The 144,179-nt window shown below is 45.7% G+C and overlaps 1 protein-coding gene and 1 long non-coding RNA gene across 3 annotated transcripts; both read right to left on the bottom strand.

Moving 5' to 3' along the window:
• Positions 1 to 67,549: 67,549 nt before the first annotated feature.
• On the bottom strand, positions 67,550 to 121,547 carry Ngf (nerve growth factor). Of its 2 annotated transcripts, none has more exons than XM_042279619.2 (3): positions 121,487 to 121,547; positions 75,660 to 75,783; positions 67,550 to 68,445 (listed from the first exon to the last, which is right to left on the bottom strand). In XM_042279619.2, the coding sequence occupies exon 3, from the start codon at positions 68,431 to 68,433 to the stop codon at positions 67,708 to 67,710; it is 726 nt and encodes a 241-aa protein (XP_042135553.1). In that variant the 5' UTR covers positions 68,434 to 68,445; positions 75,660 to 75,783; positions 121,487 to 121,547; the 3' UTR covers positions 67,550 to 67,707. The 2 variants fall into 2 exon arrangements, with proteins under 2 accessions (XP_042135553.1, XP_006980840.2); XM_006980778.3 differs by lacking the exon at positions 121,487 to 121,547 and adding an exon at positions 121,025 to 121,452.
• A 14,899-nt stretch (positions 121,548 to 136,446) lies between these two features.
• On the bottom strand, positions 136,447 to 143,717 carry LOC143273940 (uncharacterized). Its single transcript, XR_013052277.1, has 3 exons — positions 143,081 to 143,717; positions 141,411 to 141,492; positions 136,447 to 140,905 (listed from the first exon to the last, which is right to left on the bottom strand). It is a non-coding gene; the product is annotated as an uncharacterized LOC143273940 (long non-coding RNA).
• Between the last annotated feature and the right edge of the window lie 462 nt (positions 143,718 to 144,179).

The following is a 144,179-nucleotide window of genomic DNA, read 5'->3' as shown; positions in this document are numbered from 1 at the left end:
CTGGGGGATTGCTATTTGTCCTTCCTGGATTGAGTCTCGTCTTTCCTGGAGGTGTTGATTGAGACTCAGTTTTGGGCTCATCTCTTATTAAACTACTTAAGAAAGGGCTCTGGTACCCTGCTTGACCTCAACTCTGGCCAATGTGCCAAAAGGAAGGATAAATTATGAGAACTGGAAATGCTAGAATTTCACACTCCTAGCTGGGCTATAAGGACTGCACCAGAATTTTAGCCAAAAGGAATATGTAGCAAAGAAATTTCCTAAGATGGAGCTAAAGCATGACTCACTGTGGATTTCAACTCTGGATTCTAGTTTTATCCTCTGTGTTCATACCCAAACAAGCCAAATTCCTTTCCTGTGTGATAGATCTGTGCATGTATTGGGGGGGTAGCAAAACGGCCCAGTGGGTAAAGACACTCAAGCCTGGTGGCCGAGTTCAATCCTTTGGATCCACAGAAAGGTAGACGGAGAGAACAGACTCCACAGAGTTGTCCTCTGACTACCACACATGTGTTGTGACATGCATGACCACATATACTTGTCATGCGTGTACACAGTGATAATTATAAAGATCTTTTGCATGTATCATAGCTAATGTCATAAGTGCTCCCAATGAGTGTGTATATTGAAGGCATGGTTCTTGGCTGATGGTGCTGTTATTAGGTGGTAAAACCCATAGGAAGTGGCACCTAGTTGAAGAAAGCAGGTCATTGACATGTGCCCTTGATGCACTGCTGTCCCTGGTCTTGCCTATTTCTCTTCTTGCATCCTGGCTGCCAAGAAATAGCAGCCTTGCCATGTGGCTGGTGACTTACCAGCGTCTTTACATGCCGCTTTTCCTGGCGGTGGCTGCAGTGTCTCTCCCTCCTTCTTCCTGTTTCCCCAATTCTCCTCTCTCCTTGTCCCGCCTATACTTCCTGCCTGGTCACTGGCCATCAGTGTTTTATTTATATAGAGTGATATCCACAGCACATCCCCATGATGCTGTGCCTCAACGTAGGTCCAAGAGCAAGTGGACCTGCCATGGACTGAAACCTGTGAACTTGGGAGCCAGAATAAACCCATTCTCCTTAGTTCATTTTCTCAGATGATTTTTTTAAATCACAGTGATAGAAAGCTAGCACCACACATTTAATTATAATGATCAAGCCTCTGACATTCTGTGGATCACCCTGCTCTCCTGCCAAGTCCATTCTTTTACAGACAAAATATGTTAATTTCTTAGGTCTAGTTTTGAATTCTACTAAGCAGACGATCCTTTCTAATCCTGCCTAAGTGATCTCTTTTCCTCTCCTCTGAAGTGCCCAGAAAGCATGATCCTTGTTAGATAGGCTCTGATTAGCCCAGGGATAGAATTCCTATGCTTTAAATCCACGTGTCCCAACTCCAACATGGCTTCCATTCGTCACAGCAGGGGTGAGGGGTGGGTAGTCAGTTTCACACTCGAGCATGTTTTGGAATCCTGCAGACTCACACCTGTCTTGGAGATTTCACGATATACATTAGAAGCCCAGTGGCTCTCAAGAGTCCGACTTCCTCTTCTTAATCTAGAGCCTCCCCAACCTCGTGACTCAACCTGTCACTCGCCCACCTTGCTGCAGCCCAGAGCTGAGGTGGCTCCGCTCAGCCTTTCTTTACATCACTTGAAACAGTGGATCCCTCTTCTCCCTCTTTCATTTCTTCACCTGTCACCCTGTTGTTACACAGGGGGGTCAGTGTGGGTTAAAACTCAGACACTTTTCAGACCTGCTTCTGGTAAGTCATGTGTCCACTTTCCTACCTCATTTCCTATCTGAGCAGTTATTATTTGCTATTTATCATTTCTGTGTTAAGCCTGTCATATAAACCTTAAGTGAAACCATTAACATGAATGAGACTTTACATCTTTTGAATAATTTAGGGATAGGTCCAAGGCCTATGTACTTCGTACATGGAATTTAATTAGATATCATCCAGTTCTTATAACATGATGCAGCTTATATTTCTCTCTGTTTGTCTATAAGGCTATCTTGAAATGCTTGTCAAATGCTCCCCTTCAAGTATAATCACTGTAAATTCATATCCCCAGCTTCCAGGCTAGAAAAATCATGTCCAAGCAGGTGGTGAAGTTCCGTAGGGCTCTGCAATTCAGGATCCCATGTAGACATTTAGCAACAGGGGGTGTCTTGATGGGTGGTAGCAGTTAAGTAAGTGTAGGGGGTCAAAGGGGAAACTGAGTTTACAGCAAGTACGAGCAATGGACTGGAGACATCATGGTGATAAAGTCAACAACATTTATCTAGAATTCACTCTTGTGAAACCATATGCAGAGAACTGGCTAGAAGGTGGTCGGATGAGGTGAAGATGTAGGTCATGTTTATCTTTGTAACTGCCACTTACAGGATTAAATATGGTGCTACATCAACAGAGGGGGTAAAGTCACAGAACTCTTGTTACTTCACAGCAGAGGTGAAGATGGAGCAGAGCTCTGCCAGGTAGAGACAGAGGGCTTCAGAATTCAGAGCACAGGAGACGGGACAGCCAGGTGATGACGTCAGTGTGACCAGGGAAAGACGTGGGAGGAATACGTAATCATCCGAATCACATGGGACAAGACATATTAAGTCTGTTCAAATCAAAGGATGTGCAGAGAGTGCTGAAGTCAAGATGATCCCAAGACAGGTGCAAGGCCAGAGCTGGGCTGAGCTTATGGTCACCTAAGTGACTAGTGAAGAACACAGGTCAATGTTTCCCCAAAGAAGGAAGAGCAGGACCTAATAGCTGTTGAAATTAGGAATCGTGAGAAAAAGGAAAAAGGTCGAACATATTGGTAAAGCTTCCAGCCTCTGAGGCTGGAAGGGAAGGGGCGCAGAGTCACAGAAGTGGGAGGGCAATGGACTCCATCCTGGCCAGGGGGCATCTGTTGTGCCCTTGCTACCCACCAGTGGGTGACAATCTTGGTATTAAATCCGAGTGTTTAAAGTTGGCATAGGACCTACTGTGGTTTTTGCTTTATTTCAGACACTCTTGAGTATGGTGAAATTAACTCACAGTACTTTTTTGTGAGCCAGCTTCACAGAACAAACATATTTTTGTGCCAGCTGGGCACCAGTCAGTACAGGAACTAATTCTGGTGTATACTGCCCTGGGGCTGAATGGCTCTTGGACACCTTTTTTTTTGGGGGGGGGGGTTCCCACTATGGAACTTTTCAAGTCTTCAAACACTGTAGCTCTAGCTCGGGGACTGAAGCGAGTCTAATCGATGTCCATACAGGTTTCTGGGCCCTTAGCACTGCCTCCCCTTACTCTTTCCCCAATGTCTTGGGTATCAGCAGGTTGAAGGTCCAGCTAGAATAATCACAATTCACCGATACTCTGATTTATCGCTTCCTTCACTCAAGAATGTTCCACAGCTAATATCTCTTGGCTTTTGTAGCTAAAAGTCAGCGCTTCCTCCCTCCTGATCATTCCTTCTTTCCATCTCTCCTGGAGTGTTGTACCTCATTTCCAGTCTGTTTCCCCATCGATGCTGTTTTCTGGATGGCAGCCTTCCCCAGGAAGCCTGCGTGTGAGCTGCAGAGTAGTGGCGGCCATCTGCTGTCACCACCACCTTACCTGCTACGCTCATCACCCACCCCCGGGCTAAATAAGCTTCAGGTCTTCCAGGCCCATCAGTGCTGGGGTAGGGCTGCCAAGGGTTAATGAGCCCTGGCTCCCTCTGTTCCTTGTCTCTCTAGAGCAAGACAGGCTGGTCTGAGGCTCTATCGAGCCCAAGGGATAGTCGGCCAAAGAGCATTGATGAGTCACAGAACCTGAGCCATGGGCCGCCATGATGGGTCCTCTGTTCTTTACTCAGACATAGTATAGATGCTGTCTGCTCAGGAGCATGGTTTTCGTCTCTCATCCCCTTACCCCAGAGCTCCACCTTTGTCCCTTATCCCTGCCCCCAGGCCCTGCTCCTCAAGCCGAGGAAGCACTGTTGAAGAGGATCAGCCTCCAGCCTTTGCGCAGCATTTCCTTGTTTCATACAGTTGTGTAGTTCTCCTCCAATAAGCAGATCTCTCTTTTGATGGGAGTCTTGAGATTTAGGTAAGAACACAAGACACAGACTGGCAGGTTTGAGTTGTTCATTTGCTTTTGTGAGAAAGAGGAACCCTTCTCCACTGTTGGGAGGGGGTGTAAATTAGTTTAGCCCCCGTGGAAATCAGTGCAGAGGCTTCTCAAAACTCACATGACCCAGCTAGCGATACCATTCCTGGGCATGTACCAAAGCACTCCATGTCCTACCGCAGAGATAGTTATGCATCCTTAGTTATTGTTGCTCTTTTCACAATAGCAAGGAAATGGAATAAGTAGAGAAGTCCATCAACACGTAAATGGATGATGAAAATGTGATAGATAGACATACACACAAACACAGGTACACATATACACACAAATACAGGTACACATGTACACACAAATACAGATACACATATACACACAAATACAGGTACACATGTACACACAAATACAGGTACACATATACACACAAATACAGGTACACATGTACACACAAATACAGGTACACATATACATACAAATACAGGTACACATATACACACAAACACAGGTACACATGTACACACAAACACAGGTACACATGTACACACAAACACAGGTACACATATACACACAAATACAGGTACACATATACACACAAATACAGGTACACATATACACACAAATACAGGTACACATATACACACAAACACAGGTACACAAATACAGGTACACGCATATTTACACAAATAATTTAAATTTAGGTTCGATACATGAGAGATAACATCTAGCTTATTTTGCTTAGCATAATAATTTCTAGTACACCACTTTCCTATGAATGTCATGACTTCATTTTTCTTTGTGGCTGAGAAAAATCCCCTGTGTCTGTGTACCACATTTTCTTTATCCAGTCTCTGTTGATGGACCTGTAGGCTGGTGTCACTTCTTGGCTACTGTGAATGATGCAGCAATAAACACAGATGTGCAAATAAATACCTCCGTGTATAATCAGAGTCCTTGGGATACACACCCAGGACTTGTATAGCTCTGTCATATAGCATTTCTATATTTAGTTCTTTTAGAAATATCCTTGGTGATTTCCATGATGTCCACCAGAGTTCACACTCCCACCAGCAGTCTATAAATACTTCATTTTCCCCTTATCTTTGTCTGGCTTTGTGCTTTGCTATTATTTATTTGCTTGATGATAGCCATTTTCCAGTGCTTTTATCATACATGAATTTCGAACTTCATCAAAAAAGTTTTCTGCCTATATTGAGGTAATTATATGATTTATATCGGTAAATCTATTATATGTAAAATCACACCTATTGATTTGTATGTTATCATCCTTGAAGGTCTGGAGTGATCTGCTCAATGTGTTCTTAAATTCAGTTAGCAATTGTTTTGCTGAAAAATTTTGTGTTTATGTTCACCAGGAAAATGGGTCAGTAGTTTTCTTTTTCGGTTGTATCATTGTCTGGTTTTGGTATCAGGGTAATGCTGATTTCATAGGATGGTTTAGTAGTGTTCCTTTTCTTTCTGTTGTATTGAGGAATACTGGTGTTAGCTCTTCTTTAAAGAGCTGGTAGAATTTGGCAGAGCATCTGTCCTTTCTTGGACTCTTTTTTGTTAAAGGATTTTTTATTATTGCCTTATTTTCATTGGTAGTTATGGATTTCTTTGAGCTGCTTATATTCCATTTACATCCTCTTGATTTAATTTTGCTAGATCAGATGCATCTGAGAATTTACTCATTTCTTATGGGGTTTTCAGGTTTTTAAACACAGATTTTCAAAGTTCTCCCAAATGGTTCTCTGGAATCCATTGCAATCTGTAGCTACCTCCTGCTTTTCATCTTAATTGTGTTAGTTTGGGCCTTCTCTCTTTCTTTTGGTTCGTTTGGCTCTGGCTTTGTTAGTCTTGTCTATTTACTTCAAAGAACTGACTCTTTGATTGATTCTATAGATTGTTCATTTTGGTCCCCATTTCATTAATTTCTGATCCAGTCTTTATTATTTCTCATCATCTGCTGCTTTGGGGTTTTGTTTATCCTCATTTTCCTGCGACCTTCAGTTACATGGTGAGATTATGTATTTACAATCTCAATGCTGCAATTAAAACGTGAGGACTCAGCTCTGACCTTTTCTCTTAGAACTTCCTGAGTTGTGTCCCAAATGTCCTGGCAAGTTGTGCTTTCATTTTTATTTGATTATAGGAATTAAAAAATTACCTCTGATCTTTCAGTGACTTACTAGTCATTCAAGAGTGTACTGATCAATTGCCATGTGTTTGTGGTTTCAGTACTTTCTCCTGATGTTAGTTTCTAGTTTTATTCCACTGTTACTTGACAAGACACAAGAAGTTATTTCAACTCTTTGGTATTTGTTGAGACTTGATTTGAAGTCTAGAATGTGGCCAATTTTAGAGAATGGTCTGTGGCCTCTGAGAAAAAAATGCATTGTGCCTCCGTTGGAAGGAATATTGTGTAGATGTCTATCAGTTCTATTTCATCTATGGTGTAGTTTAACTGAGGGTCCTTTGTTAAATTTTAACTTGTATGATCTGAAGACAAGAGTAGGATATTGCAATCACCCACTTTTATTGAATCAGGACTCATATGGCCATCTATGCCCATTATTGTTGGTTTTATAAAATGGGAGCTTCAAGGTTTTATACATGTATATTTATGCATTTATAATTATTTTATCTTACTGATTAATTTCCCATTTACTAATATGAAGTGGCTTTCTTTCTTTATTTTAATTTTAGTTTGAATTATGCTGTATCAGACACAAAAATAGTTAAGCCAGCTTGTCTTTTATTTCCACTTGCTTGATAGATTGACTTCCACACTTTGGCTCTCCATCTGTGGATGTCTTTACCAGTGAGATGTGTTTCTTGGAGACAAAAGGTGTTTAAATCTACTTTTTAATTCAGTCATCCAGTCTGTATTTCTTAATTGCTGAGATGAAGCCATTTACATTTAAGATTAGTATTGTAGATGTTTATTAATTCCTGTGATTTTCTTAGTAATTTTTTTGGTTAGTTGGTTCATTTTTTTCTCCTTTCTTTATATCCTATTAGTATTAGGGTTCTGATGATTTAATGTATTGTCATGTCATTAATGTCATGATGGATTTCTTCTTAGCTCTTCTTTGTTCATCTGTTCCTAATCTAACGGGAGCTCTGATGCTTGCCTTTGTGAGTAAATTGGAGTTTTCCCCTTACAGCTTCTAATATTAAATCTTTCTTTGTATTTTGCCATCTTGATGATAGCATGTCATGGAGAGACTGTTTTCTGATCATGTTTATTTGGGTTCAAATGTCTCTTGTGTTTGGATGTCATTTCTTTCCTTAGGTTTAGGAGGTTTTCTGCTATAATTTCATTGAATAGATTCTATGTCTTTTAGTGTTCGTCTCAGATTATTCCAGCTCATGGATGTATTAGGTTTGATCTCTTTATCATATCCTAGATTTTTTGAACATTGTAGTCATGTTCAATCATTATTTTTTTCTTTTTTTGTGTTTGAATGTAGTATTTCATTGGCTTTGACTGCCATTTCTGGAATTATTTCTTCTGCCTGATCAAGTCTACTGGTAATTTTTCTACTGTTTTTTATTTGATCCTTTGAACCTTTCCATTTCCAACACACACACACACACACACACACACACACACACACACACACATTCAACTCTTAATTTTCTTGCTGGCCCCATGTCCCATGTTGCTGACTTCTCATTCATGTTGCTTATTTTTCTCATATGTTTTAATAACAACATACTCTTCCTTATTACTGACTTTCTATTCCAGGTCCTGGGTTGAATCCATCTGCTTATTTGTATCCTCTTACAGGTCCTTGGCCGTTTTACCAGTAAATTTTTTCCAAGTTTCACATGGCATTTTAATGCCAGCATCTTCAGGCTTAATAGTTGAGGAGCTATGATCTTTTGGGGAGATCTTTTTCATGTGTCTTTGTTGCAATATATTCATCAGTTGGGTTGGATAGCTCCTCTGGCTTTATTGGGAATATCAGAGAGGAGAAAATAAATTGTTATAATAGGAACAACACTAAAGCACACAAGAGACAGAAATACACTTAAAATTGACCAAGTACATCACTAATAACCATAAAAGACAGAATGGCCAAAGCTACTTTAGAATGTGCTGTAACGATAAATGTTAACTAGGGTAAATGGAGAAGTAATAAATGGAAGAGATGGAAGGAAGCAGTGGAAGTGAAGAAATGGAAGAGAAGGAAGGCTAAATAGACAGAAAAGAAGAGGGGGCATAGTGAATGATATAGTAAAGGGGTGTGCTGGACAGTCTTCTGTCAACTTGATACAAGCTAAAGTCATCCAAGAGGAGGGGACCTCAGTTGAGAAAATGCCTGCATAAGACTGGGCTGTAGGTAAGCCTGTGGGGCATTGTCTTAATCAGTGATCCATGGGGGAGGGTCCAGCCCATTGTGGGTGGTGCCATCCCTGGGCTGGTGGTCCTAGGTTCTATAAGAAAATAGGCTAGGAAAGTCATGGAGAGCAAGCCAGTAAGTAGCACCCCTCCATGGCCTCTGCATCAGCTCTTACCTCCAGGTTCCTGCTTTGTTTGAGTTCCTGTTCTGATTTCCTTCAATGATGAACAGTGTGGTGGTTTGAAAAAAAAAATGGCCCCCAAAGGGAGTGGCACTATTAGGAGGTATGGCCTTGGAGGTTGGAGGAAGTGTGTCACTGTGGGGGTGGGCTTTGAGGGCTCTTTTTTGAAAGCTTCCCTCAGTGTGACATTCAGTCAACCTCCTGTTGTCTGCAAGATGTAGCACTCTCAGCTCCCCATCATGGTAATGGACTATCTCTGAAACTCTTTTCTTTATAAGAGTTGCCATGGTCATGGTGTCTCTTCACAGCAATAAAAACCCTACGTAAGACAGAAGTTAGGGACTGGGGTATTGCTATGATAGGCCTGACCATGCTTTTTTTTTTTTTTTTTTTTTTGAGTAATATGGACTTTGGCACTTTGGGTTAGGAAAGCAGTGGAATGCTTTAAGCACTGGTTAATGGGCATACTAGTAGGAGCATGGAAGACAGTGGTGCCGATAATGTTTGACTCGCCCAAGAGGTTTCAGAGGGGAAGAATTTTAGTATGTTGCCTAGGAATTGTTCTTGTGATGTTTTGATGAAGGAAGTCATTGCCTTTTGACCTTGTCCAAAGAGTCTACCTAAGGCTAAAGTGAAGAGTTTTGGATTAATTCTGTTGGCAAAAGAAATCTCAAAACAGCATAGTATAGACTTTGTTGTGTGGATATTAGTGGCAACTCTAATGAAGATTTATAATGAAAAGGAGCAATGGTAAATTACAAAAAGTGAATTTTGAGGAGAAAAAGAACACCAGGAAGTGGAATGGAGCTAATTCCTATGTTCAAGACGATAAATAGATTAAGAAATAGAACAAAGTGGGTGATGACCTCAGGGAGAGATCTCTTCTCAAGCTTCCCTCAGTCTGACTTTCAGTTGACTTCCTACTGCCTTCTGGTCAAGATGTAGCCAGTTCCAGGTCTGCCTGCACACTGCTCCCTGTCATGATGATAATGGACTGAACCTCTGAAACTGTAAGCTGCCACCTCAATTACATATTTTCTTTGTAAGAGTTGCCATTGTTATGGTGTCTCTTCACAGCAATAAAAAAAATAAAAAATAAAACAAAACAAAAAACAAAAACAAAAAAACCTAAGTAAGACAGTCAGCAAGGTGGAAGTGTAAGCTAAATAAACCCTCTCCTCTCCAAGCTGCTTTTGCTAATGGTGTTTCCTCATAGAAATAGTGACCCTGAAGAAACCAGGGGAAACAAAAGATACATTTTAAAGGGGAAAAAGATTTGTCAATAACGAAAAAGTTCAATAATAAAATTTAGTAACTGTAAGGAGAGGGATTAAAATATAAAAACATGAGTATTAAAAAAATGAGGGAATGTCAAAATAATACTAAAAATATGGTAGAAAAGGAAAAACAGAAGACACATTGGAAGCAAACAGAAAAATAGAAGAAAAGGATGAAGAAAAAGAAAACAGATTGCCTACTAATGAAAAGCACGTGTAAGAAAAATTAAATGAATACACAGAGGGAAATAAAATTTGAAAACAAAACTTTAAAAACACAATAAAGTAAAAACAGTGCTGGCAGCATGGTTAACGAAAGAGTGGGAATCGCAACACAATAGAAAAACTACCAATAGGCTCAGCCAAGCAGGAGAGACAATGTCCATTCTCTTAAAAAGGATGAGATGCTGGAGTGCCTCCTTTGAAATGTGGAAAGCGCCGGTTCCATGTACAGTGGGGATTCCACCGAACCTGTGGACGCTTGCCTTCCCTGCCATGTATGCTGCAGCTGACTCTGTATTGCACAAGTGTCTGAGGTCTGTCAGAGCTGTCTTCACGTCAGTTGCTTTACATTCTTTGTGTACTGGGGGCATCTGCTGTCCACACGTAGCTTTGTAGTCTGTGGACTGAGCATTTTCTCGTGCCCTCTGGAGACCCTCCCCCAAGACTGGACACCATGGGATGGCTCACATTCTAACTAGGGTGGGTTTCCCAAGTGCATCGGGGTTGTAGGAAGCAACCCCAGCCCTAAGGTCCTTCAAGACCCTCTGAATATTAATCGCCCCATTGGAGGGCTGGAGCTTCAGACTTATGCAGCCCTGCAGCATTGAACAGCAGAAGGGTAGCTTCGGAGGTTGACCTGCCGATTGCTTTCAGGCCCCTCAAACTCCAGGGTTGTTCTCAGTTGATGAACGCCACTCCCAGGCACCTCTCTTTCTCTGTGCATTTCCCTACTTGTGGGGGAGCTTCCTGCTACCTGCATCTTCTGGCTTGTGGATTGCAAACTTTTCTATTGCTTGATAAAACACCACGAAGAAGGCAACTCACAGAAGAAAGAGTTTATTTGGGCTTATCAAGTTCCAGAGTCCACGCTGAAGGACTGAAAGTCTGGTGGTAGGAGGAGGTAGCTGAAGCTCCCATCTTAACTGCAGCCAGAAATCAGAGAGAGTGGACTAGAGTGCCATGTGGCTTTTGAAACTTCAGAGATTGCTCCCAGTGACATACTTCTTCCAGTAAGGCCACACCTCCTAAATTTACCCAAACAGATCCACCAACTGCAGAACAATTATTCAAACATTTGAGCCCATGGGGGATTTTCTCATTCAAACCACCACAACTTACCAGCATCTGGCACTCCGACTTTCCATAACTCTTTCCCTGCCATGGGGCTGTGGCAGCCAAGTGAAGCCGCCTAGCCTGTGGCTATACCCTGATCTCAGGCTTCCAAGGCAGCTAGTTCAGTTTTCAAGTTCTCTTTTAAGATGGCACCCAGCCTCTGTTCTCTGAGTCAGATGGAGTGGTAAAATATGATTTGTCTCCACTCCAGATCCATCTACCAGATAGTGCTGTCTCCATCAACACCACAGCAAGACTGGAGGGTTGTGGGGGCTGTGGACTTTTCCTGGCTTACCTTTAGAATGCAGCCTCTGCTTCACCACCACCACCACCACCACCACCACCACCACCACCACCACCACCACCACCACCACCACCACCACCACCACCACTACCCCGCCCCCGCGGAGCTGTGCGGTTGAAGCTGTGTTCCACTTACTTCTTATTGGTGTATCGCCTGTATCTTTTCCCTCTGTGCTTTTTGGGTACCCCTTCATATTATTTATGGATGTTCAAAACTTTCCCTCTTCTGGAAAAGAGTGCATTTTTTTTCTAATCCTGACTCTGGCCTTCACTGGGTCACACAGGGGCAGCTTTGAGCCTGCCATCACATCCTGAAGTCCTTACTTCTAGTGTAGTTATGTAGAACCCTCTGTGAGGAGTGATCAGCCCCACTTTCCATCAGGAAACAGAAAACGGTGTTGACTTTAAGAAGTCACACATACCTACTCAGGATGCAAAGACAAGTGTGAAATTCAGGGGTCCCAGATAATGAGGTGAGCCTGTCAGTCCAATGCCTTATATCTATCTTGCTGAGGCAAATCTCTCCACTCTCCCTCCCATCCTCTGGGTCTCTCTGGGTGCTGGGCAGTGACCATCCCCAGCTGCATCTCCCACTTTGAGCTCTGAGATGCAGGCAGGATGTTCTCAGATGACCAACACCACCGTCGACTGTTTGTGAAGTTCCTTGCAATCCTGACCTTTCCTATCTCCTGGTACAGACTGCACTGGTAGATTAGAGAGCAGCCTGGAGCCGGGGGAGAGGGCAGCTTAGCACCCTCAACGTCTCACATTTCAACCAGCAATCCCCAAATTGTTTTTCACTGCTAAGTTAAAAAAGAAACAGAACAACAGGTCGTGGCTCACCAATGTCCACAAAGCTGAGGAGTGAAGTAATGTCAGTAAACATAATTAGTTGTGTCTTTTTGGCCCACAGCTAACAAAAGCAAAGCGTAAATTCACTTAGCTACCTTCTATCTCAAATATTCATCTCCGATCCTGGGCCATACATGACAGTCTTTAATTGACTGCAAAGTTAAACAAACAATAAGAGAATGTGGTTAATTATGTTGGCCCAAGGAAGTGGAACACAGGTTTAATGCCCAAGGCTCACATCATCCTGTGAAGAACACAATTTTCATGTCCACCTTAAATAGAAGCCTCTGTGGATAACGACTTAAGGCAATTGGCTGGTTCCTTGTTCTCTTCCTAGGTCACCCACCTCACCTCTTCTTGCGAGGCATTCTACCCTTTCCCTGAACTCCCATTTCAATAAAAGTTTGGCTAGCATTTCTTATAGTCCCTGTCTGAGTCTTTGACTGAATCTGTAACATTTGTTTTTCTGATTTACTTCTACCTTGGAAAGGCTATTACATTCAGCGTTGTCCATTTGAATGCGGTATGTGTTATCTTCGAGCAAAGGAATGTGGGTATCTGTCTTAGCTGCTTAAACTGTATGCTTATGTGTTGAAAAGAAAGGAAGAGACGAAGAGAAAGGAAATCAGTTTTGAAAATAGAGTTGTTGATGTAATGGACAGAGATATCTTGTGGAATCTACCTCTGGGATCCGTGGTGAAGGGTCTTCTGGGAGAAAACAACCGCTCTGAATCTGACACTTCCATAATGTAGAGATGGTGCGTCCTTACTAATGATTGAAATTAATTTTTCATTTTACAGATGAGGAATCTTTGGTGCTTAGAAGCAAGATGTCTTTCCCAAGGTCCCCCAGTTAGTTAGGGATTCCCAAGGTCCCCCAGTTAGTTAGGGATTCCTAAGGTCCCCCAGTTAGTTAGGGACAGACCAGCAATTAGAAGCCAACATTTTAGACTTCCAGATTTGTGAAGTTCTTCTTGGACTGGCATGAAGCTGCAGTATGTTAGGTAGTGCAACCTTGAAAGTCACGTGCACACCTGAATTTGATCAGTTGTTGACCCACCCCGGGGTGATGGGCTCTGCAGAACCTCCCTTCATCCTATGTGAATGAAGGGAGTAGTGTAGGGATGAGGGTTACATAATGGTGGGAGTCATCCCCTATCAGGTGCTCACTGATCCTTCTTCCTCTCATCCTCCCAACCACTCAAGGACAGAAGAGATGTCACTCTGACTTAAGGTTCCTGGACACAAAGCCACTTAGGTTTTATGCTTCATTGAGCAGTTGACTGGCATGTCAAGTCCTTGGTGATAATTGTAGTAAGAGCTGCTACAATAACAGCATTGGTGACCTTGATTGTCTGTGCAGAGAGGTTATACAGAGAACCCAGATTATCTCACTGAATCCTTACAGAAAGAGGAGGAAATGGGCGTCATGTTAACCTCATGCTAATATCAGAGGAGACCAGCACTACAGCCAGTAGGTAATTTCCCCACCATGTCACAGCTATCCACTGTCAGCACTTGGATTTGGTTGGCCCAGAGTCTCTCTCTTAATGTGGTGGTTTGCACGATATGCTTAATGTTTAAATCTCTAAGGGAAGTCTACTGTGAGCCTATACCTTGAGCCAGCCTCTTGTCCCTAGCCCCCATGATCTTTGGATCTGGGACAGAGGAGCTGCCTGAAGGACAGTCTCTTGCTTCTAGAGGCTGGGGCACACTAGGAGCACGTTTTATGAGCATGAAGAGAAGGCTTCCCAAAGCGCCAGCCTCCCAGATGGGGCTGGTTGCCTGAAATCCTTCAGCCACAGCATCGAGGTCATAAAATGAGAGGGTTGCAATTTCCTCTCTGCGCTGGCTCTCACTGGCGGCATCAGGAATTGATGGACGCTCCTGCAGATCTGGACTGCTTGCTAGGCAGGGCTGGCAGTCTCATTGGCTGTGCAGTAGTTGGGACTGAAATGGCATTTTTTGGGGGGTGGGGAGTCTGGTATCAGAAACTCAGCAAATGGTACCTAAAGGAAAACATCAACCACCACCACCACCATTTTGTAATGTTTCATTGTTTATAGAATATCATGCTTTTTTTTTAAATTTCTCGTTTCCAAAGACACCATTTGTGAACCCTTTTGACCTTAAGGATTGAAAGCTTCAATGAAGTCTAGAGAATTAATCCAGAAAGCATTCATTTTTCCCCCTCTACAGAAGGCCTTGATTGAGAATCAGAAGAACTGAACCTTCTAGAACTCTGAGCAGTACCTTTCTCATCTGTAGAAAGAGGCCAACACTACATAAGGAATGACGAAAACCAAATGAGACATGCACAAATGCTGGAAGCCCTTAGGTTTCCAGAGCATACAAGATAAAGGGAACGTCTAGCAGACCCTGCTTCAATCCACACACATAACTTCATGTTTGTGCAATGAAAACACTCACTCTTTACCCCTAAGACATAGCCTCGCTTTTCTGATTACAGTGGCCCCTGTAATCCCTACCAGTCCTTTAGCAAACACATCGTTTCATGATGTCTCAGCTATTATCACAATTCCGTTTGACAGTTTCATATTGGCTCTGTATCTTGTACATACTTTCCTTCATAAGTTTCATTGACATGGCTTCTGTTCTGTTTTGGCAGTTTCTATTTCATCGCCTGTCCTGTACAGAGTCAACACTGGGAAACTGTGAAGGAGGTTAGCTTCGTCTTCATGCTCTTCAAGCTGCGCCTTCCCATGCCTTGTCTTCCGTGGAGAAATGGGAACCGCCACCTGCTCAGCTTGCTAGCAGAGCCTTTCTTGGGAATCTGTTCTCAGCTCACATCCCAGGCAAAAAGAGCTCACCATTGACAGTGGCTCAAAGTAAAATCAGATCCTTTCAGGAGGAAAAGACAAAGGAACTGAGTAATCTACCATTATGTTCCAACTCATTCTAAACTCAGGTGACTCCAGGACTTCCAGACAAGCTGGGAAGAAGACAGGAAAAAAAGGCACGCTGGGAAAGAGAGTGAGGCTCAAAATGTGTTCCAGCGACTGCTCCCATGGAATCAGTGTCATTTGGGGAGGAAGAGCTAGGTGAGGAGTGGTGCCTTTGGGGCCATCTGTCTGTCCCAGATAGCAATGTGGTCTGTCTGAGAGGCGTGTCTGAGGGTGGAGCTGCAGTGTCAGATGAGGTAGAAAAGCGACTAGATTCTGCTTTTACTTGACAAATTCCTGTTAGAAAACAGGGAAGGTGAACTGCTAATGCCATTCTTAACTAACTGTATTATATTGTTTTGAGAAGAGTGTTAGAAAACGCTGAGGATAATCTATCTGCCATCTAAGGGCTATGCCAGAGTAAAAGCCCAGCTACTGCTTTGGTGCCTTCACTGGTGACACAAGTGAGACATCACACAGGGGAAGGTGTCTTTAGGACACTCATTTCTGTCCCTCCTGCTTCTCCCCTCCCCCACCCCACCCCACCTCGGTTTGGAAGTCAGGAGAATCTGTTGTTGTTTGCTTTGGCGGGGCCACCACCCAGCTCCCAAATAAATTACACACTGAGGCTTTTTCTTACTTATGAATGCCCAGCCTGAGCTTGGCTTAGTTTCTAGCCAGCTTTCCTTATCTTAAATTATCTTATCTACCTTTTGCCTCTGGGCTTTTCCTGTTCTCTTCCGTAAATCTTACTCTTACTCCATGGCTTGCTGGTTGGTTGTGTGGCTGGGTAGGTGGCCCCTGATGTCCTCCCCTTCTCTGGCTCCTTCTCCATCTCTCTCCTTCCAGATTTCTCCTTCTATATAATCTCTCTGCCTGCCAACCCCACCTATTCTTTCTCCTGTCTTGCTATTGGCTGTTCAGTTCTTTATTAGATCATCAGGTGTTTTACACAGACACAGTAACACAGCTTCACAGAGTTAAACAAATACAGCATAAACAAAAACATCACACCTTAAAATAATATTCTACTACAAGAATCCTTTCAATCTGTAGACTCAAGGCATATCAGTATGAAGAGAGGGATTTGGCAGATTAAGAAATGGCAGAAACTTTGGGAGAAGGCATCTTCCATAGGAGCCACGGATGGGAACACTTTCCTTATATTTACTGAAGCAAATTCCACAAAAGTAAAATAGAAAGCCAGGGCAATCAGGTATATTTAAGTCTAGGAGAGTCTAAGTACTTTAGTTGTGACTGAGCACACACGAGACTGATAAAGAAAGGCTGAACTGCCAAAGAAAGAGCATGGTGGCCCTTAGGGGCTGTGGAGTTCAGCTTCCCAAAGGCAAATGTGTGGACACGGGAGGAAGTGACGCACCCAAGGTCAGCAGAGACCCCCAGAAAGAGAGGCTTTCTCAATTGCAGCAGATGTGTTGAGAGTAAGAATGTAATGGGTATTTTTAAAACTATGATCAGAGGGAGGGAAAAATCAAAGGAGTCACGGTCCCTTTCCTCCGGACAGCTGGTGAAACGCTAGTTGGAAAGAGAGAGAAACCAGAGCTCCTCAATCACTTCTCTGCTTTCTCTGTCCTACAGAGGGGAACGTTCTCCATGGAGAAAAGATGCAGAGCCATCTTTAATGCAGAGGAGCTGGGGGCGGAGAGGCATGAGGTGTAATAGAGCTCACGGACTGTCTCAGTGAGTTTCCATTTTCGGGTCAGGAGCAGCTGCAGACGTGATCAAGGACTCCAGTGCTCCACAGCTGGCGGTGGGCAGATGTTTTCAAGATGGCAGAAAAGGTATCCTCTCACACGTGGAGACGAGAACAAGAGCTGGTGTTTGTGAGCTAGTCCACCTGAGGTGTGGTGTGGAGGAAGTACCCAGAGGTGCATCTCCCACTCCTGAGGCCCTTCCTGTCCTGATGGCAAAGCACCCAGTCAGTGTGAACCAAGGACAGGAGCCTTAGCTGCAAAGGAGAATTCAGGGCAGAGTAGGGGTGACTGTGGGGGGGGGCATTAATGCATACACTCTTTCTGCCCTCCCACTTCTGGAGTTCTTTCTAGAACAGTCTCAAGAAATGCTTTACCAACCCTTTCGTTAAGATATGGATGTGAACTAAGTGTCTGAAATAGCGAAGGAGGGGAGAGAAAGTGACATGTTTAGGTTTAGTGGCTGTTAGAGTACACGCCTCCTTCTAATCCACATGAGCTGACTCTGCTTGCTCAGGGCCTGTCCAGCCTTGCATGCATGCTTTCTAAATTCCCATCTTGCATCTTCCTAGAAAGGCCACACTCCTTTGACATCACCTCGTCTTCAACATCTATCAGCCTGCACTCGATTCTCTGGGACTACAAAGATGGCTAAAATCCGATTCTTGCTTTTAAAGGCCCTCTGCTGAAGAGACTTGCCTGGCGTGAGGCTCCCTCCATGCAAAGAACAGCAGATTGTGATTGGATCCTTTTTGAGGAGTCATTGTCCCCTGGATGATGTAAATGTCTCCGCCAGATGCTTCCCACAGTCATGGAGAATCCCTTAGTCAAGTTCATATTCTCCCCAGATCTCTGCACAGGACAGAGGAAACCAGGAGCCCTGCACTGCCGCAAGGATCTCAAGACTTCGGCAGAATGTCTAGAGTTCAAACTCTTGGTCCTCTCTCAAGGTCCTAAAGATCCAGACCCTTCTCTCTCCATCTCATCTCTCCTTTTCACTCTTCTTTCTCATGCCACTCAATTCTCCTGGCTTTTGTTTTAAAGATTTAACATAGATTAAAAAACTTTTTTGAGTCAGGATGTGTCATCGTGTAGAAAATGGAAGGTCAGTGAATCACGTGAGAAGGATGTGACTAGCTCCCAAGGCTTGGTGGCTAGACCTAGAGCTTAGGATGGCGGAAATAGGAAGAAGTTTGAGGTAGCAGGCATTCATCTTGGGGCTTGTCTGGTGTGCATGGTGGCCTCCACAGCCTGGTCTGGAAGCTTGGAGAAAGAGATGAGATCCCTGATACGGATGTTAGGAACACATTCTTTCCCACTGAGCCTGCTCCCTGGGGTGCAGGCCTGGGGGTGGCTTGGAACAGAGACAGCTCTCTGGGCTCCCTGGCTGGCAAAGGGTGAGATTTAGCCTGGGGCTGCATCAGGATCCAGATTCCAAAGAAGAGCTCCCAGGATGCTGTGGGCTCTGCCCCCAATGCCACACACAGGCACAGGGTTTCATTTCAACTTCATTCTTTTCTTACTATCTAGCCCTTCAGCCAAACAGACCTAGTTCTCTAAGGCTAAGAAGGGCTTCCTTGTCCCGGATGGGTGGTGGGACTATGGAGCCTCTAAATTCCAGGTCCAAGACCCGGAATTCCACCTCATTTGCCATCGTGTGCCTACTTACGGGGCCTGTGACCTTTGGCTCTTACCTTCCGGAAGTGCCATCTCTTCCATTATAACCACTATTCTAGTCTTGAGAACCCGGTAACGTGCAAAAGTGCACATTAGCCTCCATAGGGGCTTTGGAGACATAAATGTTCCTCTCTCCCCTGCTTCCTCTGCCCAGCTTTCTCCAGTATCAAACAAAGATACCAGTGTAGGCAAGCAAAGGATGGGAGGCCAGCCTTGAACAGTGAAGCTGCCTGTGAAACCAGGCAGGAAGACCCTCCCTGCCCCACACCAGACAAGCATTTTTATCTCTCAAGCCCTGTGATAACGTCTGTAGATAACCCCTGGAGATACTATCAGTCACTGCCTTGGCCATGGGGTCTTATGTTATACATATTAGTCATTAAAACATTGGTGTGAAATAACTTCAAAGTCAGTGCTTCTCAGGGTTCCAAGTCACTATGTTCAACTCCAACTCCAGGCAAATGATTTTGATAACTCTCTAAGAGTTGTCTAGAATCTTCTGGAATGATCTCAATGAAGAAAAAAAGAAAACAAAAAAAGACAAAAAACTTCATGGCATTATCAGGTAGCATTTTGGTTCTTATTTATTTATTAGTTTACTTATTTATCTTTGTGTGCACACATGTGTGCATATTCATATACAAATGTGCACACATGCATGTGATGCTCACACTACCTCCAATTTTTTTTTTTTTGAGGCAGGTCTCTCACTGTACCTGGAGCTCACTGTTTCAGTTAGCCTGGTTGTCCAGCAAGCCTCAAGGGTTTTCCTGTCTCCACTTCCTCAGAGCTGAGGTGACATCATTACTACACTTGGTCTTTTATGTGGGCCCTGGGGATCTGAACTCAGGTCTTCAGGCTTGCATGGCAAACACTTTATTCATTGACCTAGAACTCCTTAGCCTTTGGTTCTACCCCCTCAAAGCTGTCTGGTGGAGTTGAGTTCTGTGACAGAGGATAGGCAGGTATCCATTCATTAGCACTTGAAATACTCGAGAAGAGCAATATATTTTTCTGCCTTTATATCCTGGATTATTGGGTTATTTTCACATCTTTTGAATCATTTTTAACCCCATGTACTCGCTCTGAGAATGCCTGCATTTTCCAGTGTGGCACCTCTACCTGACCCAAGGAGGGTGGCAGTGCAGTGGGATTGGAGGGGACATAGAGTGGGGTTGGAGGGGACACAGAGTGGGGTTGGAGGGGACACAGAGTGGGGTTGGAGGGGACACAGAGTGGGGTTGGAGGGGACACAGAGTGCGGTTGGAGGGGACACACGGTGGGGTTGGAGGGGACAGAGTGGGGTTGGAGGGGACACAGAGTGGGGTTGGAGGGCGCACACAGTGGGGTTGGAGGGGACACACGGTGGGGTTGGAAGGTCAGCCTCTTCTTTGGGCTGAATTTAGGTGACTGTATAACCTTTTCTTTCTTTTTATCAACTTATATAATTATTTAAGATTTAGCATTTAATAAATTAAGACTTCAAGTTGCTTTTATCTGAGCCTCTAGAAATTAGGTCATCATTGGATTAAAATTTTAGATTAATTAGGCAAGTCAGTTTTTTAATCTAAGGGCAGATAACTCATCCTTCAAATTCTCCCTGCCTCTTGTTTGTTTCAGGGCTTTGTGCTTGTTTGTTCGTTGGATCTTAATTTGTCAATCAATCCACCTGCTAGTTGTTCAACCCAGCCTTATATCATCTCTAGTTTGGGGGGAAAGGGGGAGGGGAGCATGGCTGAATGGCAAAGTCCTTTAGCCAGCCTCACACTTTCTTGCAGCTGACACATACCCATTATCCTTGAGTAAGGCTGCTGAACTGCAACATCATTTAATGATTCTGTCATTGAGGCTAAAGTCTTGAGAAGTCCCAAGCTTAGCTGTTTCCACATTCAGTTAGTAAGTAAGTGAAAGTTCATTTTTTAATGATCTGGGTGGAGTTCTTGAAAGACATATATTTGGTTACCATTAGTATACATCTGGGTACCCATGATGTCATCTGCCCACACAGAGTATTGCAACATTGACAGTCTTGGTGCAGAGGCAAGACAGTCATTCACTGGATACAATGGTACTGGGAAACATGTAAGAGAAGTTCTTGACTTGCCTGGTGTCTTCAAAGGTGGAGGAAGAACTGCCTGGATATAAGCCTGCCAGGTCCCAAAGCCCAGGATGCCCCGTCTTCAAGGGCTCCTCTGTTCTCACTTTCTTCCACAGGACAAGAAAGAGCAGCAGAAATTTCATCGGCAGCATCTGCACTCAACAGCTAAGAAAGCCTGGTGACGGGGGAGGGATGCAGCAGGCTCCACACTGAAGAAGAGGACCACAGCAGGCCAGGCACACTGCGAGGAAGCTGTGTGAATCTCTGGGGTCCGACACCACAGATTAGCTTGGTCGGCTGAGTTGAGTTTTTCCCCTTTCACCAGGTGTTGCTTCTGATATTTCTAGAAGACACAGTCTCACAGCAAACTCCCTGATCCTCTGGCTCTTACATTTCTCCCCCTCCCCCCTGCAATGTTCCCTGGGCCTTGGGTGCAGAAGTGTTTTGTATGTGTATGTGGATTCATTGGTACTGAGCTCCACAACTCTGCATATTGACTGGTTATAGTTTTCAGTAGTGGTCTCAGATAGTATCCCAAAAGCAACTGGAACTTGAGTTTATAAATTTATAATTTTCAAAGCCAATCGAGATGTATATAACTACTGAATTAAATTTATCATGCCCAATAGAATGAAAGATTAACTAACTGTAGTAGCTACTTTTGTTGCCAGGGTCTCCACTGTGCTAGCTGTAGTAAGCAATTATGAAATGGTAATCCCAGAAACAGTAGCAGCGGTGTGCGCCATTGTTATAACAGCAACAGCGGCAGCAGCAATGTCAAATTCTCTTCTGGATTGTGTGGACATCCACTGGCATGGATACAACTCCAGGAACACGAACCGCCAAGGCCCGTTTTTTCTTGATCCGAGCATGACTTTGGCTGGCAGTTCTTCTGGAGAATCCAATCTCATGGCTACAGTTCCTAGGCTTACATTAATGCTTGCCAAAGCTGGCCATATTGGGCTCTCAATCTCCATTGGCATCAGAAGGGTAGATTTTTTTCATGATGACCCATTAGGTCTCTAAGGCAAGTTTTCTTGATGAGTGGTAAAGACTATACTTATCTGTGGGTGTAAGGACAGATGTTTAGATTGTCGTTGGGGATTATTTTCTTTTAGTAAATTAGTGGTTGTAGATTCTCCTCCAATAACTATGACTTCACTAGCATGGAGTAGTAGTTAGCGAGGTTTCCAGTACCAAGTATGTTTTCTCTCTTATTTAGTGGATCTTAAGTCCATTTAGAAAGCTGTTGGGTCCCACTAAGGTCTGTGTGCCACTGCTGCGCCTTAGGGTTATTGTGCCATGCTGGTCATTGCTGTGGTTCATAGGATCACAGCTGGGTAGGACTGTTGGTTGCCTCCCTTCTTTGGAAGCTTCTATGGCACCTGCTAGTACCATGAAAGCTAGTCTTCAGAGAGGAATATGGGGGGGGGGTTGGAGGAAGGAGAGAAGGGTTGTAATTATGTTATAATCTCAAAAATACAATAAATAAATGAAAAAAAAAACAAGCAAAATATAATTGTTAAAAACCAAAGCAAAACAGAATGCTAAGGAACAAAAGGTCACCTCATAATCCCTTGGTGCCTGGGTCATTGTCAGAGGTTGAGACTCTGTACCAACCAGAAAACAAGGGGGCACTCCTTTAGAATAAAGGGCAGATTATTCTAAAGTTCCCTGTTAAAGTTTCAACAGTCATCTTTTCCTAGTCACAGAAGTGGAACCTCATCTGTTATGAAAGTAGGATCAGTGTATGGGAAAAAGCTATTTCACTCCTGGAAAAAAGTCCATGTAAAAATATAAGGAAGAGAACATGGGGAGAGTTGAGAAAACTGATGGGAGGACCTTGTGTGCGTAGGTGAGCTCCCATGAGAAAACTGGGCAGAAAACGATGCCGGGAACTGTGGATTCATTCATCCACCTTTCCTTTCTTCTTTTTTATTTGAGGCAGGGTGTCACTGTGTAGTTCAGGTGCACCTTGCACTTCTGATCTTCTGCCTCAGTTTCCCTAGCGCTAGAGTTACCAGTGCATGCTCAGCTTCAGAGTTTATTGATCATATTTGTTTCCGGTATTAAAATCCTGGAGAGCAGAAGAGAAGGTGGCGCTGACTTTGAATTACGGGCCGTTCTGCTTGAATGGCTGCAGCCTGAGCGGCGTGGATCTATCCTTCATCTTCAGACATGAGGAAGTCAACAGTGGGCCTTGGAGCTACAATGGGGCCAAGGACAATTTGCACACCCCACTGCTTGCAAACAGAGAGTGCAGATCCTGCCATATAAGAGGATGGATAAAAATGAGATTAAACATAGGCAACAAAAAAAGTCTCCTACAACAGCATTACATCGTTGTGAGAGCTCAGAGGCTGCTTTTTAACACAGCAGAGACTGGAGAAACCCTGGCATCTAGAATGCCTTAAGTTAAACACTTTGCAGAGAAGGTAAATATTTTAAAGAAATCCTCAAATCCTGAAAATAACAGGAAAGCTCTGGTCTGATTCGCTGTGTGATTTCTCCCCAGCCAAGCTGAGACTTTCCCTGGATGGAAGACGAAGCTGATGTACAAATTCAGTGTGCAGATTAGAGAGCCTCAAAGCAATCCGGAATGGCCTAAGTAGAAAAATCAATGAATTGAAAGAGACTGAAACATTACTCAGATCACAGTGTGGAGGGGAGAAGGTAGCAGGGAGAGAGGGAGGAAGGAAGAGAAGAGGAAGGGGAAGAGGAGAGGAAGAGGAGGAAAAAGAAAAGGAGAAGGAGGAAGAAAAAGAGAGGACAGGAGAGGAGGAAAAAATAAAGCAGTTCTCTAAACCATGAATGGGAAGGGGAAACTGTGCATGCTGGCACAAGGCTATGTCAATATCAGACGTTATCAGAGTTCCACAAGGAACTGTAGTAGGTTGATGGTACTGAGCGGCCTCGGAAGAGATAGCAGCTGAATTTTCCATCATTAACAAATTGTCCCAACTCTTTTTTTCTTCTCTATTTTATTAAGAAATTTTCTATTCATTTTACACATCAACCATAGATCCTATCCCCTCCCTCTTCCCACCCAGCCTCCCCCCCATCTCAACCCCCATTCCCACCTCCTCCAAGGCAAGGGCTCTTGTGGGGAGTCAGCAGAGCCTGATACACTCAGCTGAGGCAGGTCCAAGCCCCTCCCTCCGGACTAAGGCTGTGTAAGGTGTCCCACCATAAGCAGTGGGCTCCAAAAAGCCCACGCATGCCCTAGAGATGGGTCCTGATCCTGCTGCCAGAGGGCTCCTTAAGTAAATCAAGCTACATAAGTGTCTCACCTATGCAGAGGACCTAGCCCAGTCCCATGGAGTATCCGCAGCCATTGGTCCACAGTTTATGAGTTCCCACTAGTTTGGTTTGGTTGTCTCTGTATGTTTCCCCATCATGTCAGGAAGACCAATAGGATAAATAGCACCCCCACCCCCATACATCACAGTGAAGATGAGAACAGAAAAGTGAGAAAGTCACCGTAAGAGATTCATGACCACAAAGAGTGGCAGTTATTCTCCAATCTACTGTTTAGAAGGGACAGTGACGGCAATGGGGTGATATCATCTGTGGGAGCCCACAAAAGCTTCCTAGTGAGATCTAAGCTTGCTCTACACAGCAGGGCTGCATTAGGGGATGGCTGGACCACGTGCACGGTCACCAGGTGTCTGACATGGTCTGCGCTTGGCTGTGCTGGCGGAGGTCTTTTGCTCCACCCCTTGGCATTCCTTTAAAAGCCCTTTAGTAGAGACAGAAGGGACTGGTAGATAATGACCCAGGCCCTCCCGAGGCTATCCTGTGTTTCTAACTGTCTCTCTCCTCTATATGTCTATCTACATATTCCTTATTTCTCAAGAGTACCCTGGGGAGAAAGGAGGGAGCTGGTCTCCCTCAATCGTCCCTCTGTGAACCTGGAGCTGCAAACCCGGCAGGACTGTCTGGCAGCACTGAGACTAAAATGAAGCAGGGACTGAGAATTTACCACAACGCAGGGTGGCCCATTGTGAGGAGTGTAGTTAAGGGAGAGAGCGAGCAGAAAAAAGAAGAACCGAGGGGAAACCTGTGGGAAAATCCGAAAAGTCATTAGGCAAATAAAATAGCTAAAATAATACCTGATTTTGAGAATAAAAAGTTATGAAACTAAAGCCATGAAGAAAAATGCTTATAAATAGGAAGGATGTTATTGTGGTGGAAAATAAAGTGTCCTTTGTTCCAGGGGCTAGTACCAATAATTGCTCCACACTTTGATAAAATATGGATAATGCAAATATTTATATATATGATATATTTGTTGATGTGTGTCCACAAAGTAAATCTACTTATGTATGTTAAAAGTTCTAGAGTAGCCAACAGAAGAGTTAAAAACTAAGGATTTTAAATTAGGAGACAGAAAACTGAAAAGGGGAAGAAAACAGACACAAAATTCAATTAATCAGACATAATAAGGCAACAATTTAAATGAGGTTAGGAAAGTGACAAATGAGATAAAAAATAATGACATTTTAAATGGATAAAAATGTACATGGATTCACAGTAGAAATCCATGAGCCACATGTTCCCATGCAAAGCCCACCACTGGGTCCCCGACCAGTCCAAGCCAATCAGCTATGTACTGTTTACAAAAGGTGCATTGGATGTAAGAACTCAGCAACGCTAAAAGAGAAGAATAATCACTATTTACTTGAGGTAGGGTCTCACTATGTAGACCAGCCTGGCCTGGAACTCACAGAGATCTCCTTGCCTCTGAGAATGACAAATATATAATCTGTTGTGATGGTTCACCAAGGTTGTCAACTTGACATGCCTGGGTAGGGGAAACTCAGCTGAGGAGTGGCCACCGTCAGATTGGTGTATGGCATGTGTTGGGGCATTTTATTTACTGTTGATGAAGGAGAGCCCAGCCCACTGTGGGCAGTGCTATTCCTAGGCCCTGTTGGGTCTGGGCTATGTAACAAAAGCCGCTAGGCAAGGCAGAGGGGCGAGCCAGAGGGGGCAAGGCAGAGGGGTGAGCCAGAAAGCAGCATCCTTCATGGTTTCTGCTTAGGCTCCTGCCTCCAGGTCCCTTCTTCAAGTTTCTGTCTTGACGCCCCTTGTTGATGGCCTGTAGTCTGCAAGTTAAATAAAATGTTTCCTCTCTGTACTGGCTGGTTTTGTGTGTCAACTTGAAACAAGCTAGAGTCATCAGAGAGGAAGGAGCCTCAGTTGAGGAAATGCCTCCATGAGATCCAGCTGTAAGGCATTTTCTCATTTAGACATCAGTTGGGGAGGGTCCAGCCCGTGGTGGGTGGTGTCAATCCCTGGACTTGTGGTCTGGGTAAAGAAAGCAGGCTGAGAAAGCCACAAGAAGCAAGGCAGTAAGCAGCACCCCTCCATGGCCTCTGCATCAGCTCCTGCCTCCAGGATCCTGCCCTGTTTGAGTTCCTTTTCTGACTCCCTTCAATAATGAACAGTAATATGGAAGTGTAAGCCAAATAAACCCTTTTCTCCCCAACTTGGTTTTTGGTCATGGTGTTTGGTCGCACCAATAGAAACCCTAACGAAGACACTCCCCAAGATCATTTTGGCCAAGGTTTTACCACAGTAACAGAAAGTGAACTGTGATACTGGTAAATATAAAACAAGGGGACACAGAACTAGCTATGGTAATACAGTTTTTCAGGAACAAAGATTACTTAAAGTAAATATGGTTGCCATAATAATACAAAATGTTGAACTTACCAGGAAGATTATAAAACTCTAGATTAATATATGTTTAATAATAACCCGTAACTAAATATAACTGTAGAACTCTCCCGACAGGAGATTGAAACACATACTTTTGAGCAATTCTTATTTATTAAAAAAAAAAAAAACAAAGCCCTAAAATAATCAATGATGTGGAATATTTGTATAGCACAGTTAGCAATTAAGAAGTACAAAATATAAATCGCTTTTAAATATAAATGGATTGTTTAAAGTTTGATCACAGTCTCTAAGGTAAATTTCAAGAAAGCCAAAAGGATTATAACCCACAGAGCACAGAATGCGACTCCTGAAAATAATTGAGAAGTCAGTTACAAAGTACTTTTCTTTGCAAGTGAAAAATAAGTCTGTGGAGCAAAGAGCAAACATAGAGGAAAGGACAAAAACAATGTATAGCTGAAAAAACTGAAATTAAAATTAGAGGGAGAGAGGGGCATGGGAAGATGGAGGCAGCAAGTTCCCGATTATCCATATTACAGGACACCCAGAAACTTGGGGGCATTTGAAGCACAGGGAGCCTCGCAAAGAACAGTTAGGAGCAGGACCAGCAGTCACAAGGTACGTGTGTCTATGACCGTCTGGGACAGGTGGCAGGCTGTGTGTGAACTAGCCCATCTTCTTCTAAGACAACGTCTCACCTTCAAGAAGGAAAGAGAGAAAGAAAAAAAGAATCCCAGACAGGACATAAAATAAAAGTCTCAGGAGTGAGTAGGGCAATCTCTCAGCACATGTGAAAGGAGAAGAGAGACTTCCCTGAAACTAGAAAGTCTACATGTCTCAGAACGGCATTTCCCAGAAACTAGCAACAGGATATATATACACCTTAGTTCAACTCTGTGTTTCATGAAGGAGCAATGTTTGATGCTGGACTAGGGAGACGGCTGAGATGGTAGCGTGCTTTCCATACATGCACGAAGACCTGAGTTTGATCCCCAGAATCCACTTAAAACAAATCCAAGTGAGGTTGTGTGTGCCTGTGCTGCTGTGCTGGGAGGAGGAAATTAGGCAAAAGCCTTTGTGCATTCACTGGCTAGCCAGCCTTGCCTAAATTGGAGAGACCCTGACTCAAAACACAAGGTAAACAGCATGTGAGAAATGACAGCCAAGCCTGACATCTGGCCCCCACATTCAATGTACTCACTGCCCACGCAAATGCATATACATGCACACACACACACACACACACACACACACACACACACACACACACGCGCGCGCACTAAGCAAGAAGGAAGTAACTAGGTCAAAAGTCATCCAAAGTTATTATAGGAACCATCAAGACATGGAGCAGAATAAGAAACTTATAGACACTGAATGTACACCAGAGAGATATGCCCATGAAAAAAGCTTAAACTGTAATTTATGATTACACAGTGAGCTAATGTTAATAAGCAATGTTAATCTCCTGATTTTGATGGTAATTTGTAGTAACATAAGAACATTTGTGTGTTTAGGTATGATGGAACTTGGGGTAGCAATTTACTTCCAAATAGCCTGAAAAAAAGGTTCCTTTGTATAGCACTCATAGCTTTTCTATAACCTTGATATTACCTAAAGGTAAAAATCTCTTGGAAAATGGATTTCGAACAAATTAAGAAAACTGTAGTTAAAAAAGATCAATCAACCAAAATGCCTCAATGTAATTAGAATAGTTCCAAAGCAAACAAATGAAAAAGTACTGAAAATTAAAAATCAAATAAATTTTCTTAAACACACAGGCACAGGCACACGCACATGTGCACATGCACACACATACACACACAGAGTTTATTATTTCAGCTCTACTCTGTGAATTACTTATTTTCAATGTTTATCTAAATATACCATACATTTCAGAATATTACCACAGAGTAACCAGCAGTAAAACATATCCAGATAGAATTATTGATTTAAAATAAAATCTTTAGGCATCTAGATTGAGCAATCCTTTTATTTATGAAGAAAAGAAAGTTAGAGTGTTATCATCATCATCATTTAGGCAAAACAGCTGCTTACAGAATGTAAAAAGATCTTCACTAATCACACATCTGATAGAGGGTTAGTATCTAAAATACATAAAGAACTAAAAAACTGAACATCAAGAAAACAAATAATCAGATTTAAAAAATGCAGTACAGAACCAGGCAGAGAATTCTCAAAGGATGAGTCTCAAATGACTGAGAAACACTTGAAAGAAATGTTCAACATCCTTAACCACCAGGGAGATGCAAATTAAAACTACTTTGAGATTTCATTGTGCCTCAGTCAGAATGGCAAAGATCAATGGAATGAATGACAGCCTATGTTGGAAGGGAGAGGTGAACACCTATTTATTGTTGGTGGGATGTGAACCTGGTCAGCCGCTATGGAAATCAGTGTGGCAGTTCCTCTGGAACTGAGTCAGGAATAGATCTATCACAAGATCCAGCTACACCACTCTTGGCATATACCCAAAGGACTCCACATCTTACCACAGAGATGCTTGCTCACCCATGATAGTTACTGCTCTGTAATAGCCAGAAATCAGAAACAGCCTAGATGTCCATCAGTGATGAATGGATAGTGAAAATGTGGTACATTAACAATGGAATGTTATTCATCTGTTAAGAAAAATGAAAATTGCAGGTTAATGGATGGAGCTAGAAAAAAATCTTCTTGAGTGAGGTAGTTCAGGTCCCCAAAGATAAATATTTATGTTTTCTCTTACATGTGGATGTTACTTTTAAGCTTTCAATCTGACAGTTACAATCTGGATCACCACAGAGATTAAGTACCTGGTAAGGGGCCAGCCAGGGGTAGGGTCTCCAAAGAAGGGGAAATAGAATAGAGTGTTATGGAGAGACAAGGGGAGAACTAGAATAGGGGGATTAAATGGGGAGGGGATGTGAGAGAAGGGTAAAGAGGGACTATGTGCAGGGACAACTAACACTAAGGACCATTTGAAAAGCCATTCGGAAATCTATTACTGTAGGGGCTTCACATGTCTACATGGAGTCACCAAACAACAGGGAGACAGTGCTCTGTCTAGACAGCTTACGCCACCATGTAAAACCCCCAGTCATAGGAGTAGGTCACATCTTCCTGAGTTGTAAGGGGCCCTCCTGGGGAGCCTCAACCATCCCAGGCTATTATTATTATTATTATTACTGTACCAAGTCTACCAGTTTTTCTCCACAGCCTGACGGCTTCTGAAGACAACACTTACTTATTTCACCAGATGCGGAGAAGTCAAGGGGTGCCTAACTAGAAGTGCCCCCCCCCATGACTCATGTTCATGGACTGGAAGGTATTTTGCACACTGCAGGAGGAGAGAGGCAGTCTCTCCCAGCTGCAGTCCCCGTGACCTGCAACAGGGACGTGCCTGCAGGATAAACTGGCACAGCAGGGACACAAATGTTGTAGTATCTGCTGTAGCGTGCTCTTCCATATCTCTTTGAGACGGGGTCCCTCACTGAACACGGAGCTTCGCTGGAGGCCGGCAAGCCCCTAAGACCCTGAATTCTCTGCCCCCCCCCCCACATTCAACAGTGCTGTGATAGCAAGCACACATAGCACACATGGGCATGCCTAGCTTTTTATGTGAGCTCTGGGGATTTGAACTCAAGTCGCCATACTTGTGTTGTAGATGACCTCACCAACTGAACCATTGCCCTTTCCCAAGATTTGACATCTTTTCATCTAGCCTCCATCAGCTCTATTCTGTAAGTCACTGCTTTGCTATGCTTCTGTAAACTCCTCTAATCCTGTATTTGTTCCATCTGTGGGGTCCTTCCATGTATAATGCCCCATGTCTCAGGAGAATGCTCCCTGCCCCATGGGCTTGGTGGGCTCTTACAGTATACACTGATGAAGTCTTGAAGTTCCTTTGGTATGCATCCAACAGACTCATTCTCCATGACCAGACCCCACTTATGCCCTTCTGGCTTAGTTACAGGGCCAGTGAGTGGCTTCAGGTAGAGTGGTTTACTAAGAGGAGCACAAGTTACCCAACTCTTTGCCACCGGGATGTTGGGTGCGGGGAGACAGGGGGATGGGCCCTGCTGGCTCTTAGTAAGGACAGATGAGCATGTTTGAAGGTTAGAAGCTTCAGAAGAGTCTCAGAGTCAAAACTGTCAGGACTGGGATTTCTAGTCCATATTTCAAGGTCCGAAATTTTCCCAGCAGGGCTCTGATCTCATCATTACTGACCGAATTCTTGTGCATTCAATTGTCTTTGACATTCAGCCACAGTGACTATTTATTAGTGGTTGGCAGAACTGAAAGTTCCTTTGTAGGCAACCCCAAGAGGCTCATTGGCTTTCAGGGCAGGCTTCCAATTGCCTGTTACCCTCAACTGTTTCTTATCTTTCTGGGAGCATCATGATGTTTAGTGGTGACCATCGAATCCTGCTTTCTTAGCGCTCTAATTCTGTCCCAACATCTCCAATGTTGGTAGATTGCAGTGCCCGAGCAAGCCTCTCCCCGTAGACCTTGAGAGGCTGATATATAACCCTTACTGTAGTCCCACTCCTCAGTATGTTCTCTCAATTCACTGCTCTTTAAAAATTCAGTGTTTGGACCACCAGCCTACGCCTGGGGCCTGGGGCATCATACCTACCATTGGTGATGAGCCTTCATGACTAGGTAGATGTTTGAGTGATCCAACTCCAAAATACCTTTGGCTCATATTTCTCAGATCACCTCTGCTTCTACATGTTCATTTTGGGGTTCTTCGGAAATAGGCGACAAGCTACATCAACGAATCAACTTGTGCAAAAGGAAAAACGAGGAAGTAGAATTGGGCAAAAAGAAAAGTCTGATTATCAAGTAAATCTGATGAAACCTTCAGTGAGTGTCAGGGAGCTTGGAAACGCTTGACCATTGGAATGTCTGCCATGGGGCCCAGGAGGTTGGATCTTTCACTTTCACCTTGCTTAACTGCCAAAGGCTTTACCGCTGAGGACAAATCTGAGGAATGCAGCTCTCTGCAGCTGAGCTGGATACAGAAAGAGCCTTTCAGGAGTAGACTTTCCACTGGCCCGACTCCTGTGGCCAAGTAGCAGGTTATTCCTTGAAGAAATATCTAGGCAATACATCCCCGTGACTGCTTTATACACTTTATATACACCAGCTACAGACTTGACAATGTATGTTTAGTATAAGCATAAAAAATATTGGACTCAAACAGGAACAGCATGTGCATACATCTTGGGAGGTCATCAATGGTGGTACTGCAAGGTTACTCTGAGGAGGCATGTAAATGTGAGATCAAACAAAGACTGAATTCTTTTAAATCCTCCACCGTTGAGGAAAATAATGTCTGCATGTGTTCACTGAAAGATCTTCGAAAGGCTAGATCAGCATCAAGGAGCATTTGTGGAACCTAAAATGTACTATTGAATTATGATTTTTCAACTAAAAGAAACTAAGACACCTTAGAGGGAAGTCTGATTCAATGTCTGGGAAGAAATGAATCTGAGCAACCTGGAATATTTGTACTGCAGACTACCAAGGAATGGAGCAAAGGACACTAAAACCATGCCGAAAGACTCAAGAGCAAGTTCAAAGATGCTCCTTATGACCAGCGAAAGGACAACTGAGGCAGCAATAAGAAAATAGAGTACATTTCCATCTTGACTTTATAATGAGACTTTAAGTTGATCACTTATCTTTGAGTGAAGACAGGAAATCAGTTCATTATCTTAAAGGTTAGCAAGGAAGGGGAAAGAGCAGCATTTAGTCTGCTTTCCTAAATGAACTGAACCTCTGGGCAGCCAAGCGGTAAACAAGAGAGACATCGCTTTGTAACAGACTCCCAGCTAATAAATGAAAACAAAATCTGAGCATTAGAAGACCAGCACATGGTGACTGCAATAAATCAGTGGATCTGCTCAATAGCAATACCACAAACAAAAGACATGGCCAAGCATTACGTGCCCCTCAGCAAACAAACACTACACCATCTGTGGTCTTGCCAAAAAGATCAAACCTAAGTCTGATTGAGCCCTCAGAACCTGCTGCCATTTTTAAAGAAATCCAGGGGACAGAGGAATGTATTGAACTCCACGATGAGCATGTGGATTAGCAAAATCCAGATGGTAGGAAATGCTAGGGGCCAGACTCAGATACTCAACAGAGAAATTAGAAGGAGAAGAAAAAGACGGAGGGAAACTGTAGAGTAGGAAAAAGATTGAAGGCTCAAATGACAGTTTTTAAGTGGGTGAGAATAGTCACTATAGTGTCTAAGGACTATGACATGGGTGACACCTGATTATCATAAAAATCAGAAAATGCTTTTTGGAGGGAGAGGGGCCTGAGATTGGTCCAGCAATGGATGCCTCCTGGGTAGTTGGCAAAATACTACTTTTTGACTTCTAAAAGTGTTTGCAATGATATTGACTTTTATAATATTTTACTAACCCATCTATTTATGTAAGTTTCTATATTTGTGTTTTATTTTACAATAAAATGGCTAAACACAGAAAAGAAATGAATAGCCATGTTTTGTGAAGGACAGTTAAAGCTGTACTCAGAGGGGAATTTGTAGTCTTAAACATTTACATTAGAAGAGAAGTTAGATGAGAAATAGCCAATGAGGTAGAAAAAAAAAAAAGAAAAAAGAAAACCAAGACCAGGTGGTTCAATAAGGGAAATCATGAAGTGAGGAACCAGACTTAATACAATGAAAATAAAGATGACCAAAGACGCCTGAGTAGAAACTTTAAGAATTATAAAACTGGAAAAGTTTCCAATAAGATTAATTAAGACTAAAGGAGAGATGCCCTCATAAATAACACACTACAGAAATAGGAAGTTCTTACTAGATTAAAAGAATAAAGTGAAAAATCTATGCCAGCAAAATTTGAAAACAGGTGAAATGGAAGACTCCCTTGACTCTTTATTGAAAGACTCTTCTAAAGCTGTTCTTAGAAAAAGACAGGAAAGGAAATACAAGTGAAGTATTTGATGATCTTCCTAAAAGGAAATGTTGTGCCCAGACAAGTCTTCTAAAGCTCTTTAAGCTTCCAGTCATCACTGCTACAGTATTTAATATTTCATCAGAGGACCAACTCAGCCAGTAAGACAAGAAAATGAAATGTATGTTTAGAAAGGAAAAGTGACATGGAAATATAGCCTGTAGATGATATGACTCTCCATGCAGAAAGCTTAAGTCATTTTAGGCAATTTATTAGTAGATTCATTAAGTCTGCCAAATATATATTTATTTATTTCTGTACCTAAATATATATATAAAGTTTATTATATGTCTGTACAATGGTAGTGTCTAATTGGAAGATGTTTTTACATTAAAGTTCAAGGGAGCCTAATTAACTGCATTTATTTCTTTGCCTAACATTCTGAATGAACAAAAAAAATAAGCAGATAAAAAAAAGCTCAAATAACCTAATTTAAAATGGCTGATGGAACTAAGTAGACACTTCCCTCCCCCCCCAAAGAAAATAAGGGAATGGGCAATAAATATATGAACAATCATGTTTAACCTCATTTATCTTTGGAAAACACAAATCAAAACGACATCCTAGCTGTTAAAATGACTGCTAATTAAAAGTCTAAAGACAGCAAGTATTGGTGAGAATGTGAAGAAAAAGAACAGTAGCATGTCGTTGGTGGGAACTGAAAGTCCAATAGCTCTTATACAAAACCATTCTTCAAAAAGTTAAAAATGGAACTACCATATGATCCAGCAAGCCCACATCTGGGCATAGATCCAAGGGCAATAACACCACTATCTCAAGGAGCTATCTCCTCTCCCATGCTCTTTACTACATTATTTGAAATACCCAAGATAGCAAAACAACCTAAGTGATCATGGTCAGGTGAGTGGATAGGGAAAGGGAACACCCACTCCTCACATGCACACATGATTACCACTCAGCATTTTTAAAAAAGAGGGAAACTGTGCTCTTTGAAACATGTGGACAAACCTTGAGGGCATTGTGCTAAGGGAAATAAGCCAGACATAGAAAGGTTTTGCATCAGCTCATGTACAGAGTGTAGAGTGGTGGTTACTGGAGGCCAAGAGATGAGGGGAAAGTGGAGATACTGGTCAAAGGGTACTGGTCAAGTCCTCAGTAACAAGATGAAAAATTACTAGAGACCTCATATAAAGTTTGGTAAGAAAAAGATGAAGTTGGCCGGGCGGTGGTGGCGCACGCCTTTAATCCCAGCACTTGGGAGGCAGAGGCAGGCGGATCTCTGTGAGTTCGAGGCCAGCCTGGGCTACCAAGTGAGTTCCAGGAAAGGTGCAAAGCTACATAAGAGAAACCCTGTCTCGGGAAAAAAAAAAGAAAAAAAAAAAAAAAAAAAAAAAAGATGAAGTAATTTAGCCGGGCGTTGGTGGCGCACGCCTTTAATCCCAGCACTCGGGAGGCAGAGCCAGGCGGATCTCCGTGAGTTCGAGGCCAGCCTGGGCTACCAAGTGAGCTCCAGGAAAGGCGCAAAGCTACACAGAGAAACCCTGTCTCGAAAAAAAAAAAAACCAAAAAAAAAACAAAAAACAAACAAACAAACAAAAAAAAAAAGTTTGGTAAGTACGGCTATTAATAGTGTATGGTAGACTTGAAATTTGCTGAGTTAGCCAGAAATGATCTTCCTATACACACACACACACACACACACACACACACACACACACACAGGTAATTATATGAAGTTATTGATATGTAAATTCACTTGATGTTAGTAGTTATTTTGCAAATATCAAAACATTGTGTTAGGTACCTTAAATACATATATTTTTTAGTTTTTGAGATTATAACAAAATTACAACATTATTCCTTCCCTTCCCATCTCCAAATGCTTTCATGCTTCCCTCCCCATTCTCTTTCAAATTCATGGCTTCCTTTTTCACTAATTATTATAACTTACATAATTCTTGCTTGTCATTCTATGTCAATTCAGCTACAAAAGAAGAATGGGCAGGTGGCTGCTGAAACATTTTTTTTAATCATCCGTAACATTGATTTTTCAGAATGTGTCTTATGTCTGTGCAAGAGAGAGATTCATAATCCCAGATTCCAGAATCAGACAGCCCTCCCAATGAATCACAGGAACACCAGTCTCCTATAAAGGAAGGGTCATTTCTGTTAGGCTTTCCGCAGGGCTTAGAGTAATCAGGAGCACATGTTCTCTTAGAGCGGCTCCCAGGAGGACAGGAAGAGGAAGGAGGGGCATGAAAGCCAAGTTTATCCTTCCAAGCCATTAATCAGATTATGTCACTTCTTCTCCCCCAGGGCCAGAGTGAGTGAGGGGCAGAGACAGGCCAGGATCACTTCACAGGTGAAGTTCTCTCCACATGCAAGGAAAAACAATCATCCCTTGGCATCCAAGGGTACTGAGTCCAGGCTCCCAGTGGATATATTACACTCTGTGGCTTCTTGGGTCCCTTATCTAAAACCCACAGTGTTTGTGTATAGCCTTCACACATCCTCCTGGATATTTAAAACCGTCTCTAGACTATTCATCATAACGAATACTCACAAGTGCTATGCAAAAAAAAGTATAGGCCTTTTACTCTATTGTTTAACAAATGTTGACATGAACAGACAGTTGTTTTTTCCTGAGTAGTCTAGAACCTGGTTGATTGATGTGGAACCCGTGACTAGGATGGGTGATTGTACTCAGCGTGGGCAAGTGGGGAAGGAACCATTCCCTTCTCACCCAAAAAATTACAATGTTGCTGCCATTGCAACGGGCCAGATGGGAAAGCTGGACAGGGTCAAGTTGTTGATCTTTGCAAAGCCAGTCCACAGATGGAATCCAATTCTGATAAAAATCCATCGAGCTTTACGCAGAATGTGATGAGCTATCTATAAGATGTATAAGGGGGGCAGGGATACAATAAGTAGCTGAGACACCACTATGCAAAAGTGTCCAAGCAAAAGGATTTGCTCTGCCCAATTAAGTAAGTATTGCTCAAATCAAATTTCTAGTAGTTTTCAGAGAACTGGGTCTCACTGGGGCAATTTTCAAGCAAAATTTCTTTTTGTTTTTCTTGATGTTTGCCCTCTCTCTTTTCTTGAAAACTCTTGTCCCCCCCAGCACCCCACCCCCACCCCCCCAACCCCGCACATCCAGTTTCACAGTCTGTGTCCACAGTCAAGGCCCCTTATTGACACGCAGACATTAAAGCTAGAATGCTTGTGTGAGAGAGAAGATTTTGAGCCTGGGCTATCTCAGCACAATTACAAGCCGCTGATTGAAAACAGTGTGGTTTGGGCACACAGGTGGGGGAAAGCCCCGTGAAGCAGGATTGAGATCTCATGTACAGCTGGCACAAACAGACATCTCTAGAGGAAGAGCTGCCACTGAAGCCCAACTGGGAGAGCTTACAAGTGTGGAGAGGGCAAGACTGCAACAGTTGGTCACGCGTGTGAAGAAGGGGCTGTCTCCACGCTTCTCTACCATTTAAATGGACGCAGGGATTCAACTGGAAAGATAAAGCTATATGTTTTAGAGAAAAAAATACAGCTTTGGAATTTGGAACACCTTTGTCATTTCTAGGTATAGTTGAAGATGTGAATATCTTTTATCTAAAAGCTACACACTAAGTGTATTTCCTAGAGAACTTCCACGGGTACACCAGGATACACAGACAAGACTGTGCTTGTCATACTGTTTGAAACAGCAAAACTAGGAACACCACCATAAATCTGTCAGCACTAGCATGGATAAGCAAATTGCAGTGCTTCATGGAATGAAATACTAAGGCTCAGTTAAAAAAAAAAAGGTTAACTTTCTATACCAATATGGAAGAATCTCATGTTGCATTAAAAAAAAGTCAGAAAAATACGTATCATTCAATTTATGTAAAGGTAAAATAATAAAAGTGAACTTACTGTTGGTAGCCCATTGACAAACAGAAGAAAGAAGAGCATGATGATTTTTGGCAAACTCTAGTCATCTTCAGGCTGGGGGTAGATAGGAGTCTCATAGAGATTTCAAGCTACTGATTGCTAAAAGCTAGAACGTCGGTATCTCTGTCCCCAACCCCAACCCCAATCATATGCTGGAACTCAACTTTCAGTGTGATAGAAGTAGATGCGGGTCTTTTAGGAAGTAATTAGTCATGAATCTTGCATCCTCATGAATAGGATAAAAAGCTGGAGAAAGTCTGTTTGCCCCTTTTGGTATGTGTGGACATGTAGAAGCTGTCATTTGTGAGAAATGAGTTCTTGCCAGACACCAAATCTGCTGGCACATGATTTTATACTTCCTAGTTTCCAAACCTGTGCACTGTAAATTATCCACTCTGAGGTATTTTTCGATGGTATCAGGAGCGGACCAAGGCATCCGTTCTGTTCTATATTTAAAATGAGGTAATGCATGCAAGTGTGCTTATTTAACACACATTCTTTATGTAGCACAAAAATTACACATACTCACAGTATGTTATATTTAAAGAATGATTTTTTTTCCTCTGAAAATGATGTACTGAAATCTCCTGAATGAAACTCCAGCAAATTACTTGACATCTCAAATGACATAGAAAAATCATGCTTGTGTATCAAAGGACCAGGACACACTAAGGGGGCAAGAGGAGAGGATGGACAGACAGTAGGTTGGGATAGACAGACAAGTCATACAGGGCAGGTTAAGTCAGAAATACCTATGGAAAACTGATACACAATAGCTGAGTTTAAAACCATATAGAAAGTGATAAGGAGATGTAGCAGGAATCTTAAAAGTTCTTATTAATAAAATCAAACCTGAGGCGAGTTATTGGGGTGAATACTGAAAGGTCAGAGAGACAGAACAAGCCACAGCTATCTCACCTCAGCTGGTCTTGTCTCCTCAGACTGGAGGCCTCTGAGTCCTCATCCGGAATGGGTCTCAGCTGAATTACTGCTCAAAAGCCTGAATGCTTAACCAGCCAAAATCTTAACCAGCCAAAATCTTCTAGTTTCTGGTCCTCACGCCTTATGTATCTTTCTGCTTTCTACCACCACTCCCTGGGATTAAAGGCTGGCTTTCTGGGATTAAGGGCATATGTCACCATGCTTGGCTATTTCCAGTGTGGCCTTGAACTCACAGAGATCCAGAGGGATTTCTGTCTCTGGAATGCTAGGATTAAAGGTGTGAGTGCCACCATTTTCTAGCCTTTGTATTTAGTGGCTGTCTGTTCTCTGACCCCAGATAAATTTATTAGAGTACACAATATTTTGGGGAACACAATACCATCACAAGGAGACCATTACATAGTTTAGAAATCAATGCTATAATATGGAGGACAAAATTAAGATCTTCCAAAAATCAGGTGGAAGAGATAAACAATTGTCAGTCAAGAAGATGCCTGATGTGGGTAGAGGAAGCTGCCTCATGCAATCCTGGGCTACTCTGGAATTGGTTTGGTTCTTTTTCCTAAGTTCCAACAGCAACTAGCTACCTCTCCTAAGGTGATCACCACACTGTGACAGGTAGTACTTGGTTATTATCTCTTGTCTTGGAGATCACTTTCTCAATTCCCCAAACTCTGTCCTGGTTAGGATTGGCTGCCCAGTGCAGACAGAGTGTATGAACAGAATGTTTTCTTTTTTCTAGACATAGTTGTGTCTAGCAGAGAGCCCTAGTCAAAGCAACTTAGATCACAGGCACAGGGAAGGCAGAGTGCTCATGAGTAAGGCACTTGCTGTACAGCTGATGACATGAGTTCAGATCAATCCCCGGAAGCCATATAAAAGCCAGACTCAATAGTGTAAGCAGCTATAATCCCAGCACACCCTGATGGGAAATGCTAGGATATGGTGATATTGTGTTCCCCGAAATATTGTGCATGCTAGTAAACTTATCTGGGGTCACAGAAGCAGAACAAGCCACAGCTTCCTCACCTCACCAGTTCCTTAGCTGATCCTGTTTCCTCAGACTGGAAGCCTCTGAGTCCTCATTCGAATGGATCTCAGCTGAACTGTGCTGCTCAAAAGCCTAAAAGCCTAACCAGCCCAAAGCTTCTAGTTTCTGGTCTTCAAGCCTTATATACCTTTCTGCTTTCTGCCATCGCTGCCTGGGATTAAAGGCTCACTTTCTGGGATTAAAGGCGTGTGTCACCATGCTTGGCTGTATCCTTGTGGCCTTGAACTCACAGAGATCCAGACAAATTTCTGCTTCTGGAATGCTAGGATTAAAGGCATGTGCTACCACTGCCTATCCTCTATGTTTAATGTTGTGGCTGTTCTGTCCTCTGACTCCAGATAAGTTTATTAGCGTGCACAGTATTTCGGGGAACACAATACCACCACATTAGGAGAAGAGAGGTGCTTCTCTAGAAGCATGAAGACCGTCTGCCTTACAAGGCAACAGAAAGCCCTGTCACAAACAAGGTTGAGTACTGACACCCTAAGGTTGTCCCCTAACCTGCTCATATGCTTCATGTCACATGCCTGCATTCACACACACACACACACACACACACACACACCCTTAGAACAGAGGTCAGCCAAGTATAGCCCATGGGTCAAATTGTCCATTTTGTAAATAATGTTTGTAAAGATCTGAACATTTCCAAATGTTTATGTCTCCCTACATATATGTGGCAAGGTTCTAATCCTCAAGGTAAGAGGATTAGGGGCTGGGGATTCTGGGAAAACTACCTTATAAAAGAGATTCCAAACAGATTTTCACTCTTTCTATCGTGTGATAAAAGGCAGCTGTCTATGAATTAGGAAGTAGGTGCTGAACCTGCAGGCATTTAGATCTTGAACTTCAGGCCTCTAGACCAATGAGAAGTGTTCCTGTTGTTTATAAACCATGGTATTTGGCTGTGGCAGTGTAAGTATCCTAAGACAGTGTTTGAATGGTACAGAGTCATTCCCGTTATGCCGTCCGCAGCTGTGTATGGGCTACAGTAGCAATGTTGAGAAGCTGCTGAGAGGCGGGGTAAAACATACAGTATGTGCTTTCTCTCATGTTCCCAATAGGGTTGCCAAACCCAGGCTTAGCCAACCATGCCATTTGTTATTTTTACACATCAGGAGTTCCAGGGGCCATGTAGTTCCAGGATTGTGTTGAGTGTCTCGGTGTCATCACGGAGAACTAAGTTCCTTATGTCTTGTCTCTGTATTATCAGCACGTTGGTTATATACATAGTATGTCAGAATTCCAGAAAGAAGTGGACAAAAAGGAAAGGGGTGGGTGTGGGAGTCTGTGGGAGACCAGCTCCATCCTGTTCCCACCTTTTGAAGGGTTCTTGGGTGGAGGGGAGAGGAATTAGGAAACATTTGGTAGAAAGATAGACCTAGAGGATGAGGAGGAAGACAGAGACACAAGATAGCTTCAGGAGGGCCTGGGTCAATACCCAACAGCCCAGAGGTCTGTTCAAAAGGGCTTTTTATAATATGCCAAGGGGAGAGGCAAAAGACCTTGCAGGATCAAAGCACACCATACAGCCAAGTATAGACCCTTCCAAACACCTGGTAAACACACCCATGGCCAATCATCCCATTATGCAGCCCTGCTAGGGAAAGCAAGCTCAGATTCTCTGACCCTGAGTAATTTCTCACTAGATAGCCTCTGTGGGTCTCCACAGGTGGGGTTGTCCCTGTGTCTCTTCTAAGGTATTAATGTCTGTCCTATGCTATCTCCAGAATTCAGTCAAAACTGAATCCATAAGCCACTCCTTAAACTACTCCCAAAACTAATTATTGCCAAAGTTTATTCTGGCACCATGACTGGTCTATACCAAGCAGACTTTCCATGAATCGTGGCAAGAATAGATACTAGATTCAAACTTGGAGTTCTGTGAGCATTTATGCAGAAGAAATGGCTTCTGAGCAGACAGCCAATGGTGTACACTTTTACTCAAGAAATATTTGCTGTATCAATCACTTGAATGAAAGGTATCTCTACCTTCCTGGAAAACAATTTCTTTACATATTTTATATTTATTTTATTGCACATTTATGAGTGTCTCCATGTATATGTGTGTACCACATGCATATCTGGTGTCTAAGGAGGTCAGAAGAGGGTGTGGGATCCCTGGAATTTACAAGTGCTTCTAACCACTGAACCATCTCCCCAACCTTAACTATATGTTCTTACCAATCTAAAGATAAAGAAAAAAAAGTCAAGTATCCACTAATGAAGAAGCCGTGGGAAAGAGAGTCTGACCTTTCCTGCTTATGAATGCTAGGGTAACAGCTCTACCCAGGAGGATGTCAAAGTCCCTGATGTCCTAGGACCTTTGCCTTTCTTGTTCCATCTCAACTGTGCTGGAGAGCTTCCTGTCAACTTGGCACAACCTAGAGTTATCTGAAAGGAGGGAACCTCAATTGAGAAAAATGTGTCCATAGATCCAGCTGCAGGGCATTTTCTTAGTGATTGATGTGAGAGGTCCCAGCCCATGGTGAGTGGTGCCCACCCCCCAGGACTGGTTGTTCTAGGTTCCATAAGAAAGCAGTCTGAGCAAGTCATGGGGAGCAAGGCAGAGAGCAGCATTCTTCCATGGCCTCTGCATCAGCTCCCACCTCCAGGTTCCTGCCCTGCTTGAGTTCCTGTCCTGGCTTCCTTCAGTGATGGACTATAGATGTGGAAGTGTAAGCGGAATAAACCCTTTCCTCCCAGCTTGCTTTTTGGTCATGTGTTCCATCACAGCAATAGTGACCCTGATTAAGATACCAAATAACAAAATATGTGTGGAAGTGGTGAATCTATATATCCAGAGCCATCTGGGTTTTGTGCTCCTCAAGCCTGCCTCTGCAATAGATATAAATGTTAAGGACATCTTCAGCGAATCTGTTTTGTCTTGGATTTTTTCTCCTGGTCCTCTGGAGTTTTATTTTGTTTTTAAATTTAAAATTTATATATAATTACTCCTCTTCTCCCCTCTCCTCTTTCCAATCCTTCACATGTCCCCTCCCTTCAAGTTCCCTCATGTCTCCCCCGCCCTCATTCTCCTCATCCCTCTCTAATTGATGGCCTCTTTTTCCTTGATTGCTACTGTTACATGTATAAACATTTAAATATATAAATACAACCTCCAGGGTCTTTCAGTGTGGTTTGGGTATATATGATTTCAGGGCTGACTACTTTGTATTGAATAACCAATTAGGGGGAACACTCATGGGAAAGGTTAATTCTCCCTCTTTAGCAGCCATTGGTTGCCTGTAGTTTTTTGTCTAAGGGTGGGACCTCAAGAGATTTCCCCCTTCCATGGTAACATGTCTATTGGTAGCGTTATTGTTCAGGTCTTGGCTGGGTAGCCATATTGTTGCCAACAGCTGTCTAATTGGATGTAAAGCCCACCCAAGAGGACAGAAGCCACGTTGGATATTAGATACCTAGCCAAGTACCTGGGATAGTGAGGACATGGATCTTAGAAGAGCATCTACTGCCAATACTTTATTAGACCAGCATAATTCCTAACTACATTCTCAAGCTTATCTGGATACCCACAGATGAGTGTAGCCTTCACCCTCATTAAGGAAGCCTCTCCCTTCAACAAAAGTTGGGGAATTGTCAAGCTTCTCCAGTGACTAAGATATTCAACCAGAGTTGTGGAATGCTCTTCCAGGGAAGATTCCTGTATTCTGTATTAATTTGCTAGAACAGCCACAGTGAGCACCATACACCAACAGAACTTTGTTGTCTCATGTCTGGAGTGCTGGATTCTCTTCTGAACTCTTTCCTGGTGTGTGTGTGTGTGTGTGTGTGTGTGTGTGTGTGTGTGTGTGTGTGTGTGTGTAGGCAGGCATGTATGCATGTAGCCCTAGATCCAGGTGGCTCCTCCCTCTCCTTGTCCAGCCTACCCCATTCTTGCTTCCATTCTATCCTGTGACTAAAATGGAGGAGCTTTCTACCTCATCCTGAGAGTTCTGCTCAGGCCTTGATGCCAGCCAGTGCATGGGCTTGTGTTCTCCTGCTTTTCCCTCTTTGCTTTGGGTCAACACTACTGGCCATCATGGCAGATCACAGAACTGGTCTGGCTGGTGTCGGCGGTGTAAGTGAAGAGAATCAGCTGTGTGACTTGTACTGAGCCCAAGGTGCTTGGTTGCCTTTAGCCAAGGCACATTCTGCACTTTGACCCTTGCACTTGGCATTGAAGTCTCGAAGTAAAAACAATGTTTCATTAACTTATTCATTCATTACTGAGTGCCTGGTCTCGGCCGAGAATGAACAAATGTGTCTAGGACAAAACAAGGTTCGTATCCTTACAGATCAACATGGAGGAAATAGTAAAACAATTACTCAAATACACATGCAATTGTGAGATGTGATGATGTTAGCAGCTAAGTGAGGCAGGTACCCCAAGGGACAAACTCATATATTAATGCACCTTCAAAGTGTTCTTTGCTTTGGAAGCAGCTGAAGCCTTTTTTGGAAAAGAGCTAAGTGTACCCAGAAATATTCCCGTATGACATGTTTTATGACACAAGCTAGGCGTGTCCAGAAGTGTTCCTGTCTGCCGTCTTTCCTTTTTGAGCTGTGACCTTGAACCGAGCATGTTCATCAACATGTGTGTTAACTCAAGATGCATGTTAATAAGCGTGCTTGGGAACGTGCCTGGTCTGGTTGCTTTCCATTATGAACGTGCAGCAGCTCCTGGAATAAAATCTCCACATTCTCTAGGTTAGAGGAGGGCACTGCTCCGGGAATAACTCCTGTGATCTTATCTGCTTCAGATAATAAACATTTCTCCACGTTTATTTCTTGGCTGTGCTTATTTGGGTTTGCACTCGCCAAGACACTAGCCCACTGCGTTCAGTTACAGGAGGTGCTGTGACAGAAGAGCAAGGAAGGAACGAGAAGGGAGATTGGGGCGTGTGAACCCCTACAGTGGGATGGAGAGACTATGGAGACATACAGAGACATTGTCCACTCCACTCCACTCCCCAGCACGCTCTCGTCTAGGGCTGCCACAGTGTGGAGGACGCTTCATAAACAAAGCTGTGTTTGGAGAAAATAAATGGAAGAAACGAAGCAGGTGTGCTGCAGCAGACAAGGGACACTTGCTCGGAGAACCCACCCCCAGCCGGCCCACAGACATAATTCTCAAGCGGCTTCGCAGAAGACCCATTGGCTTCTGTGTGTCCGTCTGATTGTGAGTTTCCAGGCGTTATGAACAGGTGCTTTAGAAATCAAAACAGTCAGATGCTACTTTTAAAAGAGCTCTTTTCAACTAATGTGGCAATTCATTTCAACAAAGTACTAAGTATAAAGAGTGGTTTTAACCCCACAGCCTGACCATAGCTCCTTAACGAAGATGATCAACAACACTCCTGAGCTACTGATGTTCAGGGCCACAGACAATGGATTCCACTCTCTTCTCAAGGTGGATTTAAGTTTCTGTCCCTGCTCTTTTGTTTAAGGGATACCACACTTAATCAAAAGAAAAGCCTGGGTCTTCAGGACGCTTCCTATCCAGATTGGGAAATAACCACTCAAAGTGGTGAGATAACAATCTGCCACAGTTGGCAGGGCTGTCCAGGGAGGGCTGGAGACGGTCACATTCACTACCTCATCTACCAATGCGATATGCAAAATATTTACATTTTAAATTTTGTAGAATCCCTCATATTATGAAAACTTTTTAGGAAACCAATTATAGAAAGGGTAAGCTACCAAGTCCGTCACATAAATCTCAAAGTCATCACTAATGGGACTACCCTAGTTGGCCTCCATGCTTCAGGAGGCATCTTGGGGAGAATCAAAGTAGACCTCACATGCAGTTTCCAACAGCACATGGCTTCTGCATTCACCTTGACTTTGCAGGAATGGAAAGTAAGAGCAGGCAACCACAGGCAGAAATCTTGGTTAACTCATGCTCAAAAGATGAATTGGTATCTACTCTCATTCAACGTTAGAGGATTCTGTTGTTTCTAGCTTTTAAGGCCTTGTTCCTATAGATAAGACAGACTTGTGAATAACAATTCCAAAATGCTAGATAAGAATTAAACCACAGTCCACAAATTCTCTAGGGATGCTTTGTTTATGAAATGTTTCAAATTGAACTTACAAGTATCCTAGTTTTTAACTTCAAGTAAGTACACAGTGATAAAACAATAAACAAAAACTAAAGAGGAGGAAATGTCCGAACAATGACAGGAATTAATCAAAACTGCCTGTATTTTATTTAGCACTGGGGAATGAAAAATGCATCTGTATTTCTGGTGGTAATTATCCATCTGAAGGGACTATGCCTGCCCTAGTCAGAGTCACTATTGCTATGATGAAACACCATGACCAAAAGCAAGTTGGCGAGGAAAGAGTTTATTTGGCTTATACTTCCACATCATAGTTCATCACTGAAGGAAGCCAAGACAGCTACTCAAACAGGACCTGATGAAGGGGTGCTATTTACTGGCTTGCTCCTCCCGAATCACTCATCCTACTATCTTATAGAACCCAGAACCTCCAGCCCAGGCATGGCACCACTCACAATGGCTGGGCCATCCCCATCAATCACTCATTAAGAAAATGCTCTACAGGCTGGCCTACAGCCCAATCTTATGGAGGCATTTTCTCAAGGTTTCCTCCTCTCAGATGATCATAGCTTGGGCCAAGTTGACAGAAATCTAGCCCGCACAAAGCCCTTAGCCGTTCAGTCTCTGTGGGCCTCACTAAGGACAAAAAATGACACCTTCAACCCTGAAAACTTCCTGCTGCATCCTCATTGACAGCTAAGGATTACAGAAGGATGTTGGGTTTGGTAATCTAATGACATGTGACCTTGATGCTTTGTGAAAGGTAGCACCACTAGGTATCCCTTGTTTCTCTTCTGTCACTTTGATTTTTTCACTTTCCAGGGTGCTAGGACCATAGTCTGTGGTTTCAGTCTGGATACATGTCTTTTTAGAGAGTCTGTTGGTCTGTCTTTATTCTCCCGGGATCCATCGCCCTGAACACTACACAGCTTTAACAGAAGGCACACACCATTTGATTCCTTTCCCCAGAACATTCTCCCCTCCTAAGTTAATGAGCTACACGAGCTACCTTAATTTCCTAGTTAGCTGTCTGCACAAGAGAACCAGTGAAGAGAGCTTAGGGCTGAAGAATGTCCAAATGTGAGGCCCTTCGAGTCTTAGTCTTCATTCGTAAGATTGGTGGGGTCATTTGATTGGTATACAGGCTTGTCAGAAAGAATATGTAGTTATAAGAATACAAGACCTTTTTATGAAGTGTGCTCTTGGAATGTCATGAAGTCAAGACATTCTTGCTAGATTCATACGATCTGGGAAATGTGTAGTCACAGTTGGCTCCCCATTTCTCATCCCTTATGTCCAATCTTGCACCTGCATACTATGGTATCTGATGTTTTTCTTTGTACCATCCCCTTCCGAGTCCAGATTGTCCTTCCACAGCCATGCCTCCCACTTCGCTCACCTCCTGCCTTCCTGCATACCTCAGAGCAAAGCTCCTTCTGTTGCTCAGATGACCTCGGTAACCTCCTGCTACCGATGATAGCATACCCTTGCTTCCCGACCTTCGGGGTCACCATTTGCATTTCTCAACCCACGCTTTGATCGCTTCAGTTCTCCTAATTCATCAATATGGATCCCTCACTCTTTAAAAGAAAGTGTCTCCAAATGCCGCCACCGAGATGAGATTCCAATGTTTGCGTCTGATCCCTTTAGCCCTTCCCGTTCTTTCTTTTCCCCTGCCAGATACTTTGATAACCAGTCAAAGTACTCCAAGACCTGTGTCCTCATTTTCTGTGCGGTGCTCAGTAGCATCAAAGGTCTGGCTGTAAACCCTGCCTTAGCATTTGCTACCTGTGTGATGCTGGGTAAGAGGCATGGTTGTTTTACAGCTGCTCTGTGTCTTCACCTGGCAGTAGAAGGAGTAAGTGATGAGCTAACTCCCATCACTGAGGTCCTATACATGCCTGATGTATTATTGTTACTGTTATTATTGATGATGAATACCTAAAATTCAGCCAAGGCATACGAGGAGGAGCTGGTAGGCTCCTATGATACCCAAGGAGACCACATGTGACCGCGCAGGTGGAAATTCCCCTGGCGACTCAACAATTTGGTATTGGTGGGACACACACATCTATCCTTCTGTGAAGGCCTGTGGTGGCTAATGCGGCTTCAAGCCTTAATACACTTAAGGCTCTGGCTGTGTTCCCTGTCATTCTCCTGTCTCTGTCTCCTTTTTTTGGCCCGGCCACCAGCACTGACACTAAGTGTTTTCCATCTTTATGATTTGCACTTCTGTTTTGGCTAAGAAACCATAGAGCATCTGCCTGTATTAGTGTCCCTCACTTTTATTTTTGTCCTATGGGCCATGTAAGCTTCTAGAAGACTGAGAATATGTCACTGATGTTTGTGTCTTTTGTGGTGTGACAGTAGTGAGGCTTCCACAGTGGTTGTAGTGATGCACCACGAGGTGTCTCATCAGTTACAAATGCAGCCCAGAGACTCCACTGATTCCACCCCATGGGCCCGGGGCTGCTGTAGAGGTTCATCTTCCTCACAGTCCTGGGAAGACACAGGCTCATTGTCTTCTTGTGGACGCAGAGAATTCCACAGACCGTGCAGCCAAGCACACTAATCTGCAAGTGCTGCCTACATTTATTGGAAGCACAAGTGTAGGAGGGTAAGCTTCATGATCTCCTAAGGCCCCAGCTCATATGTGAAATGGGGCTTAGATCGTGGAAAAGGCGCCTCCAGAGCACACTGGACACAACGGTGATGCTGACATCTGAGTCCCCTCCCCACTCTTCCTGCTGTCCTTACCTTTTCTAGACATTTTCCTTTCTCTCTTCTCATCTGTTCACTCCTCCTCTTGTAATGTTTCCATACTCTAAGTTTTCTGGTCCATCTCACCTCACATGGACCTCCCATCCATTCACATGGATCTGGTCATGAAGACGCCGACTTTTCATGTCGCACTTCCTCCATCAAGTTCTTGATGTAAGTTGTACTACACTGTGGTCCCATCACCACGTCCATCGGTGACAGTTTTCATGCCACTCTTCTGTGTTTCTGGCCCCCTTTCTGGGAAAGATTGAACAGCACTCTGTGCCTTCTGAAGTCATTCATGCAGATTCAGTCCACCAAAAGTAAGCAGAAGTGACAGGCGTTGCTGCAGGTGGGAGTGTGGGGGTCTCTTCTTTTTCCACCAGAGCAACAACCTCAACTGTTGGTAGCCTGGGTCCCCAAAGGAGGATGACTGAAGCATAACCCCCATGTCGTTCATGACTTATGACAGTTTGTATATAAGGGGAAATTTAACCATGTAGAGTTCGAAGTTTCTGAAGCTAGCAAGCTAGCTGATCCTAACAGGACACTCACCTGAGTGAAGCTAAGTACAAAGGTGGTCTCTATGCACCTCTACCCCCATGACAAGGGCCTCATTCAATATCAGGCTCTTACTACCTGTTAAATGAATGGGCTCTAACTCAATCCCAGCAGTCAGAGACTCAAAGGGGTAAGCAAGGACATCGACAGCCAGCACTCAGTCATCTGTATGTAGTATGCTTGGATGATTCTGGGGACAGGGAGGTCACTCTGTTTCCAGTTAACTTGCCCAACTTGAAAAGAAAATTATGTTAAATTTTTTAGCCTTATAGAGATCAAAGATTAATTTAGATGTGGTACCCTCCCCTTAGTCTGAAGTTCCTCTAACTGGGAGCCTTGGCCCTGAGCCCACCTCTGTGCAGTACAGAGGAGAGGGGCCAGTTTCCTCACCACCACCCACCCCGAGTCCTCCACTGTTCAGGGGCAGTTGAAAGGCCTCGGGTGATGCTGAAACAGTCTTGGAACTGAAGCACAGGCATCAGGGAAGGAGATCTTTCCTTTGGCCCTCTCCAAGTCCCAAGCTCTGTGATTACAAGCTTTGAGGACAAATCCTCCACAATGTGGGACACCATGGCCTTTTCCCTCAGATGTGATAAAATAGCCTCAACCAAGAGCCACAAAAAACATGTGGAGCTACTCACCTCACCAGCCACGGGTTTGGCTCTGTTACATCCAGCCACTGACCCTGCCTCATCCCCAGGGAAAGGCGTAGGATGAAAAGGCTTGGGAGGGTCCACTAGAAAGGACACTACTGACGTTGATCTGGACAAAGCCCATGGGGATGGTGTTTTATTTCTGTGAACCATGACTCAGGGCTCTGAAGCCACTGGTGGCTCTGTGGAGGAGCACGTGGAGCCTCAGAGTCATAGGTTAGAGAGTTGAACTCTCAGCAGAGGGAATAGTATCACACACTGAATCATTCTCAACAACAACAAGACAGGTTTTCTTTGGACATGGTCGTATTTCCTTAAGTAAGAATGAAACCTCTCCAACAGGAAACACAGCCTTGGAGTAGGCAGTCCCAGGAGCCTGCTCCTGTCTTCCTCCATTCTTCTTGTAGGAGGCATGAAACAGGGTTGGATTTAAGTTTGTGAATGACTTGCTGGCCAATGGAACTGTTCCCAGAAGGGCCCGTGAATTATAAGGCCAAGAGAGTGAGTTTTCTTCATGACAATAAAAAAAAGGAATAGAAAATTTTATGGATCAATTTATCTCTCAAACACCTACTTAGTGTTACTTTCTAGACTTCATAGAAAACAGGTCTTAGGCCCATTTTATGAATGAGTTTTTTTTTTTAAACTTTTTATGTATTCCAGACATCAATCCTCTGTCAGGTGTATAGCTGGCAAAGATTCCAGTCCTATGGCTTCCTCTTCACCTGATTGCTTCTTTAGATATACAGAAGCTTTGTATATCGAGAAGCCCCACTTGTCAACTCTTGGTCTTAATTCTTGGGCAAATTGGGTGCTATTCAGAAAGTAGTTTCCTACACTTATCACGTAGGATACTGCCTGTGTTTTCTTCTGGAAGTTCAAGTGGTTCATGTTTCACACTGGGTATTTATTTATTTAGAGTTAGTTCTGTGCAAGGTGATAGACACAGGTATATTTTCATTCTCCCGCATATAGACATCCAATTTTCCCAGCACCATTTTTTGAAGATGCTTTCTTTCTTTCCAGCATGTTTTTGGCATCTTTGTCAAACAGTGAATGGCTGAGGTTGTCTGTACTCATGTTTGGGTCTTCGTCTTTGGTCCCTGGTCTAAATGTCTGGTTTTGCGCCAGCACTCTGTTTATTGCTCACAGATCTGTAACGTATCCTGAGATCTAGAATGGGATCCCTCCAGTGTTGTTCTTGCCCAGGACTGTTCTGGCTATCTGGGGTCTTTTGTGATCCCACACGAATTTTAGGGTAGTCTTTTTGTGTCTGTGAAGAATGAAATGAGGATTTTAATTGGGATTGTGTTGAATACGTAAATAGCTTATAGAGTCTATGAGATGATTGTGATTTTTTTTTTTTGCTTTAGGTCCATTCATGTAGTTTATTACATTTATTGACTGGTGTTTGTTGAATCATCCCTACATTTTAGAGATAAAGCCATCTTGGTCATGGTGGATAATCTTGACATCTGTCTGTATTCTGCTTTCAAGTATTTGATGGAACATTTTATAATCTATGTTCATCAGGGATATTGGTCTGAAGTTTTCTTGGTGGTTGTGTTCCTTATCTGATTTTGGCATTGTAGTTATACTGGCTTCATAGAAGGAGTCTGGGAGTCTTCCTTCTGCTTGTTTTCCTACTTTTCTCTTCTCTCCCTCTGCCCCTTCTCCTTCCCTCCTTTCCTCCATCCCCCTCCTCCTCTTTCTCTCACTCCCTCTTCCTTCCTTCCTTTCTCCCTCCCTCCCTCCCTCCCTCCCTCCCTCCCTCCCTCCCTCTCTCCCTCCCTCCTCCCTCCCCCTCCCTCCCCCTCCTTTTTTTTCTTTCTTTCTGAGTAGTTTGAGAATGATTGGCTGTAGATCTTGAAAGTCTGGTAGAATCCTGCTCTGAATCCATCTGGCCCTGGCCTTTTTTCTTTTTTCTTTTTCTGTGTAGCTGTGGCTGTCCCGGATCTCACTCTGTAAACCAGGGTGGCCTCAAACTCAGAGATCCCCCTGCCCTTGCCTCCCAGGTGATGGGATTAAAGGCGTGTACAACCATGCCCTCCACTCTCCATACTTTTTTTTTTAAGCTAGAAGGCTTTTTATTACAATTTCAGTCTCCTTATTTGTTATGGGTAGTTTAGGTTGTTGACTTTCTCTTGGTTTAATTTTGGTGGTTGGACTGAATCTAGAAATTCTTCCACTTCTTTTAGGTTGTCCAACTTAATGGAGTATAGGTTTTTAAAGTATTCCCTTTCTGAATTTCTTTGGTGTCTGTTGTAAAGGTTCCCTGTTTGTTTCTGATTCTGTTAATTTGGGACCTTTCTTTCTTGGTTGGTTGGGCCAAGGGTCTATCAGTCTTGTTTATTTTCTCAGAGAACTAGCTCTTAGATCTTTTGATTCTTTGTATTTGTTTTGTATCTATTTCATTAATTTCTGCTCTAATTTTTGTTATTTCTTGCCCTTGCCTGAGTTTGGATTTGGTTTGTTCTTGTTTTTCCAACTTTTGAGTTGTATCATTAAGCCGTTTGTTTGTGTTTTTTTCTGATTTGTCAGTGTAGACTCTTAGAGTTGTAAATTCCCCTCGTAGGGCTGCTCTCAAAGTGTCCCAGAGGTTTTGCTGGCTTGTTTTTAATTTTCATTTAGTTCCAGGAAAAATTTTCTTTATTTTTTGATTTATCCTTTGACCCATTCATCATTCAGTAATGAGTTGTTTAATCTCCATGAGTTTTATGTTTATTAGAGATTCATTTGTGGTCAATTTTAAGTTTTATTGCATTGTGGTCAGATAGGCTATGTGGAGTTACTTCAATCTTTTTGACTTTGTAAAGATTAGTTTTGTGTCCTAGGGTGTAGTCTGTTTTGGAGAAGCTTCTGTGTGCTGCTGAGCAGAATATGCATTCTTTGGTATTTGGGTGGAATATTATGTACATATATGTTAAGTCCACTTGATACACAATGCCATTTAACTCCAGTGTTTATTTTTTTGTCCAGATAAACATTCTATTGGAGAAAGTAGAGTACTGAAATCTCCTACTATTAATGGGTTGGTGTTAATCTGTGTCTTTAAATCCAGTAGTACAATTTTATGAAACTGGGTGCATCAGAGTCTGATGCATATGTTTTTAAGATACCTTGATTAGAATGAAATGCTCTTTTTAAAAATCTCTTCTTATTAGTTTTAATTGGATGCCTGCTTGCTTCCTGGTCCCATTGATTGAAATTCTTTTTTCTCCATCCATTTACTCTAAGGGCTTGCCCATCTTTAAAGCTGTGTTTCTTGTAGACAACAGATAGATGGATTTTGTCTCTTTCTTTTCTTTCTTTCTTTTTTTTTTCCCGAGACAGGATTTCTCTGTGTAGTTTTGGTGCCTGTCCTGGATCTCTCTCTGTAGACCAGACTGGCCTCAGACTCACAGAGATCCACCTGTCTCTGCTTCTTGAGGGCTGAGATTAAAGGTGTGTGCCACCACTGCCTGGCCTACCTGGCTGGATTTTGTTTCTTGATCCATTCAGTCAGGCTTTGTCATTTGATAGGAGAATTGAGGCCATTAGTATTTAAATTCATTATTGAAATTTGTGGGTTGTGGTCATTGTGTTGTTGATTTCTGGTGTTGTGTTCTCAGTGATACTTTGTATTTTAGTAATTATGGCTCTCTACTTCTTTCCAGTCATTTGGCTGTGCTCATTTATTTCTTCAGCCTAAAATAATGCTTCTTTTTATGTTCTTTAGGTTTAGTTTGTTGGATATGAATTTTTTTTACACTATTTATATTGTGGAAGTTTTTTTCCCCTTCAATTACGGTGGATAGTTTTGCTGGGTATATTAGTTTAAATTGGCCACCATGGTCTTTTGTCTTAGGTGTTGGAATACATTGCTCCAGACTCTTCTGGATTTCCAAGTTTCCGTTAGAAACTAGCTGTTATTCTAATGGAATGTGATTTTTTTTTTTCAGTTTTCAATATACTTTCTTCATTTTGTATACTTAGTGTTTTAACTAGGATATGCTGTGGGTAATTTCTTTTCTGGTCTTGTCTATTTGATGTTCTGTGTGCTTCTTGTATCTCTATGGGTATGTTTCCCCTTAGTTTGGTGAAGTCTTCTTTGATGATCTCTTTGAAGTCTGGTCTATGCCATTGACTTGGGGTTCTTCTCCTTTATCTATGCCTATAACTTGAAGATTTGGACTTTTTATTATATACTACTTTTACTGTATGTTTTTTTCCTGTATTTAATATTTTGTTTCATATTACTTGTTTATTTGGTCTAGATTCTCTACTTTATCTCCAGGTCCTGACATTCCATCTTCTGCTGGGTTCATTGTACTAGTGAGCCTCTCTCCTTTGAGTTTCTAGTTTGCTTATTGGGTTTTTCAGTTCCATCTTCATTTCTGTTTAAGTCTCTTCAATGTTTATATTTGTTTACTGATTTCATTTATAAGTCCTAGATTGACTTTGTCATTTCCCATCAGCCCATGTTTGTGTTTTCTTGGGCATCACTCATGCATATTTTCCCTAAGTTATTTCTCCTTGATTTTATTTGGTCTTCTTAAACTCTTTAAAGTTTTGGATAAAGTTTGTGATTTTTCTTTTAAATTCTGTGGCTTGATAATTGTCATTGGCAAACATTTTTGCAGGACTGGTGGTTTGGAGGTGAGATGCTGGCTTAATCTTTCATGTGTTTGTATTGTTTTTAGTGAGAGCTGGGCATGTTAGTTCAGTTTCTGATATGGACAGAGAAGGTTAGGGCAGAAGAGAGGATGTGTAGGCAGGTTGGGCCTAGAAGTTGGAAATGGTTTAGGTGGAATAAAGTCAGATGTAGAAGTTGTACCTTCTGGTACAAGCCTGAAGTATGGAGTTTGATCTGTCTGGGTGCAGAGATTGGATATGGTGTAGGAGGAGCCTGTGGGTTGGGGAGGCAGTCAGGGAAGGTCATGGAGGAAGCCTAGAGATTGGTTGTGGCCCAAGCAAAGGTATCCAGACTAGGCTGAGCCATTGTATGTGGGACCTGGGCTAGATCTGGCAGGTTGGTAGGCATGCACAGAAGGATCAGTGTGTTGTCTTTCTTGTTCTTTTATCTTGGAGCAGGATGGGGGTGCCTTGGGCTGAAGACTCCTCAGACAGCCTTCCCATGGAGAAACATAACAGAGCTCCTGAGGACAAGACCTTGGGTGTGAATGTGTAGAAGTCTCTGCCTGCCATTGTATTCCATAACAGCTCCACCCAGACCCCAACACATGCTGTGAGCCAGGAAAGGAATGTGGATGAATCAGCAGAGCCTTGGGGGTGTAAGGAGGCCCACATAGCCTCCTCCTAGTGGTCCTGGTTAATCTCCATTAGCCCTGGAGTCTCTATGTCCATCCATCTTCTTTTTTCATTCTTTAATCAAAAAAGGAAATTTTATGAAATAAGAGATTTCATTGTAATTCCTCAATGCACATATTATACTTCAAAATTTCCCCTATTATCTTTCTTATCACCCTTCCACACACCTCTTTCCATGTTCCACACCCTAATAATCCTTTTACTTTCATGCCCTCTGCCTCAGGGCCAACTCTACATGTGATATTTGTCTTTGTGAGTATGGCTTATGTGCTTAACACAATGATCTCAGGTTCTATCCATTTCCCTACAGAGAAGGTAATCTCATTCTTTCTGGCTATGACTCCTTGTGTGCACAAGCCACATTTTCTTTATCTATTCATCTGTTGGTGGCACCCAGGCTGACTACATGACCTGGCTATTACAAACAGTCTCACAGTAGACATGGGCACGCAAGTATCTCTTTAGTAAGCTGACCTTGATTGTTTGGAGTAGGAACCCAAAAGAGGTATAGCTGGATCATAGTTTTTTTCTGAGGAACTTCCATGTTGATTTCTAAATTGGATAGACTAATTTATATTCACCTCAACAGTGTGTAAGATGGCTTTTTGCCTTGTGTCTTTACTAACATTTGTTGGGTTTTGTTTTCTTGATGATAGGTATTCTGATTGGGGGGAGATGGAATCTCAGTGTCATTTTGATTTGTATTTCCATGATGATTGACAATACTGAGCGTGTTTAATGTATCTAACGGTCAGTTGTATTTTTTGCAGACGATGCCTTCTCTGCTACAGATATCCTGCCATGAACAGCAGTTTGCTTCTCCTACTTTGCCCTTCTGCTCCAACATGCCTTTCTAGAACTCCGTGCTTACATGTGCAGAATTAAGTAGTTTTTCTCATCCAGATCGGCATTCTCATCCTCCTGTCTGTTCACTGTTCATGAACTGTGTCGTGTCTAGTTTTCAAGCTGGTCAGTGTGCCCACAGAGGTCAAAATTAGCATTACTAGTGTTTTGTCCACTCGGTGCAGTATGTAGTAGGAACTCAATTCCCTTGTTAAAAGAATGGGTGACTCAATGAGCAAACACAGTAGAGGAAGGCACTGCATGGGGCTGTAAAGTTTTTAAACAGTGCTCAGTGGTCCTGGAATGACAGGAAAGAGGCGCCATGTTCTGTGGTCACCTGTTGACATTTTCTAGTAAGGAAGAACACTGACACATGCTGAGTGTTAATGAGTGAAGGGGTCCTTACAGATTAAGCAGAACTATTCAGAGGAAGGTGGTGAAGTAGCTCCTAGCTTTCCTCACTGAGGACTGGCTTTTCTATCCACTTTAGTTTTCTCTAGCACTTAAAGTTTCTCCTGTCTCCATCCTTATACTTTCATAGGTGCTTAAGCATTTCCTTTTTAACAAAGAGAACCATCAAGAACCCTCTTATTTCTGTTGAAAGACTATGCCCAAGTGTGTGATGGTCATTGTTCCATCAGGTCCATACCTACACATGGACAAGGAATTGTCACCATTATCTATAAAGTGCTTGCAAACAGGGTAGGGAATCGCATTAAACATTATTGGATAGTTAGGCTCAAAGAACATTGGCTATAGCTCAGAACTATTCTTGGTGACTGTCTTCCATTGCCTCATCTTCCATCAGGCTTCCACTGTGTATGACGGTCTAGCTAACCAGCCTCTTCGCTGCTTCTGGTACTTGCTGAACTCCCTCTCCATCAGGCCCTTTACATAAAACCATGGCGTTTGCTTGGAAGCTTTCTCACTCCCATCCTTATACAACTGATTGCACTTGTCTCTCATTTTACATCAGTTTTTCTTCCCCAGCAAGGTCAGAATCCATCACTGCAGTGCTCAGGACCTCAAGAATTTCTATTTCCAGTGTCCATCATGGCCACACTTTCACTTATTTCTGCATTATTTTTATCCACCGCTAGATTGTAAGTTCCATATTTTATTTTTTCCCATACAAATGTATTCTCAACTTCTACATAGCCCTTGGCTTTAATGAACAAAGGAATGAACAAAAAATCTGAAGTACAACTTCAGCGAACCCAAAGTTCAGAAGTATGTGAAATGAAACCCTGGTTCAGACAGTGACAGGAAAGCCAACAAGGTAAAGGACTTAGTGTGTAGTCAGAATGAGCATTCAGTGACTACCATGGGCCATGGTCACATACTATAGGCAGAAGTTTCTCTCCTGCCTGCCAGTTCCCAAACACCTGGCAGCCACTTCCTAACTAATTAATTCGGGGGCTTAATATTACTTATAAATGCTCAGCTGGTAGCTCAGGCTTATTACTAACTAGCTCTTACACTAAGATTAACCCATAATTTCTATCTATGTTTAGCCACATGGCTTGGTACCTTTTCTCAGAGTGGCATTCTCATCTTGCTTCTTTTGTGTCTGACTCTGCCCTTATTCTTTTCAGAATTCTCCTAGTCTGGTCACCTCATCTATACTCCCTGCCTGGCTACTGGCCAATCAGCATTTTATTAAACCAATTCGAGTGACAAATCTTTACAGTATACAAGAGCATTATCACACAGCACCCAGACATTGGTACACAGTCAAAATGAACTTTCAGTGACTGCCATGGGCCATGGTCACATACATTGCTGTTACTTCTATTAGCTTCAGGTCAGCCTCATCCTGTCTGGATTGATACTTCTCTGGTAGTAGACAGAAACAATGTGTGGGATCACCAGATCAAGATTCAGAAAGACACCAGGCCAGTTTCTACAAATGTTGTTGAATACCTCTTACTTACCCTGTGTTCTAACTTTTAGAGAGAGCCCAGAGGTGGTTCCTCTCTTTCAGGATAACCAGAAGAGAAAGAACTTGTCTTAGTGTGAGGAAGAAATGAAGCAACCCAAGCTGGTGCTGGGCTGAGCTGGCATCCTTTCTCCACCCCTCCATTTGAACAGTGCCTTCTAGTTCATTGTTGTTGCTTCCCTACTGAGTGGGCCGTCAGGTGGGATTGTCCGGAGGAGTTCCTGAAAGTTCTACAGAACCGTTCTCCCCCAGGGTTGTCACTGTAAGGTTTGGTAGCTTATACTTTACTTTGGACTAGAAATAGACCTTTTGCTTGGCACTTTCTTAGTGCATCATGGTGGGGGGAGCACCTAGCAGAAAATACAGCCGTGTGTCAGCAGATGAGACACAGTGCTAGACTCTGGACTATTACAATGAGTCAGATAGGGTTCCTGGCCACACAGATCTTAAACCTCCCCATGTAGTAAGCCAGATGACTTTGTTAAGATCAAACAATCATGAAAAAAAAAATGTAAGATGAAAGAGTCCTGACTGTAATATTAAGAAACAAAAACAAAATCAAGAGCATTATAATATACTATTAACTTGAAGTGGAAATCTAGTGTGATGTGGCAACTTGGAAAGTCTGTGTATTATCAGTCTATGTTGATGGAAATAGGTATGTTATGTGGTTCAAATGAGTTAATAGTCTGGTTATAGTTAGGGCTGGTCAGTCTGCAGCTAGAGTGTTGTGTTTTCTTCTGGACACCACATTTGCCACATTTTAAAGGAACAAATTGGAGGGTTGGTCAGGATAGCAAAGGGTCTGGAAGTCATCATACAGGGGACTGAAGGACCTGGTGATGTTTAGTCTAGGAAATAAAGACTTAGATGGGAGACAGATACTTATTTTCAAAGGTTTGCTATATTGATAAGAGCGTGAGTCAACTCCTGCACTGTCCAGAGAGTACTCCTGGGACAGCAGTGAATGAATGGGTGGAGAGGCTCTTTAGTTCAAAATGAGCAGAAACTGCTCAGCACTTCATATTCTTTCATCCCTTTTGCCTACTCTCCCAGGGGCAAGAACTTTGAAGATTTCTTTTTCTTTCCTAGTGACCTCATACCCCTGCCCCCTCCATGCTGCTGTAACAGAACCAAACTGTAGAGTCTCCTTCTACATGTCCATGATGGGCAATGTTGACAAAAAGCACTAGGATGAACACTTTACAGAAGTGACACTTTAACTGTTAATCAAAGCCTCCTCCAACACGACAGGTGAAGAAACAAAACTTAGATAACCCAGTAGAGGTGTCTGGACTGGCCTTCTGGAATTCTGCTTCTAACTCTATTGTCCTGATCTCTCTGCCTCATTTGCCCCTCCATCACTAAAATACTTATCCCTTGGGGGGGGGAAACAAGTAACATATGGATTGGTGGACTGAAGGAGTAGGGTATTTTCCTAGTAAACCAGGGAGGAGGAAGCCAGCATGTGGGTTCCTGGCTATGTTGAAGACAGTGGGTTAAGTGTATCCCTAGGACCTGGCACCACTTGTCATGGTGCATAGTGAACTGTGCGGAGTGTCTTGGTGAAAAGAAAGCAATGTCCAGCTTCATCCCACAGTCCCTATGGATGGTAGGTCGTTTGTGGTGTTGTTTTTAACTTTCCTATTTCACTGGGGTCTGGTTATTCCACTTTAATCACGTCTTTATTGCTTTCAGCAGGACTAAGCCTTACACAATGAATAAAATAACTGAAAACTTCTTCCACTTGAAAAAAAAAAGAAACAAAAAACAGTTTTGTGACTCACCCCATATAAACCACAACCCAATAAAGCCACGATTAAAGTGGATGTCGACTAAATCTCTCAATGAATGGGGTTTCGCTTTCTGTTTTCACGAGTCATCCGAGTCCTTTGATGTATGTTGGGCCCTCTTGCTCAGGGCTCCCTGTTCTTTCATCACTCTTTCCTTCCACAGATCTCAGGCCTGTGATTGCTCAGCACAACCCTGGCTAACAGGAGGTGGAGGGAAGGCTTCATGGAGCACATGGAGCAAAGTCAGGAAAATGACCCAAGTGAAGGTAAGCCCAGAAGAAGATGATCGGCAAGCTCGTGGCTTTTCCAGCTGGACTGCTTGCCCGTGTTGGCTCCAAGGCTGCTGGAGTAAGTGATCGAAGGCCATTGGGAAGGACTTTTACCCACATTTTTGTCTTCTGGCTCTTGCTCTGGGTAGAACTACTTTGTGAAATTTAAAACAACAGCAGCAACAACAGTGAAACTCCAGTCTCTGAAACAGCATATTTTCCCAGAAATGGGGCTTATGGTCCATGGCACCATTCACCTGCATGTAAACCACAGAGTTAATACATGACTTCTGGCACACACAGGCATGTTTACGTTGATTCTAATGCTATGAGAAACTATTAATGCAGAGTACTCACTGGCCATCTGGTCTGATAAACTTTGGGTGGTTTGAATTCTTTGCAATAATTCTTCAGCAAATCTCCTCTTAGGGCAGTCATAAGGCTCATTTTTATTGTGTCCATGATCTCTTACCCAAAATAGTGATATTTTTATGTACTGGATCAAAGAAAGATTGTGATTATAGCAGGGACCATTATGAAACCAGAAAGGAGCCAACTAAAGAGAGAAGGGGTAGAGTGGGTTATTTTTAAATGGCATGCTTCAAATATGACTGACTGTAAATAAACTGTATATTGCCCTTTGAGGGTAAGAGCCTGAAGTGGAAACACCACATATGGCCATCAGAAGGTCTGGCGTGGGACTTACGAATGTTCCAAGGGACTCTAGATATGGTCTGGCTATGGACTTCTTCGGCTTCAAGCCTCAGAAGACAGACTTTTTCAGAGCACTGGAAACTACTTGTTTTATACATTGAAATGTGGCATATTTTGTTTTTACAGCTATTACTGGTGTCTGTAGAAAGAGTTGTGTAAACTGTCCTGGGTTCAGTGCAAACAACCCTTCTGCAAAGCTGTAGGATGGTCCAAAAGTCATCTGAAAAGGGTGACATTTCATCCGGTTATCTAGAAGATAAATTGAAGAGAGCGACTTGTTCAGAATCATGTAAAGATGGAGAGCTATGCAATGTGTCTGTGGTGATATTCTGTTTGTGACCAAGTCTTTTGCTCCCTCCGAGTAGGACCATGCTTGGTGCTGTGTGGCAGGTTCCTTCTCCTGACCCGCGCTGTTTCCTATAACCCGAGTCTACCTCCAGTTTCCATTTGCTATGAGTTTCTGCTTTGGGGGAACTTGGCTGTCACTCTCACCACCATATTCTTCCTGGTGTGCTATTGATCAGATGGGCCCCGTTCTGATGCCTGCCTTTCCAGGAAGGACAGCAGAGCTGACCTTGGAGGACATGGGCCAGGAGATTTAAGATTAGATTTCCAGGACTGCTACCGAAGTCCAACCTAGACTCTAAGAACAAGGAAAATGAACCTCACCAAAGTTCCTGGGTGAGAATTGAGGACCAGCCCACTGAGAGACCAGGTAGGGTCCCAGGCCTGGCTGTTCAAAGTGTGGGCCCGAGAGCAATGTCATTGGCATCATTGAGAGTGGTGTTTAGAATATAGATGCTCAGCTCCCAGTCCCCACTTGACACATTAGACCTCTGGGTGCTTTAGGTAAACTTAAAATCTCGAGAAGAACATCTCAGAGAACCTGAGGCAAGGTCAAAGTCAGAGTTGGTTGAGGGATTGGATCCCAGTAGGGTTGGGGATGAGAGCAGGTCAGAAGGAAGCAGGGAGAGACATGGGAAGGGGCAGGGGTGATGACTGCCAACACCAGGATATTTGAAGCTGTCTTCACAAGCTGTGGGTATGGAGTATATAGTATGTAGATATATCTAGGGTCTGAATCCTCCAGTCAGTTTCTGAGACTGCAAAAGACAGAGACCCATCTTACTCCTTCATCTGCTCCAGACCTGCCATGACATCCCATAGCTCCAAGACATTCTTTGTTGAACTGAATAGGGTTCCCCAGGAACCCCACTAGTCGTCTATCTTGAGTTTATTGTCATAGAGAGTCACTCACCTTTGATTCTGTATTTCCCTGGGGAATCTCCTGGTGAAATAACAATGCTTGGGTGTTTTCTCTAGCACAAGTCAGAGCCAAACAAAATGCCCTACCGGGTCACAGAAGATCTGGCACCACGTCCCCTGAGAGTTCAGGCAGTGCCCCAAAAGAATTCATGAGAGTTTATCTGCTAATGTGCAATTTGTGCAGAAAAGCCAATGAACCTGCCAGCTCCCATGATGGTTGTCTGAAAAGCCAGTGCCCAGATGCCAAATTCAGAGGTGTGCTTTGTATTTGGAGAGACAGAATGGCCAGCCACCTCCGGCCTTCAGGAGCGGGCTCCGTGCACAGCATCCTCCAACTGGCAAGAGTTAACGCTAAGGTGCAGCTGCAGGAATGTGAAGCTGGAGAGCTAGCTCGGGGAATTGCTATTGCAATCAGAGGACAGCCCAAGTCAGAGTTCCAAAGCCCTTTGAAGGGATGCCAGCTCGGACACATGTTTCCAATTATCATATGCAATCTCGAGGCAGTGTGCAAGCTGCACTTTCATTATGTCAAAGCGAAAGGAAGGGTGAGGGTGAGATCAAGTGGGGAGAGGCCGCCAGGCTGGAGACGGAGCTTTGCTGTGGCACCAAATGGTAGCCGGGCGCAGAGTGAGACTCCAACGTAAGGCCGTCCGGGAGCCCGAGGTGTGTGGCACCCACTCTGAGAGCCTTTGTTTTCTTTCTTCATTCTGAGGATGGAGGAGATCCCAGCTGACACAACCACAGGAGGCCATGTCTCTCGGAAACCTGGCCATCCCTTTGGTATTGAGTCTGACCACAGATAAGGTCCTGTGGAAACCTCACAGGGACATCCACTGTGTCCGGCCACAGGGTTTCAGGTTATTTCTTAAATTTCTCCGAAGTTCGTATTTCCACCAAAAGTTGGTTCCTTTGCTCGATGTAACTCAGGAGGCAAGAGAATAGACAGCTCCTTCTCCTCTCCAGGGCTGGCTGTTCCTAGGCTGAGTTCCTAGGCTGAGTTTTGCCTCTTTCTCATTGGGAACCAAGTCCTCGCCCAGGAGACCATTGCCCTCAAGTTTGTTTTCCAAACACAGACCTAGAGATTTTCCTCAGAGAAGTCTCCCAGGCATCCCCCTTCCACACCATTGCCTCTTAGGACGTGCTCATCATTTGGAACGGCTATTTGACTGGTCCATGTGTTACTCTGTGTTTTTAAGTAAGTTTGTAGAGGCATGGGGGGGGGCTAGAATGTGTACTTTCTGGCTTCTTAACTCTCCAAAGTTATTTATGCATGCATACTCACATATTTACAAATACATTTTGTGTATAGCTGTATCTTTATATATTATATTTACATATGTACATGTATACACCTGTAGCTGTGCGTTTTTACCTGTTTTGTATACAATAATCGGTGCTGGACTAAGTGTTTCATAAGACAACACAGAGTTTCCATTGCCACCCTCATTTCGCATGTAAGAGAAGTGACGTTTAGAGCAAGGAGGAGCTTGCCAGTGCCATTCACCCAAGCTAATGGTGAAGCCAGGCTCAGACTCTGACAGTCTGGTCACAATCCTCATAGCATCTCCTTCTGAAAGCCACTCAGCTGTCTCCCGTGCTGTGTACCCAGGAAATGTCACTCGGACTATTATTCCATGTTTTGCTGACACAGGGGCATGTAAGGAAGAGGAGAGACTGTCGGATAGGCAGCTGTGAAGAAAAAGACAAGGACTAAGTCATGCCTTACCTGCCTTGCGACACTGCTTAAGCAGACACTTGCCTGCTGCCTGCAAGATTGGCTCCTGGTGTGGAAGAGAGGCAGCTGGACCACATCCCAACACCAGGAAGAAGGCCTGGGTTAGAGGGGTCTCCTCAGGTCACTGCTGTGATTAAGTCTACCCAGCTTTGGCCCCTGGTCCCCACAAGCCTCTTCTGCAAGCCCAGAAGAACTTTGGGGAGGTCAGAGATTTTTATTTGGCAAACCAAGTGAAATGCAGCAAAACACACTCTGCATGCTTGACACGTGGAAACTCTAGGAGCCAGTGGTTGACAAATGTACCAGCCTTGACGAGTAAACATCCCAGAGAAGGCAGAGCTGGATGCAAGCCTTCCTGGCTTCATCAGGTGGTTATTTTAGCTTCAGAGCCTGGAGGCTAGCTCATAGCTAATCCGTACAAGGGGTTGAGTCCTGGGCCTGGTACACAGTGAGCAAGCTCTCAGTAGGTTCTAAGAGGCACTATTAGTACCACTCACTATTACTAGTTGGAAGAAACCAACCATATAAGTTCAGCACTGGTAGCTGATGAACTTACCTGCCTCATGGAAAACCATTCCACCATATTCTAAGGGCCTTCTAGTGTTCAGATGACTCTAGTTTTCAAAACTAGAATTTGTTACACATTTCTTAAATGCTAGTCCTTATCATGCATTTATGTACATACATACAAGCATATATATAATCTTAGTTATTTCTAGACTTTCTGAGAACTTAACACACAGACTCTGGAACTTCTGGAGCCTACGTGATCTCCACGAACCTAGATTCAGGTAGGATCTGCTGAGGGAACTGCCATTCTGCTCCTATCCTTCTGAGCCCAGCTGTACACATCTGTATGCCATGATGCCCACCGAGAAGAGGGCGTCTCTCCCCATCTGTGCACCCTCCAGTAAACAAACATCCAGTGAGCCCTGGCATGGTTCTTCCTCTCCTAAGTCAGCACAGGGTTGCTCACACCTACGGCTTCTGACCCTTGCCTGGGACTTACCTGGTTTCCTGGCTTTGCTTCATGCTCGCAGCCCTGAGATTATTTTCATTTCATAGCTGCCCGGCTTAAGAGGTGCTGTGCCTTGCCAGCATTACAGATGGGACTGAGGGAGTCAGCTCTTGAACTCAACTCTGCTGCCATCATCCCAGAACTTGTCCCATGTGGGGATGTGTGTGCTTCCTCTCCACCATGGGCAGCTGATGACTTTGACTGTGTGGCCCAGTGCCTCCCACTGTTCTGTTCCTACCTTTGGTAGGAAGACTATGAGGTCAATGCTGAGGTAGACCTATGAATTCCAGATAGCCCATGCTTCCCCTTAGTTCTGCTTTTCTTGTCTATTTCTTTCTTCTCTCCCCAGAGTTAGGCCAGGCATCCCAGATGTGGCAGAACCTGCCCTCTATCCTCTACTGCAGGACTGAGGTAAGAATTCCCCTGCAGTACTAAAAATTTTGGGCCCACGCCTGTGGTCCATAGGAACAAACCTAGCCATTTGGAGGTGCTGAAAACCTGTGACTATCCCTGCCTTCTGTTAGGAGTGCAGCCACCTTTGGAAGAGGCTGGGGGTGGGGGAGAAGACCAAGGGACAAACTGGGACTCTAAGCAGAATCCGACCACCCGGTGATGTCTGTCAGCTCCTGGAACCAGGCAAGGTGTCGAAAAAGGATCCTGGAGAGAGACTAGGCTGGGGAACAGTGGGTTTGTGCTAGTTTTCTGTGGCAGGTTAGAGGATGCCTTCAGGTGGAAGAAGCTGCCCAAGAGAAGAGGGAAACGGAGGTAGAAAAGCCATGGGAAGAAATGGAGGGAAGAACATGGGATGGGCCACTGCTTCTCTGGGAACACGATAGGAGATTTGGAGTTGCCTTTTCCTCATGCTCAAGTGGTTGGGACCCTGGCCATGCAGTGACCTCTCGGGGAAAGCCAAAATAGACTGCTGGAACTCCACAGAGGAGAAGTGTTCAAGCTGTGGCAAGGCCCGGGCCTGGGTTGGGTCTGCCCTGCTTACCCTGTTCAGCCAAACTGACAGGCCCTCGTGCTGTGTGAAAACACTGCTTCCACATCAGGACTCCAGTGTTTACCTCAAGCACGGTTTGCCTTGAGGGGAACAGAGGTGCAGTAGGAGCAGGAGGCCTAGATCTACCAATACTGTAGAACTTCTTTCGTGGAAATGGGGTGATCTTAACTCGTTTTCACTGGAGATTCAGATGCCAAGTTAGCTCTGTAAGCAGGCCAGGGGAGCCAATGGCATTCTTCAGATACCCCAGAGAATCTGTCAGCACTGGGCACAGATCTCAAGGGGTGGCTTTGCTGGTGTAGCCACTCGGAGGCATGGCTGCTCTGCCTAGAAGCTTCCAGAATGTCTCCCTCATCATCACTCTCCTCGTGTCCAGCACTTAACAGGTCTGCCTGGCCCGAAGAGAAAGGCCTTTATAATCTCTCTGTTCATGAGAGGGTCCTGGAACTCCCGAGGCCATGGAACTGGAACCCTGCAAAACCCACAGACACACAGGCCAGTGGGAGGGCTCCCTTTATCTGACAGAGCATCTCAGCACGGAATGTTCTGGTTAGTGTTTCTTGAACATGAATCTTTATTCCAATTGCAGTAGCTGCGATAGGGGAAAATCCAGCATATTTCATCCCGCTTTTACCCTGATCAAGTGGTTCTCGCTCCAAAGCTCTCTGAGTTTCCAATACGCCCTAGTTGAATGAGGGTGGGGGTGGGGCAGGGCAGTGACGGTTGTGGAGGAAATGAATGTAACCGGTTCCCTTTTTAGCCAATGCACACTTTGGGATACACACACACACACACACACACACACACACACACACTGATATATATATATATATATATCAGCAGAGTAAGTATTGTTACCCTTGGAGGAGCGGCATGGTTAAAAGTCTCTGTGTGATGTTTCCTATTCTAGGGACAGAATTGTGGCTTGAGGTAAACAACAACAACAACAATAAAAAAACAAGCTGAAGGAGAAGGTGACGACTTAGTGTTGCTAGAGTTTTCCTGCCTTGCCCACAGTCAGCACAAATCTTTGTCACCCGCCAGTCCCACAGCTGGAATGGCTACCCACTACAACTTAGAGCTAGGCCACACCCTGCTCCACAGAGGATTCTGCAGCCTCTCTGTTACCTTTACTGCTCTTGAGACAGTGGTCACAAGCACATTAAAAAAAAAAATTATGCCTTCCCAAAAACTACCCAGGGCACTGGCTGTCTTGGAGGCAAGGGCTTTGGTAGAGGATAGACAGCACACACAGATACACAGACACAGACACACACAGACACACAGACACACACACAGACACACACACAGACACACACACAGACACACACACACACACACACACACACCAAATCCATTGCATCTCTTTCTGTCTTTCTGTTTCCTTTCCTGTTGGGAGGAGCAGGAAACACCTGTGCCCACCTGTCTTGACCTCTCTCCCCTCCATCTTCCTGGATTTTTTAGTCTTACTACATTTGTCTTTATCTGTTCTATCCCAACTCTCGTCTCTATAGGTCTTGTGGTCCCAGCCAGCTCTGGTCACTTGTGGAAAACATCTCAGTCAGAATGAAAATTTTTTACAAGTTCATTTCTGACTGGTCCCTGGCTTTCTAGCTGGAAGCAGATGCCGGGGTGCTGGGGTCACTGACAGATGCTGCCGGAGCTGTTCGTGGGGACCAGGAGTTTGGAAGCCCTACTGTTTTCTTGGGGTAGGGATGCCTTTCTGCAGGGAGCCACAGGGGAAGAGAGGAGAAACAGCCACCATGCTATGGTAATCTTAACATGAAATCAGATCTGCCAAGTCAGGCCTCAGGAGATGATTTTGTTACAGCTCCTTCAGACTGCCCACCTGACAGAAAGCAGCCGGAAGGCCTTCTGAGAAGCCTCCACTTACCCCCACAGGGAGTTCCCAGTAGCCTCCAAAAACTAGCCTGGGTCTCTGAGAGGTGGGAGGCCGCCTGTGCACATAGCAACCTGCTTTCTTACCAGTCTCAAATACCCTCCCTCCTCAAGTGAGGCAATCAAGGTTCATGGATCCATGAGCAGATAATCCAAGGATTTGGCAGACTTGGCTCTGGAATGTAGAGTAGAGCCTGCAGGCTGACTCCCCTTGCTAATCATGTCTGAAACCAGTTAGCCGGCCCTAGAGCGGCGCTGGCTGGGAATGAGGGTTACAAATGGGCTTTGGAACCAGGAGAGGCTGGGGACAGATCATTCTGCACTCTCCCAAAACATGTGGGTCTTCTTACCGAGAAAAAGGACTCAAGTGCGGTTACACAGAATGCTTTGAAAATTTAATAAATAATGACTTTTAAAATTGTATAAACGATAAATTACCATGCAGTCCTTATAATTTAAAATAATTTACAGGCTGAGGTAGGGAGGGGCCCAGGAGGGTGTGGAGGGGGCAGGTGGGGAAGGGGGCTGCCGGCAGGTCAGCCTCTTCTTGCAGCCTTCCTGCTCAGCACACACACACAGGCTGTGTCTATCCGGATGAACCTCCAGGCAGCCTGCTTGTCGTCTGTCGTCAAGGCCTTGACAAAGGTGTGGGTTGTGGTGCAGTACGAGTTCCAGTGCTTGGAGTCAATGCCCCGGCATCCACTCTCAACGGGGTTGGGCGCTCGGCACTTGGTCTCAAAAAAGTACTGTTTGAATACACTGTTGTTAATGTTCACCTCGCCCAGCACCGTCACCTCCTTGCCCTTGATGTCCGTGGCTGTGGTCTTATCCCCAACCCACACACTGACGCTATCACACACTGAGAACTCCCCCATGTGGAAGACGGGGTGGGTGGAGGAGCGCTTGCTCCTGTGAGTCCTGTTGAAGGAGATTGTACCATGGGCCTGGAAGTCCAGATCCAGAGTGTCCGAAGAGGTGGGTGGGGGCTGGGTGCTAAAGAGCACACGGGGCGAGCGGAGCCTCCGCTTCTTAAACAGTCTGGGGTCCACAGTGATGTTGCGGGTCTGCCCTGCCACGCGGGCGGCTATTGGTGCCCCAGGGGCGCTGCGGGCTCTGCGGAGGGCTGTGTCAAGGGAATGCTGAAGTTTAGTCCAGTGGGCTTGGGGGACGGAGTCTCCTTCTGGGACATTGCTCTCTGTGTATGGTTCTGCCTGCACGCCGATCAAAAAAGCTGTGATCAGAGTGTAGAACAACATGGACATTACGCTATGCACCTGGAACGACAAAGACAGATAGGTTACTCAGGAGAGCTGTGCTAAGCATTGTCAGGGTCCGGCTCCCTCACAGGGGCCCTCCCGAGAGGATGCCAGGAGGCTGCGCTGGTGGGCTACGGGTGAGGAGATCCTGGACACGTAAGTGCGGCACTTAGGAGAGTGATGTGTGCTGGCAACAATCACATTGGCATGGCTTGCATTAACTAGAGCAGTCTGCGTGGTGGTTGTTCTGTTCTGGGAAGCAACATGACCCTTGAAATCCTGCCTAGGAAGTTGGGGTCTCCCTCACAGAGTCCTTTGGGCTCCCTGACTGCCAGCTTGGAGGGTGGTAGTGCCTGCACCCTGAATGGCATTCCCTTGGGAAGGTTCTGGAAGCGCTGCAGGGAACATGTCCCAAAGCCCCGTCACTAAATTTCTTCCTTCACACAGCAGCGCTGAGCCTGGAGACTAGGAGTTCTTCCACAAAGCACCACCCTTACTGAAGTCTCTGAGGGTTAGGATGGGTAGGAGCTGCCATCCTTCTTTCACATATAAGGAAGCCATCCACAGGGAATCATGCCAGAAGCTAGCCCAGAGGGCAGCTCCAAAACATCCCTTACCGAGCCAGTCTGTGTTTCCTCCCTCCTCCCTCCTTTATCTCTTCCATTTTTAAAAGCAATTCCTTTCTTCTTAATGCTTGCTTGTAGGTGAGCGGCAGAGACTGAACACCAGGCTCCGTCGGGCTCACCCTGAGCAGCACTAGAGTCAACTCTGCCCCTGGGGACCATTGTCTTCCCATACTGAACACCAATTCACATCTGCAGAGGTGCCTCAAAGGCCACACACATCCCAGGTGAAGCTCCTCCAGCTCTCGGTTGGCTCAGGACTCTCCTGTACAGTGTTTCCTGTTCTCTCATCTTCCTGCACTGAGGGATCATTTTGCTGCCCCCCTCCTCCTCTATAGTTTCAGCCTAGTTTGTATATTTCCTACCCCTTGACGCTTTCTCTGATAACTCTAGCATAAATGTTCCCTCTGTCTGTCTGTCCGTCTCTGTCTCTCTATGTGGGTATGTGTGTGTATGCATGTGTCTGCATGCATGTATGTGTGTGTATTCTTTCCTGCTAAATCTATATAATGAACAAATAGCCTTAGGATTGAGAAAACCTTGGACATCCAGCCCAAATACTTGTTAGCAGAAAAAAAGCCATTTAATCTACTGCAGCTTGGTTTCCTTGTGGGCAGTAAACCCTCTTCACCAGGGTGAATATTTAGATTACGTGTGTGTTGATTCTGAGTTATTGTTGTCTCTTAAGACAAGGACTTTCTCTTTTTTAGCTCTGCTGCTGGCTGTTCTCTCTCTGAGCACCTTCCATGCCTGGGCTTTCATAGAACAGTGTTCTGTCTCTCAGACTTCTCTAAAACATGTATCTGGGCCTGTCCACTTCCGGCTGTGTGGTCTTAGAAGGCAGAGCCATGTCCAACCCACTTGGGTGGAAGGTCCTCCATCACTATGTGAACATCTTTCTAGTCTTTCATAGCAGACTGTATTACCTTTACCTGGTGATGTGGGTATTCATTCCCACATCTGTCTCCCTCCCTGGTGGTGCTTTAGAAGTCAGGTGACTTCCATTTCAATCACTGCATGGACATGCACAATGTCTGGGATGTTACAGTTTCTCAAGAAATACGAGAATGAGGAAAATATTGAATGGAGAGGTGTCCGAGAAGCCCAGCCTTTTGTTTGCTTTCCACTATAGACATGGGTCCTTTTGACTGTGCCCAAGGCTACACGCTGCCTTCCAATCAGCACCCGGCCAGTGAATTCCATACAGTGCTGTTCTTCTTGGTGGGATCCAGGAAGGAAACAACCGCATTCTTTTCTCTCGGCTTCCTTTGAAGAGTGTTTGGTCGCTCCACTTCTCCAGCCATCCGTGCAGAGGATGAGGCGCTCTACCTGAGCTTTGGATTCCCCTACCAGATCTGATGGCTAAAGGTCTTGCTGACGATTGTCTTGCCAGCTCTGAGAAGATTGATGGTTCTTTTGGCAGCCAATCCAGCCTTTTATGTTTGTTCCTCTTCCTGCTTCGCTCTTTCTTCGCGGTACACATTATCTTTCATCAGGTGAATTAAGGCAGAAGACACAGAACTGAAACCCAGAGTTTTATACCCAAATTGGTAACACCTGTTAGAACTGGATCGGGAACTGAGGAAAAGTTGACTGGGGTTTAGGGTTTCAATAGAAATAAAGCCGGCCTCGCTCTATGGTTTCCATGGTCTCCTTCCACAGGCTTTGTTGGGGAAGCTCACCATCTCCGGAGGAGGCTGCTGATGCCCCATAGCTACATCCCTAGCCAAGCTGTCCCTCGGAGCACTCTCTGGACCCTCAACTTGCCGACAGGACCTCTCCATGGATGTTGGCAGTCTCAGTGCAAGACATCACTGAGCAAAATCTTCATGCTCAACCCCACCACCAACCCATCTTTGTCTTCTGTGTCAGTGGTAGCCGCCCAATTGTGGACCACTTGGTGTCTTCCAAATTAGTTCCACACTCACTGTCTCTACTGCTCCTGGTTCCCGCTCTCCTCAATGGCATCTTCACATTTTGCTTGTCTATTACTAGGCCCATTATGCCTTCCTCTGCCAGCTGCAAACCTCAGCTCACCCTGGACTCTGTTCCCAGCCCTTCACCGAGTCTTCGGAGTAATCTCTGAGTTCTGTGGGAGCAGCCGTCCTCAAAGCTGTAACTTCCTCTCCGGTCTCACTTCCGTGTCCCTGGTTCGGGTCGTGGGGCCTCCGACCTGATGTTCTGGACCTTCATCTCTATTATTCCAGTGCCCTGACTTCCCTATTCAGGTTCTTAATGCATTGCTCTGGCCCCGGGGCCTTGGTCAAAGGAGCCAGGGGGGAGCCCTAGTTTATGGATCCGGAATGGATAGCTCAGCCAGGCAACAGCCCCACCTCCTCCAATGACCTCACTCTCTTCATTCCAGGCACAAGAGCTCCTGCCTGCCCTGTGCTTAGCCACCCTTGCCCTGGCTTTGGGATCTTCCCTCCAGCACCTCCTGCACCCCCTTGCCCCTTTATGCTCTCCCTATCTCCTGTCAGAATCCATCCTGTTGTCTCCCAATATACCAACCTCAGTGGCATCGCTCCGATGGCACCCGACTCTAGGCAGAAACCCCTCCCTGGTACACCTGTCCTGTGGCAGGTACACCTGTCCTGTGGCAGGTACACCTGTCCTGTGGCAGGTACACCTGTCCTGTGGCAGGTACACCTGTCCTGTGGCAGGTACCCCTGTCCTGTGTGGTCTCTTACGCTCTCTGACGGAGGGAGAGCTCCCACAGACACCTGTCCTGCGGCAGGTGTGGTCTCTTACACTCTCTGGTGGAGGGAGAGCTCCCACAGACACCTGTCCTGCGGCAGGTGTGGTCTCTACGCTCTCTGACGGAGGGAGAGCTCCCACAGACACCTGTCCTGCGGCAGGTGTGGTCTCTACGCTCTCTGATGGAGGGAGAGCTCCCACAGACACCTGTCCTGCGGCAGGTGTGGTCTCTATGCTCTCTGATGGAGGGAGAGCTCCCACAGACACCTGTCCTGCGACAGGTGTGGTCTCTTACGCTGACGGAGGGAGAGCTCCCACAGACACCTGTCCTGCGGCAGGTGTGGTCTCTATGCTCTCTGATGGAGGGAGAGCTCCCACAGACACCTGTCCTGCGGCAGGTGTGGTCTCTACGCTCTCTGGCGGAGGGAGAGCTCCCACAGACACCTGTCCTGCGGCAGGTGTGGTCTCTACGCTCTCTGGCGGAGGGAGAGCTCCCACAGACACCTGTCCTGCGGCAGGTGTGTTCTCTTACGCTCTCTGGCGGAGGGAGAGCTCCCACAGACACCTGTCCTGCGGCAGGTGTGGTCTCTACGCTCTCTGGCGGAGGGAGAGCTCCCACAGACACCTGTCCTGCGGCAGGTGTGGTCTCTACGCTCTCTGACGGAGGGAGAGCTCCCACAGACACCTGTCCTGCGGCAGGTGTGGTCTCTACGCTCTCTGACGGAGGGAGAGCTCCCACAGACACCTGTCCTGCGGCAGGTGTGTTCTCTTATGCTCTCTGGCCGAGGGAGAGCTCCCACAGACACCTGTCCTGCGGCAGGTGTGGTCTCTACGCTCTCTGACGGAGGGAGAGCTCCCACAGACACCTGTCCTGCGGCAGGTGTGGTCTCTGACACTCTCTGACGGAGGGAGAGCTCCCACAGACACCTGTCCTGCGGCAGGTGTGGTCTCTGACGCTCTCTGACGGAGGGAGAGCTCCCACAGACACCTGTCCTGCGGCAGGTGTGGTCTCTTACGCTGACGGAGGGAGAGCTCCCACAGACACCTGTCCTATGGCAGGTGTGGTCTCTTACGCTCTCTGACGGAGGGAGAGCTCCCACAGACACCTGTCCTATGGCAGGTGTGGTCTCTTATGCTCTCTGACGGAGGGAGAGCTCCCACAGACACCTGTCCTGTGGCAGGTGTGGTCTCTACGCTCTCTGACGGAGGGAGAGCTCCCACAGACACCTGTCCTGTGGCAGGTGTGGTCTCTTACGCTCTGTGGCAGAGGGAGAGCTCCCACAGACAAACTGTCCACTTACTCCTGTTGCTCGTGGCACCTCCACCTCCGGGAACCACCTCGTGTGGGGATGCCTCTTTCCTTCTGAGTTCCTTGACTTCCCCACCTGAGTGTGGACGTTTAAGGTGTCTCTAAATTCTGACTTTGATATTTTAAGGAATTGTTAAGTCTTCGACTCTGTATAGCACGTGCTCATTCCACAGAACAACTCCACAATGTTCTAAAAGTCTAATGCTATCTGTGCATTTGCTGTTGGGTCAACCCGCGGTCCCCACGGTCATTCAATGGCAATAGTGATCTGCATCATGGATGGACAGTTCATTAAGAGTTGAAAATGTCTCAAACAGATCTCTTCAGTGTTTGGTTAAAATCTAATTGGGGGGAAACCATATTGTTTACTCATAATGATGTGTTCCTATAATCTTTAAAAATTATTAGAAAAGTTTTATAGTCATCAGAACATATAGCAAAAAGAGAGACACGATCCACACTGTTTCCCATTCCACTGACACAATGCATGGTGTAGGAAAGAGCATCCTCTCCTTGGATGAAGTGAGCCAGGGAGGAGTTGGTTTACTTATAAATTTTAAAGCCTGCATCCTGAGCAGGTGACAGCCTTCCATGTAGTGTCACAGCACATGTCTAAGTGAGACATTTAGCTGAGGAGAGCAGCTAGGGCTCATGTGAAGGAACATGTCCATTTCAGGCGTGAATCTTCATTTTGTTATGCTCCTATCTATAAGGGAAAGGAAGTGCCTGGGAAAGAGGGGACCACCCTCAGCATGGCTTTGACAAAGCAGCCTCCACCAGGACCCTCTCCCTGGCTTGCGGAATTGTCTATGGATCACCAACATTCACCTCCATAGTAGGAGATGTTTCTATACCGGGTGAATGATCTTTACACATGTCTGGCCCTACTTGACGAGCTGATAAAGATGCCAGACAGAGCTTAAGAATTGATCCTAACTAGTCCTTGTCTCCAGTTGCCAGGAGGCCTCCCAGCCAGGCCTGCAGAGGCATGTGACAGAGGGGAGCAAGGTAAATCTGTCTTAGAGAGAGGCGTCAAGAGCTATTCACAGTTCCTGGGCAAGAGATCAGATCTGTGAACCCGGATCACTAATTGTTGGCCAGAAAGGAAATTCTTGTGACCAGAGAAATCCTGCCTCCTCCATCTCACTGGCTACCCTCTGACAGGGGGTTCAAGGGGTCACTTCTTGCTTTATACTTGGCCTCTGCCCTAAATGTAAATTGGCTGCTGTATTCCATTTTAAAACTTAGGAACTCCCAGCTGTTGGAGCCTGCGTGGGGTCTAAGAATTCTGTGGCTCCTTAACACCCGAGGGAGGGATCTCTGAGGTGTCCTGGGATGAACACAGATGAGCAGTAATGGAACAGAGTCCAGCACCTCGGCTGGCATGGCCCACACAGCACTCATGAGGAGGAAGCCCAGCTCTGAAGTGACATCAGAGACTGAATCCCAGGCTGTCAAACTTCCAGGCATCAGAGGCACCTGGAGGTCTGTTAAGCTGGGTAGCTTTTTCTACTTGTAGAATTGTTGATTCTCTAGGCTTAGGATTCTCTAGGCTTAGGGGTGGAGGAAACATGTCGGGCAAGTGAGAGATGACACTGATGTTGCTGATCTGGGGGACACGTTTTTAGTTACAAGACTAGAGGCTGAATGTTCGGGGTGATGTGGCTAGTATGTGTCAGGATCACCCTGCTGCTCAGCCTTTGCATCTTTTTGAGGAGGGAGGGAGGCTTGAGGCAGCCTGCACTCTGTGATTGATAGTGCATCCTGAGACACGCATACTCTCTCCAGCATCCAAAGGAAATTCTCAGATTATGAGTTCTGCCTCCAAGGTACCACAAATCTGGACACAAGGGAACACACTGATGTTTGACTGCTTTCATGTCTGGCACCTCAGGTTTCCGAGTGTCATGCAGCTATCTATGAGCCTGATCCAAGTATGTCTTTATCAAAAAGTGCATAAGATGGCCAAGATGGTGACATGTGGCCAGAGAGCTCTAGAAGGTTCTAGACCCTGTGATTAGCTGGCATTCTCCGGGACAGGTGTGTAAGCTATGGTCATGGGAAGAGAATGTGCTGGTCTGAGTTCCAGAGTCACATCTTATGTCTCAGCAGTCATCACAACCACCCGGGAGTGGAGCTGTGCTCATCCCATTTTATAACTGAAGGAACAGAAGACATGGAGATTACATCACTTGGTCTTGGACACCTGGTAAAGTAGTACTTAGAGCCAGGCCTGCCAGTGTCCAGACACAGAACTCTTCTCTACTCTTCCATTTAGGCACAAAGAGTGACCATAGACTTTCTGCCTTACAAGGTCACCTGCTCAGACTGCTCTGGGGGAGTGTGTGGAGTGTCTGTCTGATGTTGTCTGTCTACTCAGGGGCTTGTGTTATGTGACTATAATGTGTCCCCAGAAGTTGCAGAGCAAGAGGACTTCTGTGAACAAGCCCCATCTGCCACAAAGAGCAGTAGCTCTTACTGTCCCATCAGGTCTGACTCCCCTTCCACAACCTGCTCAGCCTTTCCAGCTCCCGGGGAGCTCCCAAGCCTCGCAACCGCAGAGCTAGAAGCCCCAAGAAGGCAGCTGTCCCACAGGCACTTACCTCAGAGTGGCCAGGATAGAAAGCTGCGTCCTTGGCAAAGCCTTTATTGGGCCCAGACACTGAGGTGAGCTTGGGTCCAGCATGCCATCCAGCCCCCTGGACTGCACGACCACAGGCCAGAACTCTGTGGGGGAGAGCGGACATTACACAAGGGTTACCATGTTCCCTAGCACATGGGTAGACTCCGGAGCCCTAGACAGAGGGGAAGGAATGTCCCAACAGGGCAAGCCCTACATCCACAATTCCAGTATTTTAGCAACACCGGGGCCCAAGAAGGAGCAAGAGTCCAGTTGCCAAGATTTCCAGGGCTCTGGGCATTTACAGCTCTGGGCTTGCATGACTCGGGTCTTTCATAGCTCTGGGCTTGCATGGCCCAGGTCTTACATAGCTCTGGTCTTTCATGTCCCAGGTCTTGCATAGCTCTGGTCTTGCATGGCCTAGGTCTTGCAGGACCCTGCAGTGGTCCTTGCCTTTACTAGTTTCAACTTGGTCACAGTCCACAGTGGGACTGCACCCAGTGTAGTGGCTTCCAGATCCATACTGGAGTTCTGCTCCAGTGATGCCTATACTAAAATGAAAATCATTGTGCACACTGCCCAGGCACAGATGTAGTAAACCCAACTCCATCCAGCCTTGGTGATGCAATATTACAAATGCAAAAGTCCCGGCAATTCAAACAAGCCAGTTCTGTGATGGAAATACAAGATAAGCAGTGGGAACGGGACAAACTGACCACTTGACACATCACTCAGATCTCTCATGGAGACACATACGTCAGAGGTCTTGGGGCACTGTGCTACAAGTCAAATTTCAGAAATCAGAAGCTATGGCAATACACATTGAGAAAAAAATATTATGCTTTAACTTGTAGCTTCTAGAGCCGTTGTTTTCTTCTCACTTCTGTATATGCAGGTGCTTCATTCATTCATTCATTCATTCATTCATTCATTCATTTCCTGAGTATCTACTATGTGACAAATGCTATTCTTGGTGCTGGAGGCACAGCAGTAAATAAAACAGGCAAGTTCTTGACCTCTCTTGTGGACTTCATAGTCTAGTATAAATAAATGACTTTCAACTCTGTTCATGCCATGAAGAGAACAGGTATGGTGTGATGAGAGAGACAGGAGAATAAGAAGTCATGTAGACAGCGTGCTCAGTGAAGAGTTCCTTGAGGAAGCCGCCCCCGGGTTCACAACAAGGCATGGAGGACAAGTTGGAAGCTGCTCTTGGGTTCACAACAAGGCATGGAGGACAGAGCATTCCCGGTAAGAGTAAATGCCAAAGCCTTAGAGATAAGTCAAAGCGACTGAGCGTGAAGGAAGAGACCTGGGAGGTGAGCTGGGGAGCTAGAACAATCCGGGCCTTGAGGGATGAAGCCGGGATACAGCTGCATCCCTGGGGCCGACAGGAGGAAGGGAGTGGGGCTTCCAGCAGGACAGTGGCGTGGCAATTCTGAAGGATGAGTGGCTGAATGACTAAGTCTATGAAGAAAGTTTGTACAGAAAGTTCAAGAATTGCACGTTTGTCCTTTTTGTCTGTGCTTTTTCCAGTCCCACAAACCCTTTGTCCAGCCATGCCCCCACCATCGCTGCCTTCTGACTGTGGCAGCAGATGTCACAGAACGGTCCCCGAAGCCAAATACCTGGTGGGGAAGAGGGGCCTGAAGAGCAGTGGGGGTGGAGGGGCCCTGGAGTGGCTTCTGCATGGCTGGGAAGCATCTTTCTGGGATGTTTCCGTCCCTCTTCCTTCCCCACCCTGCTCAACAGGCTCCTTTTGTGTCTCAAAAACTAACAGAAAACCGGATACACAATTGAGAATTCAGGCATGGAGAAAACCTGACTGTAATGATCTTCAAACAGTGAGATTCTGTGACAGACAACATCTTGATGCGCTCCAGGGTTGAGCTTAGTCTGGAGGAGGGACAGTGGCATGTGCTCTGGGCTTAGGGGGCGCGTGTTACTGGTCTCATCACTCAGAGGGGAGTTCATCTGTTCCACAAGCCCTTCTGCCGGGGCCTTGGCTGAACTGCACAGCGTGCAGGGTTGGAAGCCACAGACCCGTGTCCTGACCCAAGTCTCTCCAACTCTAGGGTAAGACATCACTCCGAGCGTCTGCTTTTCACCTAAAGGAAAAGTTGCTGGAACAGGTGATAACTCAGGTGGCTCTGATTTTAGTCCTCTGTAATTCTAGGACAGTACGAATGAGCAGCGCTTTTTCCTACCCTTACACTGCAGTTCATTAATCTCATCTGTTAAACACTGACATTTCAGGCCCTGTGGCAGACACGGTGGAAGGTGCGAGGGACAGGGAGAGAAGTAAGACACAATATTTCCTAGAGGGGTGGAAGGGTTCACACAAGCTAAGTATTTAAATTAGTGTGACGATCCCGGTGTATATTACTCATGAAAGGGAAGCACAGTGGACCCAGGAACCTCTTTTGTCCCTTCAGGCTAGTCAGAGTGACAGGCTCATGAAGGAGGTAACACCTGAGCAGGATTCTTAAGAAGGAACAGGTGTGTGCATATTGCAGAAGAATGGAGAGAAAAACCACTACCCAGCCTTTGAGCTCAAGAGCTGGCTGGAGGTCTAACCAAGGTCAGAGTGTTGGGGAGAGCGAAAAGAGGATGTGACAGGCCTTTATGTCAGCAGAGGACGGTGAGTTTGGTGATCTCATTGCTGTGGCCTGCGCGCTTGCTGCCCACAACACACAACAAACTTTTGCTTTTAATCCACGGAACAACCAGAGAAGGAAAAGCGACTCTGTGTAATTATTCTGGATATTCCTCCATTGGATGCCTTCTCATCTAAGCGATTGGAGTGAGAGAGGCTGATGATCTAAATTGTATTTCTTCCACAGCTTCTCAGACTTGCCATCTTGGGGGACGGAGTACACACAACCACAAGTTTCCCAGCCATATATCCACAGGCGCTTGCCCAGGTAACACCAGTCTCCTGCCCATCCCACCCTGGTGCCTAATGGCTCTCTGAGGCTCCTCCCAGCATCTTCCATGCCCTTGGTCTTCTCTCATACAGTGCTGCCGCAGCCGTTTGCTGCTGGAAAGAGGATTTCCTGCCAAGAACACTGACTGATTTTCATAGGTGTTGCTGCTTCGTTCTCATTCCAGGGAAGGCTGGAGCTCTAAAATGAAATCCAATCTAAATAGTGCCAGTTTCTAATGTGAACACACCAGGGCCGAACAAGGAAGATGAACGTCTATTTTTAAACCCCTAACTGCTCTCATCATGACTTAAGAAGACATCAGATGGCTCTCACATGTTTGAGAAATGTATGGAAATAGATCACAGGTCATTTACAGACCACCTTATGCTCCTTCTTATAGAACACAATGAAATACTATAGAAATCAGATACGCCTCTGCCAGACCCTGGCCTCTTCTGGTGCATTAACACGTAGTACTATAATAGTGTCTTAAAACTCGTTAAAAATTCAAAGTACTGGGCAGCTGTCCTGAGTGCTAGAAACAAGACAGCTTGTGATTTAATAACCCTGTTATTATATTATTTATCCTCTAAGTTTAAGAATAATCAGGTTCCACGCTGGCCTTCCTCTATCTCCAAGTTGACTGGATGAAAATCACCTAGGAGACTGAGATGTTCCCCTGGGCACATCTGTGAGGGAATTTCTAGAGAGGATTAATTGAAGTAGAAGATCTGTTCTTAATGTGTGTTGGGGGGGCATTTATCAAGGGTGGGTCCAGATGTAAAGAGGTCTAAGGAAACAGCAGTTGGGAAGACCTGCCTTCCTTTTCTCTTTCAGGGTAAGTGTGTCCATCACAGCCGTGGGACCCTACGCTGACTTCAGAGTTGATTCTATAACAGTGGCTCTCCAGGGAACTTCTCTACTTTCTGGTTTAGGACTGGTTTGAAGTTCAAGCTTCGTGGACTGAACAGTTACCAGGTTCTTTACTTCTCCAGCAAGCAGATAGACATTGTTGGGCTACTCAGCACCTACTGTGTAAGCCAATCTAACAACCCCCCCTCCTTTACTATTTATGACCTATTTATCCTGTCCCACTAGAGAGCCCTGCCTAATACAGTCCCCAGAGAGTGAGCGATCCAAGCCAAAGAGGACAACTCAGAGGTGGCCTCCTACTGTGGACTGTCTACATGACTGGACCTCTCCACGGGATCCTTAGAACCCGTGAACAATCAGCCCAGCGTCTTCTAGAGCTGCAGGGTGGAAAGACTCTTCTGAAGATCCCTGGAGATAAGGTTGTTCATCCAGCTCTCTGATCATTGCTTCCCCCCGTCTCCCCCACCCCCACCCCTTTTCAAAAGTATTGCAGTCAATTCTCATCAAGACGTTTGGATCAATGGCAAACTGTTAAAGGTCCAGTCAAAATGTGATTGTAACTTTGCTTCTGTTGATAATTCGTCGAGAGTGGTAGACATCCCCCTAAGTCCTTCATACTTGAATTTTACGCAAGACTCTGCCTAGCCCCCTGGTTTCTACTTCCACTGCCCTCTGTTTCTCCGTAGCCGTGGTTCTCAAGCCCGGCCACATGGCCACTCATCAGGCCGGTTATACAAACCACTATGCTGCCTCATGTCCTGTCTCCAGGGAGCCTCTTCCAACTGGCTTGGGGTGCTACCTGCTCACGACGGGTTTTCAAGGCTCCCTAGGAGATCCAAATGTAAGGCCAGAGCCAAAGCCACCGATGCAGAGGAGGAAGAGAAAGCTTGGCAGTGGCTTTGATGAGCCAACTAAGAGAAATTCATTATCAAGAAACTAATATATCTTAGCAAATAGAAAATACAGGTGCAACCACCTTATAAGGAGCAAGGAGACATGAGAATATACCGGGCAGACTAGAGGAAGAGAGTCTTTGCAAGCCGTCATTGTCTAGATACAAGCAACAGCTGTGAATTGGGAGGTTTTCTTTTTGATTTTTTGCAAGCCACTTAAAAAAAAAATTCGTCAGTGCTGCAGCTATGGTGGCTTAGTACTAAAAAGTTCCAAGACTGTTTGCTAACATTTTTTTATTTCCAAAGATTTGGGGACAGTCAACCCAAAGGACCATACATCTCATGTGCCCCAATGAAGCAATGTCTGGTCCCTAGAGCAGTTTACACTGTTCAAGAGTGCCAGGGAGTTGCCTCCTGCTTCCTTCAGCCTCCACCTGGCTGAGATCTGAGTAAAGAAAACTCCTTCAAGGTCAAGCATTAAGAGCATGTTGTTGGGGTGTAGTATGTTTTGGTGTTGCTGCTGCAATTTTTTTCATTGCCATAACAATTCTTTGTAATTTTATCCTCTGTCCGTCATTTCTTATGCGGAGGCCCCATACAACGAGAGGAGAGCTGGAGGTCTTTTTTGCTGTAAATCTCTTTTCCTAATTCTTAGCCTAATCAGACATTTTTCTAGGGAGGAACATGACTGTAAGGTTTGCTGAGTAGGAGTTCTTTTGTTCTTCTTTTTTTAAAACAAATTTCAGTTCGGGTCACTTTGAGATGATTTGATGTCTTTTAACTGTTTAGTGGTTTTGGCAGATCCAACAGGAAAATAGTGCATCTGGCACCAAGGACTTAGGAAGACATAAAGGTTCAGCAAAACTGTTCTTTTCAACCAAACGGCCTGATGCTGACAATTCTCAAGAGTCCTGTCGAGTTTCTTAAAGAGATCTGGCCCTATGGCTCATTGGGAGATGCTGAGGTAAATTACAAAAGCCATCTCAGCATTCCCCCAGAGCCAAACAGATCAGAGAAGACGCCATTGTGGCTGGCTGCCCCTCAGCCTGAAAGAGCATTTGCTGGGACTGTGAGTGGCCTTCCATGGTGTGCAGCTGCCCACAGCCTGCATCGTGTTTACCTGACTCCAGTAATTCATGAGCTCTGTAATGCACAATGCCACAGAGAGGCTTTTAAACTACGGCTAATTACAAGGACATTAATGCGGTAGATAAGTTATCTAAACACAAAGCAGCCTTCCAGGACAGAGGGCTGAGGGGAGAATAGTTTTACAAGAATGTACTGGTAAGTACAGTCTGTATAGCCTAGCCCATCAGCTTGGTAACACTAATAATATATCTATAATCTATGTTTGAGCGCCAAAAACAATCCAATAGTTTTGCAAACTTCTCTGCAACCTTAAGAAAACATCTCTTTGGTTCCAACTGGCTGATCCTTAAACCACAAGAAAAAGATCTATTTCAACTATGCTTTTGGTCTTTGCCTGGTCTGTTCCATGCTTCTAACTATGCACAGACAGCAGTGCTTGGAATAAAGGGGACTCTGGTTGCTTGGAGTCGAAGTTCATATTCAATAATAGCAGTCTCCAGGTCACGGCAGATCAGGGATGACAACCTGGGACAGAAGATGTGAATGAAAACAAAGGGTACCAGCGAATGTTAACTCAGACCGGAGCCCTTTATTCGATTTGCTTTATAGGAGCCCAAGTCCTCAGTTCTTCTTGAGCTGGTCTTTTCCTCTCAGTGTGTGGCATGTTTTCCAAGCAGTAGGATGAGAAATGTTACAACACATGACTCTCTAATGCAAGTCAGATGTAACTCCAGGAATTAAGCTAAATATCCATAGCTCTGGAAAGATCAGGAAAGATTCAGGCTTAAGAGATACACGGGGAGGGTTTTGAGGCTTTTAAAAGGCCAGCCCCCTTCAGTTAGGGAAGAGTAGCAGAAAGCCCAGAGACTTGGCTGTATGGATTCTAGCAAAATGTCACCTTAGTGGGTAAAGTGTCTGTGTTGAGGGCATTTTGGTTTAAGAAGCTGGACTGTGGGTTCACTGCAAGAGTTATTATACTTAGCCACCCATATTCAAGAAAACAGGGATCACAAATGCCCTGGACCAAATACCTCAAAATGGACACCTCCTCACAACTCCGGAGCGACAACTGCCACCGATCTTGAACCCCTCACTCTTCTGCACTGACATTTCCTAGCTTGTCTGCTGACTTCACACCCAGAAAATCCCACTCAAGGCATGAAATAGATAACCGCCAGCTCTGCCTAGGCATGCCCCACATGAAGCTCCTCAGTTACCCGAGGCTAAGATGAGCGCTGGAAATGAGGACTTGATTCCCGGGTGTGTTTGTTGGTGTTGGGGGTGGGGTGCGGGGTGCTGCTTGAGCCACGTCCTGTGTCTCGCTTCAACACCCCAGTCCCAAACTGTGAATGGTTTACTCTAGGGAAGGGCTCTTGGGCATCCTTGGGCTGTGTGAAGGAGATTCATGTCACTCAGGATCTCAGGAGGAAAGGTCAGGGGTGATGACAACCTGCTGCCTGCTGAAGTCTCTTGACTCTCATCTAACTGTGTTCTAGAACACTTCCCATCTTCTAGTGTTTCTCTTTTTAGGGTTTATTTGACCATGACAACATGTGCGAAGGGAAAACTTCACTGAGGAAATTCACTCCAGAACTAACAAGAGAGCCACAGAGAGCATCTGTCTCCAGAGACCCAGAACATTGTGGGTAAGTAGAAATTCCAGAGAGGAGGACAGTTTTCCACACTCCATGTAAACACACACACACACACACACACAGAGACACGCACGCACGCACGCACGCACGCACGCACACACACACATACACACTCAATTTGTTGCTCCTAAAGAGCTAGTTTGTGTGATTAAGATGCTGAGAAATAGAAACTAACTTGCGTTAGCATCTGCTTCAGTCTGTAACCCTAACTGCAAAGGGAGGCTAGAGCCTCCAAAGTTCAGTTTTCTTGAGAGACCCAAAGCTAGTTTCCTCTCAATGCTACCAGAAAAAAAAAATCAGAACAAATACCACTTCCACCTTGAGTGGAGAGGAATAACAGAATAAACACTTAGCCCAGCGCACAACACCCAGTTAGTACTATAAATATTACTTAGTCTTCTTCCTAACATTATTACTGATACTTGGCCAAAATAGGGCAATGAAGTATTGGCAGATCTGGGTATAGAAGAGAAATAATGCAGTGTCCATTCCACGCCCCTACCAGGGCCTTTCCTGAGGAGAATGGTGGTGGGGGACCTGTGGCTTTGTGTCCCAGTTGTGACTGGGATTTGCTGAGAGACCACAGAGCAGTGTTTGCAGCTGTGGCAGTGAATGGCAGCCAGTCATCTGCCAACAGAATACTTAGTAGAGAACAGAAACACTTGCTCTTGAAGTGACACCTTTTCCTCAGCTCCGTTCCAGTCAGTGGGAGGAAGCCGCCGCTTTAGTCACCCCTGCGGTTCGGGGAACAAGTGACCTGGAGCGGTTGCTTGAGCTCGCCTGATACTGTAAGGTTGGGAGCACCTTTGCTTGGGGGTAATTGCTACCTTAAAGGGAAAGTGAGTCATAGGAGAAGGCACCAGAGACAGTCATGGTCAAAGTCACAGTCATTAGAGGCTTGGGACAAATTTAGGCTCCTGCTGAATTACCAACTTCTTGAGAGTTTAGGTGTATTTTTATCTGCAGGGATGTCTTGGAGTAGGCATTTAATGAATGTTTATTGAACAGAATGGAAAACTCTTCATGCAGTTATTCTAGTTTATTCAACCAAAGTGAATCATTATTTCACATTATATCGAGAAATAAAATGTGGTCCAAACCCACAATTTCTGGATATTGTGCACTAGGGTAGTATGCACCCAGGAGCATGCCACATTTGTGGGCTGGCAGGCGTGCTTCCGGGGAAGTAGGCTACAGGCTATCCTGCCTTCACTACAGGAGTGTACACAGTGCTGGGCAAAACGAGCCCCCTTTGTATTTCCAGTGTGCTTCTCTCCATCTCCTCTTGCCCAGCACTTGGTTGGAGAAGGCTGTACTCCAGGCCGGCCACTGGTTATGTCATGCAATCCAGTGGGATGGGCAATCGCCTCACTGTTTAGTTATACCCCAGGAGAAGACGAAGAAAAGAGAGAAAGCCCAACACACACATATGTATGCTGGTGGGGATTGTATGAGGGTGGGGATTGTACGATGATAATGGAAACCATTTGTTAGCATTTCAGTCCTGTCTTTGTAAATCAGCCAAATTCCTGGCACCAGGCCTTTGTGCTAAGAGAGCTGCACCTCGAAGGCCTTCCACCCATGACCCATGCCTGGTCTAAGGAGTGTCACCCTGGTCCCCAGGAAGGTGGGTGCTTGAATGACTTTTGAGCTGTTTCTACCTTTCCTTCCTCCCACAGACCTGATTTCTGCACCTCCAAAATAAAGCTTTAGGGTTGTCGGCTTTTTTTTTTTTTTTTTTTTTTCGGGAGGAGGGGTGGCTAAAAAACAAAAATGAAGAAAACATGTAACGTCAAACAAAATCTTAACAAAGTTCCAGAAACTTACAACTGGAAGAACAGTGCAAGCCTAAGCATGTTTATTTTGCCTACATTGTCCCTGAGAGGAATTACCTCAACAGACACATGAGGTGGCTCCATTCAGAGAAGTGTGCTAAAGATCATCTGCACCTTTGTGTTCCCCAAGTTCTAAGACCCAAGTGATTCTACTTTTCTCCATTCACTTCTCAAACCAATTACAGCATTTATTCAGATTCACAGAGCATAGCAGCACTATTTCCAATGACCTGGGCATTGTGACCACCTCCATCACTGCCATGATCATCCCAGCATCACTACCATGATCATCCCACATGACCACCTTGATCATCCCACAGGATCACCATGATCATCCCACCATCACCATCATGATCATCCCAGCATCACCATTATGATTATCCCAGCATCACTCATGATCATCCCAGCATCACCACCATGATCATCCTAGCATTACCATTATGATTATCCCAGCATCACCACCATGATCATCCTAGCATTACCATTATGATTATCCCAGCATCACCACCATGATCATCCTAGCATTACCATTATGATTATCCCAGCATCACCACCATGGTCATCCCAACATCACACCACCAACCCCAACACATCTTGACCACCACCATCCATTCCCCACCACTCTATTCCCTACCAATTATCAACATGCAGGGGCATAGGATCACCTAGGAGACAAACCTTTAAACTTGCCTTGGGGGATTATCAAGATTAGGTTAATTGAGGTAAGGAGATCTGCCTATAGTGGGTGGCACCATTCCACTGGCTAGGATCCCAGGCTGCATGAAGAGAAGACAACCTGAGCATAAGCATTCATCTCTCTCTCCCTTCTGTCTAAAGAGACAAATTGACCAGCTGCCTCATGCACCTGCCGCCAGGACTTCCCTGCCCTGAGGGACCATATTCTGAAACTGTAAGGTTAAAATCAACCCTCCCACCTTAAGTCACTTTTGTCACAACCATGAGGAATGTGGCCAAGACAAGACTGCCAAACCAGCACTGCCCCTTTAACCATTTAGCCATCACTATTTCCAACACCACCATCAATAGCTCCATCACTGTTATGACCATCACGGCCTTCACCATTATCAGCAGCAGCACCCCCCCCCCCACACACACACAAATGAAGAAGCCTGTGGAGCTATCCAAGTCTGATAAAGGTTCTCCATGGCCTTCTACTAGGCCAGTTATAGCCCCAGGAGAGAGTCAACTCCTGAGGTCAGTTAGTTATTCCCAGAGTGCTCCAGTGCATTCTTGAGGTTCATATAAGTCCCAAATGAGTGGTGAATCAGGCCAGGAACAAGAAATCGACTTTCTTATTTCTTACACATTCCATTACATTATTTTCTAGCTTCATTCTAGAGGCTGTTCTTTATCTGCATCCTCTCCTCTCCCCTCTCCTCCCCTCCCTCCCCTCCTCTTCCTTCTTTCAACAAAATACATATTTTATGACAATTTTCAGTTTAGACCTTAATAAACTTCAGAATTATATTAAAAAATTAGTACCTATAATTGCCATGAGAGATTTATGATATCTCTATAATATAGAAATACAAGTATCACGAAAACCAAATGAGGAATTATGTACCTGACATCTCCGAAATGAGACAGGGCCTTCCTTTCGCCTGATGCAATTGCTAAATAAGTGTGCAGTTTTTGTAGGCCATTGTGAGGCTTCTCCTAGCTGCAGACAAGTAGATCTAGCATTTTGAAGTCTGCAGAAAGGAAATCTCTCTGTGAATCTTCCCCTCATCCTCCAGAATGTAAAAGGCCCACGGAAGTAGTTGGCTTCCACTGGAAATAGGGGAGCGAAGTTCCTGAGGGTAAAAGCCAGGCCTTTCCCTCTTCATGTGTGCGGTGGCCAGCCAGCTGCCCCTGGAGGAGGCCCTGAACTACTGTCCTGTCTTGTCATTTGTTCCTTCTGGTCACTATGATGAGGACACCAAAGCTGGGTCTGAACAGGGACCTGTGGGAAGGGAGGACAGTGAGGGGACAGAGATCCCACAGAGAGTCACGGAAGGCCTACAGCTTAATTGTAGGTGTGAGAGTCAAGGTAAAACAGTGTGGTGTGTTAACATGGTAAGTGCTACACGGGCATAAACTGTGGGTTACAAGCAGGGATATCGAAGACTACTAGTGATAAATGATTTCTGTGTATCATCTGCTACTACACAAGGGCATCATATGTAAAAATGAGAAAACTCTTCTGAGGTCAGTGTTTTCCCACCCTACGGAAGTGGGAGCTCGCGCTGTTACTCGGTGATAGCTCTTGCTGCCACACCACACCCTGTTCCCACATCTGACCGACTCCCAGGAGCAAAGGTTTCTGCGGAGTGTTGATTTCTGCTTCTGTGATATGGGTAATGGTTAAGTTGGATTTTGTATATTTCCTTTTCTTAAATTTACCCAATTTCCAAACAAACAAACAAACAAACAAGTGTAGAACAGGTTGCTAGAACACTGTGATTGCTCCACTTCTCTGTCATGAGTTTTTCCTTGAGGGAGCCCAGAGAACAAATCTCCTTCTCACTGAAATACTCCCACCACCAGAAATGGGGCATGGGAGGACCCACTATTCTGATAGAAAGGCAGTCATGGAAGATGGATGACTTAGAAATGTTCAGCTGCTCTTTATTGAGAGTGATATTGAAATTAGAATGTAACTATTTCATTTACTACTACAGTTTTTTTTTTTTTAAACTGAGTCCTTTTCTGTGTCCATCAAGAAAAACCACAGGCAAGATGGGAGCTCCTTGCTCTGGGCTGGGGATGTGACTCTCTGTTGGTTGGCTTTTTGGGTGTGAAGACAAAGCCAGGGGCTAGAGCCAAGCGGAGTCTGTTAATATTTCCATTCATGGACATGCAATAGCAAACCGCTTCATACATTTACAGGAAAGCATCAAATACAATATCTTTGTTGTGCTTAATCAGAACCAGAGTAGAATTCCAGGCGACAAGAATAGAAATTCATCCTAATGATTTCGTTTTTTAGTCCAAAACATACAGTTTTTCCTCACTCTGTTTGTCACTTTCTAAAACAGGAAACCACCAAGAAGTGCCTTTGGTTTGAGGGGCGAGTGGGAAGCAAGAACAGCGAACAGAACGACACATAGAGATACCGGACAGCAAACGGCAAGGCAGATGCGGGTCAGTCTGGATGTTGAATTGTTGCCCCCTTATTCCTCTGAAACACTCCAGCAGGAATCAACTGTCCAGGCTTCATGCTCTGCAGTTGAGACCTCCTTTACCAGAAGAAGATCACAAGGCAAAAAGAAGTGTTCAGGTCCCAGCAAGAATTTTCTCTCCAGGAAGATGTAGATGCTTTCATTCTGAGCAAGGGAAATACTCTCTTCCAAAAAGAATAAGATTTTCATACCCTGAAAAACACACAGGCCACTTAACAGGAGAGAGAGAGAGAGAGAGAGAGAGAGAGAGAGAGAGAGAGAGAGAGAGAGAGAGAGAGAGAGAGAGAGAGAGAGAGAGCTTCCTTCTGAGCTGTCATATTGGATTAAGTAGAAGGTTTCCTAGTAGAAGTCACATCGCTAAGCACACAGCAAATCAGTGGTGTTTATTGCAAGCACTCGCCTTGTAAAATCTGCTTCTAGAAACTTGCTACAAGAGATTTGGTAATGGTCTCCTTTCAGAGTCACTTGTGAGTACAAAGGTGACAATCAGAGGGCTCTCTAGCAGTGAGAAGTGGCTGTCACCTACAGAGTAACAATGGCATTTTGGCAGTCACATCAGAAGGACACACGCTGGTCGTTAATCACACAGCTTGGCCCTGTCTCACAAGCACCATGGGAAATCTGACTAATGCTGGCATTGGAGATGGCCCTGCCCCTGGTACTGGATCTGCTGATTTTAATTAGTGGTCAGGTTGGGGCTGATCCCAGATGGGGGCTAGAGGGAGAGTTGCCCATCTCATTTCCCATCAGCTTGGAGCTGGATGAGTGGAGTGGCGAGAATGGATGAGTCCTGATCAGATGGAATCAGATTAACCTGGCACTCGATATGTGGCCCACCCATAGGAAACATGATGTCATCATAGAAGGAAGTTGAAGAATCAGGAAGAGCAGGATGAAGCTAGCAGAAGAAGCAATCAAGAGATCTGGGAAGAAGTTCCTGCAGTACAGTGTAAACATGCACGGGTGGACGTGAGTTTGGATCCACAGCAGTCATATAACAATCTGGGTGCATTATTGCATGTGCCTAAAATCCTAGTGCTGTGGAGGTAGAGACAGGAGGATCTCTTGGATCTGCTGGCCAGCTTGTCTAGTCAATCGGTGAACTCCAGGTTCAGTGAGAGAGCCTGTCTCAAAATATAAGATGGAGAGCCACTGAGGAAGACTCTGACTGACATCCATCTCTGGCCTGTAAATACTTGTGCATAGATATGCATGTACATCTACACACACACACACACAGAGAGAGAGAGAGAGAGAGAGAGAGAGAGAGAGAGAGAGAGAGAGAGAGAGAGAGAGAGAGAGAGAGAGAGAGCACAATTGAGAAAGAAAGAAAGAGGAGACAACATCAGTGAGAGAAGAGGTAGAAGGGAGGGAGCAACTCAAGAGACAGTGGAGGACAAGATCCAAAGATGGAGAGGCAGGAAGAGAAGGAAGATCATCCTGGAAGAGTTGCCAGAGAAACAGTGACTCAAGAGTGTGGTCCAGACTGAGAAAAGACTTTGAGGATGAGAGGGAGAAAGAACTGCACAAACTACAAACAGATCCTCACTCCTTAGACTGTGCGGGTGAGATGTGATTTCTGGATGTCCCTCGAGAAAAGGTCCAAAGAGTCGGTAATCACAACCATTCGTAATGTGTAACAACTCAGCCAACAAAACCAAGTTTCATTGAATCAGCTTCTGGTAACCTTACAAGACAATCTTGGTGATGTTTCAATGAACAGTCTATCACAGTGTGAGTTCTGCTGGGAAAATCCCACATCTGAGCCCAAACCCAGTGATAGCAGTGCCTTGGCAGACTGATTTCATCACACAGGTTAGGGCAAGGCCACTCCCAGACACACTGTGAGTCCAGCACGAAAGCCCTTCATCCCAGGGCCGCCGGGCTGGGTGAGCCAGACTGGCCCTTAAAATAAATGAGATTGTATGACCTCACCATTATCAGCTTCAGAGAAAATGCTTTGGAAAGAAATGAGCAGAAAGGACAAAAGGACATCAGGGGAATTGGGGTTTCCCACTGATGCTCTCTCTGGTCCAGCTGGAGCTGGTTACAGTGTAAACTTTGTTTAATCAAATCCACTGTCATTAATAAAACTCAAAACCAAATCCAAACAGAGATAGAGGAGGATGTACTTGGACTTCAGATTGGGTTTGCATCACTGTTCCACCAGGTGCCATCCATAAATCTGGGATGCAGGCTGCCGGAGCTGGGGTTGCAGAGGGGCCATCTCAGGAACCTTCACCCGTTCCTCCGAGCCAAGCCATGTGCCTGTTACTGCTGCTCAGGGCTGAGAGAAGCACAGCATCTTCTCAAGACCCCTTGTCCTTCTTTCCCAGAGTGATACTGTTAATGGTCAACTAGGAAATTGAGGTGACTGGAAGGCACCCCGGGACAGAAATGACTGGAATTGGGGATGTTACGTATTTAGCCAAGCTGTCCACAGGCAAGGGAGAAGAGTTTCTCCCCACTGTTGCAGGAGACACATGGGGAGGAGTGGGCAGAGCTAAAAGAGAGGCAGGTGCTACCTCAACTCCATTGACATGCAGCTAAAAGGTTGGGCCACAGATTATGGACTCCCGGTTCTGAGTAGGGAATACCTGTATGAGATGGATACAGGCAATAGCTCTGTTTATAGAATCAAACTTGTGTTGTGTGCACATAACTACATCGAATCATAAAGAATAAACACGGAGAGAAGAGGAAAGAAAGAAGAGGGAGGGATGGGGAGGAAGAAGGAGAGAGGGAGGGAAAGGGAAAAAAATGAACAACCTATCATTCCATCAAATGCGGAAGGTAGAGACTTGAATATACAAATATACATATTCATACAACACATTCTTCCATTAGAGTTGGTTCCCATGAGACCTTCAACCTGTCTGACATTGAAATTAATGATTTGTATGTTTTAGACAATATGGTCTCTTTAAGGCAACTGGTGCTCAGCTGAAGAACATGCTCCTTTCCCACAATGGAGATAAACTGGGCAGGTTGGATTTACAATGCTGTGCTCCAGCCTGGACCCTCCTGAAGACTGTGCAAGGTAACTTTGGATGCTCTTCACAGACCTCTTATATTCTGACTTTGAGTGAAGCCCTGCCATGCTCCCTTGGATAGCTACTGGAGATGTCCTGTTGGCAGGGAGGATGGACAGATGACTTGCAACAGAAAGCTATGAGGAGACTGCTGTGTGTGTGGAAGAGATCCAATAGCCTACAACCACCCACCCTTTGCTCTAACAAGACCACTTTATTTTGCTAAGTAGATCTGATCACTGACTGCCTTGTAGACTAGTAAGCTCTGTAGCTTAACATTTAGTAACCCTAGTCTTGAAAATGTTCTAATAAAACTAAATTGAGATAGATACATACGGAAAAGATGGTCTTGGAGGGAAAAAGTTAATAGTTAATAAAAAACTGGAAGGAAATAAAGTTAATAGTTGAATTAAAGGACTATGAGTAAATTTTTATTTCTTATGCTTTTCTATATTTCATATGTATTTTATTGTAATATTCCATAATTAGCTTTTGTAATCCAAAACATATCTCTTAAATAACTTTATAATTTCACATTTAAGCTATGAAACATTCATGGCTTTTACCTGTTAGCCCCATCTTTGAGATTTTTGTCTTCATAGGGGGAAAGTTTCACTTCTTTTTCTCAATTTTCTAGAAAATTTAAATCACAGGAACTAGACACTAATTCTTCAATCAAAGAACAGTTAGTTACTTGATGGACTATCTTTTTCATGAGCATCTGTGCAGTCATTAAATATGAAAACTGTGAGGACCATAAGCACAAAGGGGCACTTGTAATCTAGTACAGAGTCGAGGGCATGGAGGAGAACACGTATGAAATCATGGCAGCCAAGGAAATCACATGCACATGGGAGTCAGGCCTGGAAGTCGGTGTATAAATGAAAACAGTTGTATTGAGTGTGAGAGCTCTTGGTGAGTCCCACCCTCCACCCCTCCCTCTTTCTCCAAGTGGCTAGTAATGTTGTTATAATGCCTTCATAATGAAAATAAGGTCCGTAAGCCTTTCCATATGTCTTCTCTCTGGGTCCCCCAGGCTCAGGACTACAACAAATATGTTTCCACCTTTAGCCTTCTCCCCATGGTGCCGAGCTGGGGCTGCTTCATTCTGCAAAGGCTTAGACAGTGTTGCTGAGTAAGTAACCAAGTCTATGTGATGACTTAAGATGGGTTTGGGGGGAAGACAGTACTTGAGCCTCTGTTTAGGCAAGTTACAATCTTATCACATTGAGTACAGAATGAGTCATTGAAGAATGACTACAACGTGTGGGTACATTGCTCATATTAGAACGGTCTTGAGCACGTGAGTGGAAAGGCCTGCGGGTTCAGGCTCTCATTCATCTACTGCTGACTTAGGCTGTTCTGTTCTCCAAAGCTCACATAAGGTTTGGATATAATATTAGCTCCTGCAGGTCTGTTCTATAGAAGGGAAAATTGAAAATAAACCACCAAGACATTTGTAGAGCATAGAATTTGGCTGTGTTCATTGCAGACATCAGGGGAAGGGCTGGAAGGGGGAAGAAGGGTAGCCGGAGGAGGAGGAGGCAGGGAACCTCGTTCTTGCTGCATGCCGTCTGCTTCCCAGGCATCATTCTAAGACGTTTCTTCTAGGGTCTGGCTCACTGCTGCTTGCTGTGGCTGCGGAGCAGGTATTCCACCTTTCATGTAGATTGGGGGACTGTGCTTTGGGAAGAGAGATAACTTGTCCCAAGCCACAAAGGCTGGAAAGGGGGACTAATCTGGTTCCAAAGCATTCAAAGCAATGCTTTCCATTCTCTCAGCACAAACCACTGGCTCATCCATGGAATGGAAACTTCACACTAGCGGTCTAGAAGAGACTTCAATTCCCAGGATTCCTTTGTGATTCCCAATCAAGAGAGATTTCCTCCACCTCTCCCCACCCCAGGGGACATTTTACAAGAATGTCTGGAGACATTCTTTCATTCCGGTAAGCAGGTAGGCAGGCAGAATGCTAGAGGCATCTAGTGGGTAGGGACTATGGATGCTACAGACTTCCTCTAACACCCAGAGAACCTTTTGCTGTAGAGAACCATCTGACCCCACACGTCAGTAGCACAGACAATATGAATGCCATATTGCCATTTCATAAGGGAACCCAATGGAAACCAGGCCCCTCGAAATTCACGTTCTCATCCACTTCTGAAACTAAGTTCTTGTGGCTGTGAAGAATTCTCAAGTCATTAAAGCATCAGAGGTGCTTAATGGCTGTACAATTAGAAACCGCCCAGCATATATAAATCAAATAAATGTGCATAAAATCTAGATGACAATGCCAAGTACAAATCTAAAATTTATGTGGGGAGTTTTCAGTGAAATTGCCAGTAAGAAATTAACAGCTCCCCAAGTGTTACCAATTGTGGCTAGTTCTAATCTGTACTAAATTCTACAATGAATAACTCAATGTTCACTTGATTCCCAAGACGCTCATATGTAAAATCGGAAACTTGGCTATTCTCTGGTTACAAGGTCAGGTTGACTATGTGTTCTACGTTCTAACACTTTAGCTGTGTCCATGGCAGAGTAGTTGCTTCTATTTGCTGTGGCTTGTCCTCTGGAGGGACAGCATGGTGCATTGATTTTGTTACTTCTGTGGCATTAAGATGATTCTAGAAAAGTAGAGCCAATGAATTACTCAATAATTCTGTGGTCCACCATAGTCTTGTAAGCACAGGACTGTACCAATATTCGAGAAAGACTCTTATCATTACAAAACTTAAAAAAAATTGACCATTCAGTTTAGTAGTTTAGTCTTGAATCAAGCATAAGTACCCATTAGCATCATTTTATAGAGCTATTCCATGCCAGGAAACTCAGGGAAGGAAGGACAAGAACAGGTATGAGTCTTGCCCTTAGGAATAAACAACATGGAGGCAGGGTAAGGAAACGCACAAAAAATAGTTAGTAAACCACTTAGGTTGTAAATGAAGGGGTCAGAAGAGCCTGGATCATATGATACAGCGGCTACTGTGTAAATGTTCATCTCTCCCATTACACTAACAGCTACCAGCAGCCAGGACTTTGGCATTTCCATCTTTTTTATTTGTCTTGGTATCTAGGTAGGATCTGTCCCGGAGAAGCTAAGAATGTCCATGGGATAAGCCAATGAACGAACAACAGAAAGTGAGCACCACAGGAGTGTCTCCCCAGTGTTCCCCATGCTTGGAATACTAAAGAAAAGTTTCGGTGAAGCAAAGATTCTGTTAAAGTTTTCATATGAAGCGTCTTCCACAAAGACTCATATGTTGAAGACTTGGTTCCAATGGACAGGTCCAATCATTGAGAGATAACTGAACCATGAGGGCTATGCCTCCATGAATGGATTAATCTATAATGGAATCATAATTTGATGACACTATTAGGAGGTTATAGAAAGTTCTAGAGACAGAATCTAGTTGGAAAAAGTAGGTCACTGGAGGCATGTTCTTAAAGGTTAAGGCTTGTCTGCAATCCCTTCTCTGCTTTCTGGCTATCTCTTCCTCTACACACTTCCAACTCCAGGACATCTTTGCTTCAGGCCGAAAGCAACGGCTCTAACTGACCTTGGAATTCATTTTTTTTTTTTTTAAATCTTGAAATCATGCTTCCTTTTAAGCTGTTTTTGGGAGGTATTTTTGTCACTGAAATAAAAGGGTTGCTAACACTGGCTCCATAGTTGAACACATTTAGGAACTCCTGGGCTAGAGACGGCTATCATTGCTCAGAGACTCCCATACACCAGCTGGCACTGGCCTCTCTAAGATTTCACTTACTTGGAGTCAAACTTATTTCACTATGGGGTCAATTTTTTTTATTGATGAAAAATTGAAAATGCATACTTGAATCAATACACCAAGAAATTCGCTTTGATAATAATCTAAATCATCCAAGAAAATGGCTTTTTGCATTGATCAGAGCTTGGAGAAAAATACAGATGTGTACACTAAATTGAAATCTTGGGATTTTTCTGGAGAGAGGGAGACTGTCTGTCCCTCTCAGCCAGGTCAGTGTGAAGAACAGACCCAGGTGCTTTTTCTGTCTCACTTAAGCAGCTTTGGTACATGACTTCTTTTTAGTTTGGAGAAATAAATGCTTTGCAATGATTTGAGTCCTTGATGCATATTTTTAAAAAAATTCTTGGCAAATCTTTCCTTAATAGTCTTACTGGATTTGTATTATTTTTGTTTTTTAGATGTCATTTGCCCTAAACCACTCAACTGGGCTAGATGAGTTCTCAGCAGATCACCAGCCCTAGACCCTCGGGTGATCCAAGACTACTGCAGTTTGTTATCCTCTAACGGGGCCCTCACTTTGATCCTGGTGGGCTTCTTGGCAGTGTCCAGTGATAGGGGTTGGGGTGAGCAGAGACCCACTTAGCAAAAGCAAAACTCCCCATCATATCAATCTTCTTTACCTATTCAACCCCCCCACTCTGTCTTTTAGTTTCATTTATCTTTTTTTGTTTTGTTTTGTTTTTGGTTTTTTCGAGACAGTGTTTCTCTGTGTAGCTTTGCGCCTTTCCTGGAACTCACTTGGTAGCCCAGGCTGGCCTCGAACTCACAGAGATCTGCCTGCCTCTGCCTCCCAAGTGCTGGGATTAAAGGCATGCACCACCACCTCCCAGCTAGTTTCATTTATCTTTCAAATGTATGATTTCTTCCTTCCTTCCTCCCTCCACCCTCTCTCCCCCACCTCTCTCTCTTTTTCTCTCTCTCTCTTCTCTTTCTTTCTTTTATGATCAACTTTTGAAATGTCTTCCAGACGCCAATGGGTTTCTATTAAAAGATAAATCTGTCCCCAAATAAGTGATGGTGACCTGGGGAGTTGAAAACATTCTATTGTCATCAGGAGAAAATATAAACAGACAGTGACACATTTTGTGAATTATTTCTATTTAAGTATTTGAGCCTGGGGAAATAGTTGAATGCAGAGCTAAGTCATATTTTTTTTCAAGAAGCTTTGATTTTAAGATAAAAATTTGTAAAAATGATTTTAGTACATTGTGTTGTGTTCTAGCTCGATGCACAACCCTGAGTCTTGTGTAACTCTCCTCCTTCCAAAGGAACCAGTTAATCGGAAAGACCTTATTGTATCACAATCTTCCCAACACCAGGTATGAGCCCCAAGAATGGCACTGTGGGAACCCCCACCCATCACACAGACAGATGGGCATGGACCCAAAGTCCAGGGACCAAGTTGTCTAACTCTGGTGAAGTGCAGCAGACTTGGACAGGAGCAGAACTCTTCGTGTATCTGCCTCACTGTGGTTTGTCTGCGTGGTTCTGCGGCAGACAAATGACATAAACTTCCCTGTAAGACAGACCCTTTGACCTTGGCTGCTCAGACCCAGTGAACTCTTTGGTCACACTGGCCTCTGTCTCTTTCCCCAGAGCTTGGCTGTGCACGTTCAGGCCCAGCAAAAGGTCACTGCAGACGGCAGTGACTACAGTGCAGCCCAGCTGCCTCCCACTTTTTCAACCACATGACAGGCTATTTTGTGCTGTTCCTTTTCTCCAGAGCTGTGTCCCAGGTTCTAACGGAACCCAGGGACTATCTTTAAAAAACTGACCCTTGAGTACAATGCTTCTTGCAGATGATGTGTCTCCTGGCTAGTTTTGTGTCAGCTTGACACAGCTAGAGTCATCTGAAAGAAGGGAACCTCATTTGAGAAAATGTGTCTATAAAATCCAGCTGTAGGGCATTTTCTTAATTAGTGATGGATGGAGGAGGGCCCAGCCCATTGTGGGTGGGGCCATCCCTGGGATGGTGGTCCTGGGTTCTATAAGAGAGCAGGCTGAGCAAGCCATCAGGAGCAATCTAGTAAGCATCACCTCTCCATGGCCTCTGCTTCAGCTCCTGCCTGCAGGTTCCTGCCCTGGTTGAGTTCCTGCCCTGACCTCCTTCAGTGATGGACTACTATGATATGGAGGTGTAAGCCAAAGAAACCCTTTCCTCCCCAGGTGCCCTGGTCATGTGTTTCATCACACCAATAGTGAGCCAAAGTGCACCAGACTGAAGCCACAAAACCTGTGACTAGCGCTTGACAACTGTTTGACATAATCTAACACTCATGTAAGGAGCACCTGCCGTCCCGAGGGCACACCAAGCTTGCCACCACAGGGACCGCAGAGGCTAACAACCCCGACCTAAGCGGGGCGTTTGGTGAGCACAACCACTCAAGTGAATTATAATTGGAAAGTACACTGCTGACTCACTCTTTCATCATTGACTTACTAAGCACCTACTATGTGCCAAGGCACTCTCCTAGAGATGAGATACAGGTATAAACAGAATAGAAGAGTCCTCTGCTCTCAGGGAGCTTACATTCTAGCAAACAAAACAAAGCAGTAGACAGCAAAATGCCGGCTGCTGATACGGCTGGGAAAGGCAAACTATAGAAAGCGTTTTAGGGTTATAAGTTGGAAAAGTGCTAATTTGGTCTTTCTGTGCAGTAACGGTTACAAAGAGGCCTGAGTGAAGTTCTAAGTGGGAGCAAAGGCAGTGGCTGAGAGCCATGGAGTCAGAGGTCAGATGCGACGGGCAAGTGGAGTTGGCTCTTATAGAGTGTTGTAGTCCTGGGTGAGTTTGGACTTCATTATGAGGGAGGTAAGGAAGCCCTGAGAAGGCACCGAGCAAGGACATGGCCCAGCTGGAGTATTTTGAAGGGAGCACTTCAACTGAGCACGTGGAATGGGGGAAGGGATGCCTGAAGCAGCTCCCACAATAATCTGAGTGCGTGGTGGCTGCAGTCCGGCTGAAATGACGCTGTAGGGGAAGAAGAGAACATTGTGCATGGGATGTGTTGGAGGAAGAAGGTCAGTGGGAGGTTCTGATGGGCTGTGATGTGCAGGGATGAGAAACTGTGGGGAATAAGACACTCAAGTGTTCCAGCATCTTGCTAGATGGAGGGCATATTCACCGAGGTGGAAATCACTGGGGAAGGAGCAGGGTTGGGAGGCAGAATCGAGAGCTAGGACTGGGCATGCTAAATTCAAAAGCTTATACATTCACATGCCTACATTTGAGATAGCTCATATTGGACACATGAGTGCGAGGAAGTGGCTAATACAGAAATTTGGAGTTAAAGAAGAAGTCAAAGGCTATAAATATAAGCAAGGGAAATTAATGCATAGCATTAACTTTCTCTGGGGTAAGAAGCCTGAAGCACTAAAGCTCACCAGGCAATTACTTTCTCTTGTTTTCTGTCTGTAAATTAAAGAACACAAATCTCCCCTCCCTAAAATCCCACACCCCTGCTGTGCCTTCCTTGGTAAGTAAGTCTCTGGGGACGTGTTGAGGGCAAGGACTCTGTTAGCTTCCAATCTACACTGTTCAGTATTTACTTGGCACATCAGAGGACTGATTAGCCATAATCAAGTACCTCCTGTAGGCCCAGGGCTGGGCTACTGCATGTGTGACATCATGAGATCACCTAGGAAGTCAACATCATTATAGATTAGCCAGGAGCAAGACCATCTGTCGAGTGGAAAGAGGGAGAAGCATCAGGGCTGGGACCAGTCACGTCTTTGCTTCCCTGTGACATGGGGGAGGTAAAGTGACCTGGGGTGATTCCCAAGGGTTTCCCGTCTTTATGTGCCATGCCATCATAAGCAGAACTTGAAGGGTAGCTGGAAAGAGAGCTAAGAGCTGACGGAAGCTAGATGACCTTGGCTGGCCCTTGGATGCTAATTTTGCAATCACATCTATCTCATAGACTCAGAAAATAAGACAGCTGAAGCCCTCCTGTCCCCTTTTAAACATCTCTCGGGGGAGTTGGGGGAGATCGGTGGGTAACGTGTTGACCATGCAAGATCCCCAGAACACAAGTAAAGCTGGGTGAGGTAGCACGTATCTCTAGTCCAGTGCTCCTACGAGAAGATGACAGATGGAGACCGGAGAATCTCTGATAGCTCCTGGACCAGAGATCCTGGCACACACAGCAGTGAGCCACAAGAGAGCCTGTCTCAAACAAGGTGACTGACATCCATGGCTATCCTTAGACCTCCACACACATGCTGTGGTGTGTGCATGCCCACACTCACAGATGGGTAGGCAGGCACACACACACACACACGATACAACACATCATATACACACATTTAAAAAATTAGATATTGGCATTATCTTTGAAAGATGATAAAAAATGAAACATATGTTGAACACACACACACATACACACACATATGCATGTATTTATATACAGAGAAAGACAGAAAGAATGCTGAACTGACAGCTAAAATTTTTCCAGTATCTAGTATGTGTTAGTTGCTATGGTAAATATTTAAATGCATTATCTGACTTGATGCTCACAATAGGCCTGAGTTTGTTACTTCTCACGAAAAAGAGGGAACTAATGGATTTCCTTACATAAATCTCCAATCCCAATCAATTAGTAAACTTACTCTAACAACCTTTTACTTAGATGCCGTGCTTCTAGTTTAGAAAAAGCAAAAGAAACTCAAAATGATCTAGATTAAAATGTAAAATTCAGAGCTACTGAATTAGTTTGTTACTTCTCTAACATTTTAAGATAAAATTTCCTTGAAATTAAGTTGAAACACTAGAATAAAATACTTTATATATTTCCATACAACCTCAGAATGTTTTATGGTAAGCTACATATTTGAAGGTTAAATATAAATTCTTCCATTATCCTTATTATCTTTCATTCCAATGCCATATTGATTTTTCTTCCAATCCTTTCTTTGTAGAGACAACTAATATTAGTATTTAGGGTACCTTCTTCCAGACATATCTATCATTAAGTTTTTATTCAGTAATCATCCTTTATCGGTTTTAAGACATCCACTTCCTACCTCATAGCCTGAAAGATTGGTAATGCTGAATTCCCTACATACTATGCTTTCCCTATTTTTACATAACTATGAAAAAGTTTAACTTACAAATCAAGTCAGTAGGAGGCTAACAAGAGCTAAAAATAAAAGAGAAAGCTCTAACAATGTCCTGTGATACTTGACGTGTTCTCTCTGTCTCTGGCTCTCTCTCTGTACTGCACTCACCCATCTTGTGATGCCGTGATACAAGGCCTGCAGGATGAGATGAAAGACGGGGGGACCCAGGTGTTGTGACCCTACATTAGGTTTCTCTGTACTTCACATACTCATGGCTGTGCCTCAGCAGTAATCGATAATCAGTTCAGTTACCAGGTGACTCACAGGTAGGGGTAGTCCATACAGTGTGAATCCGCCAGGCAAACGAGATGATTAATACCCTGGCAGGATGGAGCAGGATTTTTATCGAGCTACTCAGAACAGCATGCAATTTACAACTGAGCTGTTTATTTCTGGAATTTTCCATTGAATACTTTCAGACTGTGGTTGACCACAGATGACTGAAACCGTGGAAAGTGAAACTAGATCAAGGGGCAAAGGTGCCACTTTAGCTAGCTGCAAGTGTTCTAGTTGACAGAGGTCTTGCCCCTCAGACTGTGCGCACAGGGAAGGGAAGGAGGTCTTTCCTCCTCGTGCTTGCCTGGCTAAAAACACAGTTGTCAGAGCATTTGAAGATGGAGGCAAAGCTCTTGAAAGTTTCTGATGGTGCTTGCATGGAGCCGCCATCTGTTTGTAGGGCAGTTCTGAGTGTCGTGCATCTGATTTCAATAAGCTAGAAGAATAGTTCCATCCTCCAGCGCATTAGCAGGAGGCACATCTGCTCTGCCTCATGCCACAGAAGCCAAGAGAAAGCTGGTCTGGTGGAGCCTGCGGTCCAACTCGACAACAGAAGACAGTAGTTGCTGTTGGATCCTCTCCAATCCCCATGGAGGTCACGTTTTGACCCTGAGCCTTTGGGAGCATGGAAGGCAGGCTGGTATTGTTCTTTATCATTAGTCGTGTTGTCTTGATCAGAAAAAAAAAAAAAAAAAAAAGAAAATCTCTGAAGTCTGGCCGCAGAATTCTCAAGTCTGGAATTCCTCCCACACATGGAAAACAAGACTCAGGCAAGGAAACAATGCCACTGTGTTTATCACCCCCGCATTTCGGGATCTGACCACAGAGAAGAATTTGCTCTTTATCAGCGTGATCCTCACCTGGAATTGATAAGGAGTCACTGCTGAGCCACAGCCCAGGGATGCCAGCCAGGTGACTATGTGGCAATAAAGAAAACACTCTGGCACTCTGTGTAACTGGAGAGGCATCCCTGGCCCTGGCAAGAGTTCCCCCATTTGCCAGTAATGTTTGGATAATTATCAGCAATACGATGTTTTATTGAACACTATTTGGACAATGAAGACAGTAAGCTAAACAAGCTAATTATTTCAATGTCAATAAGGGAAGCGCCCCTTCATCTTCAGACCACAAACATTTCAGCTGTCCCTAGGCGAGACTGTAAAGTTGGTAACAAGGGTGTCACCTTTCTCTCCCCGAGGGCTGCCCTTCCCCCAGACACTATTGTGAACTCAAGTTCTTCTCTGGCTAGCAGAGGCTCCTAAGGTCAGGACCACACAGAATCACTGTGTGGATTAGAAGGGCCCTTTCCTCAGGCAGGTGCAGTCCGTGCCAGGGCATGGTCTGGATAGCAGATCCTTTCTTGTCCCCTTGGCTTGGTGCCTTGGCAGTCTGCACAGCCATGATCTGTGATGGGATTCTACTGTCTCTCCATTACTGATGGGACGGTACTTCCCTGTCTCTCCATTACTGATGGGACGGTACTTCCCTGTCTCTCCATTACTGATGGGACAGTACTTTCTCTCCAGCCCATCTTGCCGACTTCTTGTGCCTGGACTGCAAACCTCAAATGAGTGTACTTTGCTAAAAGGGGCAGGGATGCCTGTGGATCTCAGGGCAGGATCAGGAAAGGATGCTCCAGGGCACTGTGGTGGACCACCAGTGCAGCAAACAGAGAGGGGGCCTGGGACAGCTGGGATGGCCTTCCTATCCACTGGCCTGGCTGCCCGGCTTACTGCCCACCCTGGGCAACCTCTAGACCCCAGGCTCTCTAGCCACACTCTCCTCCTTGCTGTCTCCTTCAACAACACAGAACCCTCAAACGGCAACCATCACTGCCTCTAATCTCCAAGCCACCCTAGCAGATCACCGGCTGGCCCTTACTCACCCAACAGTTCCCGTGTGGGGGAGACTTTCTCACCTCTCCACCCTGAAGCATGAAGGCTCATGCTTCGTGACCTGAAGAGATGACCAGGAGTTAGTTAGCTGAGACCGCTGCTTTGACTACTCTCTGAATTTGCTTGAGTGGAAATCTACAGGAGATGCACAAGGAAATAACAAAGTTCTAACATATGCACATGCATGTACACGTGTAGACACACATAGTTGTACACATAGGCACGTACGAGCGCGCACACACACATACCCCTCATAGGTACCACATCCTTAGAAACAAAGGCACTGCAGCTGGGGGGCGGGGGGCAGGGTGCTGCCCGTCCTTACTTCCTGATGGGCTTCATTAAGAACTCACAATCTGCTTTTTCTTTTGGGGAGTCCCTCTATAGCACTACGACGGTAGTGGGTGTGCACAGGTGGTAGGTGCTGTTGATTTACAGCTTTGATATCACACATGTGCTCTAACCTGGGACACCTACTCACCCGGGACGACTTGGTCTGAGGGCTAAAATGGCAAACAACAGCTGTGCCGACTCCCGTCCTGTGTCCTCGCCTGGGCTCCCAGCCCTGACTCTCGTGCCTCAGAAGCCCATGTTATATTAAGGAGGAACAATGTCAGCCTCGCAGCCTCAGCCAGGCCCGAATTCCTCAGGGGTCACAGCCGGACTCGAGATCTGCCTGGCTAAGTCTCACACAGTGCTGGGCAGGCGTGGGTGGTTGATAAATATCATTAGATGGCAAGGGGGTGATGAAGACCACAAGAACAGGCCCTTTCTTAGCAGCTTGGTGCGAACTTGTTAGGATGTCCTGGATCCAAGCAGAAGCCAGATGGCTCGGGGGCCTGAAATACACAGCCCCAAGGCCAAAGGCACTTGTTGACGAGAATAAGCACTTGGTGGTTTCGGCAGGAGGGAGGTCAGGCCCTAGGCTTAAAGGACAGTGTTGGTGCTGCCTACAGGCAGGAAGCAGGTGGTGCCGATGAAGCCTATAGAGTACTGGTAAAGTGCCTTTCCAAACCTGGAGGAGGAGGAGCGCTGATGTGTGACATCGGCAGCTTTCTGTGGTGTAAGTACATCCACCGCAGCCAATTTCAAGTCACTACGTGACCTCCCAAAGCCTGGAGGTGGTGGAGAAGTTCACGGTGGAGCAGGTGTGAGCCCTGTATGCCAGCCTCATGACGGCGCTCCTTGAGAACATTTCCCGGATGAGGAAGGAGGATTTCCCTTCATCGTTGGAACAGCCGTCTTCCGCCTCTTTCTGCCCACCTTTCAGATCTTAGAGGAATCATGTCTTCTCTCGGGAAAGCTGCCGCCATCCAGAATGGACACTGGGTTTCTTTGTGGCATTGCTGATCATGGACTGCCTTCTCGACTGGTCTCCAAAGCCCACCAGGAGGGCAGGAAGTACATGAGGCTGTCCACCAATGTCGCAGGTGCCCAGCTCTCAAGACAAAGTAGCTGGTAAAGAAGGAACGGAAGAAGTTTGCTGAGACCTAGCGGGCCTCTGCTACTCACACTGGCTTTAGGCCAGGCGTTTCCCTCACTAGCTTTGGCCTTTGAGACAGACAAGGAGGACCCACCTCTGTCGAGAACACTGGGCAGGCATTAAACACTGTTAAAATTGCTATTTGTGTTAACAACGGGTTCTTCTTGCGAGCACTCCAGCAATTCATTTTCCTGTATATAAGCAGATACTTGGGATGGGACAGTTGGACTCCTTATCAGCAAACGCTGGACTTGCCCTTGCTCTCCTGTTGCTGCTGCAAGGGAACTCCCAGTCCGACTGTTAACTGGACTACCCCTATTGCAGCACTGGCAGTCTAGAACACTCCATGGTCATCCTGAGACAACTATGCACAGATGGCCTGATCGCCCAGGCTCCTGATGGCAAAGCCCCAGCCGGGGCTGTTTGCAACACTGTATCAGACCTTTTGTTGTGGCAAGCCTCCACCGTAGATGCCTCTTAACTATTTCCACCTTGGCCAGAAGAGAGAGCCGCTTCCCCTATTGGCTCGACAGACAGACTGCTGTAGGGTCCTAAAAGGCGGGGCTGTAATTGGTCCAAGAACTGGCTGTGACGGGTCCACACATCCATCATTAGGTTATAGAAGCAGGCTCTGCAGGCTCACTCAGTGAGTAGGTTGGATGCTCCTCTGAACTTTTGGTAGGGCAGCATCAGGCATAATTAGGCTTCTGTCAAGCATCTTCTCATGTCTACGATCAGTAACATGTGTTGAACTGGTAACGTAAGAAGTAGCAGGGACAGCAGAGAAGGGGCAGCAGCATGGTCACACCAGTTCACTGGTGCAGGCCACACTGTCAAAGCTGCGAGGCGGATGACTGCTTGACAGCAAGGTGTCCTTCAGTGGTTCAGGAAGTAGCAGCACTCCAAAGACTTCCTGGGCTCTCAAGCACTTCAATCCCTGAGCAATATGGTGGGCACCTTGGTGCCTGACTTGGGAGTGACCTGCCAGGCATCCTGGCTCCTAAGTAGACTCACCTCCTAAGTCGTCCCATCAGGTATCCCAGACCATCCCAGCCACAGCTGAGTTGTGGAAGTCAAGCAGACTTCCTGCAGGAGCTGTCCAGTCTTCAAGGCTAAGAGTCTAAAACCCGGGGTGTGGGTCTTTCATACTGGCCGCTTCCTGACACCCTGGGCTCTAGGAAACTGCAACACTAGGGGGCGCCACTTACAGCTTCTGCCCGCAGGTAGTTGTTGCCAGCTACCAGGAATGGAAGGAAAACGAAGTTGCCAGACACCAGCCCTGAAATAGCATCTCCTTGCACATCCCTGATAACTTGGTGGCTAGAGCCAAAGAACTTTCAGGCAGCTGACAGGTGACATTGTTTTTCCCTACCTATGAGCAAAAGGACTTCGTGGTTTCTTCTGATTCTTTTCAACACTACAATTCCATGGACCTTTGCAGTTCTTCAGTGTTGGCAGTAGGTAGGTAGGTAGGAAGGAAGGTAGACAGACAGACAGGCAGACAGACAGACAGATGATAGATGATAGACAGATAGATAGATGGATGGATAGATAGATAGATAGATAGATAGATAGATAGATAGATAGATAGAGGGATAGATAGACAGATGGATAGAGGGCCAGATGGTCCAGGAAGCATGTGTTGGGGACAGGAAACATCTAATGAAGTACTTTTCCCCCACTGTTTCTCATTCTTCGAGGAAGAATCTACCTGATGACCAGGCAATCCTGGTGAATGGCTGGGGTTAAGACAGGCAATTACCCCACAGCAGAAATTATTTATAATCACCAATTTTGATAGGACCAAAAACTCTCTCCATTTTAATGGTTGCTTAGGGACATAGGGAAAAATGCTCTCATATCTATTTTGGTAGTTTTCATCTGAAATGATAATCCCCATGATTTATTTCTGTGTTCAAGGAAGGTGGATGGCCAGAATTCCTTCTCTGTCCTGGTCCAGCACTCCCTGGCAGGGCCAGTAGCAAAAGATGTGACCTGGCTCTGTGCCCTGTGCTGCTGGCTGAATTAGACTTCCTCCAGAGGGCATAGCTCCCGTGCCTCTGTGCCCACCAAGGAACGAGGGGTGAGGGCTAGGGGCTCAACCTCAGAAGAAAGGGAACAGCGTGGACATTGCTGTTCCCCGTGACGAAGCCTCCTGGAGGCAGGCGGTCTCTGTGGTCTCTAGAACTCTATGAGGATTTGTGTGGCTACAAATGCCCTGTGAAAGGAAGAGACCCTTGAAGTAGAGGCTGGATGGTCTCTACCTACGTGCTGGGTCTGGACCAAAAGGTGGCAGAGAGTCTGGGTGTGATACCAGCAGCAAGAACGGGAGAGAAGCTGTTCGTTGACCGTGTTAACCACTTTATAAGCATTGTGGTCCTCGTTCAGCACAGCGATACAAGGATCCCCATCTTACAGATGGTGTAATTGAGGCTTATCCCACAAAGGAACATCAAGTCATGTGTTGAAACATGGACACGAACCTTCTACAATACTTGTTTGAGGTTATCTTCCCATCCCATTCATTTCCTTTACCTTAAAAATACCTCCAGCTCTAAAATCTTTTCAGGAGCGACTGACTGATGTCTGCATTTCACTTTCTGAGATTTTTACGAATGTAATGAGGAAGACAGCCATTTGTTGGACAGCTTTTATGCACCAAGTACCGGGCTGAGTGTTACATGACCCCTCTCCTTTAATCATTTTATATGGGAAGTACTTTGATTAATGCACTTCCACAGCTCAGGAAATGAGATTGAAGGAGTTTATATAATTCATTTAATGTTACACAGGAAAAAAAGAGACTAATATCGGCCTGCTGGCTGACCTGTCAGGGAATGGCTTGTTGCCTTTTCTGATGGTGAGAATGTGGTGGCTGCTCACAGCTTGTGCCGCTGGGGTAGGCAGCATTCTTAGCTCTTACCAGCCACATTAGTTCTGAGTGGGAATGAAGGCTCAGGGGTGGTATGCTGATAGAGAAGTTTGAGAGAACCAAACCCATGTGTACCAAGAAGGAGACAGCCCAGTGACAAGCTGGCAGATGGGTTCTTGTGAATGAGAAGCCACAGTGATGAATCAGGCTCTGGGGAAGCAGAGATGGATAGTTCTCCTGTGAGGGTAGGACCTGTACCTTCTGAGCCTAAGGATGACGGACAGCCTCATTGTCCTGCCCTACAAGGCACACAGTGCCCAGGCAACTATGAGACCATGTCTGCGGGAAAAATCCATATTTCTATGGACTGAGTCAGGACCAAATTAGGCATGAGTCTCCTAACACATCTGAATTTCATCACCATTATATCACTCTTTAGACCTTGTAAATTTTCATAATAATATTTTGGGTTAGTTGGAGTAAGCTGTCTCCATCTGAGGTGTGTTACTTTAAATCTGCATTAACAGACCAATAAAACGAGGTGTTGGCCAGCTAATCCCACACAGTCATCTCCTCAGAAGTATCCGGGCAGCAAAATGAACCAGTCATGAGTGCATGTCCTGAAGTGGCCCTGTAAGCACAGACCCTGGCCACACAATGTCTTGGATAGGATTTTGGGATGGCTGGTGCTGTGTGCCCATGGCTAGCACCCTTCTTTAATGGGGGCCCCACTAATTGCCAATCCCAGAATCTGCATCCCCTAGATTTTGGAGCCTTGGCTAGCTAAGCTTGATCGACTCCTTTCCAACTTCCTCTTCCTCAAGTGTCATCATTGTCATGTAGTTCAGGGAACTGACCTGGGTGGAGGGGGAGACACTCTGCCCATCATTGGCAAGGTCCACTGCCATCTCTCATGTGTTACTGTGATGACGATCACACTCAAGCACAAGTGTTGGACAGTGGGTCCAAGCATTTGGAACTGTTTTTCATATAATAATACTGCGAGCTACCAACTCCGTAGAGGCCAGTGTGACGTACAGTGCAGACCTCTGCCTGGATGCCCTCTCCTCATCTCCCTTCCCAGGGTCTCAGCTCCAATCCATCTCCTTGGTTTGACACCTCACAGACAGGTACCAGCAACACCTCCATCCTTTCTGCGGTCCTGGAACAGTGGACCAAAGGCTCTTCCCTAGAGACACCTGCTCTCCTCTGCGGCCCTCCCTTCCCCGTCTCCTAACCACCCAGAGCTAGATTGTCCCTGTTAGTTCTGATTTGTCCCCACCCATTTCCAGAGTCCTCTCCCCAATGGTGTCATGCACCCTCGGCCTCCAGCTTAGCTCTGTAGCCTTTTAAAGACTCAAGTCCAAGCTGTCTCTAACTTATAAGAGAGCTGCCCACAGACACGTAGGTAGCTGGGGGTGGGGATGGGAATATGGTTGTCAAGTTCCATTTTAGGGCATTGCATCTGGAGGGAAAGATAACCAAGAGCTTGCACTGCCGTCCATGGCCACCTCCTCAAACAGCTGGAGATCACTAATTGCTTCCTTTCCTGATCTTCTGCAGTAAGCCACAACTGCGGCATGCTTATCAATTATCCGTTAAACTCATCTGGCAAATACTTTCCGAGGTCCTACCATGTGATGAACTCTTTGATGAATACAGCAAATCCCATGCCCTCATTCTCTACTCTTCTGGAAGGAGCAGGAAAGAAAGAAGGAAATTCTAAGAGTACTATGAAATAAACCAAGCAGACGGCAGAAGGGAGTGGCCCGATTTGGTGCGGGTGGACACAGATTTCAGATCTGAGTGGGTAGTGAGTGACATCTAGGCAGACCTAAACGATGCGCAAAGCTAACCATATACAGATGAATGGGTATGGGTGGCCATTGGCAAAAACCACCTCTACCAGGATCCTGAGATGGTTGCACACAGCGCATTAAGTCACAGCATGGTCATTGCGGTTGCGGTGTGGCGGGTAAAGGCAGGAGTGACAGGAGACACTGGGGACAGTCGGTCTGACTCATTTAAGACACCATTTCTTCCCACCGGCATTACTGGCACTTGGAGCCAGACCCCTCTTTATTTGGGGGACTGTCCAGTGCACTGGACCATTTAGCCCTGTCTCTGGCCTCTACCCACTGGAGGTAGTAATATCCGTATTTTGTGAAAACCCGGACTGTTTCCAAGTATTGTCAAATGTCCCCATGGGAGGAAAATGAGCTCTAGAGAAAGAGCCCTGCGGTAAGGTCATGGTGAAGACATGGTTTTGAGAAAAGGTCATACGGCCCAGATGGCTGCAAACTAGGTAACCAAAGATGGCCTTGAACTCCCGACCCTCCTGCCTCCACCTCCCAAGTACAGAGATTAAGTGTGTGCACCAAGAATGTGGATTTTAGTCTGTGTATATGGAAAGCGATTGGGGGCTGAAAAAGACCACAGCAGGACTTCCACCTGCAAAAATGTCGTATTCAGAGGGACAAGAGCCACAGAGGGGGGCTACTAGGGATGAGCGGCTGTGGCGGCTCAGACTAAATTGGTGGCAGCAGTGGCAAGAAGTGGCGAGACCACGAGGGTGATCCAGCGAGACGTACGAGATAACTGGATAGGAGCAGCGAGGAGGAAAATAGAATTCAGGATAATTTCTGCATCATTCTGTGGGAATAAAATAAGACTAGGGGAGTGGTTGGGGGGGTCAAAATTCTCAATTTGAGCTGTCCATTAGCTCGCCCAGTGCCTGACTGTAGAACAGAAGAGCCTAGGGCCCAGGGGAGAGGTCCAGAGGAAACAGACATCCAGGATCTTAGGTCGTGTTTAATGATGGGCAGGATGACATCATCCTGGAAGAGAATGATCTGGAAAATAAAGAAGATCCTGAAGCAAGCTCCAGGGACTTCCATCTAGAGGTCGGGAAGAGACAGAGAAGGCAGAAAAGAGACACAGGAGGAGACGCATGAAGGATGAGGGACAATAGGAATGCTTCCTGTCTCCAGGTCATCCTGGCACCATGGTCACATTTGCCTTGAGACATCCTCAGCCCGGCCACCAGGTACTGGTGGAGTTCCTCACACTCTGTATCCACGTCACACCACTGTAATGCCCGGCACCCACGCTGCAGAGCAACCGATGACTGACAGGCGCCTTTCTTGACCCGTATGTGAAGGAATGTGTGCTAGCAGTCTCACTCTAGATGTGGGACACTGACAGGCTACAGCAATGTACATCCAACCTGGGCATCTCAAACCCCACCCCTGGTACAAGAACCCGGAGACTCTGGTTCCTTCTATGGCCTTTCCCCCAGGGCCCTTGGACTTGCCTCCCAGGGCCTGCTTACTGCTTAGTACAGGCTCTGCCCAGCTGCTGCCAGAACATCCCACTACTTCCCAGGCTCCTGGGGGGTGGCTTCCACATCTGCTCCTGCTGTTGAGATGGACAGTTGCTCCTCTGGGGCCGGTGATACCCAACCATGAGCAGAGTCAACATCTACCGGAGTCCTACTCTATAGCTTGGGTGCTTCGTACATTCATAGTGTGAGGCCCCAGGACTGTGAGTAAATATTTTGTGGATTAGGAAACAGGCTTGGAGAAGTTCTGTGATTTGCCCAATTTAGATGGTATGTGATAAGAACAGGAGGGTTTTTTTTTTATAAAAAAGAATAAGCACTAATCTCTAATCATTTAAATGTGTTACCAAACTCAGATTATATCAGAAATTTTCTTTCTCATGTAAAATCTTTCCCAACATAAAGAAAATGCTACAGGTAGGTTTGCTTAATTTTCTCTAGCACCAATGATGCAGTTAAAACTCTACCACCATACATAATTCTACAACTGAAAACCATCAACAGAGTTGAAATGACCAAAAGTGAGCATTCTGCATACCGTGGTGATTTAAAATTATTTTTTCCTTTATTAAAGATACTTTATAAAGAACTTTTTGAGATGTATTTGCTGCTTTATAGGATCCATGCTTCCTGAGATATCTTGTTCTTTTTTGGAAAAATTCAAGATCAAGGACACACACACACACACACACACACACACACACACAAAAGAAAAAGAAAAAAAGAAAAGAAAAAGAAAAAGAAAGGAAGTAACCCACCCCTAACATATTTCCAAGAGCCAGGGATGCTCACGCATGCGCATGAAATTCAGAGTTGGGCTTTGGCGCCCGACCTCTTCAAAGGGGAAACGTTGCCAAGTGTTCACACTTTCACTGTGGACAACCCAGAAACAACACCCTTGAATCCAGATCAAAAAGAGAGATTATTTGTTTCCTTCTCGGTGGCATGTCATTTCTGGGACAAGTGATTCCACTTGTCGTTGCAAGTTTTAGACATTGCAGAAACAGACTTTCCTTTCCTCCTTGTGGCACAGAAGAGGTCAGACAGCCTTTGCTTTCCCCTAAGCCCCGGTGCAGCAGCCAGGAATCGAAACTCATCCTCCGCCTGGCCCGTTCCATGCCAGCTCCCAGGTGCTTGGCTCGGTATTACCCACGGGCGGATCTGGGTCTCATGGGACAAGCGTCTGTCTTTTGCTATGATTATCACCTAGTGATAGGCTGCTAGCACTAGCACGATGTCACTAATGCTAGTGCCATTAGTTCTGCAGGGACGGATGTGTGAGTGGTTAAGAAAAGAGTTGGGTACCCTGATGGAAATCAAAATCACCCCAAGGACCAGGTCCGTTTCTTTCCTCCTGCCTGACCCATTGTCCTGCAACCTCAAACTGCTTGGAAGGAGTGGGTGTCTGTTCTGGGCAGGAATGCAGCCTTTGAGGAGATGTCACAGATAATCCTCCTTGAGTCTTCGTGGTGAGAACAGTGCCTAGAGGAAGAGCATTTTACTAGAAGAGCGGGAATGAGCCCCAGGGGAGCAAAGCGAAGGAGGGGAGAAAGACTTCCACAAGCAGAGCCCGGCAGTCTGTCACCACTGATCTGCCCTCAGGGCCATATCTTACAGGCTCTCCAGGGAATTGGGACAGTCACCTTCCTGGCTCAAGAGTCCAATCACAGTGGGGGGTTACTCTCTCCTGCGCCCTCCACTGGGAACCTGAGCAGCCAGGGTCAAGGACCAACTGCTGGTTGGTCTGAGGGCAAGGTTAGGTTTGTCTTACCTGAAGGTGTCACCTCCAGTGTTCAAATTGACCTTCCAGCTGCTTCCATTGGGAGAGAAACTTAAACCCTCCAAGTGAGTTATGAGAAAATCTTCAGCCCTCTGCCCTGGTCAGGGATTTCTTTAGAAATTTGACAACTACCAACATTGCAATAGTGTTTCAGCCCTGATATTATTTAAATATATGTATTGAGGCTAAGGATGGTTTTGTAAGGATAGAAGCTCCATCCAAAATCACGACACCCACACCAGGATCAAAGCATTTATCCCAGTCACAGGACTAGGAAAGGCCACAGCATCCCTCTGACCATTACCGGTGACAGACAGGCGCCTGGTGTCTCTCACACAATCACTGTCATGGTCACATTTAGAGGAACAGAGTCCAAGTAAGATGGCTCTGCACATGTGCAGTGGGGTAGCAGGGAGGAAGTGAGGTCATCCCTAGTGCTTCTCTGAGAGGTTTGCAGAGCAAATGCAAACCCCAGGGATAAAAACATCCCAGCTCTGATGAAGATGAGCGGTCACAAAGCAGAGGACAGAGGAAAGGACAGAGGAGGGTGTGACAGAGGAGGAGACGGAAGGAGATGGAAGAAAGGGGGGGCTGGTACAAAGGAGGGGATGAACGGAAAAGAGGAGATGATGCAGAGCTACACATGTCCCCGGCTTGCCAGGAGCAAGCACAGCACCCGGTACCTCATTGACTTTTGTTCTAATCTGCGCAGCATCTCTGTGATGGGGTGATTATTCTACCTTGTAGAAGACATCAACACTTAGAGAAGCAAGGCTACCCAAGACCACAAAATGAGCACAAACTGAACCCCCAGGCTGGCTGTTTCAGAGCCCTGCCCTTTTCTCTAACATTCTGACACTGTCTTCTATACCAGCAGCTTTCAACATTTTTCTTTTTAAAAAAACTACAGTTCGTAGTTTAAGCAGAAAACATTTCCCATTATTAGCCTGTCTGAACACTTGCACGTGTACAGGAACATACAACCGAAAACAAGATTTCATTGCTTCTTCCAGTGTGTATTGGTTTTTAAATCGTTTACCCAAATCTGTCTATCCATCCTCCCTCCCGCCCTGCCTTCCTCTCTCTCTTTCCCTTTCTTTCCTTCTCATTCCCTCTCTCTTCTCTCCCTACCTCCCTTCACATTAATGAGAATGGTACTACTAAATTTATCTCCAGTCCGCCAACAGGTCTCACCCTGTATTTTGAAAAACATTCTCCTTCCTCTAGACAGTTGATCTGAACTGTCCCTCGGCCTTCTTTTGGTCTGGGTGGGTGTGGGCAGGGTCTTGCACTGAAGAAGACTGCTAATTGTGTGCTCTGATCATCCATCCCTCTGCCAAGGGCACATCATTAATAAAATATCTCAGAAATTAGAAATATCTGACAAAGCCACTGCTTGGAAAAGAGTCAGCCCAGGAAACCGTCCAGAGGACACAATTGCTGTTCGCAGGCTCCAGTGGGTGATATTTTAGGCAGTCGATGCATGCTTTTCTGCAAAAGAGACTATTTCCTCTGCTTTCAGAAACTAAAGAATTCATCTGCTCCATCGGGCCACGTGCGGTCACCATCTAACAAGAAATGCTAAAGGACAAGAAGAGCCCAGAGCTTGTGGAACTCGGTCCTTCCACGGCAGGAACAGAATTCTCTCTCTCAATTCTCAGCATCTGAAATTGAGCTCTTTTTAGGGGTGTGCACCTCCCACCCTGGTTTAGGATTTGAGGATGATTCTGTCTGATGCTGAGGGGCAGTGGCTGGGTTGGCCGAATCAGATTAAGTCATGGAAAGTGAACTCCAGGTCAGGTGTGGCTGAGCGCCCGTCAAGCCCGATGAGCTGGGGACTGGTGACTTCACTCTAAGAAATGTGCGCAGTAATTGAGAAAACATGTTCCTGTGATGTCCTCACGCAAAAATCCAGATTTGCGATTTTTTTTTATTCCTAAGAATTCCTTGAATATTTTCTGTGCGTGTCTGTACAGACTCCTGGGCACAACTTCTAACTTAGTATAATATATATATATATATATATATATATATATATATATATATATATATATATATATATTAATTTTATTTTTTTTTCTTGTGGTGGCCTGGCTTTTAAGGGGTGGGATTCTGAGGAGGTGTTAGGCAAGCAGCCACAGGCCCTGGAGAGATGCAGAAAAGGGGAAGAGAGCCTACAACCTCTTGTGCTTACAGGGGCAGAAAAGGCAGGGCATTGTGGGTCCTGGAAAAGCAGCTAGCTGAATGCTGGATTCTGAGAGGGAGCCTTCGGAGTCAAGCCAGCCCTGTCTTCACACCACCCTCAGCTTCTCACAGCTGCCCCCACACAAGCATCCGCAGCAAAGTGCTGAGGTCCCAGGGGCTTCCCAGCCAGTGCCTGTCCTCTGTAGATGGAACTCTGATTTTCTCTCAGATGAGGGAACTGAGGCTCACTGTGGTTAAGAAATGTGACCATAGAACTCAGACAAGGTGAAACAATACAAAGCCCATTCTGATGGATTTTGATTCTGGACTTCCATAAAACCCTATAGACCTCTCCAGAGTCTTCAGGGTTCTCCTGACCCTTCACCTTTCTCCCCTTTTGGAGCTTAGGACTACACATTCGTACTTTTGAGGCGATGGTAACTACTCCAAAGGTGAGAGTTTACATCAAAAGATAAGAGCCTTCTCACGGATTTTGTTTGAGCCACCGGGATTTATTTTACCCCCTAGGCCTCGAGACTGAACCTAAGGCCTGCCCTGCCTCTGACCTCTAACCCCCCTTTACACTTCATTTTGAGTCCAAGTTTCAAATCATTTTAAGTTGCCCAGGCTGGCCTTAAGTTCACTCTGTAGCCCAGGCAGGCCTTGAGCCTCGGGTTCTGGTGTTTCAGCCTCCCAAAGAGCTGAAATGACAGGCTGATGCCACCAGGCCCAGAGGGGTGGTTGGAATGAGAATGTCCCCGGTTGGCTCAGATGTTTGTTTACTGAGTCCCCAGTTGGTGGTGCTGTGTGGGTCGGTTTAGAAGATATGGCCTTGCTGGAAGAAATACGTCACTGGGGATGGGTTTTGAGGTTTAAAGAGCCACAGGCCAATCCCAGTTCACTCTCTCTGTTTCCTGCTTGTTCTTGGAGACTCCAGCTCTCCGACTGCCATTGCCATCGCCATGCCTCCTGCCTGCTGCTGCTATCGTGATGGACTCAGCCCCCTGGAACCAGAAGCCAAATAAACTCTTCTATAAGTTACCGTGATCATGGTATTTTATCACAGCAACAAAAATGTAATGAACCCAGCAGCCTTGTGGGGACATTTAGACGAAGAGAAAATAATGCATTCAGACTCCAAGTTTTGATTATTCAACCAGTTGCAAATTTTGGCTGCACTGGACCTACAATCCCGCAAAATAGTAGGTGGCCTGTCCCCTCACAGTGGAGCATATTGCTTTTAACTTTCTGTGGTTCCTAGTCCTTTATGACCTGACTCCTGTGTATGGCCTGGTGAGCCCCGGGAGCAAGTTTCCTCTTGCTCCTTGTTACAGAATCATGTGCCTGTCACACGTCTCCCACAGTGTCCCGCTGTGAGGAGCATATTATCAAAAAGGCAAGCTGAGAGGAGGAAACCAAATGGTAACTGTAGAGGCAGCAGCTGCCTGCCCTGGCCTACATCTGGGAGCATGCGCTCAGCTGCCATATCCTTCGTCCTCCATGATGAGACACTTATGATCGTAAACATGCAGAGGAGTTGCTATGCAGTGAAGGGAACCAAAACTGCCGGAAAACATGACAATTCTCAAAAAATGCTTTATTTCGAGAGAACAGTCTAACATTTTCTGACAGCAAAGTCTGAGGAGAAGTTTGGCTCCAAGAGAGAATTCCAGACAAATACCCACCAGCCTCTTTTTGCCCAGATATGATGAGGAAGACAGAATTCAGAAGATGAACTGTTTGGCTGAAATTCCATCAAAGTGAGAATGTTAATTACACAACGTCCCTTCAAACCCAACGATACAAATGAGTAAATTCCTAGAGAAGGCTTCAAGGCCATCAAAAGATTTCTTCCCCCCTCCCCACACACAGCAAAGTGTTTCATATATATGGAGACACGTGAAGCTCAGAGGTGATGCTGTCCTACTCAAAATGAAGGCACTACAAAGGGGGGGGGGGCAGTCTCCCTAAAGTCCAGGCTCTCTTCACCCTCCACACAGAGCAAAAGCTTCAGGGAGGGAGGATCCTGTTGTGCCAGGCTCTTGGGTGTTCCAGCCACACCATCCAGCAGGGCTCAGCAGGCAGAGCTCAGTGATGTGGACCTTGTGCACACGGGAGGAAACTGGTCCTTTGGGCCTCTGCTCTCCATAGGGTACTACCTCCTTCTCTGATTAATTAGCTGAGCATTTTCAGGCAATGCATGTGTGTGTGTGTGTGTGTGTGTGTGTGTGTGTGTGTGTGTGTGTTTGTGTGTGTGTGTGTGTGTGTGTGTGTGTGTGTTGTCGAACTCGTGATCATAATGCAGAGGGAATCTGTCCCTCCTGGGATCTCCCACTTGCCCCAGAAGATTTAATACATGGTTATTCACAGTGATGAGATAGTATCTCCATTGGCTGACCTCTAAGCTAGGTCTACTCATATCCAAAATTGGGTATCATTTCACCAGACCGAGCAGGGAAGAGTTGCAAGTCACTTCATGAGTAACGATGCTTAAACCACAGAGCTGGCTGTAAACCACAGGACTGATGTGACACTTTCCCCTTCTCTACCATGGGCAAGCTGAGTTCTTGCCTCTACCAGGAGGGACTGTTGTCTCTGCGCTTTCTTAGGAACAACATGTAGAGGGCCAACCCTCACTACTGAAGGAACAGCCAAAAGAAACAGGAGAAATCGGCCTTGGCCGTGCAGGAAGGCTCCCGCCCATGTCAGTGACTTAGGGGTGAGCAGTGAGGGTATGCTTCTTTAATATCCTCCAAGAGAGCAAATACCTTGTGGTTACTGGGAAACTATTCCAGTAGCAGTGGGTTGTAACTGCCCAGCATGGGATAGCTTCTGGGCCAAACTCGGCCTGTGCATTCCAGTCAATCATAGCCAGATTCAGTCACTCATTGGGATTCCACCTGCACAAGGCACCCAGGCCGTGCCAAAGTTTCTCAAGCTGCTAGCTTTTCACATAAGTCCCGACTGTCTGACTCTGACTCACACCCCTACCAATAAAAAGACTTGCTGCACGTGCAAAAGGTTTGCCAAGCTCTTGGGCAACTCAGGAAGCGTTGTAGCTAGCCCTACCTGACAGATTTTTGTCATCGGATTAGCCTCATTTGTCATCCTTTAAATATCCCATACCCCACACAAACACTGTGTGTGTGTGTGTGTGTGTGTGTGTGTGTGTGTGTGTGTGTGTGTGTGTGTAATGTCAGGCGTTTTCCTCTTCCCTCTTTACCTTATTTTCTGAAATAGGGTGTCTCACTGAACCTGGAGGTCACCTATTTGGCAAGACTAAACCAACCAGAAAGTTCCCAGGATTCACTTGCTTCTGCCTCCCTGGTACCAAACTCCAGGCTCCTGACACCTCACCTGGTTTTTTTAGATGGGTGCTGGGGATTTGAACTTGGGTCCACACACTTGAAGAGCAAGCACTTGGTCAGCTGAACCACCCAACTCCCGGTCCTTCTCTTTTTTTCTTTTGATCTCATTCAGAATTGACTCTGAAATCCAAGTACGTCCACATTAACTTTCTCTTCTATTTCTACTAAGTTTGGGGTAAGTAACAAATGTATGTTCCAGTACACCCTCCAAAAACATTCTTTTTATCCATCTGAACTATAAATAAACAAGAGGTCCTATTTTTATTTTGTCCCCAAGGGAAGTCTTGGGGCAACAGGTGAGGATAACCGAGCTGTTCTGTTGGAGAACGTCAACAGTTCAACAGTGCCTCTGGGAGCATCCCTTCCACGCAGCCTGGCTAGCTTATTCTTTGAAATGGCGCATTATTGATTCTCATTTACCCTCACAGCTTGCCTAGTTGTATCCCTTGACTATCAGCATGTGCCCATGTTGTATTAAAGTCAGTGCCAGGGGTGAGGGGACCCTGAAGCTTCCTGCTTTAGGGACGGCACCCCTACTGCCAAAGCCATCGTCCCTTTAACAAGGAAAGGAAGGCTTTTCTTCAGTGCTGGGGTCTCCCTGAGCAGGTGGTCTGCCTGTGCTCTAAACAGCATGTGGCTGAGGAAGAAGGTGCCCGGTTCTGATCCCCCCCCCCCACTCTTTCTGCTTTTCTTCTCCTATGGGCCATTTGCAGTGAAATTCCAGCCACTGAAGGCAGAAGGTGACACCTGGCAGGATCATAACACTGAGGTCCCTTTTGATGGAGGCGCCAAGTCTGATATGCTGATACTCAGAGGACTAGGGCTTCTGAAGTCTCAATTCTATGACTGCCTCATAGACGCCTTAACAGAAGGGCCTGGAAGAATGACCTTTATTCCATTCCCAAGGGAATTCTTCACTGGAAGCACCATTTACACATGGAGGCAATCTCAGCTGCCGTCATGACTTCCAACATTTGGTAGGTAAGGCAGGGACACTCAACTTCCTGTGAGTATGGCGTGGCCACACTTAACCAAGGACTGCCCTGATGTGTCAATGGCTCCATTGACAAATGGCATCATGCAATTCACTACTCAGATTTCATGAGGTTAATGACTTGCTCACAGCCACAGGCAGCTGCTGCCTTTCCTTTCTTACAACTGAAAAACCACCATTGGAAGATTACTCAAAATACAGGAGAAATTAATCAAGAGACCATCTCAACATTTAAATTTGATTCTCCCTATCTCACAGTCTAAGGCCAACAATCTACAGAGATTCCCCCAAAAGCATTGTATTGTCCACAGAAGAGCAGAGAAAACACAATAGCCCCCAAGCAACTGTCCTCTGTGATGGGTCCTCATTTTTCCAGTCCCGTCTAAACTTTGTGACTGAAGGTCTATTCCCTTTAGCTCAAATAGGAACATCTCTACCTTATGCACACCCCATTGGAAGGCCAGTGATCCCAAAGCCTCATTTTCTGTGTTTTATGCATTGGTCTCAGAGTCATCTTAGTCTCTCTATTTGGAATCAGGAATCATAACCATATCCCCCTGTCAATTAGCAAACATCCAGGAACCGGTCGGGAAGGAGTTTTCTTTCCTCTTTATTTATCTGCCTGACATCACTATGACACAACACTAATTCCCTCAGAGTTAATCTTAGAACTGGCTAAGCTTGAGAGCCACAGTGTGTAAGACAAAAAGGTGCCAGTCGAAGAAAAGAAAAGAGACACTTTCTAGAAACACGGGTCCTTTGCTTCTCAGATAACCAGAGACTTGGTGCATACCCTCAGCACACCTACTGCTTCCTGACTGTGGAAGCCTGCTCCGGACACTGAGGTGCCTGGAGTTCTTATTAGGAGAGGGCAAATGGCCAGGTCTCTGGCTCTGTCCGTTACGGCTGTGTGGAGTCTAGGCACAGCTCGGTTACATTCCTAGCAAAAAAAAGAGCAGCAACTATATTCCCTGCGGTTTCCCTGTAGCCCCGAGACCCCATGCTCCACAAGTGAGCAGCTGTCAGCCTCCGCACTCGGTTAGAAGTGTGCGATTTTCTCATCAGCTGAATCTCAGTAAGGATGAGAAACTTCCCTGGGGCTCCAGCCCTGCCCTGCCCTGCCCTAGTCTGCATGCTGATGTTGGCAGCTGGGGCCCCCTTTCTGGTCTGGGCACAGAGCTCTCCCTGGAGGAGAATGGAGTGTGGGGCCTCATCCTTTCCACTCACTGCCCTCGGGGCATGGGGCTTGTGAGGTGGGTGTGAGGAGAAAGGAAAAACCCATTCCTTGCTAAAGGTTGAGAGCAGAGAATTGAGGGCCACCAGCCTCAGGACGACTTTCTGATGGCTCTGGCCTGCTTCGGGTGACTGCAGGGATGGCAGTGGTCTCAGCTGGCTCTAAAACCCTCTGACTCACTCCTATGGCTCTGTCAAACCGTGTGCCCCATGCCCCAGAGACCCCGACTTGCTATGTGTGGTACCCCTTAACGTTTTCTCTTGGAGGCTTCTTCTTCCTCCACCTGTCTACATCCGGGGAAATGATGAGGGAAGGGACAGAAGAATATGGCATTAACTCTATCCTCCTTCCACTACGGAGTTCAAGTCTTCTGTATGTCAGCACCAGCCATGCTGGCCTCATCCACCTGGCCATGCTCTCCTCCGGCTGCTTGTCCCCTGTCAACCTCTGGGAATACTATCTATGATGAATTAGTATTCACATGGCCAGGCTGACGCATGCCTTACTCAACAGATGAAACCCATCGGGCTGAATGTGGAGTGTGACTCTGCGGAGGGAAAGTTTCATTTGGTAGGAAACTGTAACACCAGTGAAGAAGGGTGGCAGGGACCACCTGTACTACCTCTGTACTGCTTGGAGAGGGAGAAACAGACATTTTCAACCGATATAACACAGTTTCGGAAGTTTGGGACCCTGGGGAGAAGTTAATGGGGGGCCCTCCAGGCCAGCTGCTTTTGCAAAGTTCAGGTGGCCATGTCTATGGGGAGAGCGGATGGCACGGGCAGAGAGAGCAATACCAGGAGGATGGATGCAGGGCAATACATCAAGTGCCTTTTCTCCAGGGTTTCCACTGGCCTCCCATGACAGATGGGGCAGCGGCACCCAGGAGAGCAGTATTTTGGTTTGCAGCTGGGAACGTGCACTGAGTTTTCCTTAATACCCACAGCAACCAAAAGACTTTGCTGTAATACACTTTAATGCACGAAACACCCATAAATTATCCTTCAAACTGCTACAATTTCCAGCCTGGAACAACTTGGAAAAACCAGCCTAGCAAGCAGGCGCTTCTTGAATCTCTGAAGTAAACCTGACGAGAAAGGTCAAACCCAAAACACCTTTCTTAAGAATCTCAGAAAGTTTTATGAAAGCAAGAACATTGTAATCAAACGGAGCTAACCAAACCTCATGTTTACGTTGGCTTCAAGTTGCAACACCCTGACCCCAGAGTCCTCTCTCTCCCTCCCCTGAAGCTTCTCCGTCTGAACCCAAGAGCGCCCGCTGCCCTTCCCAATGCCGGGTGCCAGCCGCTGCCACACCTGGCAGCAGACAGCTGAATGTACTGGGTGACCCAAACAGCGGGGCTACGCCTCTGAGATACATAGCAGGCCCCACTGAGGGCCCTGGCGCTCGGGACCTCAGCACTTGAAACCCAAGCTCCCTGAATCAACCCCAGGCACCCACAATCTATTTTCTGAGCCCTGCAATAAGCACCAAGCCTAGCGCGCCCTGGGCGGCTGGCCCTCTTACCTAGGGGCAGCGTGGCACTCTCGGGACTCTGCGCACTCCCCAGCCGGCGCGCTCTGCACTCGCCCTCCACCGCGCGGGCTACTGCTCCGCCACCCCAGCGCGCTAGCAGCGCGCGCATCCCTCTCTCCAGGCTCTCTTGAGCGCTGTCCCCTTCTAAGCCGAGAGCTCAGGCAAGGCACTGCTGTTTCTGCAGGCGCCAGTGTTGACTTTGGGACTTCTGGACATATCCTGGGACAGGGAATTTCACGGCCAGAGAGACCCTCGCTCCTTTCGCCTCCCTTGCTTGCCCATGAGCTCGCGTCCCTGCATCTATTCCGGACACTTCTTTCAGGGCTGCGTTTCAACCCACAAAATCTCGCCAGACAGGGATCCGCGCATACCATCCCAAGAAGACCAGTAACCCCCGCCCGCCGCACCGCGCTGCACCCCTGCCGGGGTTCGGCTCAATGCAGCCTGACTCACCGATGCGCTCCCCTCCGGCTCCCGGCGCTCTCTGCCGTGCTGGAGCACAGAGCTGCTGTAACAGGCTTCGTGAATGTATTTAGCCCCTCCTCCCTCGCTCGAGTCACACCCTCTCCAAATCCTGCCCCCCACCTACCCCACCCCTCCCTCCCTGCCCCACCCCCACTCCCAGCCCCGCACCTGCCGTGACTGGACCCAAGGTGTCAGACTGCAGGGGTCCTGGGGACAAGGGATGGATAGCTCCAGGAGGGCTGGTGAGACCTAGTCAGGAAAAGACAGCCAGGGAAGAAGGATTCAAACCTTCTGAGGTCAAATGAAAATGCATCGGGTTCGCAGTGGCAGAGGGAGATTTTCTAGGGCACCAGGCAGGGTAGCTGGCCCTGGCCACCAATGAGCAGACAGACTGAGCAGGGCCTTCACCTTCTGCCCTGACTCACTGCCTTACTAGCCTTCTGGGTTGGCTTAGGTCTCCTTTGGGGGCCGGACATCAGGTGTTCCTCTCCCTGCAAATCTGAGAGCTGAAGGGAACACCCAGGAAGCTCCCAGGACTGGAAAGTGCTAGGGGGTTCTCTGAAACCAGGCCGAAGCCGAGTTAACTAGACTGTCCGGACAGGGGTGTATCTGCCCACAATCACAGGGAAGAGGGCCTTAGGTGTCCAGATACCTCCCTTCCACAGTCAGTCTTAAGGCCTGGCATCCCAGGAGCCTCGCAGGAGCTTAAATCCCTCCAATATTTGTAGATAGAATTGTATCTGTGTGTGCTGTCTCCATTTTTCTAGATGAGGGGGTCAACGGCTTTCATCAGATTTTAAGAGTTGGTGAGCACATACTCAGTAGAAGGCCAAACCTTCTGCTCCACCCCCATACTCCACCCCAATTCCCTTTGATCCCTTTTCTCTACTCACTTAAGGGGGTCTTCCAGCTGGCCCTCCAAAATTTCTTGGATCTGATATATTCAGGAGCTGGTAGGGGCCTGACTCAGACCTCCCCTTCCCCTGGTAGATTTCCACTTCATCTCAGCCTCAAACCAATAAGGCAGAAATACACCTAAAGTCAGATTTCTCACCAAATGTGCATGAACAATTGTAATAAAGGTCTTTGGAAACACACACACACACACACACACACACACACACACACACACACACACACAGACCTTTTGCTGGGTGAACTTTGTGAAATGACTTTTCTTTCTTTGAAAAAAGCATGCTGTATGCCCCCCCCCCCCCCACTTACATCCGGATGAATGCCACAGGAAGGAATGAATGGATGCAGGACAGTGAAGGAGGGAGGGTGGAGTACTGAGTCTCCCCATTGCTGGGGACGCCTTGCCAATACTGCCCAGGCCAGAATCATGCTCCATGCAGCTGGGATGGAGTTAGGCACAGGCTTCCAGTAACAATGAGAAGCGGTCCTTCATCCCCATGGGAGATACCTGGATAAGGAGAGGATCTGCCAAGGAACTTCCAGCCATCTGGATCTCGACTCCCTTTCGTCTTCGCCTCGGTCCCCACCCACATCTACCTTCATTCCATTTCTAGACACCCAGCGGGATGAAGGAAGAAGAAAGGACTGGCTTTGGAAGTGAACCTTTTCACTTTGCTGAGCATGTTCTGTGTGGTCCAGACACAGTCTGGTAGGTCAACACATTTTAGGAGTGGCCACGGTGAGAGGCCAGGGGACACCAGAAGTGGCCTCATGGTCATGGTGGTCTATTAGAAAACTTACCGTTGTTAATTAAACAACTAACCATTTCCAGACCATACAATACATTTATCCATGAACCATTTCATACATAACTCCGCTGTTTAAGCACCAACTCCATGTAATAACTGCCTGCGAATTTAGGGGTGAAATTAAAAATTACAGAATAGCTCAATTTGGTTATTAAATGTGGGGCTTTTGTATGTAACCTTGAAGGACAAAAGAATTTGAGGTACTTGAGGTTCTTTTTCAAGGGGAAATTTAAAAACAAAGTAAAATCTAAGCCCAGCTGTCCTGCCCCCAAATTGTTGATCTTATTCTTCAGACATTCTCTGGTTTAATGAGAGGTGGGTTGTTTGTTTGTTTGTTTGTTTGTTTGTTTTGTTTTGCCAGCTCTAACTAGATCTGCTTATGTCCCTGAATTTGAAGGACCTTGAGTAAATAAGAATATGTAAACACAAACAATGGTTTACTCTGTGCTATTTACCAGGAGGTGACCGTGACACTGCTCCCATAGTTGGCCCCATGATGGCTGGATTATTAGACCCTGATCACACTATTAGTCTCCCCAGGACCTAGCATAGGAACCTGATGTGTGTGTTGGATCCAAAAACGGTGAGAGCCATGTGTGGGTATCAAGTAGTTCATCCATACTGGGCTGGTTTCCAGCAGCTTTCATAATAGGTCAGCCTCCGTTCTAATGACCGTGGTCAGGTGCCTTCTCCTTTTGCTTTTTTTTCACTTTCAAGAAGGACTCCAACAGAAGTATCCTCGTGGGTCACTGAGAGAAGGACCTTAAGGTCTGGACCAGTTACATTTATAGGCATGAAAACCAGCTGAGAGGGCAGTGGCCAGAAGGCATGGTGCCGACAGGCAGAGAATAAGAATGTTTTGATGTACTAGATTTTCTCGAAAGAGCTTTTTATCCAGGGTATCAAAATAACCAGCAGCTGATGCATTTGCTGACTTGGAGGACAGCTTGTGGTGTGTACAGTAATTGTTGTTATTTCTGAGGATGCAGAAGTCTGCATCCATTGAGAGCCTCATCAACAGCAACACAGCCTGGCACAGACCTCCTGTTCTGCCTCTGCCTCGCTGCCACACTCGTTCTTCCAGTGTCCTGGCCTAATTTTTAGATCCCAGTCAGATCCTCATCACTGACCTCTCAGACACACTCCCTTGGTCACCAGTGTCCATTATATGTATAGTGCTCACTAGTTTTCTGTCTTAGCCACCTGCATGGACACTGGCAAGGACTAATTTCTCAGCTCTGACCCTCAAACCCTCCATCCACAGTCCTTCTTGTTCTTTTCTTTCTTCTTCTGTTTTTGTTTTTTTAAGGTAGGGTCTCATGTCAGCCAGGCTGGTCCCACATTCACTACGTAGCTGAGGATGACCTTAGATTTCTGATTCTCTTGCGTCTGTCTCCCCCGTGCCAGGCTTATAGGTATGTCCCCTCCAACCCAGTTTATGCAATGCTGAAGATCAAACCCAGGACCTCATGCATGCTAGGCAAGTGCTCTGCATCCCTTGTCCCTCATTCCCGCAGGTCTCAGGTCTCATCATGGGATGCTCCTGGGCTGGGGACAGGGCAGTTCCGCTCTTGTCCTGTAGGGGCACTGTGGCTCAGAAAACCATCACTTTGAGATTAGGCAAGCTTTGGCCCATTGATGGGACCTGGGAGAAAGATCTAATCTGTTAGGGCCGTAATAGTTATAATCCAAGTGGTTCTTTCTCAACCTTTCTAATGCTGCAACCCTTAAATACAGTTCCTCATGTTGTGGTGACCCTCAACCATAAAATTACTTCTTTGCTACTTCATAACTGTACCTTTGCTACTGTTATACATTATAATGTAAATATCTGATATGTGATCCCTGTGGGGGCTATGACACACTGGTTGAGAATCAATGCTCGTAGTGATTAATAATCACTATAAAACTATAATTATATTGATTAAATGTATTAAATAAGTAATTTTTGAGCTCCTGCTCTGCCCAATCCCATTCTAGGCACTGAAGGTTTGGCCAGGGAATAAAGTCCCTCTAGACACATGGAATTTAAGCTCTAAAATTTCCCATCATCTATTTAATATTTGATAATGTAAATTATTGAATGTACATTGTAAGTCAGGAGAGCGTAAGAGAAGACAGGCAGTCGTGTTAGAGGGAGTACCATTATTTGTGAAATGAACTGGAAATGAAAACTCCCAAGGCCGGAGCTAGAGCACAGCAAAGCAGGTCGCCAAGAGAGGGTGGCAGTTCAGATGACACAGAAGCCCCCACAGTCTCCCCAGGCACAGGAGAGTTAAGTGTGTCCCTGGGGAATCAAATCCTGTCCCTGACCACTGTGAGCCTCCACCTTCTTGGCCTTTTTTTTTTTTTTTTTCTTTTTTTTTTTTTTTTCCCGAGACAGGGTTTCTCTGTGTAGCTTTGTGCCTTTCCTGGAACTTGCTTTGTAGACCAGGCTGGCCTCAAACTCACAGAGATCTGGCTCTGCCTCCTGTGTACTGGAATTAAAGGCGTGAGCCACCACTGCCCGGTGACCTTCTCAGTCTTGATTGACTCTGCCCCCACAAGGTCCCTAGTGACTCATGGCTACCACATGGACCACCTAGATCAGGTGATGATGCCCCTGGTACTGTCTTCAGAGGCCTCAGCCTCTGTAGCAGGTCTTCAAGTCTCTTAGGAGTCTGTGGTCCAAACGAATATACCTCTATATATAGGTCCTGGGTGGGGAAATTCTTGTGGGGCCACCAAAGAGGCGCATTAGGACAGGACCTAATGTTACAACCTTAGAAATACAGCTCAATATATTTCATAAAATCTTGTTCTTGAGCAGGACTTACAGGAAAAGAAACAGAGGTCAAGAAGGAATGTTCTTGCCATCTAAGTATCCACTAAGCATTGCAAAAACAGACCCATAAATGAATGGGAAACCTGTAGGGAAAGATGTGGACACTCAGAGGAGACAGAATTTGACCACCTTCTACTTCCAAGGAGCTTTCATTCTTGTCCTAGCTGTCCTTAGCCTAAATCCCACATTCTTTAAAGAGACTCTGTGTCACCTGTCCCTACATCCTCCTCTTCGCCACTTGCTTTGTCTAGCTCTGGCCTTGGGAATTTTTTTTCTGGTTAATTTCCCAAGTAACGGTACTACCTCTGGCCTTTAAATAGGTTCACAAGGCTTCAAAGACCATTACCCTGATCCCTTCTTCTTCTAGCCCATTCCTCCTCTTCTGAGACACATTTCTTAGACTCTTCATCCACTTCTGATTGGAAGGTTTCTCTGATCCCCCAAGTCAAGACTGACACTCTTTCTAGAAGACTCTATAATAGTCTGTATGCCTAAGGGCACACACTTAATACACGTTTGCAAATGAGATACTGTCTGTGCTTTGATGCATGAGTAAGAATTAAAAGAATTCTGGGAAGGGCGCCACGTGAGACAGAAAGAATGTCTTGGAACCAGGGGTCAAAACCAGTCTAGAATTGATGGGGCATGAGGTGGCTGCAGGGGTGTGAGTGTAAGGTCCGGGGAGGCCTGGGATATGGTGGTAAAACCAAATATAGGTAAACTCCCTGGCTCCTGTAGTGACAGCTGAGATTCACAATGATGCCTGCCTGACCCAGGCACTGGGAGCTGATCATTACCATCACTCATTCGATATAAATTTAGGGTGTAAATTGATTTTGGCAATAGGAAATGTCAGTGATCAAGAGGCTAGGGTCTCATGGATGTCCTTGTATTCTTAGTTTGTCTGACCAGGTAGAGGGTAGTACCAGCTGTGGAGAAGGGGCATCAGAGGGAGCTCATGCAGTGGTGGTCTGGGGAGCAAAGGTCTTTGGAGTTTTGTGGGGCATGTGTGACATAAAAATGTGTGACATAAGAGAAGTAGGAGATTTATGAGCAATGCCAAGGTTTTCAGTCTCTGCATACTGCACACAGTCTGAAGTAGGCAGCCTCAATACTGTCTTCCAATCTATCTATGTTGAAGGCTCACCTCCTGACGGAGCTACACTGTCCCTCCCTACCATGTCAGTGCCAAGCCAACTATGGGGTGTCCTCCCAGAGGTCAGAGGCCAGAGCTCAGGGAAACAGACCACTTGCTCAAGAGTTCTCTGCTTCTCTCCTGCCTGGTTATTCCTGGAATGCTCAACCCCACACAGGGGTGTATGCCAAAGACAGGGAAAATGAAGACCCTGGTAGGTGAGCACCTCACCTGTCCCATTCTTTCCATCCTAGACTCCTGTCTGGGCTCACAGGAAGTTCTTTCTCCTGTTCTTTGAAACCAGAACCTTCTTAAATCACACCGTGAGCTCTCTCTACCCCCAAGTTTACAATAAGACTCTGTGATCAAATCCTCCAAGCCTCACCTTTTTTTTTTTTTTTCTTTTTGAGATGGAGTTTCTCTGTGTAGCTCTGGCCGTCCTGGAACTCATGCTGTAGACTAGGCTGGCCTCGAACTCACCGAGTGCTGGGATTAAAGGCATGCTCCACCACCAAGGTTCAAGCTTCATTCTTAATACTTTATGGGAGCTAAAGGAATTCAGAAAACTTGTTTTTCTTTTTACTTGTGAATGCTTGGTTTTCAAAAACATTGTCTTGCTGTGGACTCAGAAATTCTATTCTTGCTGTGGAAAGATGAATATTGGCTCTTTTGCTGTGTTCTAACTGCAGCAATCCTAAAAGCAGTCTATGAAAACCACATGCTTCTGGAAGAATGATGGCAGATCACAGGCTGGGAAAAGTAAGAGAGAATATACATCCATCTCATTATGTCCACACAGTAGGCAACAGGCTCTCTCTCTCTCTCTCTCTCTCTCTCTCTCTCTCTCTCTCTCTCTCTCTCTCCTTTCCTTTTTTTTTTTCTTTTTGAGCCATGCTCTCCCACTACAACCCAGGGTGGCTTTAACTCACAGGAGTCTTCTTTCCCAAGCTTCCCAAGTGATGAGATCACAAGAACAAGCCACCAGGCCGAGCAGCAGAATACGTTCTCCACTCAACTCTAAAACCCTTAAGAACTTCAAACTCCTGGGAGCCATCGTAACACCTGGAGTGTTATACATCTTCAGCAAGTACACGTTCTAGGAAAGAATGAATGATGTTCACCAGGTTGACTGAGTACCTTAAAATACACCAGCAAACCATCAAGGGCTATGCTGTTGGTCTCCACAGCCCATAGGTTGCTCTTGACACTATCTCTTACCAACTAATATTTGGGGAGATTCTTATAGAACCAGGCAAGAGTCAGGTGGCTCAAATCAGGTTTTGCCAGCATGGTAGAAATAGAGAAAGGCCCCCCTCTAAGTCCCACTTGTCCAGGGCTGTCTTTATTCTCAGTAGCAGCAGTAGGCAGTAGGCAGCAGCTTGGGACCTGGGGCATTCCTGGGCCTCCTCTAAGGTACTGGCAGTATGTCTCCTTGGTGCAAAGTTGCGAGGTTAGCTGCTGCACTGCAGATGGCAGACACATATTATCCCCATAGGTAACAAGAGGCCCGGTTCAAACAGAACTTCACCTTCTGCCAGATTCAAAATCTGGCAGAAACTCCCTTGGTCCAGGGAACCTCAGCCGCTCTGCACCACAAAGTCTCAGTTCACTCTACTCTCAATGGACCGTCCATTGGTTTCTCAGGGCAATCATATTTCAGGGGGTAGGGGTCAGCGCTAACTTCAAAAGATCTGACATATGAATTGAGTGGGCTGTTTGGGCATCACAAGGTTCAGGAGTAGAACACTAAAATCAATCTGCATACACTGGAAAATTGCTTACAGGAAGACTGCGTTGACTCCCCTCCCCCTCTCTCCTATGCCTCTGTACATGTCCTCCCCTCCTCCTGGGCCACCCCCTCTTTTCTGGGCCTCCTTCAGCTCTGCCTCACCCCTAGGCAGACCACAACCTGCAAGTTGGTAGACCAGCTGCCTTGGTCTCAGTTAGGGGTCCTCTGTCTGTGAGACCACATTCCTTAGATGAGACCGCCACAGTATTCCAGACTCTATTATAAAGTCCCATGTGCTTTTCTCTGTTCCTTCTCTCCTCCCAAACTCCAGCAGGCTCCCCTGTGCATGCTGTCCACAATCCCAGCACCATGCCTGCACATAGTAGCTGCATGCCTGGACACAGTAGGGTCCCCATTCTTAGCTGCTGCAGAACTGTCTGTTGACATGCATCCTCTCCAGTTCCATCTGGAATTTTTGGTGTCTGATGTCATGATCAGACTTTCTTCTTATCATATAACTTACCCAGAGAAGATAGAAAGTCCAGACCTTAGAACCAGGAACCTTGCAGAGCCCAACACCTGTCAATTAAAGCCAAACCTGCTCCCAAGGCCCGTGGGGGAGTTTGCTTAGAGGTTGCTGCATAGAGGCAGGTGCCTTCCCTCTCCTCTTGAACTCCCAGGCACACATAACCCCTGCATACACTGTCCCTCCCCACATACCCGTGTCCTGTCATAGGCTGCATCCAGTGGGCTTGGGCAGGTGGAGATGGACTCAAGTCACCATCCCAAGTGGGCAAGTGGGGGGCCCCAGGTGCTCGGGAAGAGCAGAAGGCGAGGACCCAGGCCTGAGCTCCTCTTCCCCAGCTCCCAGCTCCTGGGCTGTGGATGTCCTCAGGCTTCTTTTTGCCCTCATTCTGCAAGCCTAAAGGGGTGGGTATTTTTGTTGTTGTTGTTGTTGTTCAGGATGGAGATTCATTTATCATCATTCTAATTTTAAAAGTTCCCCATGTGCAGAGATGACTTTGATCGTCATCAGGAGTTCATTTCTCCCTATTAGCATCCCATTATACAATCCCTGACAGATCAATCACAGCTATTGTTGCACTGTTTATGCTACACACTGCATAATCTTCCTTTCAAAAACGTTGTTTTAATTAAGAAGGAAGTGCGTTAGGGGAAGGCATTTTCCTGACAGGCAGGCTTCTCTGGGCCCACCAAGCAGGTGTATGCTTGCTGCTTGCCATCCTGTTGTCTCTAGCACAGCACCAGGGAGGAAGTGGGTCCTGGGGTGCCGTGAGGCAGCCTCCTGAATGTGAATAACTCATTGAAGTTGACTTATGTGCTTCCAACAGTGTCTCTTCTTTGTCTTTAAAATAGATAGCATGTCTTTGTGATTTAAAAAATGTGGCTGGCGTTTTTTGTGGGACATTAAGGGACACTGGTTGAGTCCATGGTCTTCTGCTTTATCTAAGGCCTGAATTCACCCAGCCTCAGCCATTTGCAAGCTTTATGTCTTTAGACAAATTACTGAACATCTTTGGGCATCACCTTCTCAGAGAAGGAAGATGCCCATGATGATTCACATAGGATGCTGAATGCTTTAACCAAGACCATTATGTGAGTCAGTCAGGACGGTTCTTGACACACAGTGAGTGTTCAGCAGAACACTTACTCAGTTCTAACTTGATGCATTGCCTTCCGCTCAGACAAGCCAGAGGTGCCCAAAGAGGAGTCCCATGATGGGAAGAGATCGACTGTGCCACATTTTGCAGAGGGCCACCTAATTTTGAAAAGAGGAATCACTTTGAAACCACAAAACCCAGAAACACATTACAACTTCACCATTTTACCCTCAAGCTCTGCACCCAGAGCCAGATACCAAGTAGTTGGAGCCACAGTTCATTCTTTTTTTTTTTTTTTTTAAGAGAAACATTCTGTGGTGAGGGAAAATATGTTTGCATAAGAGGCCCCCAAAAGGAATGCTCCCACATGTGATGTATGTATACTGGACAGAGATGAAGTTATTTTGCTACCCAAACAGGGCAGAGACCTGGAATAAAGTTTATATGTCACGTACACTTCGGTGCAGATAAGTCCTGATTTATTTGATAATGTCAGTGTCCATGTCATATGGCGAGACCTGACTGGTAGCTTAGAGTGACCGGAAAATGGTTTTTTTTTTTTTGGTTTTTTTTTTTTTGGTTTTTTTTTCTGTTCTTGAAAGAGCCTATTGTAATGCAGAAGACAGGCTAGAGGTAAAGGACTTCTAACCTGCTGCTAGAACCTCGGAGCCACTGGCCCAACCAAGAGCTGCAAAACTAAGAAGAGAATAATAATGTTCTCAGATTCCTATGGGTGAAACCACCATCTCCACTTGCCACCCTACATTAGGTCCCGTCTGAGCAGAGTTCAAGGGATAACCACAGTTCTTTGTTGTGCCGGGATTTTGTCATTTCAAATACCAAGCCTTCTGAGACCGAAGACTCAGCTCTTTTCATGTCTGCATCAGCAGAACCGAACACAGGAGTTGGAAGAATTGTCTTCAAAAATAGTCATTAAAATTGAACTGAGTAAAATTATTTGAAGGAATGGGCCATTGTTTAGATCATTCATTGTAGAGAAGTCTTTGTTGTAATGGGGGCTTAAACTGTGTTCTTTAATAACAGCTGGGACCAGTTAGGCTGGAATAAAGGTATAAATGGGGGGGGGGGACCGAAGACGGCACATATGGCTTTGCCATTAACGGAGTTTAGCATGCAGTTAATATATGAAACAGGCCGTGTGTCCAGGAACAGCCAGCCCACTGTCGCGCGGTTCCAAGCGTGGCTTTAGAGATCTTTCCACACTCCTTGCACGTGTGCATGGAAAGACAAAATTGCATTGGAAGAAAGGGAGGCTTAGCCAGCACATCGAGTTCAGTATTTGCAGAGGAATGGAGCACAGAGCATGCCTTTTTATGGGGACATCTCTTTTCCAATGAAAGCAGATTCACTGGAAACACCCTGCCATAGTTAACATTTTTATAGACTTCCATGCACTTTTCGGCTTTTTTATGTAATGCAGATATTTGCTTAAGCTTCAGAGGAGAAAGTTAACACAGTTTTAGTTTATCCTGCACTGCTTTTTCAAACACTGGGGCCCGGTGCACTTTGCAAGCTGTCCCTCCAGCTGCTGAGGGCTCTGAGGTGGCTACTTGGCCTCCAAGGCTGTGAATCTCTGGGGCTGTGCTTTCCTCTTCAAGTGATTCTTTTGCCAGCATCCCAGAAGAGATTGTGATCTAAGCTTCCCGCTCCCCACTCTGCCACCCTGGGCCATTGCCAATCTACCTAAAATGGTAGTTTGGCTCCCCTGGACTCCAGAACAGGTCTATGACAAACAAAAGTGACTGGACATGGGCATTGCCTGAAGTTTGCAAAACATCAGAGTAGGTTTCCAATTTAATGATTTCAAATTGATGTTTTAAAAGGTACAACGGATAATAAAACTCCAATAAAAATCACAGTCGGGCACTTTTCAGATTTGAAGTATGACACAGCGATGCATAATCCAAATGATTCTAGTTGGTGTGCTAGGAGACAGTATGCTAGGAGACGGAGAGGCGGCTGCCACTGTCTGTTTTTAGCTGTGCCCGACCCATGGGGAGCAGTACAGAGGATGCTTTGCAAAAAGAACGGCACAAAGCTGCCATGAAGGAAAACACCACCCAGGACAGACTGAAGAAGGGACCCGAATGTGCCCCGAGCCTTTTGATGTCAGATACACGCCAAAAAGGCAGGATGGATTTTTTGCCCCCAATTCCTTTTATAATAATTTTTCTGCTCTGGTTTGGTCATTGGATCAGAACCAGTGAACTCAAAGGTAGTGTAGCTGAATGTGCTCTCCAAGTTCGGTTTGAGACTGATCTACATAAAACAGTAAGGGCAGTGGCCCCTAAGTGCGTCTCCCTTGTGTGTTCCTGGGGAAGCTCACACCCAGCCCAGGGCACCCTCATCCAGGCCGGGTATGGTGTAGGAAGGAAGGCGGGCTGCTGAGTCAGGGCCCTCCTTCCTCTCTGGAACTCGTTTATGTTTCTACCTGACCTTGTACAGGCTCGCTTGCTTCTGTGGACCATGGCTTCTCCAAATTAAACAAGAGATGTGGACAAGGGTTTCTTGGAAGTGCAAGTGGCTAAAAAAAATTGGTCCTTATGAGGGCAATCCCTCTATCCTGGGTCTTTTTATTTCAAAATAAAACATCTGAGAATGGCAGAGCTGAGCCAAGAGGAATAACTCTTTGGTGGTGAAATTTGGGTCATTTTGCTTGCCACATCAAAGGTTGTCTTTTTTCCTTTTTTTTCCTTTTCCCAGTGGAGGGCAGACATGGAGGGGTATGGCTCGGAGAGCTGAGGGCTTTTCATCTTCCAGGAAAGCTCTGGGGTCATCTCTGTCTCCTTTCTTCTCCACCCACCATGGAAGTTCTCGAACCCTTGTTGATCCTTCTCACGTGTAGAATGTGCTCGACTCTTGTTACCGCCATGGCTGCTGTCTGTCCCTAGATTACGGCAGCAGCTTCCAGAACAATGCTTCTAATGCTCCCCTTTTCCCAACCCATTCTTGGACTCCATGTTAGTCAGCTGGGGCTGGAGCTTATCAAGGTCGTAGCAACACAGCCTCGGCGGCTTAACCCAACAAAACCTACTTACTTCTCCTTCAAACTGCGTAGTCCAGTGGGACTGGCTAGAGGGACTCTGTTCACGGTGGTCACCGGGTGTCTGGCCTGAGAGAGCCTCCCTCAATCACCCAAAGAGGGACAAAGACAGGGCAATCCACACACAATGGTTCTAAAACTCTGAGCTGAAAGAAACCAACTATCCATGCTTCTATTCTGTTGGGAGAACAAGTCACGTGTCTTTCGATGGGGGCCAGGAAGGACGATCTTATCATGCGGCATGGGGATTGGATATACTTCACAGAAACCATCATGATGACAACCTGAAGTCTCGAGCTTCCCTTAGAAGACACGCCACGTGCTGAGGCTGCCCTAGGATCCTGCACGATGGGGCCCTTCAGCCGCTGCCTCTCTGGACTCACTGCACCCTCCGTCCTCAGGACATTTACACTTGCTGTCCCCGACACTGGATGCTCTCCCTCCAGCTGTTTGCATAGCTCCATCCATTCCTTCCTAGAGTTCCTGCTCAGTGTCCCATTGTGAGGACTTCTTTCACCACCAGAACTAGATCTGAATGCTGCCCTCTCCCCTGCACACTCCCACAGCCCCCCTCCTGCTTGTTTCCCATGTTTCCCATGTCTCTGACGTGCAAACCCACGACTCTGCTTCCTAGCAGGCAACCTTAGGCAGGCCACTTCCTTTCTCTCTTCCTCAGTTACCTTGTCTATAAAGCGGGGTTAATGACGGTGCCTACCTTCCAGCACGGTGGTGAAGGTGAAATGCGTAGAGCCTGGGGAACAGGAAGCACCTCGTGACGATAATGTTTGCTGTTCTGCTTTGTCATCTGAATCACCACCACACTGGGATCTGAGTTTTATGAGGCAACGATTTCTGATCTTTTCAGCGCGAATCCCCAGAGCAGTGTCCAGTCTACAACGGACTGCGGGAACACCTACTTACCGCATGAATGAGTGAGTGACTGATTGAGTGATAGCTGTGTCGGACAAGCTGGCCAGTATGTGCTCTGCTCTGCACCCCCCCAATGTCTCCAGGCCTTAGTGGGAAAGGACTGCAGAGAAGACAGATCTCTTGTCAGGCCAGACTGCACAGAGTCCCTGAAACACCTGCTGGAGAACTTCCCCTGACGTAACAGTGTGTGATAGGTGGCATGGTTCCGTCCTAGCAGGAAGCATCCATCTGGCTGCACTTTGAATCTGAGCCCAAAGTGGACCCCAGAGAGCCAGGGGAAGCAGAGTGCTCTGCAGGGACAACAAGTACCTCGTTGGCTATTCAGCCTCAGTTTCGGCCTTGGAGCTGTGATCTGCTCCTGGGGCATCATCATGTTATCTCTGTTCCCACTGCAAAGTGGACGATTGCTAACGCTGGGATTTGTCTGGGATCTGTCCCCCGTGGGGAGCATGAGAGCCCGGCAGTCTCCGCTGGGTCAGGCACATAGCAGCTGCTTGTCAAATGACTGCGCTGATGGCTTTTTAGAAGCCTATCAAATAGAAGTCAACTAGCACAGACCCCTTCGACTATGTTGAAAGGAATTTTCATCTCCTGTAGGATGGGAAACTGCAAAGAGAGCTGATTATCGGAGACCCTTTTCCCTCTTGCAGTTGGACAAATTCATTTTTAATATCACAGACATGAAATGGGTTAATAAGGAGCCTCTGTGGTTCTGGGACCTCCTGACGCTGTGCAGACAGCATGAGACCTTCACAGGTGGACCAGCTGCCTGGGGGACCTCGATGAGTTCAGCAACTTCCTGATTGGTCCCAACTAAGCTGGCTGGAGCTTCCAATTGTGAAACCGGTTCAAGATTACAAAGCAATGCACAGATACCATAGGAAATTCCTGGCAGTAAGGTTGTGTGGTGTTTCATACTCTTAAATATACTACATACAGCAGTCCCTCAGGTGAGCAGGGGTAAGAAGAGAGCCAGGGAGAGTATCAGGTACCTTAACTCTCAGATCTGGATTTGATTTTGTTTGCTAATCTTAGGTTCTGTGCAAGGCCCACGGGGGTATCACCTTCCTGTTTGTGGCTACTCAACCTTTAGGGCTTCAATGTAAAAGATCTCTAGGATGGACTCACAGCATGATTGACAGGAGGCAAGAAGGGAGGGTCATATGGTTGCTTCCCTTTTCTCCTTGGAACCTGGCGTGGGAAAATGCTCCTTGTCTTGCTTACTCATATGGGTGCAGAGCTGGTACCTCACTAGTTGGGAACCCTCCACCCAACCCCACCCCATGCCTATTTGGGCCCCCCTTTTCTCCTTAAAAACAAATGCTCACACACAGATGGTTATGCTTGTGACTTGTTCTGGAGCTTAGGCCTCATGACCATTGTGAGGCCTAAGTGTGTGAATTACTTATTCACACACTTTTCTGCCCCTTTCCCAAGCTCTTTGCACCTTCAAACCCTGTTTGACCCAGGCAATGTTTGCGGGCCAGTTTTCTTGTCTTTAAAATACTGTATGGATGGTAGCATGTAAGACTCAAACTTTAACAGGAAACTAAGAAGTCGTGGGGGAAGTTCTTCAAGGCATTGTTATGAGCAATGGCTGTGGACAGAATGCCAAACGCATAGGAAACAAAGCAGAACTGGAAAAACAGGATCCCAGCAAACATGTCCTACAGCAGCAGAGTCAGTCAGCATTGTGAGGACACAGCCCACAGAATGAGAGCCAACCTGTGCCAGCTCGTCACTGGACAGAGGACTACTATCCAGAATATATAAAGAGCTCAAAAGGCGTAATAAAAATAGAGGCTCCAACTAAATGCAGGCAAATAATCCAAAGAGTCACTTCTCAAAACAAGAAATACAACAAGTTGCTAGCATAAGCCATTAGGGAAATGCAAATTTGTTATGCAATGAGGTGCCATCTCACTCCAATTACAATGGCCGTAATTAAAGAAACAAAACAAAACAGAAAAGCAATTGCTTGTTTAAAAATATATGGAGAAAAGGGTCGGGTTATGAATTAGTCCAGGCATGGTGGAAACAGTTCCCATAATGCAATAGAGCATGAGATTGATACCTGTTTTTCTGTGCCTGGTTTATTTTGCTTAACACAATGTCCTCAAATTCTCTCCATCTTACTGCAAATGGAAAGATTTCACATTATCTCATGGCTGAAAATATGCTGTTGCATATGAGTCCTATCTTCTACATCCATTCATGTGCTGAATGTGGAAACCAACAGGAATGGGGGAGAAACCTGAGAAGTAGTTACTAGGTGCTGGGACAAATGCACAGTCCATTAGTGTATACGATGACGAGCATGTGCTAGTAGTGTGGACATCGAAATAGCATTTATATCCATAAATCTACTTGGAACATGAGAGGAGAGAGTTCTGTAATGAATGTCTAGCGCCTGATACTGTCTTTCAGGAAAGAGTCTGTCATCCACGCTGGCTTTCTTAGGGCCAGTGCCATGTGACTCTGTGGGAAGAGCTTTGGCATCCAGCAGGTGGTTAGGGAGATCCGTTGTATTTGAGGTTTACATCCCTTGAAGCACATAGAGTGTCCTGCTCCTTCTAGGAAAGACCGTCCATTTCACGAAAGAACAGTTGGGGAAGGGAAATACAGGTTAGCATGTCCTTAACAATGCGTCCTCTCCCTTTCCCACATAGATTGAGCATCCAACCTTGTCACCCTGCTTTGAGGAGTTTATGTCATGGTCACAGTCAGGAGCCCAGAAGTTCAGTGGGTAGACTCTGTTCTCAAGAGGTTGCATGCATCTTCCTAACTGATAGACATTCTAAGTTCCCAGCCTGCTGCTCAATTCCTAACAAGCACAACTTCAGGCCTATACTGATTGAATATCAACATTAAATATATATATCAAAAGAGGATTTATTAGACTGGCTTATATGATGCAGTCCAGCTAGACCAGCCATGACTGCCTCACACGGGAGAGGCCAAGAATCTAGTGTGTGTTCAATCCACAAGGCTATATGTCTCAGCCGTCTTGATCCAGCCCTGAAAGACTGGAGGCTTCTTGGAGACCACCTGGTCTGCAGTCTCCGCTGGAATCCAGAAGAGGATGGTAGGAATATTGATGAAGAAAGAACACAGCAACAGGACACATGAACTTTCCAGCAAGAGTGGGGACAAACAGACAAAGACCAAGTTCCTTCTTCACGTCCTTCAAGCTGGGCTGCTGCCACATTCGGGGTGGGTCTACCGGATCCTAACAACCTCACCAAGAAAATCCCTCACATGAGGGCCCCAGCCCATGATGTTTTAGTTGCTTCTAGACACTGTCAAGGTGACAGCCAAGACACTTCCCTTTGGGTGTGACACACAGTGGCTATTTCCAAATCAACACTCGTTTGAATGGTGGTAAGGAGGGGAGTGGTTCCTACCTCCACACTGGGTGATGGCTTCCAGGTCATGAGGCAAAGTAAGACTGCCTGGCTTTGCCCCATGCCAGGAAGCTCCAGCTGTAACTAGTCAAAGAGGCACAGGAAGGGACAGGAGACTGGAAAGTTCCTCCTGTTAGTCTGAGCTCAACATCAGCTTTCATCAACAGATTCAAAAACCATTCCCGATCAATACTTCAGGAAAGGCGCAGGAAAGGAGTCCCTTGGCCAAAACGCTTTAGGATCCAGGCTGAAATCTGCCTCACTGAGCAGGACTTTGCTACCACTGGTCTGGTCAGGAGGCCAAACTTTGATCAAGTGAAAACAGACATTGAGAAGAATTTTGTTTGTTTTCTCAGGGCCTGTTGGCTGCCGGCATCTTTCTGCTGTGGAGTTGCTGGAAGGCCATTTGTTTATGGAATTTGTTGTCAGAGGAACAGTCAGGGGAAGTGAACTTAAGGAGGTTCACTCCTACAAGTGTGAACTCAGACAGGAAAAAAAAATCGATAAAGGTGGCAGTAGATTTGTGCACGTGTGTGTGTGTGTGTGTGTGTGTGTGTGTGTGTGTGTGTGTGTGTAAGGATCCTAACACCATCCACTTTACAAAAACAAAACTAAAACACTAGGCCACAACTCAGACTGAAAGAGAAAATAAAGTTTTCTTTCTCATACCACAGACAGATTCTGGAATGCCTTTCTGTGCCACAAGTCTGGAAAAACAAACAACAGCAACAACAAACTCCTAAACTCAGTTCACACACAGTGTTTGAGGACTGGATGCACAGTGTAAAGGGAGAGCCACCTGCAAGCTATTTCATTAGGAAGCAGGTCTAGGGGAGAAAGCAACATTTGCAGATCCCGAGGCACTGGACTTGGAGCTAAGAGACATAAGGAAGGAATTTTCACTTAATACCCTTCCTTCCAACTTACGGTTTGGTGTCAAATGTTTCAAGCCTTGATCACAAACTCGGCTTCCCAGCCATTGGCCACATCAGCCTGCTGCTTGCCGGTGTCCCTCTGTTTATCCTGCAGAACGCTTAGCTCTGGGGACTAGATTTGAGATGTAGCCTGACCCTGGCTCAAGCTCTGTGGAATGTCTGGAGTCATGATTTCTTTTCTGCCTCAAGCACCCGCTTTCACCACCGTCACCTGGGGATTTAATCCACTCACCTCATTCATATCAGGTGAAGTGTGTGGTCTGGGCATAGGACAATCAAGACATCACACTCCCTGGGCACTGATTAGTTCGTGATGGCAATGACCCCATGCGGCCAGTGAGATGTCTCTGCAAATTCTGAGACATGAGGAAATGCCTCTACCTAGACTACTCTTCTAGTCTGGTTTGAGGCAATGTACCCCAGAACTATTTGGTTTGATGGGGCACAACATTTTCCAACAGTAAGCTTAGAAGCCCCCTGGTCAGTCGTGCCTAAACTAAGATAAAGTTTAATCTGCTTGGGTTTCTATAACAAAATATCTCATAAGTCTGGTAGCTTAATCCACAGATAGTTATTTATCATGATTCTGAAGTCTAAAAATCCCGAGATCAGTGTGCCAGTAAGGACGGGTTCTGGTGATGACCACCTTCCTGCTCAGCAGATAGCTGCCTTCCAACAACGTCATCAGATGGGAAAGGGGTTGAAGGGAAAAAAAGAAGACGAAGATGTAGAGAGGACAGGAAACAGAGGCAGAGAGGAAGCCTTGACTTCTTCCTATAAAGGCAAAGAACACTACGCCCACCGTGGGACTCTCACCTCATACCCTCATCTAAATCCTAACTATCTCCCCAAGACCCCACATCCAAATGCTGTCACATTGTGGGGTAGGCTTTCAACAGCAATTTGAAGAAGATACAAACATTCAAGTTTCAACAACTCCTCTTTAGGCTTGTGAATTACAGGATCCATGCATTAATATTTTGCTTCAGACTAATTTAGGCTGGGTCCTTTGTCCGCTCATAGCTGAGCCTTAGCTTACAGAGATATCTATCTTGGAGACCAGCATTTTGAGCCCCACCCATGAAGAGCTTCCATTTGTTCCGGCTTTAGAGCTCTTTCTTTCTCTTCCACCCCCTGCCTTCCCTCCCTCCCGAGCACAGGTGTGCCCCACATCGGAACATTCTGAATCAGAGTCTTAAGTAGCTTTGTACACTTGCTTCTTTGCTAGAAGGTAACTCCACCAATTACTGTAAGAGAAAGCTAGGGAAAGACTTAGAGTAAGCTGTTTTCATTTCCCCCAGATCTTCCTACACAGTGCCTTTCATAACAGCTCTTCATATCCTTCGAGTTTATTTTGGGTCATAAACGATTCCATGGGGTTTGTCTCACAAAGGGTGCCATGACTCGCTGGCTTTCAGACTGTCTGGAATTTGAAAGAAGAGGAAGAGGAAGAGGAAGAAGAAGAAGAAGAAGAAGAAGAAGAAGAAGAAGAAGAAGAAGAAGAAGAAGAAGAAGAAGAAGACAGAAAAGGACAATCGAGAGCATTTGATGGCCTAGAATGTGTTCCTGGGAAGCCATGTTTTGCATCCAGCTAGTCCAACTCTGCAGGGTTATTTGTATGTGTCAGTCAATAGTTCAAACTGTGCCAACGGCGCCAGTTCAGGACTAGACCCTCTGGCAGGCACTGCCAGTCTGTTTCCAGGGCAGATGGAGAACATGGGAGGCTTCTGACCTTGGACTTGGTGTGAGTCAACACAAAGACGCAACTGGTGGTGAAGTCAAACCTGAGCTCCAATTCCACCTCAACCGAGGAAGCTTGGGCATGTCACTCTGATTCCAAAGATCTCATTTCGGCGTCTATCATGTGAGAACCATGACAGCACTCTGGAGGAAATGGTCTAATGTGTTTGCCTTTTCTAAACAGTGCCCTACAGGGACACCCAGAAAGAGTTTGCCTTTGCCTTCTCCTTTACACATTAGGACGATCGGCAGCCTGGAAATCAGTGGTGCCAATTCCAACCACGGCTCCTTTCCTCACATCTGTGATGCCGAACAAATCCGGGTTTGGTGTTGTTGTCGTTTTCCAACATGAAAATAGAAGCAACATCGTTATCCTTGTTTTGTAGATGACAAAAATAATGTTCAGAAACTTGGACAAAACCACTCATTTGTAGGTAGAATTCAGAAATGCATTCGTTTTCTCTAAAGGGCATATTTTTACTTATTCTCTCTCTCTCTCTCTCCAAATCTCTTCTTGTGAGTATGTATGTTGTATGTGTGAGTACACATGTGTGTGATATACTCATCTGTATATGTGTTTGTGGAGGTCAGAGGTCAGCATTAGAGGTCCCTTTCTAATTTAATTACAAATTTTCTCCCTTTCCTTACCTCCCTCCAAACCCTACCATATATTCTCCCCACTCCTTCAAATTCATGCCCTCTTCTTTCATTATTGTCATTCCCTGCACATATGTATGGGTATGTATGTATATATATAATATATATTTCTAAATATAACATATTGAGTCCATATAACATTACTTACATGTATGTGTGTTTTCAGGACTGACCTTTTGGCACTGGGCAACCAATTGGTGTGCTCTTCTCTGAGAGGACCACCTCTGAGGCTGTTCAGACATTAAAAAGGAAATCTAATTGAGAAAGACTCATGGGATTTCTTTCTTTTCTTTCTTCCTGTCTCTTTTGAAAGCTCTTCCCACCTGATCACTGTTCATTTTACCAGCATCCAAAAGACAATCACTATGCTGCCTGCCAGAGGAGGGTGTCCTGGACTTTATGACAGACATCAACCTTGTGTAGTGTCTAGCATGGATACGGTTCCCAATGAACAGACACCAAGAAATGATCAGAATTTTGTGACAGTATTTGGGATGGTTGTCCAAAATGGTATGTGGCCTCTAGCTGGCTGGTGCTAGACTCTACGTCAGGTTGGCTTTTGTTATCAAGCCCATGCCTTGTAGAATCTGAGGTGAGCCATAAAATCTCAATTTTTCTATTTCTAATGGATGAATGTCCTCAAGGCTCTCTGCACTGCCCTCACAGATGACCCTCATCCCCTCACCTCTAAGCTGACCTTTGGGTAGGGGACAAGGAAGCCTGGACACCTCTCCTTGGGGAAAGCAGGTAGTGAATGCCTCTGAAACATGGCTATAACTGGAGAGCACAGGCTAGCCCTGTCTGTCTCCTTGTTTAAGCTTCCTGGACACGGTGCCAGGGGAGTGTGGGCAGGTCACCGTGCTGGTGGCAGGCTTGAATGAACCCTTTACTGAGGGCCAGCTGCTGCCATGCTTCCCAGCATGTCACACACATGCGTCCTTGCTGCCACACACACTTGGGATGGCCGTCAGGCCAAGTTGGTTAAAATCACATCACTGTGTGTGGTGCAGCTCCTGGTGTTCCACAGAAGCCCTGGACTGGAACCTGTGCAGGCCTTTTAATACATGGCTGGGAAAAAGAGAAATGAATGTTCCCAGTGCCTTTCCCATTCCCGCTCTTACCAAGAAGACCTCAAATGAAGGGGGTGGGGAGTTTCATACCAGAGGCAAGTCTGCAGTGAGAATCTCTGAGTCTATTTTCGGCTAGGACCATCTGGACACAAATCAAGAATCTAATTCCCCCCACTACTTTCTTTCCCCCTTGTACTTTAGCTGACTCCGAGAGCAGAGAGCCTGAAACCAAGTCTGGACCACAGAATTCCATTAAAATATAAAGAATAAATAGAAAGAAAATGTCACCGAGTTCCATGGATTATTCCTCTCATCAAGTAGAGGCCAGTGCTATGGCAGCCAGGGTTCTGCAGCCCCTCCTCCCAGCATCTTCCAGAACCTTCCAGACACGTTATAGAGAGAGGCAAGTTAAGACTCACAGCCCTTTCTGGGCACTCTCTGTCTCTGTCTCTGTCTCTGTCTCTGTCTCTGTCTCTCTCTCTCTCTCTCTCTCCCACACACACACACACATACACACACACACACACACACACACACACACACACACACACCCCAATGGGTGGTATGTGTTGTGAGCTGCAGGACCAGGAAACACAGAAGTTAAAACTGTGCAATAGTCATTAGGCACCCTCCGTCGAGGGTCAAAAGTCCACCGAGAGAATATGCTGCACCCGTGACCCCTGAAACCTCCTCAGTACAGCAGCCTCACCCACATGACAAAGATCCTTGAAGAAGCCTGAAATCTTACCCAGAGGTGGTTTGAACTCCTTCCACATGATCAGCAGCCTGAACTGAGTGCAGGGGCTGAGAACAGGGTGAGGGGTCCATACTCCTGGATGCTGGTGAACTTCCTTTAAAGTCGGTGAGGCTAGAGTGCTTCAGCTAGAAAGGGAGGTACAGGATGTTCTAGGCTGGATCTCCCAGGCCAAAAAAAAAAAAATGAACATATTATTCTGGAATCTGGAGATCAGCAACTTAGATTTATGTTGTATCATCTCGGCTAGCAGAAGCAGATCAGGATGAAAGTGAAGACTTTGTTGCACGTGGTTGTAGGAGAATGGTATTCTGAAGATCTAGGACTCGGGGAATCTGCTCTCTCCGATCTTGTTCTCATTGCTGGATGTGTGTGTCTTCCTTGGGCACCTGGAATATCGAACTTGGGCCTACTGTATGCCAACTTCTCTGTGGCTGTCTTGGGCAGGATGCCTTCTTCAGTGTGAGTGAAGGGCTTTGGGAGCTCCTTGTCTGACTGAGTCTCTCAGAAGAGGCAAAGAGCCAGCTGGAATCCTGGTGGCCGCCGGCTGCCAGCAGGACAGATGTATCAAGTCAGGTTTATGGGAGAAGCTTTCCCAGACTGTTATGTCCAAACTTCTGTCCATCCTGCTGTAACCTCTCCAGTTAGATGGATGGAAACCAGATCAGTTGAGCCTGGACTAGAGTTGCATAGATAAGAACTCAAAGAAGAAACAAATAGTTTATCATTAGATATTTTTCCACTCCAGCAGAACTATCAGGGATTGAAGAGAGCTAGAAGGGCGTGGCTTCTGAAGGACAGTTGAGGTGACAACCAGCAAGTGACTATGGGGACACTTGCTCAGGGAAGTTTTACCAGGATACTTCATGGCCGACTGGACCCAGGACCGTCTCAATATAGAAATGGCCATAAAAAGAAAGCAGACAGATTCCCAGGCAGAAAGTGACCTCTCCTCTGAATTCCATGCTTGGAAAAATACTCATTTAAAGGAAAGGGGGAAAACTTTACATAACAAAATCTGGCTTCTTCAGAAGGACCTGGTCTATGAACACAGCAAAGAGAGCCCCAGAACATGCTCGCACAGTTGATGCTG

This window comes from Peromyscus maniculatus, chromosome 6 (assembly GCF_049852395.1).
Source record: "Peromyscus maniculatus bairdii isolate BWxNUB_F1_BW_parent chromosome 6, HU_Pman_BW_mat_3.1, whole genome shotgun sequence".
Taxonomy (NCBI): Eukaryota; Metazoa; Chordata; class Mammalia; order Rodentia; family Cricetidae; genus Peromyscus; species Peromyscus maniculatus.
Note: the sequence above shows the minus strand (reverse complement) of the source record. Positions and strands in the feature narration are given on the sequence as shown.

Coding starts and splice junctions, on each gene's coding strand:
- Ngf (XM_006980778.3), bottom strand. CDS start 121,407: ATGGTATGCGCGGATCCCTGTCTGGCGAGATTTTGTGGGTTGAAACGC. Junction 75,784..121,024: donor GAGTGCCACGCTGCCCCTAG/GTAAGAGGGCCA, acceptor TCTCCCCCACAG/AGTTCTGGCCTGTGGTCGTG. Junction 68,446..75,659: donor TCTATCCTGGCCACTCTGAG/GTAAGTGCCTGT, acceptor TTGTCGTTCCAG/GTGCATAGCGTAATGTCCAT.